Genomic DNA, 144,179 nt, shown 5'->3' on the forward strand with positions numbered 1-144,179 from the left:
GACAAGTGGCGGCAGTCCCAAGTGTGAGCTTGGGGTTCTACCCTTTGTGGCGCTTTCACCACAAGCTGCTTATGTTGTTGTTATTGTTGAAGTTGAAGGGCAATCGCTTCTCGGCCTTTTGGCTAAGATCAAGTGAAGTTGAAGGGCAGCTCTCACAGAAAGGTTCTAGGAAATAACCCTTCAAACAGTGCTTTCCCATGCATTCTCTTCTGAATGCTTGCTCTGTCTGGAAGGGGCACATATTTCCCAGCCACTCACCCAGGCTCACTTTCCATCTCCCTAGCATTTCTCAAGAGCCTCGGCTTAAGTATTAGTGAGTAACAAACATTTACTCCTTAGAAAACCAAATGGAAATCGGGCAGTAGGCAGTGGATCTCTGTAAGGCCCAGTCAATGCTGTTCACGTCGGAGAAAGATGTGCAGCTGCAGCTCAGGTCCATGGGGCGAGAGCTCCGAGCCCACACCTGGAGGATTCCATGACATTGGTGACTCGACGGTGACTTTGAGAGGTGCCCTACTTCCTCAGCAAGAGTCTTGACCAGCTGGTGCAAAACACAAATAAATCAAGCTGCTTCATTATTTTTACATGCCACGAACCTGTAATCCACCCTTTAGACTCGGTGACTCAGGACACTTGTTCCAAGATAAAGTATAAAATATAAATATTGAATCTTGTTTTAAACACAGTACTATTTCTCTTTCGATATCCATCACCTCCACCTTGAGGCCATCTACTAGTCCTCCATGGCCATAGTTCACCACCATACGGGGATGCTCAATTTCATTTGCATTTCAAACAAAAACAGAATATTTTTAGTATAAGTCTACTCTAAGCAATATTTGTCCATATTTACCTGAAATTAAAACTGAACTGGGCATCCTGCATTTTTATTTGCTCAATCTGGCAGCCCTGCTCCTCTCTACCACTTACTCTGCTTGGCTTTGGAAAATAAAAAAGATGGGCACTCCCACCCCCTCCAATTAAAGCTTAGGATCATGTAGTCTATCTCCACAGAAGAGTTATCTGCAACGAAAGCTTTGAGTATTTGTTTTTGTCAGTCTGTTTGAAGTGATTGCCCAGTGAATATTCTCTCCAAATTCCAAGGGACGGAGTAAGGGAAGAAAAATATGTGGAGCTGTTTACACTCCACAGTTAACTAACTCAGAGCAAGGACCCCATTTCTCTCTCAAATTGCTATGAAAATTTACCCAGTCTCAACACATCAGAGGTGAAACAGACTGTTAAATACCAACAGCCACATACTGAGATTGCAAATGGCTGCTTATCATTCCTTGTTCATAGAACTATATCTTATATTGTCAATTTGATAAAAGGCTTCAGCTTCAAAATAAGATTCGTGTCCAAGGGGCTTTCATTTTCCCTTTGATAAACAGGCATAATTCACTTTTCTTTAATGTTATTCCAAAGAGTGCTGTGTTACAATGGGGTTTTTGTCATGCCCCCAAAACATTTTTGAAACCATTCTTATCTTTCCAGGCTCTTGCTAACAGCCACCATGATATTCTCTTGGGTATAACTGTGCCCACTCTTCCACAGGCTCAAGAAACAAGTTTATAGCCTTTGAAAGTTGCATCTCCTGGGTGGGAGGGAGAAAAGGTAGCATATAAATTATTTTCCATTAAAGGCTTTATCAAATGACTGAGACACAACATAGTAGGCAACCAGTTCCAGATTCATTTTCAATCAATATTTTGTGAGCACCCGCTAGGTACCGGGTGGCTCACAGACCAGTGGTTCTTAACCTTGACTGCGTACTAGAATCACATAGGGAGCTTCTTAAAAGTACTGCTCTCTGGGGTCCACCTTCAGATTCAGGCTCAACTGGTTTGGGGAGGGGGCTGAGCATGAGTGTCTTTAAAAGCTCCCCAATGGTTATAAGCTGGAGGCAGCAGTGAAGAGCACTGATAGGTACAATTTCGTTTATTCTCCCCGGAAATGTGACAAGGCAGCGGGAGGATGGTATATAACTCATGAGGACCCCTGCTCAGTGTAAAGCAGCCTCCATGACCTCCTTCTCAAGGTGAGGCCTACTTCATGCTCAATTTCATACCCTGACAACTCAAGATACCACAGGGCTGCTGGGATGTCTTTCTTTTTAAATTGAGTCCTTTAAAAAGAGTATAAATGCTCAGAGCATCTCAGAAAATGAAATTCTACATATCAAAAATGATAGATGTATTCAACTTATATTATCAAGTATTTCATGTACCCCAAAGTGAAGGAACAGTATAATAAACCCCCATAGCCCATCACTCAACTTCAACAATTATATGCATTTTCCAAGCCCTGTTTCTTCTCTATCCTCCTGGGGTTTGGTTTTGTTTTACTAGATAATTTTCTAGCAATCCCCGGTCATCCTATTATTCATACTCCAGCATGTATCTCTAGTACCTGGGGACCTCTTTTTATTGTGTAAGATAAAAATAACAGATAATCTACTATTTTAACCTTTTCTAAGTGTGTAGTTCAGTGGTATTAAGTACTTTCATATTGTTGTGTGACCATCATCATCATTGGCCTCTAGTTCTTTTTTATCTTTCCAAATGGAAATTCTGTCCTCATTAAATAATAACCCCTCAGTTCCCTCCTCCCAGCCCAGGCAACCACCATCCTCCTTTCTGTCTCTGTGGATTTGACTGCTCTAAGTACGTTGTATATGTGGGATCCTACAGTTCTTGTTTTTGTGTGCTCCCTTAATTCATTAGCATCTCTTCTCCCACACTGGCTTCCTTTTCATCCATGTTGTGGCATGAAATACTTGAAGATGTTTTTCTATAAAATCCAATGGCATTTTATTGATAACATGGGATATTAATATGTTTCCTTTAATATGACAGTATCTCCTCATCTAAAACTTTGCACTAGTTTTGTTAAAGAAGCAGGTCATTGTCCTGTAGTATTGCCCACATTAGATCTGGCTGGTTGCATTCTAGCTCCCTGGGAAGCTTTCCACAGGCTCCTCCATCCCACTATTTCCTGAAAGCTGGTGCGTAGATCTAGAGGCTGAGCCGGACCATTATCCAATTTTCTGGCAAGACGACTTTATGGGGAGTGTGACATAGATCACATTGTGCCATTCAGGAAGCCAATCCTGTCTGATTATCCTGATGTTGAGATTGCTCGGGTGATGTCACCCTGTCCTTCCATCCAACTTCTGCATAATGAAATTTCAACATTGAAAAAAGGCACTCTGAGTGTGTGACCCCCTGCCCAGCTCCTCTCATCTGTTCAAAGGAAGAAACAGGACCAAAGAGGTTTAATGGTTTGTTCAACATCAATTGTTTGTCAATCAATATTTATAAGCTTCCACTCTTCCTGGCACAGAGCAGGGGGCTGATAAGTACTTGTTAAAAAAAAAAAAAGGAAGGAAGGATGGAAGGGAGAAAGGAAGGATGGAAGGGAGGAAGGAAGGAAGGAAGGAAGGAAGGAAGGAAGGAAGGAAGGAAGGAAGGAAGGAAGGAAGGAAGGAAGAAGTTGGGGAGCACTTTTTCCAAATATATGTTTCTCCATCTTCTTTACATGCATACATCTTCATACAGTTTAGTGTCAGAAAAACTATGGTTCGGTTCCTAGGTCTGTTTTTAATGAGCTGTATAACCATGGGGACAGTTTTAGGTTCCCTCTTTGTGTTGTCAGTTTCCTCATTGGGTACAACAAATCCCCACACTATACTTTCAGGATTAAATAAGTTGATTCATACATCAAGTACACTTTCTATGGGCAAATTCCCTTCACTCCTTTTTTCATAAGCACTTTACTTATTCTCAAGTTTCGTCATGGCAGCCATGGCCTCTGGTTTGAACAGATTTGTTCAGGTTGGAGTAGGCACTTCTATTGAGTGGAATAGCTGTCTGGGGCAAGGTTCACAGACAGCAGGTGAAGAACCCCTGATGTACGTCTAACTGCTTCAATACTCAGTGGGTGACTCTGACTCTAAATGGTCAATGTATGTATGTTTGTTTTCTGTTCTATTTTTGGATATTTTATAAACACATCAATGTCAAAGAGCAACATCAGAATTCAGCTTTCACATTGGACTTTGTCACTACCCAAGGTCCCTTGGCCAATGTGAGCTCTGGCCATGACTAATTGTGGCAAAGCTGCAAAGAGGAGCGACACTCATGTCCTGTTAGAGGAAGTATAAATTGAGGACACCTTTTGGAAGACAATTTGACAGTCCATATTAAAAACCCCAAAATGTATACAATTTGTACTCTAGAAATTCACCACTAAGACTATCTTGTGAGAAAGAAATTCATTATATGTTTGTTTATAAAGACTTGAGAGGGAAAACCCTTGTGTATCCAACATGAGAGACTTGATTAAATCAAATATGGTTACCCACAAAATGGAATACAATTGACAATGAAATACAATATCTCATGATGAAATTAGAAAGTGTAATCTATTGTTAAGTGAAAAAAGCTGGTTATAAAATAACACAGTACAATGTTTTATATATATATATATATATATATATATATATATATATATATATATATATATATATCTTACCAAAGATGCCAGGATACATGTAAAAAATTGCCTTGACCGCTAGCCGGTTTTGCTCAGTGGATAGAGCCTTCAGATCAAAGGGTCCCAGGTTCAATTCTGGTCAAGGGATTGTACTTGGTTGCAGGCTCCTCCCCAGACCAGGCCCTGGTAAGGGCTCATGCAGGAGGCAACCAATCAGTGTGTTTCTCTCACATCCATATTTCTCTCTGTCTTTCCCTCTTTCTAAAAATCAATGGAAAAATATCCTTGAGTGAGGATTTTAAAAAAAAATTGCCTTGATCAGCTGCATTCTGCTCAGTCAATGAAACAATAAAATATCAGGGCAGGAAGGAATCTCAGAAATAGTTTCTTTTACCCCTCCCTTTCCTAGAGGAGGCATCTGAACTCAGAGGAGCCTAGTGACTTGTCTTAGACAGCAGAGCTAGTCATGTCCTTATATATGGCACTGTATAGCAAGTACATTGGGGTTCACAAGATGACTGGGGAAAGATTATCACAGATTAGGAGGGCCCTTCACAAAACTGTCCATTTGGAACAAGGTGTGGTTTACTAAACAGTACTGAGACAAGACAGAAGCTGTGTTTGCCAGCATTCCTCTCGAGGAGAGCACAGTGTTTGTTCCCAGGAATGTTGTGATAAGCTTACTTACACTAGAAACCAAGGCCACTGGGCCATGAAAGGGCTGATTCCCAGGCTTCAGGAAGGGGCACATAACTCCTCTGCTCAAGAGCAGATAATTGTATCTATTCCTAAAAAACTGAGGGATGGAGAAAGAGGAAAGACGTGAGAAATGTCCATCATATGTTGGTGAGTACATCATTTTTTGGGTAGGACCATGAAATAACTGTTTTCTGTATCTAAGTTGGGGCAACCAATAGTCTGATTTGTCCCAACTCATCCTAGTTTGTCTGATTCTTTCCCAGTGTTAGCAGTGACAGTCCCATGTCCCATGAACCCCTCAGCCCTAGGCAAACCAGGGCATTTGATCACTTCAGGGCAACATGTGCAGATATGGGAGGTAGAGACTTCATCTGAAATGAGTTACAAAATAGTTTTTTTTTTAATCCAAGAGACTGTCAAATTTTTCAAAACATTCTCAAGTTTTGCAACAGATTAAATGAGCAAAATTATAAAGAAACATCTCTTCATTCAAATAATCCATAATTTTTCAAAAGCCAATTCCTAAACCATAACCGTATTTTAAAATATTTATGAATGTGAGAACCTTAATTAGAAAGTTTCTTTTTTTGTCATTCTTATGCCTGAAGACCAGGGATTACATACCTGCCCTGACAATTGTGCAACTCACCAGACTTCTGTGATATATGTAGAAATCACATTTCCTATAAATAAAACCCAACTTCCATATGTAAAGTGGAAATATAATTGTTGTACTGCTTCAAAGTACTGGGATTTAAATCAGCTCATGTGTATAATGATGACTTAAAAATTATTAGTTCTCTTGCTTTGACTGGTTAAATCTGCTATTTGCATTTCTATTTCATTTTAGGTTCCGTGCAAATATGCTAATATTCAAGGCAGAAGAAAGGTGACTATAAAAATTCCACAATCACAGTGCTGGGTCAGAAGATACTCCCTAGTCCATAGAAGCTGCCATATTTTCCTCTCCTAGGATTTTTCACTTTTTCTTTCCTGGTCTTTCTCATTCTCTGCTGCTCAGAATGAAGATTTTGGTTGCCACTATCTGTGGCCCTCCTGCTTCAGAAAAGAGCCTGTGCTTGGGAGGAAGAGTAAGGCCAGGTGGGAATAAATGTGCCTTCCTCCTGTGCTTTCATCAGAGCTCCTCAGGGTTTGGCACAGTTCTTCTTCTTCTTTGTTTTAAATATATTTTATTGATTGTTTACAGAGAGGAAGGGAGATGGATAGAGAGTTAGAAACATAGATGAAAGAGAAACATTGATCAGCTGCCTCCTGTACACCTCTTACTGGGGATGTGCCCAAAACCAAGGTACATGCCCTTGACTGGAATCGAACCTGAGACCTTTCAGTCCATAGGCTGACACTCTATCCCAGGGGTGGGCAAACTTTTTGACTCGAGGGCCACAATGGGTTCTTAAACTGGACTGGAGGGCCAGAACAAAAGCATGGATGGAGTGTTTGTGTGAACTAATATAAATTCAAAGTAAACATCATTACATAAAAGGGTACGGTCTTTTTTTTTTAGTTTTATTCATTTCAAATGGTCTGGATCCGGCCCGCGGGCCGTAGTTTGCCTGCGGCTGCTCTATCCATTGAGCCAAACCAGTTAGGGCTGTCACAGTTCTTCTAACAGCCTTTTTCATGGTACCTTCATGGCCACAATGGTAAGATGGAGTAAGAGGGAGGTGATGGAAAGTTAAGAGTCGAACAGTAATACCATCCACTGAACTTCTAAATAGAAGTTAGGAGGACCTAAACATGCATTAGTATCATCAAGGACATTTGTTTAAAAATAAACAAAAAGAAAAACAGAGATGCCTGGGGATAGATTACAGACTTCCTCAATCTGTAGGTCAGATATGATCTGAATGTTTGTGTCCCCTCCAAAATTCACACATTGAAATCCTAACCCATCAGGTGCTGGGATAAGGAAGAGGGGCCTTTTGGAGGTGATTTCGTCATAAGGGAGGCACCTCATTAATGGGATTAGTGCCCTTATAAAAGATGCCCCTGTTTGAGCCCTTCCTCCTTCAGCCATGTGAGTATGGAATGAAAAGGTTGCAACCTGGAAGAGGTTCTTCACCCAACTGTGTTGGTACCCTGATCTTGCACTTCTAACTTCCAGAACAATGAGCAATAAATTTCTGTTGCTTATAAGATACCCAATTTGTGGCATTTTGTTATAGCAGCCCAAACAGACAAAGTTAACATTTATATTTTTAGCAAACACCTGTATATTTAATTACTTACTCAGATAATTCCAATATATAGCCAAGGTCAAGAACCTTTAATATAGCATATGGTTGGTGCAGTGAATCTGAGACTGGGTGGGTCTGAGGCAGCCTGGCATGCAATCTGCACTTTGAGAAAGGCTCTTATCCACTGAAGCTGGGTCAGAAATGGTGATGCAGCTTTTGCTTAGTTATTTGGGAATGCTCATACTTGGAATCCAGCCACAATGCTGTGAGGAACCCAAGCTCCTGTGTGGAAAGATCCATGTGGAAGTTGCCAGCCATGTATGTGAGCCCTCTTGGAAGTAGATCTTCTAACCTCAAATTAGCCACTTCAGGCGACCCTAGGTAGAGCAAATATGAGCTGTCCCTGCTGAACCTTACCCAAACTAGAGGCCCGGTGCACAGATTTGTGCACCAGTGGGTTCTCTCGGTCTGGCCTGCAGGGATCAGGCCGAAACCAGCTCTCCTACATCCCCTGAGGGGTCCTGGATTTCAAGAGGGCAGTTCTCAGGTGACACACCCTGAAATCAGGCTCCCTCCTCTCTGGTTCCTGGTGCATCTCCCAAGAACTGCCACTGGCAAGTGACCAAAGCTCGGCAGCTCCTGCATTGAGCTTCTGCCCTCAGGTGGTCAGTGTGTGTCATAGCTACTGGCCAGTTAGCCTATCACTTAGGCTTTTATATATATATACTAGAGGCCTGGTGCACAAAAATTTGTGTACTCGGGGGGTGGGGGAATCCCTCAGCCAGGCCTGTGCCCTCTCGCGGTCTAGGAGCCCTTGGGGGATGTCCACTTGTCAGTGGGGAGCAGGCCTAAGCTTCAGTAGGACATCCTTAGCACTGCTGAGGAGGTGGGAGAGGCTCCCACCACCACCGCTGTCCTGGCAGCCATCAGCCTGGCTTGTGGCTGAGCAGAGCTCCCCCTGTGGGAGCACACTGACCACTAGGGGGAAGCTCCTACATTGAGCATCTGCCCCCTGGTGGTCAGTGTATGTCATAGTGACCAGTCATTCCCAATCGTTCTGCTGTTAGGGTCAGTTTGCATATTACCCTTTTATTATATAGGATAGAGGCCTGGTGCATGGGTGGGGGCCGGCTGGTTTGCCCTGAAGGGTGTCCTGGATCAGGGTGGGGGTCCCGCTGGGGTGCCTGGCCAGCCTGGGTGAGGGGCTGATGGGTGTTTGCAGCTGGTCACACCCCCTTCAGGGTGGGGGTTCCCCTGGGGTGCCTGGCCAGCCTGGGTGAGGAGCTGATGGCTGTTTGCAGGCTGGTCATACCCCTTTCAGGGTGGGGGTCCCCACTGGGGTGCCTGGCCAGCCTGGGTGAGGGGCTGATGGCTGTTTGCAGGTTGGTCAAGCCCCCCCACAGTGGGAACCTTCACCCCATGGAGGTTTGGCCAGCTTGGGTGAAGGGCTGATGGCTGTTTTCAGGCTGGCCACACCCCCTTTAGGGTTGGGGGTCCCCACTGGGGTGCCTGGCCAGTCTGGGTGAGGGGCTGAGGGCTGTTTTCAGGTTGGCCAAGCCCCCCCAGAGACAAAAGCTCCCAGCCTCTCCTTTTTTTCTTTTCTTTTTATTCTGGGATTTATTTACCTTCTATAATTGAAATTTTGTAGCCTTGAGAGGAGCTCAAAGCCAGCCAGGGCAGGCAGTAGGGAAGCTTGGCTTCCTCCATCATTGGGGCAACCAAGCCTCCTGCTTGCTCCAGCTCAGTGGCTGCCGGTCGACATCTTGGTTGGGTTAATTTGCATATAGTTGCTCTGATTGGCTGGTGGGCATGGCTTAAGGCATAGCAGAGGTATGGTCAATTTGCATGTTTGTCTTTTATTAGTGTAGATCAGGGTGGGCAAACTTTTTGACTTGAGGGCCACAATGGGTTCTTAAACTGGACCGGAGGGCCGGAACAAAAGCATGGATGGAGTGTTTGTGTGAACTAATATAAATTCAAAGTAAACATCATTACATAAAAGGGTACGGTCTTTTTTTGTTGTTTGTTTTATTCATTTCAAACGGGCCGGATGTGGCCCGCGGGCCATAGTTTGCCCACGGCTGGTGTAGATGATTGTTGTTTTCAAGTTTGGGGGTGTTTTGTCATATAGCAATAGATAACTGGAACACTTAGCAAATGTGATGCTCACATTTGAACACAGGCCTTCAATCTCCAGGGTCTATATATGGAGTTGCTAAAGAATGCTGCACTGCCCAGATTCCCTTAGGGACTGGAAGGCATATTCATTCAAATGCTGAAAATGTTGCCCACCAACAGCTCTAAGCTCTCAGGCCTCTACAGCAATTGCCTGTGGCTGAAAAGAACCACTTTGCCCAAGGTCATGACTCCCTTCAGGGCACCCTGCATCCAATGTCTGGTTGATGCAAGGATATAAAAGCTCAGCCTCCTTACCTCAACTTGGGCCAACTCTGAAGAGCTATCCCAGCTTCAGAACTCTCTATAGGGTCAGCTAAGGTCTTGTTGCTACTATACCAACTTCTCTTTTTTTCCAATCCATTCTTTCACTTCCTCCACAGGTGCTGATGCTGAGAGACCATCCCCAAAGCCTCCTACATGGAAATCTCCATTTCAGAATTATTTGTTGGGGAGAACCCAACCTGTAATACTCCAACTACAATAAGAATAAAATGAGATGCCTACAGAGGTGGTAAGCGAGAGGCATGCAAGCAGAGGCACTTGGTGTGAAAAGGATAGATGGAAGTTGATCTGTGTAAACAACTTCTATTGAATGCCTACTGCATGGGTTATAAAGGTAAGAGACTGTCTTTACCTAGGAAAGTTTACCATCTAATAAAGGATATAGGCAAGGAAACATGAAATTTCAATCAATGTAACAAGTACTACAATAGAGTGGGATTCTAACAGGGCCATGGGAACCCACAGAACCAGAAAAGGTATCCCTGAGCTTGGAAATATTGGAGAACATGGGCAGCACATAGGGATTCACAGGCATGGCTCAAAAAAACAAAGAATGAGAAATGATAAGTGATGTAGCTAGAAAAGTTGGCATGGGCTGGACCATGAAAGGCTTTGAGTACTCTGATTAGTGAATGTATTTTACTTTATAGGAAAATATGGTTCCACTGAAGGAGTTCAGACTATCAGAGTTATACCCACATTTTGGAAAGATCACTATGGCCACACTTTGGAAGATGATTTTAAAAGTGACAAGACTGGAGAGAGGGAGGCCCTTTAGGGTTTGCTGTTGCAATGATCCCAATGAAAATTTATGATCTATCATTATTATTATTATTATTATTATTATTATTATTATTATTCAATGGTGCCAATTAAGAGAACTGGGAGTTCTGTACCTTCCCCTTCCCTCCAACTCCCTGCCAAAGACTGAACCATCTAATCTGGGTAGTCTATGCTAAATGTGGCTGCCTGTGCTGATAAAATTGAGCAATTAGCTGATTAAGCCTCTCCATGGAGAGGCTGAGAAAGCAGAAGGAACAGCAGTAGTTTACCAGTTTCATAAGGACAAATGAGTTCCTCTCTCCCCCAGCACTATAGAAAAAGCACCAGTTCCTCAAAATGAAGACCTATGTTCATTAGACAGTTCTGTGACACACCACTGCCCAGCCAAATGTTGAGACATTCCGGCACCCCTGGGGAGTGCAACCCTGCTCCTGAGAGTGTCTTGACCACTGGAGGGACTTTCCTCAAGAAAGAGAACATTTCTGTTGGTAATGTTGTATCAAGAGCATTTAGCCCAACTGCTTCCAGAGCTTACTCACTGTTTGTGTTTGTCTTAAAAACATTCATCAGCTACCATTTCTCTGGTCCCGGGAAAGTAGGGACCTGTGAAAAATGCAACAGGGAATGAAGCCTGGAGGAGGTCACTTTCATGATTGGTTTGGAATGGAATAATCTCAAATTAGCACATCTAAGAGCTCCAGAGGATGGCTGGAATCATTTGAGATTATATCCCCTTGGGATTAGAAGGTGGGAATGGAGGTAGGGGAAGGAATTTCTGTTTTGTTTTATTAACTACAATTTACACACACACACACACACACACACACACACACACACAATTACTCACTTAAAATAGGTTTTACATAAATGTATTTTAAAATTAGGCAGTACAACTGATTGCAGCAATGAATTGTTTCCTCTTCACCTTGTCTGCCTTTTCTCCCATTCTCAATTTCCTTTTTCCAGATAGAGAGAGAGAGAGAGAGAGAGAGAGAGAGAGAGAGAGAGAAGCAAACTATTCAAAGCTTTATGTGTCTTGCTTTTTTAAACAATAATATATGTTGGACCTCTTTCTGTATCAGTGCAAATAGAATCTTATTTATTTAGAAGCCACATAGGATTTTGATATATGATTGTGCCATAATTTATTTAACAAGCATCCTACTGATAGATATTGAGATTGTGTCCAAAATGTTGCTACTATAAATAATTCTGCATGAATATCCTTGTGTGTATATGTGTGTTTGTACAAATATGTGCATTTATCAAGTGTGTAAATTTGTACAAGCGCAATTTCTACACAGAAGATATATACATTAAAAAATTTGAAAGATACTAACAAATAGGCCCTGGATCTTTGCTCTTGATGCCCCACCATATCCCTTCCTCAGTCATTCATGGCTTCCTAGGGCAAGCACCCAGCCCTCTTCATCTGAGGGATTTCCCTGGCTCTAAGAGCGTGCTTTGTTCACTCACAGGGTAGGCAGGAAATGGTGGGGAGTGAACACATTGAGTGCAGTCCTCAGTCAATGACAAATAGTTGATTTTAAAATGCCCTATTTTCTTCATCTTTCAGCAGGGGACAACTCTGACCAACCACAGTGCAATTCCACATCAATGGAATTGAGTCTCAGCTGTCCCCAGTGGCAACCATCTCATTAATGTACCCTTTTATGGGCTTCCTTCCCTTACTTCCCTCACTTCCACATCCCTTACCAATGCCCCTGGGATTACTTCCCAAATGAACTAGTTGCCCTCAAATCTTTGTCTCGGGGTTGACTTATGAGGAAGCTCAATTAAAAGGTACTCTCCATCACAGTTGTAATTTTTTGCTCTTCCATCAGCAGTGTCTGTTTCCCATCCCAAACTCATGGTCAATTTTATTGTCTATTTATTCATTTACTCATTTGTTCATTCATTCAGTAGATACTTGTTGAGAATTTTCTCTGTGTCAGACTACTTGCTGGCCCCTGGATACAATACTGATCACTGGAGATCAGACAAACTAGCTCCATTACCTGCAATCCTCCTCCTTTAAGCACTTCTAAAAAAAGCTAAGTCCAATATTATTCCACAGTTGGAACAAAGCAGTGAAAATGCATAACCTTGACTAAAGCAACACATGGGTGGGAGATTACAGTAATCTAACTAATTGGTAGCAACTAGACTGGTTATCAAATCCTTCCCAGATTTGCTAAGGGATGGGGTTGGAGAGATCAGAGATATCAGACCTTTGAAGTAGGTCAGGGGGACCCAGGATAGCAGATATTCTTCAGAGATTTGACATGTTGATCTAGACTAAGGTCTGGTTCAGGACAAAAAGAACCTACTCAGTAATATTGTCATAAGACTACAAATGGTCTACTTTCATGATTTATGGACATGTTTTTTGTTTTTCAGACTGCCTGTTTTCATAGTAAAGAGCTTTATTCCCGGAGCACTAATTAATGGAGGTATTATTGTTTTTAAAAGAACAAGAAGGAAATTCACTCCTATCCTGGATAAATTCCACAGTCTGCCTTCTCTGTTCCTCAACCAGGACTGCCAAGCTCTGCTGGGAAGAAGTCCCTCCATTCTATAATCACGAACTCCAACCACAGCTGGGCTCTTGATGTTTTGTATAAAACTTGCAATCGTCATGGTCAACTTTCTCCCATTCTTCTCAGCAGCTTTTTCAAACGTTCTTCTTTCTCTTTAAATGCCTTGTTCTTTTACTTTTTCCCTTGCTCTGAGCACATGAGCATCTTTAAACATACCCAAATCTCTCCTATCTTTAAATAAAAAAGCTTTCCCTGTCATTCTCTATAGCTGGCTCCCTCATTTATTTCTTTTGATAATTTAGCTCCTTGATAGAATCATCTATTTGCACTGCCTCCACTTCTTCTCCCAATCATTCCTAGTTCTCTGCATATTCTTCTACTCACCACAACACAAATACTGTTTCCCTTTCCCACATTTTCAAATAAAAAAAAAACCAGCACATTTTAAAATCTCACTGTATTCAAAATCTCTATAGCAGTTATTCTCAGACGTGGTCCCTAAATCAGCAAGAGAAAGAAAGAAAAAAAGAAAGAAAGAAAAAGAAAGAAAGAAAGAAAGAAAGAAAGAAAGAAAGAAAGAAAGAAAGAAAGAAAGAAAGAAAGCCTGGACAGTGTGGCTCAGTGGTTGAGCATCAACCCATGAAACAGGAGGTCATGGTTGATTCCTAGTCAGGACACAAGCTTGGGTTTCAGGTTTGATCTTCAGTATGGGATGTGTAGGAAGCAGCCAATCAATGATTCCCTCTCATCACTGATGTTTCCACCTCTCTCCCTCTCCCTTCCTCTCTGAAATCAATACAAATGTATTGAAAGGAATGAAGAGAGGGAGGGAGGAAGGGAGGGAGGGAGGGAGGGAGGGAGGGAGGGAGGGAGGGAGGGAGGGAGGGATATGGAAAGAAAGGAAGAAAAAAACATCACCGGGGATCCTGTGAGAGACTCAAATTCATGGGCCCCACATGCCTTTTTACTGAATTAGAAACTCTGGGATGGGGCCCAGCAATCTGTTTCAGCAAGCCCTCTAGGTCACTCTGATGACACTCTGAGTTTGAGTTCAATACTCCTAACCTCTCCTCTTCCTCTTTGAAATTCTTTGTATGTTTTCTGTGAACTAGATATTGCTGGTTCTTCTTTTACATTTTAAGCTGTTTGGTTATGTGTTGTTGTTGTTGTTGTTGTTGTTGTTGTTGTGTGTGTGTGTGTGTGTGTTTTCAGTTTTCTTCTTTCATTCAGCCCTAAATATGGTTATTCCTGGTGCTCTATTTTCACATTATCTCTTCCATGTGATGTCATCTATTCAAAACACTTCAGTTACAATCTGTATTAGTCACAATTCTTGCTTAAAAATGGTAGAAAATGCAATTCAACTTAAGCAACAATGAGCAAAGTTAAACAAAAGATGGAATTTATTGGCTCATGTAACATGTTTGTCTTGATCCAGGATCTTAAATAATGACATCAGGATTTGACCGCATTCTCTTTCTCTCTCAGTTCAGTTTCCATCTGAATTGATTTATTTCTAGTCTAGACTCCCCTTTGTGGCCCCTTGAAGTTGCAAAAGAATGTGCTCATAGTTCCAGGGCCATGTTGGTTTATGTGCCTATCCTAAAGCAATCATCGATGACTTTCTCAAGCCTGAGCACATCACCATCCTGGAGGTAGGAATGAGGTCAACCTTAACCGAACTGACACTCATTGATTTAACATACATTGAGCACCTACTATGTGCTAAGCACTGTTCTTCATTCTGCGAATGCAACAGTGAACAACAAAGTCAAAGTCTTTAGGCTCATGAAGCTTATAATCAGATAGGAATAAGCATAGGAAGATAAAGGGATGAAGAGTGATGGGACTGCTGAGGGGGAATAAGAGTAACTTCCCAGAAAATACCAAGATATTATTAACAGAAGGATTAATGAATTCTAGGTGGGTAAATACAATAGATATAATTCCCAAGTCTACATCCTTAACAATTATATCCAATTGCCTATTCACCCTGTCACTTAATAGAGAAATTGAAATGTCCCAAATTGAAATTTTCAATTTGCGTATTCCTTACTTTTCACTATTTACTCAATTTTCTTTGAATTGATTTTTTCTTTTAAATAATTTTTTGAATTAATAGATATATCTTCTCTCCATCCCCTCATATTGGACATAACAAATAACAAGGGGTAGTAGAATGGAAACCATGAAAATAGAAATGGAGCAGAGTTACAAAGACTATTTTTGAGAAGTCTGAAGTAGAAAGGTATTGAAGGATGGTTAGGGTGAAAAGAAAGGACCTTCCTAAGAACTCCCCTCCAAATCTTCCAATGAAATACTCTAGATAATATCTCAAATTTAGAATGATTTCATTTGTCCATTGTCTCTAGCTTCTACCTGATGGTCCATGATATGAGCAAAGCTGATTATCCAATTGTCCACGCCTGACTTCACTCACCAAATCATGCCAATTCTGCCTCTAAAATGTTTCTGGAGAGTATTCTCTGACTTAAATTCCTGTGACCACTTCTCTAGTCCATGGCCCATCATGTCTTTTCTGAATCTCTCATCTGAATCCTACCCAATCTTCTTGCTTGTCATCTTGTTTCCTCTCTCAATTTTCTACATATTATTTCTGGAAAGGTCTTGGATTTCCAGGCAGTGTTGAAAGTTAACTTGATGTTTGTGGTAAAAAATCTAGTGTGAGGCTATCAACATGATTACCTGTTTTCTTCAGTCACACTCAGCTGTTCAGATGCAGGCATGGAGATGATAGAGATTCAGAGTTGGAGTTTTTCCTGACAAGTATGATGGGAGAAGGGATGGATACGTTATACATACACAAGGGGATGTATTAAAGTGAAGGGTCATTGAATCTATGTTGGGTAAAAAAGAAAGAAAGAGCACAAGGAGATATGGTAGAAAAATATTGTAGAATCAAAGGACTAGAGATCCCAATAGGGACAAAAAATGGTTAGAGGAAGAGTACAAAAAGAAATGAGCTGGACAGAGAGAAGATGGTATGCAGGGCATGGGATAACTGAAGTAAAGATTTTGGAGGTAGTTTCTGCTCTTTATCCCACTTATATAACATATTCTGAAATCAGTGAAAAATGAGTTGAATTTGATTTATAGCAGAAGCACACTTCAGTGTTGGCATTTTTATGTGATAGGATTTGGTGACCTAAGTAAGGATTAAAAGGCACAGATGCCCAAACAGGGCTTTAAACCCTAGACCCTCAGATTAAAAGTCTGATAGTCTACCAACCAAGCTAACTACGCTGGATATAATTTATCTAACAATGTCTAGAATGTAAGTATGGGAGGTGGTATCTGAGGTAGAGTGGAGGAACAGATAATTGAATACTGGGAGTTCATAATACAGGTCATTAGATGGACTGTCTTTATCAATGCTGAAGTCCTCAAGACTGGTGACAAGAACAATAGTGGAAATTAAGGCAAGATCCAAATAACAAATCAACAAAAGAAGGGGAATGACCTGGAAGACAATGGGTAACAGCAAGAAAGTGAGAGAGATAGTAGCATATTCTGATAGCTTGCAGTCTAAAGGAGATGGAAGTGGAGTAGCTTAGGAAAAAAAATAGCAAAGATCAGAAAGTAATCTTAAGCAATAAGGAGAACACCATCATCTCTAGACCCTGTTGTAAGTGAAATATAAGAAGAAAACGATCCCAATGGAAGGCTGGGGGAAATCACTGTCCTTGAGGAGCAGATGGATTTCAGCTAGAGCAAAAAGGTGAAACAAAAATGAAAAAGTAGAGGATTTTTCTGAAGACATGCCCTGATTTCCAGAGAGCCCATTAGAAGAATGTGGTAGAAGGACTATAGATTAAGTCAGATTAAGGGATACACAGCAGTGTAGAATCCCATGATGAGATGTGGTCTATAATGTAAAGAGGGATCAAAAGCATGATGGGGTTAGTCCATGTGGTCTTTTAGCAGAAAGTTAGTAACCAGCTCTGACTGTAGCCTCCTTTCTCAGATGAAGTAGTTTTCAGTGATGGGGTGGAAAGTGTGGAAAGCAATATGGTCTTGCTAAAAAGCATAAGCTCTGTTAGCCTTATATGGAACTCCAAAGGAATTCTAATTAAGCTCTGGATAAACAGTAATCTTTCTAGGGATTGTTTGGATTTTTAAAGGAGGCTGTTTCCCTTAAGTAGTTGGAGAAAAGAGATTCTGAGCCTCTGCTTCTTGCTTTCTCTGACCCACTTTCCTGCTCCCCACTTCACCTCAACTAATTGTCTAGAGAGCTAATGTGGAGGAACAAAGATTGCAGTTGCAACTTTCCCTCATCAAATCATCAAAATCAGGTAAATACTAATATTTGATGTCTTTCTAAATTACAGCTAGTAAGTATGGAAGGAAGATCAATGTGATTATTTATGATTTGAATAAAATTTCAGAATCTGAAATTTTGGGGGGTAGTTATTTTTTTTAGATTTGGTGCCCACCGTAGAATAATAACAGGGATGGTAAACTTTACTGTAAGTGATACTTTCTAAGGGCTCTGCAGTCATTCATGTTAGCTGGCTTATTTCTTAAGGCTTAGATAAATTTGGGAATACCCAGGTCAGTTTGAAACAGGTCACCTTGACCTTGACGCAGTTTTCCAACCAAAGAGAGGACATCAGAAAACTCTGTATGCTGATAACACAAAGTAGTTTTCAAATTGAAGAACTTTATAGGTTAGTGATTTATACTAAATATATACAAACATCTTTATACTAATAACATCTGCTCTATTAGCACCTTTTGTGTGCTCAATCTGTGATGTAGGTATTGATATCCCAATTTTATAAGTAAGTAGTTTCCCAGAGTATGAATAATTTGTCCAAGGTCATTCAAGCAGTCCGTGATATTGCTGGGATTTAAATCTTAGTCTGTCTCAATTTGGGATTGTAGCTAAGAAAGTTCAGAAAGAATGAATAACTTGCCTGAGGCCATAAAAGTATTCAGAGATACTTCTGGGATTTAAACCCAGGTCTTGCCTCAATTTCTGCAGCTCTTATTTTGGGAGACAGTTATTTACTCTTTCCAACATGACGCTTCTATTCCCCTACCTGGACGTTCTTTAAGCTTGGCACGCCCACCCCAAAATCTGTTTCTAAACTTCCCTTTTTTTAAAAAAAAGTCTCTCTTTTCAAAGGCACACAAATCTAGAAGAAATGTTTTCCCAATGCAGGTACCCACCAATGTGTTCAAGCATCCTATTTATCATTTTTCTCTTATACAAGATATCACATTTGTGAACATATGTAAAAAATGCATTTCTTCCTTCTTTTCTCTTGCCCAGTTGGGATCATTGTACCTCATCCCTCATCAGTTCTTCCTTTCTCCATTTCAATGAAGTATCAAATGGGATGGCTTCTAAGGTTCCTTCTGCTCTGAAAATTCTGTGCTTCTACCAATGCTGTCTTTCTGATTCTTGTCTTGAAACATGGTATATCAAACACTGGTAGCAGTTACATGTTTTTGTTGCCCCTCCATGCTTACCCTCAGAAAAACTATACATAGCAACTCTTTTAAATGTTGGGTTTGCATTTCTGTAGTTTCTTCTATGATGTCAAGTTATAAAGTTTGATCATGAAGAGAGAAGATGGTCATGGTTTTCTGTATTTGCCATCCCGGATTCCAAGTACTCAGTGGTAAGATGAATAGATGACATTGATTGGCTTCTGAAGATAGGTATGTATTTATCAAGTTGTTCATGTTCTTCATCTAGACGTCTACAGATTGACTGTTTTAGAAACCGTCTTGGCAATTTACCAGTTGAGCTTTGTCTACTTCACTTGCTGATTTACCATGATTTTTCTCAAATCAGTATCTATATATCTAACATAATTTTGGTATGGTTCTATGTGATAGATTAAATTATTCCTTGCCAATAGACCAAAATTATTATAGTTATAATTCAACTACATAAGTAGCAGTACCTTATTTGCCAATGATTTGTGTCCCAAAGAGTCTACTCCAAGAAATCAGAGTTGCACAAAGAAATTGAGACCTGGGGATATTAACACACTTGCTAGACTATTGGCTATGAAGTCACACTACAGTACACCAGTCCTTACTTTTATCCCGCCCCCCTTTTTTAATTTTTAAGAGGTCCTTTTTTCCCCCTGTTGGAATCAGACATTTAGAAATCTTTAGCAGTGATTTCCCCTGCTCCCCATAAAAACATTTTTAAAAATTAAAACAAAATAATGCTTATAACAAAAAGAAGAAGTGAGGTAGCAGCTCCATGGTGAAGTAGAATGAAGATGGAAGGAGGGCCAGCTTACTCATGTGCTAATGAGACTGATGCAGGAGAAAGAGATAACTGAGAATACAAGAGAAAGGAAAAGAATTTCTGGAGCGAGATCCTTGAAAAGGCAAGGGGGGATGCAATTGGCCTCAACTAGATTGATCTCAACTAGGAGCATGGACCTAGTAGGAAAGAAAAACATATATGTGGTGACAAAAACATAGTAGGAAGGTGAGTGCTGTAGGAGGAGCTTGCAGAGAGTCTCTTATGGCTGCTACTCTCTTTGATGAAATAGGAAGTAAGGTCTTCAACTAAGAATGGAGATGGTGGTGTAGATGGTAGAAAACTTGAGAGAGAAGAGAAAATATGAAACAACCATCTATGAGAAAAGGCTAACGAATAGACAAGGGAAATGAAGTATGATTGCCAGGCAAGGTCAAGGGCCCATTCTTCCCTCTCTGGCCACCACAGCAATAAACATATAACAATAATCAATTTAGAAACTGATCATGTGCTCAATTTTGTACTTGATAGTTATAGCTTCTCTCTATTTTTGTGTGTTTACTGTCTCTTAAACAAGATAGCAAGCTCCTGAAGGTCGAAAATCATGTATTGTATTTCTTTGTGTCCCTACAGTGCCTACCAAAGGAACTGGGAAGACAGCAGAGTTTCATGAATACTCGCTACATTCAATTAGAACCATGATTCTCTAGAATCAGAAACTGACCTGGTATGGCAGAGCTCACAAGCTTGACACAGAAAGAGGATGTGGGTCAGGGTGGTTGATTTAGAGCTTCCTGGACATTTTAGCTTGAAGATTTTGGCTTGGGAGTCATGGTTAGAAGGGAACAAACTAAGATACAAATATCTATACTTGAGAGCTGTCTGTTCTGTGCAGACTTTAGACTATAGAGGTCACTTTAGAAGACTTAGTTGTGCTCTTTATAATGTCTCCAGGCAGGCGTGATGAAACCTTATCTGGCCCATGGCAAGTAGAGTAAAATTTTTATCTATAGCATTTAGATGAGTTAACTGGGATTTATTCTTAATCCATTTGCTTGCTCATTTTTCAAGAACATTTGGATATTTGTTTCCTACCTCTATGTTTTCAATTTATAGAAACTTCAATTTCAAATGAGAACATTTGATTCAGCTTTTAGTACTAAGCTTCTTTTGCCAGCTAAGAGGTTGGAGGCAACTTGAGATTTTAGTGTTTTATTATTGTTTCTTTAAACCATGATGACTATAACAGGTCATTTTTACAAGTTCAATTTTTTAAGAGCTACTTCTAGATTCTTATATTTCTAATCTTATTTCAACTTTAAAGTATCTACCATCCTTCAAGTCTAGCCTATTCTCTACCTACATTAAACTTTTTTTTTTAATTTGGGTCCATGTTATTTAGTTAAAGTCCATAGTTGGTGTCCATAGCACATTTTCCCTTTGTGTTTCTAGGCCTCTTTTCAAAGTGGGTCAGTGCCACAATCAAGTCATCCCAATGCTGGGTATAAGAATACACGTAGAAAAATATAGGTTGTATTTCCAGTTCTTAGCATGTTGTCTATGACTATTAGCATGTTCAATGACTATTTTATGGATTAAGTAATCAATAAATAAATGAATATATGTCTACATATGCACATAAGTGTGTGCACATAAGGGGAGAAGGCACGAACAAGGCAATAGGAGAGATCACAAGGAAAAGTCATCTCTTCTAGCTGGTGCATTGAGAGGGGCTCAGAAGAGATGCCAGGAGGTTTGAGGAATTGGTAAATGTGCTGAAATTTTCTGCCAAAAGTGCTGGGATTGAGGTGGTGAAGATACATTAGCAGAAGCTAAAGGTATAAACAGGGCAAAGCATGTCTAGAGGATAGTCGGTAGTCCAATTTGAACAGAAAGGCAGATGAATTTATGTAAGATGAGGTACATTTCTTTGCAAAGATCAGTTCAGGCTGAATTGTAAAAGGCTTAGGATTGATTGATTCCATAATAACATCAACAAAGTTGGTGTGATTCGATACAGTACCCTCCAGGATAAAGAACATTGTGAAGCAGTTATCTACAGTCTAAATGTCTAAGTACTTTTAAAAAGTCTAATACCTTCCAGTGAGAAGACTCATTAGAGGTTGCTTTGAACTAAGTCCTTTTGGAGGATATTTTAAAATGTAAGCAACGCACAAGTAAAAGCATCTTTTTCTGATTGTGGAGAACATTGAACCATCTGATTTTCCAAAGGTCAGTTACTCAGTGATACAGTTAATCTGATCTACATCTGCATTTACTTTTCATGCCCATAGACCTTTCCAGTGAAGACTCAGTTTGACAGTAGAAATGAGGCTGAACTGGGAGAGACCTCAGTTCAAGGTCCTAAAGGATTGCCTTTGCTTGCTCTTTCTTTCCTTTTGCTCTTTCTTTCTTCCCCATGTGTGTTTTTTTTTTTTACATTGTTTTGTTTTGCACACATACACTTACTTCATTGGAAATATGGGATTTAGCATTATAATTCCAAACATATCAGATTTCCAGTGTGTCTGTCTCAAGGACTAAAATCAGACTTCCTGGGCAAGGAGAAAGCCTCCCCACTGCTCCCAGCATGTGATTGGGACATAATGAACATCTGGAATGTATACTCGGCTTCTTTACATGGTGACTGATAGACCCAATCCCATTGCATTCTTCCAAGACTATAAAAACGTGTTAACACGGTTACATCACACATTTTAGCTGGTTTGCATAAGGCATGATTTTGCCACATGATATTTATTTAAGAAAGTAAATAACAGTCCCATTCAAAGTGATGCTGTACCTCAGGGCACCCATGTCAGTCCAGCCCTGGCATTTCCTGCCCGTTTTCTGGACTTACCCTAATTGCTTGACACTGAACTGTGTAAACTTATTTTCCAGGCAGCATAGTTCAATCCTTCCAAGAGAAGAATGTTTTCTCTAGTTTGGGATGACCCCAGCTTCATTGTGGGTGGTTGCGCTGCCCCAGTGGATGAGATACACCTTCCAGTCATGTGTTTCAGAAGTGGCTTTCCAATCACAAAGGATATTCCTCTTGCGTAGAATCAGACAGCCCCAAGTTTGGTGTACTTGGGACATGGTTGCCACTGAAATTTTTCAATGAGCTCAGTGAAAATCCTGTGGAACTGTTTTATTTATAAACTGCAGAAATGCAAATTTATCCCCACCAGTGCTAAATGCTAACAATTGCTACTGCCTGGTTATTCCTGACTACACATAGCATCTGTTCTTGGTTCCTCTCTCCCACTGAAAAGATCTCATTCCCCAGGAGCTTTGGGTTTTATCTTTTGTCTGTTTCATGTTTGGGTCCGAAGAATTGGTTGGGTTTGGATCACAAGAGTCCTTTGCCCCACTGAGGCCGTCCACAGAGGCAACACATGGCAAATTGTCTGTGGTTTGATGACACTTGCTTTATCTGCAAAAGCCACAAAAATGAGTGGGTTGGAAAAGTCCAGATGTTGGAAGGCATGACCTAGATAGCCTCCTGGGAAAAACAGATGCCCTCACTCAGCAGCCCCAGCCTCTCTCCAAACTTTGCAAATGCTACAATTGCCTCTGGAAGTCTCTTGCTTTCCAAAGCGATGGAGTCAGTTTAACAACCTTGGCACCTGGCAGAGCCACTAGCCAGTCCAGGATGTGGGATTGCTACCTTGATGGGAACCCAACTGGGAAGGAGCCTGCCAGTTGGATTGGCAGTGCTCTAGCCCCAGCAAGATCCAAATCTTAAGTCACCATTTTCCTTGGGAAGAATCAGGGATGTAAAGCCAGAGAGCAGTTGATTAAAGGGAATGAGTCCAGCTAGTATTCTTTAGCCAGGGAAAGAAAGGGGGGTAAAAAAGAACACAAAGACTAACTTGGAACAAAAGCCAGAATACTAGCCACTGAGCCCATAATCTGGTCAAACCGTCCTACCTTGAATTTTAGAAAGTTCAGCAAGCCTTTAGGAACTGTCACACTAATCCATCATAAGCCATTTGGAAATGGCCAGAGAAGAAAAGCAATAGCTTTCTGAGAAGCCATAAGTATCCTGTTGACAGGGATTTCCTGTTATCCATCTCACAACAACTTATAGATGCTTTATTAACCTTAGGACGTATAGATGCCAGAGATTGAGTTTGCCCCAGCCTCTAGGACTCCAAGAAGTAGAGCATAAATTGTCATTAAGTGGGACATGTTTAGGCCCTTATGTCTCATCAGAACAAAATTTGTTCGAATCAGAGTGGGATTCTATAGATCGATGTTTGGCAGTGTACCTTGCTCTACTTCAGAGACCCACATCTAAACGTCCAGGAAGACTACACCCCAGGGAACCTTACCTCTGATCTTACTGTAACTAGATGAGTCCAAGTGGCTTCCTGTTTGAGGCAGGCTTTGCCTGAGCTTCTGGCTGGGACTCTTGTACCTCCAGCTTCTGGAGAGTAATTGTCTATTGCTACAGCTTTGGTGGTTTGTTTTGTTTTATTAGAGGCAACCTAGTACAGTGAAAAATCTGGAGGCACTTGTTTTCTTCTCTATGTATTCTGAGAGTATCTCGAGCTGGAAGTGGTAGGGATGAGGACCAGGAAGCATAATCTTTCACTGCTAGTTTCCCCTAAGATGCTCCAACATGGCTATAACCAGACTATATCCTAAGAGTTCATCTCTGAACTTTTCAGACAGCCTATTTTGGAAATGACTATTACAATTATTCTAAACTCATATTTAGAATTAATTACTCCTTGATTGAGCACCAATTAAAGTACAGCATCATACTGTGCAGCAGGGGGGTGGGTGGCAGCTTACACCACAAAATAATGAAAGAGAGCATCCATCTACTAAAAATGTGTAAATCTTGTAGTGTTGTGTATCAAGACCAACCTGAATTTAAATCCTGGCTCTGTCATTTACTACCTGTGGAACATTAGACAAATCATTTAACTTTTTTTAGCTCAATTTTCTCTTCATTCAAATGGCAGTAAATACATATCTATATAATCTCACTAATATGTGAAATCAACAATTAAGTTAAATTCAAGTGAATTAAATGCTCCAATCAAGAGATATATAGTGACTGACCCTTACATATGCTGTCTACAAGAGGCTCATTTCAGGTCAAAAGAAACATACAGTCTGAAATTAAAGGGGTGTAAAAAGATATTTCATGACCAAAACAAAAAGCTGGGATAGCAATACTTATAGGAGACCAAATAGAGGTTTTGTTGTTTTTTTTTAAAGTCTATAACAAAAAACAAGGAAGGATGCAGTAACTCCACTTCTTGGATTTATCCAAAAAACCCCAAACACTAAATAGAAAAGATATATACATCCATATGTTTATTGCAGCATTACTTACAATAGCCAAGATATGGAAGCAACCTAAATATCCATCAACAGATGAATGAATAAAGAAGTGGTGCATACAATAGAATATGATTCTGCCATAAAAAAAAAATCTTGCCAACCACAACAATATGGATGGACCTGGAGGGTATTGTGCTAAGTGAAATAAGTCAGACAGAGAAAGACAAATGATTTTATTTATATGTGGAATCTAAAAAAAAAAACAAAATAAACAAGCAGAACAGAAACAGATTCATACATACAGAGAATATTTTGATGGTTGCCAGAGGGGACAGTGGGTGCGGGCTGAGTGAAAAAGGTAAAGGGATTAAGAAGTACAAATGGTAGTTACAGAACAGTCATGGGGATGTAAATTACAAAATAGGGGATAAAAAAAAAATTTTCTCTTCATTCATTTTGCAAATATTTTTGAGAATCTGGTATATTCTAAGAACTGAATGGGGCATTTTGAAATGAAAGTGGAAGAAGAATATTTCATTGAGGCAGGTGAGAATTAAGCAAGATAATGAAAATAATATGAAATAAAAGATTAAATATAATTGATACTCAACAATGCTGTTGGTTATTATCATTATTAATTAACAACTATTAATTGAAAACCTATTAGAAATGAAGCACTATGCTGGGACTAAGGAAATACTGAACAATAACAAGTTGTGAAGAAGCCAGGATGATCATCAGAAAGAGAGGAGGCCTCTGAGGAAGGGGATGTTTTGAATGGCAAGAGAAACTAAGCACAGATGTTTATGTGTATGATTGTGTGCATGTGTTTGAGTCATATGAGTGTAAGTGTGTGTGTGTTATGCACACTTATTCCCCTTGGTGGTAGGAAAATATAAAACACTTGATTTTCTTGTCATCAATGAGCAGCATCTTGTAAATTATTAATGGTATAATCAAGGCAAGTGTCCTGTGACTTTTTTTTTTTGGCAAAGATTAGAGAATAGTAAGTTCAAGAGCCAAAAGCTTAAGAAAAACATATGGAAGGAAAAATTTGGAAATGTACCCTATTAACTTGAGTTTTCTTTTCTGTAACTGGGTAAAAACTATTATTATTGTTTTACAGTTTTAGTGGGGGAAGACCACTGGTGTGATGGTTAATTATATGTGTCAACCTGGTCAGGCCATACTACCCAGATATTTGATCAAACATTCTAGATGTTTCTGTGAGAGTATTTTTGAGAGAAAAAATTAACATTTAAGTCAGTAGACCTTGAGTAAAGCAGATTCCTCTCCATAAAATGGATGGGCTTCATCCAATCAGTTGAAGGCTTTAATAGAAAAAGACTGGCCTCCCCAGAAGAAGAGGAAGTTTTGTCAGCAGATGATTGTTGGACTCAAATTGTAACTTTTCCCTGAGTCTTCAGCCTGCCCTTCAGATTTTGAACTTGCCAAGTCTCCTTAATCACATAAGTCAATTCCTTAAAATAAATGGATAAATGATAGATCCAATAGATAGATAATAGATGATGATAGATAAATAGACAGACATACAGATAGATGATAGATAGAGTATTGACCCAGTTGGTTCTGTTTCTCTGGAGAACCCTGGCTAATCCAACTGGGTTTAAATACTTGTTTTGAGCCTTGAAAGAAGCTGAGGCCTTCACCCGGGTGTGAAAAGGAGCGAAGTGTGTTGTAGGCCCATCTGAATGCCTGCAGAGTATGCATGGCACACCTTCAGTCCATGCTCGAGGGTCTGTGCGGGGTGGAGGATGAGGTACGGTCTCCATGGGTGTATGCTTATCAGATGGATCATTAACGAGGGCTTCCCTAGATTCTGTATCTTCTCTTCAACTGATTACTCAAACTTCTGTTTATGCAGGGAACCCTACCAAGAAATCCCAACAGCTACTTTTAAGTAAAGAATTGAAGCTGCCTGGCCAGCATGGCTCAGTGGTTGAGTGTTGACCTATGAATTGGGAGGTCACAGTTCGATTCCCAGTCAGCGCACATGCCTGGGTTGTGGGCTGGATCTCCAGTGTGGGACATGCAGGAGACAGCTGATCAATGATTCTCTTTCATCATTGAAGTTTCTATCTCTCTCACTCTCCCTTTCTCTCTGAAATCAATAAAAATAAAAGCATCATCCAGATGTTCAGCTTGATTGAAGCTGACAGTAGGTAAATCCAGTACTTGCTGTTTACCCATTAAAAAAGAAAAGAATTGAAGTTCGAGTTTCTGTGCCCCACTTTCAAAGAGCACAGGGAAAGCTCCTTAAGTGACCCGCATGAAGAGTAAAGTGTCTAATGAACCAGGTTTTCTAGGAAGTTCAGAGTTCACCAGAAACGAGAGCTTTTTGCCTCAACCCTCACAGTGGAAAAATCCTTATCAAGAGTTATCACTTTTTCCCATTAAAACCTACTTACCAAGGCATAAAGACTATAATTAAATCTTTCAAAAATGGAACCTCTGGCAAGAGAACTGGGTGATCAATCTACACCACAGTTCTTCTTACCCAGGACTGCTCAGATTGACCTAGGTTATAATGTGACTGAGTCTCTTGTTGCGTATTTACCTTGAGGCACTATGCCATTCCCAGAGTTAATCGCAGATTTAGTTACATACGAAGCTTTGTATACAGGGAATCATGAGGGAGTTAAGACTGGCTTCCAGCCTTGCAGCTATGTAAACTCTACTGATGAGAAGAGGAGGATAAAGGGCTTCCACAGTGCAGGGGTCTGAGAGCGTGAATACAACCTCAGCTCCCAGATCACCCCAACACTGAGCACCTTCTTATTCCTAAATAACTTTGTCCATGCTGTTCCCTCTGCCTGGAATAGCCTTTACTATTCTTGTCTATCTTGGAAGTAAGCTGATAGACTTAACTCAAATGTTTTTCACTCTACCAAGCCTTTTTCAACATCTCCCAACTCTGAAAGGTTGGTATGAAAAATGTGTGAGCCTACAGGGTCTCTGAATTATCAAGAAATACAATTAATTTGTTTATGTGGTGGCATTTTTTTATGTCCAGGGTCTTTGTTCCCTGATTTCTCACTGTGGTATTTTGTCCCCTAATGCATGACATGTTATGCTGCAGTAATCCCAAACACCAGACATTCAAACACCAATTGGTCACATTTCATTGTAACTGTCTGCCACTTGTAATATTATTTACTTTAAAGTATTTTTCTTAAATTTTTAAGAATTGGATACATATATTTTCAAAACTTTTAAGTGTCTATTTCCTTTCCCCCCCCCCGCCCTTGACAAAAAAGGAGACATATGTAATACTCTTTGTAATACTTTAAGCAATAAAAAAAATAAAAAATAAAAATAAATAAAGTGTCTATTTCAAAACAGCATCACTTGCCCTAAGTAAAATGTATTCTTAAAACAAAAAACAGTACTGTTAAATTCTGCATAAAACTACTGCCTGTTAAGCCTTTGGGCTTAAGGTGTCTTTGTTTGTTTGGTTGGCTAATTGGTTTGCCGTTGTTCAAAAAGGAAGATAAGCAAGTGTTAGGCACGGAACCTAGGCTACTACCAAACTGAGAATTTATTCTTGGTAAATTCAGGATAGAGAGATCATTAAAAATGGAACCACTTCCACACATATGTGGTTCTTAGATGGCGTGTCTTTGACTATTAAAATTTTAGCGCACATGTTGAATACTGATGTGGTAGAACATGCTGAACAGACAGGGAGACTGGATTTAGGATCCATCCGTGAGCACCTACATTTGTTTCATTTTAAATAAGTCCCTTTTCTGTCTACCCTTGCTGCCCACTCCCTCACTTTTCTTATTTTTCTTTGTTCCTTTTTAGGAATTGGTCGTTTCACGCTCAGAGAGTTTCTTCTTTATGTTAAACACTAGGGGCCCGGTGCACAAAATTCGTGCACTGGGTGTGTGTGTGGGGGGGGAGTGTCCCTCAGCCCAGCCTGCCCCCTCTCACATATTGGGAGCCCTCAGGCATTGACCCCCATCACCCTCCAATCGCAGGATCGGCCCCTTGCCCAGGCCTGACGCCTCTGACAGAGGTGTCAGGCCTGAGCAGGGGACCCTCATTTCCCCCCATCACTGGTTCTGCCCCCAGCCCAGGCATGATGCCTCTGGTCCAGGCATCAGGCCTGGGCAGGGGACCCCCAAACCCCTCCAATTGCTGGCTCTGCCCCTTGCCCAGGCCTGATGCCTCTGCCAGAGGCGTAGACCCCCATCACCCTCCGATCGCCTGATCGGCCCCTTGCCCAGGCCAGACGCCTCCGCCAGAGGTGTCAGGCTTGGACAGGGGACCCCCAACTCCCCCCGATCACTGGCTCTGACCCCTGCCCAGGCCTGAGGCCTCTGGCCCAGGAATCATGCCTGGTCAGGGGACCCCCATCTCCCTCTGATCGCTTGCTCCACCCCACGCCCAAGCCTGATGCCTCTGACCCAGGCTTCAGGCCTGGGCAAGGGGACCGTCATATCCCCCCAATCCCCGGCTCCGCCCCCCGCCCAGGCCTGATGCCTCGACCAGAGGAGTTGACCCTCATCACCCTCCAATCACCAATCACCGGATCGGCCCCTTGACCAGGCCTGAGGCCTCCGGCAGAGGTGTCAGGCCTGGGCAGGAGACCCCCAGCTCCCTGCGGTTGCAGGCTCCGCCCCTGCCCAGGCCTAACGCCTCTGGCCTAGGCGTCCGGCCCGGGCAGCGGGGACCCGCAGCTGCAGCAGCCCCGCGATCATGGGCTTCGCTTTAGGCCCAGGCAAGGGACCCCTAGCTCCTGGGACTGCCAGCTTCGACCGTGCCCAGCTCCCATAGCTGGCTCCACCCCTACTTCCTGCTATCACTGGCCAGGGCGGCAAAGGCACCTGATTCTCCAATCATGGCCGGGGGGCAGGGCAAAGGCAGCCCCAGGGCTGCCTTTGCCCTGCCCCCCAGCTCTTAGCTCCCTCCTGGGTTTCCAATCACTGTCAGTGGCAGGGGGCTTCTTCCTGCTTTCCCTTCACCTCCCTGCATTGTGCCTACATATGCAAATTAACCGCCATCTTGTTGGCAGTTAACTGCCAATCTTAGTTGGCAGTTAATTTGCATATAGCCCTGATTAGCCAATGAAAAGGGTATCGTCGTACGCCAATTACCATTTTTCTCTTTTATTATATAGGACTTTACCTTTATCATCATCAATTTTCCAGACTCTTGTTCAATCAACACAGTATTTTGAGCCCATACCAGGAGTTAAACGTGGGGAATCCTGCTGTGAAGAATACATCTGTGTCCTCACGAAGTTGATGATCTTTCTTTCTCCCCTTAGCACTTTTCCCCCCTTTAAAACATAGATTATTTTATTTTAAAAGGATTCATAAAACTGAAGATCAGTGCAATTTAAAATATATTTTAATCCAGAGCTTTTCAAAACGCCCACTCTCTCCAAAAGGCCATATCAATGGTTAAGATTACGGTGGCAATTTCCCCTCAGCCCACTAGAGGGCGTACACATTTTTTTTTTTTTTTTTAAATTCCAAAAGAAAACGCTTGGTGGGTACAGCCCTTAAAGTTCGGAGGTGATGTGTCCTTTCCTCATTTTCTATTCAACTTGGGACAATTGTGGTGAATCCTCTGATTCTCTCACTCCACCAAGCCATCCTCGCCCCATGCAGTGACTCCTTGTCTGCCTTTACGAAGAATTCTTTTGCTGCCCCCAAACCACAGCAGTTTTGCTTCTGACTGCTTTCAGCATTTGCCCTTTTGACATTTTAGAAGAAATAAGATCCAAGTTTGATGTTGAAAAGAACACACTGATTTCTTTAGTGAGAGGAATTCTTCTCCCTGTTACGGTTTTCCCTAGCTGTGGGGATAATGCTCCTTTAAGGGTTTAAAGCAACTCCTTTGAGCTACGTAAGATCTTTCTGAGCAATAACAGAGCCCCTTCTGAGCAGATCTTTGGAGCTGACATTAGCCTCCTTGTTCGGCAGCATGTTGTATTTTTGAGATCCGGCCTTTTCCTCTGAGTTTTACATTCTGAATTGACAAGCTCTTGATCTCAAACTTTGGAGAATACACTCCCAGACCAACCCTCCCCACAAACCATGATCCAGGACACATGTCCAATAGTTTCCCCAAGTTCTTTGCCTGGTGGGTGGCCCTAGAACCTTAGACCTCACCCTTTATTTGGTTCCAAAGTCCTCCTACCTCCAAATATCCATTCTGAGCTTTTCTTGGGAGTCAGCAAAAACATTAATAAAATAAATTGTAAATATGCCCTATTGCACATGGATATGAAATTACCTTTTGGATCAGCTCCTCTGCAGTTGGCATGGGGAAGGCTGGCAACATGGCTTGAGCCGTAAGAGTGGGGACTGGGCCTTGCTCACCCCTTTTCTGTGACTCTCACTCAGCCTGTGCTTTAAGGAGATGAACAACTTTATATTTTTAAAGGAAGGCATCAGAAATCTTCTGAGGCAGCAGCTTATTGCAAATATGCTACTCAAGAAGTAGGCTTTAGGGTAGAGCATGTATACCCACTAGGCATTATACACCCAAAAGGTGAAACTGTGAATCGGAATTTTCAGGAGTATATGTTCTCATGATGAGCACATTTGTGCAGTTAGCTATTTTGTTGGCACACAATTCCCATAGCTGCCAGGTTGTCCCAGGCAGGAGACTACACAGTCCTTCAGTCATTTTAGAATGAGCCCATATGTTCTCTCCAGTAAGACTCCATGGCCTGAACTTGTCCTGGAGATTAGATTTACTACCACCTCAGACTCTCTAGTAACAGGTGCATTCATTTGCTCAGTCCTTAAAAAGTAATCATGTGGCATATTTATTGCCCTTTCATTTTCATGTTGACTCTGGAATTAGCAGAGAATATGGCCATTTCTCTAGGAAATTACTGCCCTGTTCTTTGGTTGGCTCATCCTACCCAGACATATAGACCATTCCCCACATTGAAATATGCAATAATCACTTCAGGAAATTGCTTTCCCTATTGGAAACTGGGAGCTCACATTGGAGTGTTTCCACAGCACAGCTGATGATAATTACGACTCACTGAAATTTCAGTTTTCTTTGCGACACAAAAACTGGGACATAAATTAAAACTCAATTATCCTTTAAGGGTAATTGGGGTTATGAAACCAAGACACTGTGAGTCAGTATGTCGATATCACAGGAGCGCAGAGTCTGATGGAATAGTATGTGTCCTGTCTCCTGAAGCAGCCTTTCACAGGCCATGGTTGCCCAGGGCACACCAGAGGGTATACCAGACCGGGTTCCAGCTTTGGAAAGATGCAGTGAGCCCCTAGGACATCCTGGGACAATTAAAATATGCTAAAGGTGCAATGGGAAAGTCCTGGCCTTCACCTGGTGATGGAGCAAGGCGCTCAGAGACAAGACTCCAGCCAGTACCTGACACTGTGCAGGTGGAATGACAGTTCTTTCTACCTGGAAGATAGATGCAGTTCTTTGGTTATACGATTTCATCATCAGAGTCTATGAGAGGAGGACAGACTTCGTTTTTCCCAAAGGGGGTGATCTCAAAAGCTGAAGAAAAAAAGAGACTTTAGGTACACCAAGTCATAAATTAAATGCATGAAGAGGATATCATTAAAGGAAGCCTTGAATTTTTCTTAAAGTACAAGAATTGCCCACACACCTGGCCATCTCTTGATGATACTTATTTTTATTCTCTTCAGGTCAAATAGTATCCACTAAAACATCCCAACCTTGTACCCAAAGCCTCTCATGATCCATCCTTCTCCCCATTCTAGATTTTCAACCGGGTTTCACTTCCCTGTCTTTCCGAGAATCTGTTCCTCCCCCACCATGTGCACTGTTCATATTTTTAAAAGAGGAGATACCCACCACATGACAGTGACGATTTCCTCTTTGTCTCTGCCACTCAGCTGAGAGCCCTATGGTGCCATGACCATGGTGCATGTAGTTGGGCACATAGTAGGCACTCACTATATGAGGTTGACTTTGTGCACCATTCAGACGGCATTAAATTCTAATAATTTCTAAATTTTCTTCCTGGAAGGTGAACCTTGCTGCAAATTTTTAACTACACAGAAGAATGATCAAACTGAACCCCCTTCTGAAACCAGCCAGGTTTGCCGTTGAGGGCACTGACGCCTGCAATCAACTTTCTATCCACAGGACAACATAAAGTTCCAGACCACGGCTTCCAGCAGACCTCTGTTTTCAGTAGACGCATCAGTATCATCGTGGTCCTTGACAGTCATGAGAGGGGAATGCAGGGTCCAGGTTATTCCCACCGTCCCTGGGCAGCCATGCCTGCTAGACATGCAGGGAAACTGGTATGTCTTATCTGGACTTTCGCAACCTTGTTTCATAATCCACTTTCTTATCTATAACCTCACAAAACCAAAGAGAAATCGGTACAAAGTATATTGACGAGCAATCAGAACTTGATTCTCAGTGGCAAAGGCAAGGGTTCATTATAAATAGCAAAACAGCTGGCTTGGGCCATGTTGCCAGCCACTCATCCAGTGGAGGGATTTGAATGACATCATAACCCTTGAGAGGGCATTGCTAGCCAGCTGGTGTTATTTAGAACACACAAACACTGGAGAAAGAAAACACACACACACACACCGAGAGAGAGAAAGAGAGAGAGAGAGAGAGAGAGAGAGAGAGAGAGAGAGAGAGAGAGAGAGAGAGAGAGTTTCAAGTTATGCAGAAAAATATGAACAATGGGAAAATAGCTTGTCCTTTCCCCTGGTGGTGGTCGGGGGGGGGGGGGGGCGGGGGGTGATAGGCAGCCTAGTAGAAGAAGGGAAAAAAAAGATTTTATTTTTTCAGTTGGCTTTACAGCTCAGCAAAGTCTTTGCCCTGTCGCAGGCAAAAAGCATGAACCGGTGTCTTCCTAAAGGGAGCCAATTGTGACGCTGCCTGCCCCTTTTCTAGGTTCTGGGAAATGAGATCATTTTTCTGGCTTGGCAAGTAGGACAAGGGGTCACCCCAGTGCTGTCTTCCAACCGAGTTTACCTTAGTCATTTCAGGGTTAAAATCGCAGGTTTGCTTGGGGTGTCTTTGCTTCACTCTTTTATTTTGCGTTTGCTAGGATGTAAAATTGCTTGCCCACCCGCCACATACCCTCCTTTAGTACTGATAAGGTGTATTAACAGATGTGCGTCTTCATGCCCAGGAGAAAGTTAATCAGAGAACAGATCCTCTTCTCCTATAGTAGCATCAATATTTTTAATATCTGCTCACCCTGTCACTAACACACCTTCTTTTAAGAGGAAAAAAAATGCTTCTGTGCTCTAGTTTTAAAATGCAAAGGTATGATGTTATTTGTCACCATGCCCAAAAAAGTCCTTACTCGATAACTTTGCCAGAAGAGGGAGAGAGAGAGAAGGCAAATGTTCTCCCAGCTGTTTCCTGTCTACAGTGTCTGTGTTTTGTAGATAAATGTGAGGATTTTCTCTAAATCCCTCTTCTGTTTGCTAAACCTCACTGTCACTGCTAAATTCAGAGCAGATAGAGCCTGCGCAATGGAATAAAGTCCTCAAAATTGAAATGTGACATTGCTCTCAACATCTCCCATCTCTCTGGATTTCTTCTTGCCTCATTATTCCTGCTAACCAATTCATTTCCAGACTTTGCACTTCACAAGCAATGGGAAAAGTCAGCGGTCTTCCAACCCAATTATTTAAGTGCTGCTTTTGTGATTCCTTGAAGGTAAATATTTCTTACTCTTTGAAATCATGGGGGGGATTTGCTTTTATTTGTGTACTGCTTGCTTCTTCCTAGAAATGTTATTCACTTTAGAATTTTCATTGTTTCGGAACTGGGAGTTATTTATAAATTGCTGAATGTGCAATTCTGTGGGATTTGAAAAGATAGCTCCGGGAGATAGATGCCTTTACACGGAGATATGTATGAGTAGAAACGATTGCAAGGTACTTATGCTAAATCCTCCACTTCGCCGGGGTTCCGTGGTGTCTTTAGAGAAGAGTCCTTTAAATCCTGTCTATGGTTAAGGGCTATCGAGAGTGGATATGAACTTGGGAATTTTTTTTTTTGCAGGTGCAGATGTTTAATTTAAGAAATTGTTCTTACGTATATATGAGTGTGTGTGTGTGTGTGTGTGTGTGTGTGTGTGTGTGTGTGTGTGTGTAACTTGTCAGGATTTTTATTATAAGGCATGCCACATACAGAGAATTACATTTTAGATGATATTAAATCTTTTAAATATGATCTTTGAAACTAAGGTCCCGGAACTCTCTGCACTTCTGCCCAGAAAGTCCAAGTTAGAGAGGAGTTTAATTTGCTCTTGAAAAAGAACTTGACAACTCTTGCTGAACTTGCATATTCATATAATTTACATAAATGCATACTGTATATGGGAAGCAGAAACTTTCTACTAACTGTCCATGTTTTCTGGTTTAAAGAGGACTTTCTCGGGCAAAGTTTGGGCTTGGGGGGTTGTGTTATAAAACTCTGACTTTACACTCGGTGCTGCAAAGTCTCTTTAGGTCAATTTGGGTGCCACCGTCCGTGCCGCGACTTCTCGTTTCCAATCACTGGCCCCAGTTCAAATTTCCATTCTCAGCAAAATTATATCCTTCAAGGCATGTGTTTTTCCAATTTGCAAGCACTTTTAAGCTGCTGTCACTGGTTCCCGATGAAATTGCCTGAGGTCTCAATTCATAAAATGTCCCTGCTCCTGGGTACAGCATTCATTTGCTGCTTTCAAATACTCCACTGCCGGGACTTTTCTGAGTAAGTGGCTTAGGAGTTAAGGATCCATCCTTGTCCGGGCACCTGATTCTGCTGCCCTTGAGATGCCAAGATACAGGCTGGCTACTTTGCTTTTAAAAGAAATCAAGTCAACATACATATATGCTATGTGGTCTGACAGGTGGGGGCTTTGTCTCCCTACAAGAGGCTGTTGAGTGTTATGTCTGCCTTAATTACAAGTTTGGAAAACTGTCTCCAAATGAACTTTCCATGCTGTGTATGCTGAACTTTTCAAAAGCAGAGCTAGCAATAAGTTGTTCCTTTTTCCTGAATTTGGGGCAGGAAGTGGTTTGAGGGAGGTGAGTGGTCTTTCAGATGTCATTCAGGGAGTAAAGATGTCCTGTCTGGAGGCAGAACTCACAAGGTGATGGATTGTACTCTGAATCTCAAGACATTTTCCAAGTGTTTGAGTCAGAGGGGAGATGGTAAGGGAGAGGGCTGGAGCCTGGGTCACTGTCTGGGGTACAATGGAAATTGGTATCTTGATTGAAGGGAAAAGATTGACTCAAATCCAAGCTGTATAATTTGTTCATTGTTTGAATGGACAAAAGGCAGTTTACCCAGACTCATAGCATACCTGCTTGGGTGTCCAAATGTAACTAGATGCTTTCACAAACCCCACCCACAAAGCAGCACATGTTTTTAAGTCCCCAGTTTTCTATTCACATCAGCCTCATAATACTCAACCTGACCTGCTGTAAAAGATCTGGAACAAACAAAAATGGTTACACCTACAGTGAGTATTTTCTTATGACTATTGCCCTCAAATTCTGCTAGGCATTTTCATTGTAGCCCAGACATCTGGAATCAATTGATATTCCATTGATTTAAGATAAAAAGAAAAGTCTTTTAAATTTTGGATTTGTGGGGGATTTTTGAGAAAGAGTGTTCTGATATTTTTTTCTTCCTCTTTTTTCTCTTCTCTTTCTGGTTCTTCCTTTCTTTCTATCATATTTTTCCTTTCTCTTCATTTCTTTTGTATTTGGCAAAACAAAAGGCCAAGGGAATGATGAACATATGGGGCCACTTGTTTCAACCTTTTAACTCCTAAACAAGTTCATTATTGTTTTCTGTTTGGGGGCACATAATGTGATAAATTCTTTGGTTCTTCGTGGGTGTACTGAACTGTTTTTATGAACTAAAGGAACATGCATTAAAGGTTCTATCTTGTCCTAGAACTGTAAGTGCTGACATTTATCTGACAATATAATTAAGCAAAAGAGAAAAAGCTGTAAAAAAAATCTTAAATTCTTAAATGCTAGAGATTTATATGTATTGCTGGGCTTAAATGTGTTATACCAGAAATAACTATTTAAAATATAGTTTTGACATCTACTGATGTTATCAGTTCACTAAGGCTGTAAGCTGAGTACCTTTTTCCCTGAATTACATGACAACTGAAGAACTCAAAGGCATCTATAATTGCAAGTGCTTGGCTTTGAGCATTACTGTGGAGAAATAAGGTTGATAGCATAAGGATACATCCTAGAACTGACCCATTGCCAGAGTGTGGGTATATTCTGTAAGATCAATTACAAGTAGCTTTTTTGAAAGGGCAATGAAGTGCAGTTGAATTGGTTTTGTTGAGGTTTCCACTGGAAATATTGAAGGGGAAAAGCCCCACTAATTATTTTATAACTAAGGAAAATGAGGATTGGTTGATGATTTGTTTCTAGCAGTCTCAGTGGTTTGGGCTTCATGTGTGTGGAGGGTTTCCATAAGACTCCAGTAGAGTCCTATTGAGAAAATGGAAGAAATGTTCAATTGTGCTTTTACCTCCTCTTCTATTTTATGCCCATTACTTATGATGATTTGCAAATAGAAGGTGTTTTTTGTAGTCAACTGTTTAACAAGAGTCCAAGGTTCTCCCCACCCCCAATTTCTGAGCTGAAGGTCTGGCTACCAACATGGAAATCTTCATTAAAAGGATGGGGCACACTTTGCCACTGATGTGGAAGCATTGAATGGAGAGTGCATGGAGAGCAAGGAGCATGGCACAAAATCAATGACTTGAGTCTGTTGCTCCAAAAGTGATAGGGTTGAATGGACCTGCCACTACTAGGAGGTTCCAAAGAGGCTCTTTTTATCCTAATAGCTTCCAGTCTAACTCCATGACCTTTAATAGGGTCTTTCACTTAACCTATTCTGATGACTCTTCCAATGCTGTTGAAAGTAGATGCATCTAAGAACGGGGAAGCTGCTCGCTTTGGGAGCCTTCCTGGAAGAAACCACAGCTCTGTGCCACAAGTAGTAATATGGAAACACTTAATGATCACCTTAGCCTTGTTTCTTCTGCTGAGAGTGAGGATGGAGCTGTGAGCCACAGGAATTCTGCCTCTGGCAGGGCTGCCACTTGGCTGTCTGTCACTGCGAAGTGAAGCCAACCAGGGGTCCCTCAGTATATTTAGCTATAAAATTTATCCAGTGTCATGTAAGTCCCTCCAAGAGGTGAAGTCAGAATTCCTGGGACTTAAAAAAAAAAAAGCTTTTGTAGGTTTTGAGCTTGGTGCCCTGTTCATGGAAAGCATTCTCTACACATTCTCTACACGTGTTGATGTGATATTGAGCTTGACACAAAGGGCTTTAGAATGCAGAAAGAGTAGGGTCTACTTAGCAAGAGCCAATTTCATTCCTAAATCCTCACATTTTTTCTTGTTTCTGTTTTTTATATTCCCACTTGTGGTTGTGTTAACTTCTGTAGGTAAGATATCCCCCAGGTAAGAAATCTCTCTCTCTCTCTCTCTCTCTCTCTCTCTCTCTCTCTCTCTCTCTCTCAATCTTAAGTGAAAAAAAGAAAAACTCTATAATGATATATAGTATTTTTATAAGCCACAGTAAGTTCTTTTTAATCAGTAGCTAGGGAAGGATGTTCTGGTTAATTTAATACTCTCGTCAATAATGAATGCATATGCTATCTGTGGATGGCCTGTCTTTAGAGAATGTAAATTAATAAAACATATTTGGAACCAAATCTGGACTGAGCACATTTAACTTTTGATAATTCAAAAGGTTTAGGAACCCATAAAGAAGGGGTCCTTGGAAGACTTTGCCAAGGTTTCCTAGTAGCAAGGGGATTACACACAGGTCATTTGGTGTCCAGATGTGCTCAGCTCAGGCCACCCTGCAGTCTCTCGTGCACGCTGTTGCCCTTCTGTGCAGGGTGGTTCTGATTCATGACAGTGATGGAATGTGTGTGTGTGTGGGGGGGGGTCAGTTCACCCTTGTCCCACCCCCAATCCTCTTGCAAGGACCCAGGAGGAAACATGACCCTCCTTCTGTTTCCTCGGCAGGTAAAGGTGCACATCATGTCGTCCTCCCATCTCTTCTACCTGGCCCTGTGCTTGCTCACCTTCACCAGCTCCGTCACAGCTGGACCGGAGACACTCTGCGGGGCTGAGCTGGTGGACGCTCTTCAGTTCGTGTGTGGAGACAGGGGCTTTTATTTCAGTAAGTAGCCCTCCCTCTCACAGCTCTGTGGATTTACAACCACAGAGAGTGTGAGAAGAACTGAATGACTGCCCGTGGCAGGCAGCCACCCTCAGCCTGCGATTCCTCACCTTAAAGTAAGCCTAGTGTTTCAGTGGGGCTGTGGCAGGTTTTGTAGATTTCAAATGGCATTTTCCTCCTTAGCAGTTTGTCTTTTAACTATTTCCTGATGGGCACTCAGGCCACTATTATGCTTTTCCCTCACCATTCCCATTCCCTTCAGTGAAGGGAGGGGACAGAATGGCCCTCGGGGATTGAGGTTTTTGTTCTCTAAACCTTTGTGTGCACATATAAGCATATGGAAACATGTAGACCTGTTTGAAGTGCCAAGTAATTTGGAGTAAAATAATAAGGTGGACTTGGAAAAAAATTAAGAGGGCACATCCCATGTCTCCATGCTACCTGAAATCTCCAGGAACAGACAGAAGTTGAACTTCCCTGAAAGGCATGTTTGCAAATACACAGGCTCTTTTAAATGCAAACAGAAATGCTAGGTTCACTTGCCCTCTACACAAATTGACCTTGAGTTTTTGTTTATTGCCTTCCTTTGGCACAGCCTTTTTCTGCGGCTCTCCAGTGATATCACCATCTGGAAAGGGGTTTCTTACAAGTGTGGGGTTACTTATTCCACACGGAGGTCTCAGGTGATTAAAAAGTCGACAGTCAATGAAAAGTAGACGGCCAAGTCAACGCTTGCAAATAATAAGCACAAACAAAAGTCAGTGCTGCCTGAGGGAACTCATCACTTAAAGAATCTATGCCAGAAGCTTGTACATTACAGTACAGTGAAACCTAATGCCAGATGTTCATTCTGTATAATTTTTTTTTTTTTTGGAATTTTGGAGAGTTCCAGAAAACTGACGCTCAGGTCCTCGGTGAGCATGAATCATTCTTAGAGCTTCATATCGCTCAAGTGTAGACAGCTTTCCTCAGTCACCCACTAAGTTTTGAATAGCTCCCGGATTGACTCACACATTTCAAGTCTTTCTCATCTTCTTCCCAGGGAGGGTGGTGGGTGTGGGGAAGGGGCGTAGGAGGGGCGCTGGGACAGGGGTCCATACATAGGTTTCTAGGGTGGATGGGTGGAGGGATGGGATGGAAGAGGCTGAAAGGAGGACTGATGATCTGTACACATTGTGGATTTGGCAACAAATAGAATTTAAACAACTAGTGACAGAGAATGAGATGTGCTTTCTACTATTTGAATGGGCAAAATCCCACTCTGTTTCCAGCCAATACTTTAATTGAGCTAATTCATCTATTTCTCTGGCAATAACATGATTCTGTCCAGCTCTTGGTTGCAGTGCAGATGAATGAGTTCACCAGGTGGGTTCTTATCAAGCAGCAGACTTGTTTTACAAAAGGCAAATGTGTCGCATCAACTTCCCTCAGCAAAGGGTTGTCATTAATCTTTACAGTGCTGCTACTGGTCCACATTAAAAATGAATAAGTAGCCCTCACTTATTATGAAAGAGGATTTCTCTTGCCTTGATAATCCATTCGTGTAGTTTCCTTTGATCCAGTTCACCAGGTGATTACCAAGCCCACAAGTGTTTTCTGTTATGTGCCAGGTTGAAGTGTCCTGTTCAACGTGATATGCTCCAGGATTTCCATGCACAGTGCATGGAAACTGGATCCTCCAATGACGATGATGGTAAAATGAGAATGGAAAGAATGATTTCATCCCAAGTAACCCCATGGTACATATATATGTTCACACTGACACTTACGAGTATTGGACAACTATGATGGAAACCAACTTCAAGGCACTGAAAGGATTCTTTTATTATTACTACAATAATCCAATTTAAGCAAATGCTTTGAAATTGAAAAGGGCACATTAATCTATGGCAACTCTTGATGTTTAGAGTATGACTTTGAAAAGGAAGGTGTTTTATAAATTGTGTATTATTATCGTCAGCGTTGTCATTGAGAGTCTATGTTTCATAAGTTCCATTTTATACAATTCTGTGGCTTATGTAAATCTTTCCCCTGATGTCGACCCTCATGCACAAAAGTGTTCTTATTAACTTTCTACTCAACTGGATAATCCTGTTTGCCCAAGAGAAGTTAGCTTATTTAAATCCTTTAACTCAAAACATTGATGGAACATCTGCTCTGTGTAAGACCCTATACCAGTCATCAATGAGACCTAGAAACAAATGAGAGAGATTGACTTTGCCTTCAAAGAATTCACAGTCTAGTCACTAGTTGGGAGGTTAAAAATGCACATAAGTATTATCAAGTGTCATAAGAGAAAAATAACTGTGGGAGATTAGATTAGAATCATTTATACTTTTCCTGAATATGTTGTCCCATTTTTGAAATCACCTAACCAGGATTTACCCTCTTAATGGGCTCCTTGTTGTGAAATACTATATTTATTTACCATTAAATCCCAGTACCTCACTCAATGCCTGGCTACTATAGTAGTGGCTCATATTTGTTGAACTGACAGGATTGAATTGAGTTGAATTGAATCCAGTTGAATAAAATGGAATTACTTGTTTGAGATCTTAGTCTTCAACACCATCAAGAATTAGGTTTATCAAGTACTTTGGACAATTCTCACCTCATATTTATGCAGCTATTTGAAAAAACTGTTACTTTTTAAAAAAATGAATACAATATATACTAACAAACTTATGGCTGCATTCTAGTTATCCCCCAAGCTACAATGATAGTCTATTTTGTGTCTGAGCCGATTATTCTTACAGGCATTAACTGTTGTCAACAAATTTTATTTAGTTTCTTGTTTGTCCCCTGTGTGTGGAGAAGTCAGCTCTAAGCATTTACAGTCTTTGAAATCTTATTAGAACAAAGCAGTCTTTTCCACCTCCATCCCCTGTAAATTGACTCTTACTATTTTTTACCCCTATTTTCAAAGTTTTACTGTGGCTGCACCTTATACCTTAAGCTGCTCGATGACCCATTTTGAAAGTATAATTTTTTTTTTTTAGTAGTGAAAGGAAGTTTTTTTATCTTAGTGTGAAATTCAAACATCTGAAAGAAAACTGCCTCCATATCTATCTTTTTTGTTGGGCCAGAATGTTTAACAAGGAAAGATTTTTTTTTAACCTTATTAGAAACACAACTGAATAAAATTTTCTGTTATGCTAATTTTGTATAGATTTGACCCAGTGTTGTGAATGAGCTCATATTTCTCTACAAGCCCCAGTCCCACTAGAGCACTGTGGAAAACAACTATCTAGATTATCTTTTTTGTAAGCATCTTCCCAGCTAAATGAAACACTTCCTCTATAATTAATGCAGCTTCCCCAGACATTTTCTGAAATGAAAGTTCCAATGAAGAGCTAATTACTGATTCTTCCCTATGCATCAGAGTAAGAGAGCGTATCAGCCAGTCTTGTGTGCTCATAGTCCTATGAGAAAAATGGTGGCTTAATAGAGGTGGCACACTGAAAAACAGCTTGCTGTTATCTTACCAGATTGATGGAGCTTTCACAGAGGGTGGTTTGTTATAACCTTATTTTGTGTGGAACTGCAAGAGGAAACGAGCTCCCAGTGAAATAGGAAACATTAAGTTTACTATAGACATAATTTTTGAGAGCCATTAACCACTTTAACATGTTCTTCAAGGGCTTGTGGAATTTCTCTCCTTGGAGAGAATTCAAAAATATTGATGGACAACCAACCATCTTGGATGGTTTCAATTAACAGCAGCTAAAAGAAAGTGAGTTTCTGGGGCCCTTTTTAGTTTTAGTAGTCTATAAACAATCCCTTAAATAAATTGTATATGCTTTACCTCGGCAGTCTGGAAAAAAAACAGAGAAGTAAATCAATTAGAAAAGAAAGTTGGTTACCCTTTCAGATCTTCCAGATTTATAGCTTTTATAAAACGTACTTCCAATGCATAGTTATTAAGAACAGATCTGAATAAACAAATGGCATTCTTTGTGTGTTAAAACATACTGCTTATATAGAGTTCACGTGAAACTTTGCCATGAATTTCATTGTTATTGATTGAAACAACCTTCCTCCATCTAGGTTATTATGATTAACTCAAGTTTCTTTCATTTGAAATATTGTGCTCAGAAAACTGCTCCCAGACCTGTCACTCATTAGTTGTAAGATTTTGGCAAACACTTAAACTTCTTGGGTTGAAATGTCCTTGTCTATAAAACAAGGAGATTTTGTTAAAGTAAATGACCTCTTCCAACTTTAACAGACTCATAGTCTAGGTTGTAATTAACAAAGATTTGGCACTACTCAAGAAAGGTGGGCCTTGGGTTTAAGTAGTGACCAAAGAATCTTTCATTTCCTTTATCTTCTTTAGATTCTGTCTGTACCCTCAGAGAAGATTACGCCCACTTAAAGAAAAAAGAACCACATGCTTTTTGTTGTTGTTGTTTAAGTTGGTTTTCAACCCCTCAGAGAATATACACAGCTCATCTAGTCAAAGGAGCACATGCTTCATGAAAGGAAGTAGATTGTCATTTTCCTTTGCTCGGAAAGACCAACAGAGTCTGTCTCATCTACATTTTTCTCACTCTCTTGGACATGATGGGGACAAGTGAGGTCAGATTTTAGCTGTCCTTGATTGAATTAGAAGGAGAAAATAAGAATCTGTAGCCTTCTAAACCTTGACCAAAAGTTTTCCCCCAGCCTATTGATGCTGCCTTCCAAGTAAAGCAGAGATGGTACAATTTGGGTCATTCAAAGATATAGTCACCCAATTTACTTAGCATTGCTTGAGTAGGGCTGGATTTATGCTGCGCCTTGGCATTTTTTGGCTTGGTACCTCGCAGGCCACCAGCCATGCATTTGTATGACAACTGGTCAAAGTTAGTCCAGTCATTGACTATAAAAAACTCTTCTCTTTGAAACTGATTGGCATATGTAGGGTTTGATCTTAATGCCCTGACCTCATCATTAGTGCCACTAAGCGAATAAGCCATAGATATTCTTAAGAAAAACAATGTTTTTTATATTGACCCTAAGTAGTTGCTACTACTCTTTAAATATGTCTAGTGACATATTTAAGGACCAAGGAACCACTATGAAAGTGATGGTTTCTATGCAAAATTAGAAAATAATTTCCATTTTTATGACATGTCAATGCTCTCAAGACCATCTCATCCCTGATGGAAAATTATAAGAAGCAAAAGAGTGAAGGGTCCAACACCAAGAATATGGTCTCTATTGCCAAGAATCCAGGGTTTGAATACCACCTCTGTAGCTTACTTGGGGATGACCCTGAACAAATTACTTAACCTCTTTGTTCCTCAACTTCCTCATCTGTAACATGGGACCTGCTTCATGGAACTGATGTAAGGGTTTAAAAAGTTAATACATTAGAACATATTAACTTAGAATTTTTCTTGGCTCATGGTAAGCACCATACACATGATACTTATTTGTTCTGTTCTGGGATTAGTTGCAGAGTCTGTTGCAAAGGTTGAGGTATCTGAACAGCCAATTTGTTATGCACTCATTTTCTCTCCTTAGGCGCAGCTTATATAACCTGTTAATAGCAGAAACAGTTATATAGTAGGGTCACTAACAAGGAAAAATGTCTTAGGCTTGACTAGTATAGTTACTTTTTCAAAATTCAGTAGTATCAGCTCTCTCAATTTATCTATACCTCAGTCTTGGAAGGCAAGCATTGTTGCTTCCTTGGACAAATGTGAAATGCGAGACACTGAGATTTTGTCATTTACCTCACTGGATGGATCCAGAACCAAAGCTAAGGTCTCTTGTCTCCAAAAAGCATGTTCATCTGGCCATTCATAATGTATAGAGGCCCAAAGTGTGGGAGCAAAGGGAGACGCTTCCAAAATCCCAGTCCTCTTTTGAGAAATGAGGAACAAGAACCCCTGGGTGACTGGTTGACTTTGAACACTTCTTTGAAAGGAGGCATGAGGAAGATATCCATGTAATTTCACCTTCTAGAAAATGTTAGGAAATAACATAATTTCCTCAAGGTGCACAAGAAAAGTCTTCTTTGACGAAAGGCTGCTCCTGTTCAAGAGCCTTCCCAGACTGGATTATTGGACTCCACTCAGACTGAACACTATAGTTCACCTATCGGTACCAGATTATGCAATATGACCTGGGGGAGTCCCTCCTCAGGCCAACTTCAAGTCTTCCTCTTCCTCTGCCAGCAAACCTCAACATTTCATTTTTTGCAATTATTAGTTCTTTTGGTTTTTCTCAAATACCTACTGGAGAAGAGCTAATTATTTGGACCAAGGACCTTTTTCAGGGTGCCATGAGAGAGGGGGTAAGGGAGAGGTGGTCACAAGGCATTATCATCTTGATAGTGTTCCAGGCAGAAAGAGACTTCCCCAACTTAACCATGAAATGAGTAGTGGGAGCTGAAAAGTTGGATACCTGTGCAGGTATCACGCAACCAGTTGTTTGGGGACCATGGATATTGGAATGTCTTGTATCTTCAGTGGCTGGTAGGTTAGACATTTTGGATCCAAAAGAGAGTGTGGGTGTTCTTTGAATTCTCTGGGTCCTTGTAGACCTTGTCCAGACATCATGCACCATGCCAGCATTCCTTGAGGCCTCGGTGAAGAGCCCATCTCATCCCTCTAGCAGACTTCTTTCTGATTTCACAGCCCATACAAAGAATCAGAGACACTAAAAACAGGCACAAGATCTCCCAAGGAGATTTCTCATTGTTCTCAACAACAATGGACTACAAAGCCTTTGTTCTTTTTTGCAGCCAGGCATCTTTAACAACCAGGGTGGCAAAAAAATAGGTTTGCACTGAGCTGCTGCCCTGGCAAAGTTCCATCCTACACCTCTGGGTGAGACACCAGCAGGCTCTGACATCATAAAGCATTACTTTTGGTTGCCTGGAAAGTTCAAATCCTCAGGCCTTATTAGCTGTTAGATGAAGGCGATGACAACCCAGCATTTTGTTTGTCTTTATCTATATGCGAGATCATGTTTAAAACATAGCAAAGAGCTGTTATTTGACATGCAATTCCTTAACTGCAGTAAGCTGTAGGCCTATTTAATGCATTGTTTAGTCTCACATTGGCTAAAGCTACTTAAAGAAGCACTTGGCAAACTCTGGCTTTTCATTCTTGGCATAGCTGCCCCTCTTACTTTTTCACTGAACCCTGAATACCGAGAAAAACCCTTCACTTACTTTGCATCTGGCATATTGCTTTATGTAATTGGCCAGAACTTTTGCACATGGCCCTCTGCATTTGTCCTAGGGTAATTGATGGCTTTGCAATATTTGATCAGCAGCCGCATGGACACGAAGAGAAATTGTGCAACCAGAGGAAACCACACAGTCTTTTAAATTAAAACATTTTACATTAAACATTCAGCCATTCTGCAGGGATAAGAGTTTATATGCCCCCCAAAAAGTGCATGGTGAAGACCCTGGAAGACACCCAAGAACCTGATCATTGATTAAGTATCCATTTCTGTACTATCTCCCTCATAAAACTACCTCATTGTTCAAAGGAAATAACCTGGAAAACTGCTACAAGCCCTTGAAAAATAATCTAGTCAAACACCAAGAATGAAGCACAGAGAGAATTGACAGATCCAAGGTCGCACTGCTAACTAGTGGCAGAGGCAGAAGGAGATATTGTCAGTTCTGTTTTCTGATTCCAATGCAGTGTTCTGCCTTTAGTAGCAATGAAGCCTGCCTATGTCAAAGTCACCTGATATGGTAAAATGATCAGGAGGGGCCTCCAATCAAGCTCATCCAAATGAATGTAGGTTTTGGTGGCTCTCTCAATCCAATAAACTCACCTGAGATGTCAGTTAATACTTTTGTTCTGTGCTGTAGAAATTCGTACAAACTGAAGTGACTCCCTACCTGTTACCTATACTGTGCTCAAAGCCCTCAGATGTGCTTCAGGCCTTCCAAGTCCACTTCAGGTCATAACTTGGAGTGTTATTATATCTTATACTACTCTGACTCTGGTCACTCTCTCCAATGTCAACTTGGGTAAAACTGCTTTGGAATGACTTAGCAAAGCTGTGCTCCCGGAAAATCTGAAACAATCTGACCAGTTGTTGGATCAGCTTTTTTTTTTTCTGGAGATTTCTCCGACAGCCCCAAGCCAAAAAAAAATTTACACCTGATTTTTTTTTTTTTTCGCAGTCTTCCAAGCAAATACTCTTTGAATCTCTTCAGACTTCCTTCTTTCTTCTGTGGTCTTTATGAGGCAGTATTGAGGCTGTCGGAGGGGTCTTTTGAAACTTTGCAAATGTGTTAGTCACAGAGTCCGATCTGTGAGTATTGCTGGGGAGATGGTACCACCTCTGTGCCATTTACCCTGATGAAATGGGTCTTTCATCAGAGGGAAGTGATTAAGAAAGTCTGCCCTGAGCCAATCCACACGCAGCCAATTCCTGATTATCTTTGAAACTGGGGAAAGGAGCACAGAGAGTTAGAACTCTCGATTTAAAAGATTTGGGGACACTACCGATTTCAGCCCCCTCGCTTCTCCTTCCTCCCTATCCCCAGCCTCAGCCTCTTTGTGAGACCAAATAGCAGGCTTTTAAATCCTACTTCGTTTTCCAACTCCCCCACTTGCCTCTCCCAGCACTGCCATTAGCAACACAGTTTCTCAATCTCAATACTATTGACATTTGAAGGCAGATCATTTCTGTTGGGGGAGGGAGGTTGTCCTGTGCTTTTTGGAAATTTAGCACCATACTTGGCTTCTACCCTCTAGATGCCAGTAGTCCCCTCCTCCCAGTCGAGACAATAAAAAAAAAGCCTTCAGACATTGCCACATGTCTCTGGGTTTGGAGGGAGGGAAAATCACCCCTCACTGAGAACTACTGGACTAGAGAAGTCTCTGGAAGAGAAGTGACTAAGGATATGGAAAGCCATGAGTGAAACAAGCAACAGAAATGAATGATCCATCACTGGTTCATCAGGAGTTTGTGGGCACTGCCCAGAGTAAGCAATGAGAAGAGTGATTGTAGTTTTGAAAGCTTTTCTCTGAAAAAATAAAAATCTCTTCCTATAGGCTAAATAAAAGGTGTTTACAGGCCTTCCCTTTCGCCTGATGGCCATGAAACTCATTTATGTTGGTAACAGGAGTAAAGGGAGACAGAAATGGTACAGAGCAGAGCTGTGTGCTTAGAACTTTGCAACCATCTGGAACAAATTAAAGAGAAGCTGGTTATCTTTGTGACCTCAGCATTTGTGGCCATTCTCTTCTTGGTCATATAATAAATCAACTCTCAATTCCTCACAAGTGAAGAAGCCTGGTTGAGAGACAGCGGCCACTATTTTTCTCCTTCGTTCTTGTGTTTTTCCTATCTCAGTATCGCCACAGTAGTTTTATTGCCCATAAGCAGTCCCACCAGAAAGCAGAAAGAGAAGATCAAAGTATTAACTTGGAAATCATAAGTTCTATGTTTGGGCCTCACCCAGCTTCCCTACTTAACAGCTTTATGACCTTGGGACAGTCACTTAATATCCTTGGACCTTATATTCCTCATTACTAAAATGGGTGTAAAAACATTGCACCTCGGGCTGAACTATAGAAGAGCTTTGGAAACTGAAAGGGCCATCCATATGTGTCACTATTGATGGACTGAATCAAATAGTTTGCCCTGTCCCTCTAATCACTGTCCATAAATTAATTTGGTGGTTTGGCTTCAACCATTAATGACATTGACCCATTAGCTCAATGGTTCTGCAATAATTGCAATCTAGAAAAGTTAATTTGGCAGTGTATCTTCTCAACTTGATTAATGAAAAAGAAAAGCATGTTGGTATTCTCCTATTCATGTATCTGTTTGCATTTAGATGACCCAAGCATTAATTAGTGTATCTTCAGAATGCTTACTCAGTATTACTGCTTATGTCCTCATTGGAAGGAGAAAAAGAGATGGGGCCTATCACTTTACCACACTGAGTGAACTTGCTTAAAAAGTTTGTCTCCGTGAGGTGGTTAGGTAGTCACTAAAGCATCATACACATAGGCAAAAGACTTCTATTCTCCCAAGTAAGCTCTTGGTGATTTCTGCTTAACCTCAAAAAGCAGTGTTCAGCAGAAGAAATGTACTCACTAATCAGAAAAGTATCTTTGCACTCTCAGGCTGCCCATCTCAACTGCTTCCTTATCACAGCCTGACTTAGGGGAATTGAATTTTTTTGTTTAAGCGTGGTTTTGATGAAATCAATATTGTGAGTTTTATCAGCATGTGGATCAATGACTATTTGACTCTATCCCTGAGGCTTCACATCTAATGGTTCCCAGAGACACAACATCTGGCACAGCTAAGACACTTCTGAACCACACAATCAAATACCAGTTACTGCTGGTGGGAATTTTCATCCTTTCTATTTTGAGCTCTTTCATAAAAAGAAAGTAAATTTTAAAAATTGTTTCTGACCTCCCTAGCATCCAGTGGTGGGCACTAAAATTCCTTGACTTGATGTTGGAAAAGTTATTCCAAAAGCTGTTTTCATCTACCAGTCTCCAGAATATACCCCATGACTTTCCATTTGCTACTGCCACCACTGTGGATCTGAGACTGAAGGTATAGATTTTAGGTCTATTTTATTTGAGTGTCAGCTCTTGAAACCCATTCATGGTTGCCCCAGTGAAACTTCTAGATCAACAATAAGCTAATTCTAGTCAACAGGGAGTTTTTAAGGGCTACCATAGGAGGCCTCACAAATGGGTTCCACCAATGAAAATTGGTTATGAAAACAGAACCTCCACTCAATTCCTTTATCTTATTTCATCTGAGGCAGTCATACTAAAAGAAATAGGGGTAGTCAAGGGAAGGTACTCAACAAATGGTACTACATCCCTGGCAAATAAGCCCAAGGCTCGTATAACAGATAGAGCACCAGCCCTCAGAGAACACTATGAGAATTGCTCTATCTGCCAAAGCATAATTGAATTAGAGAGCTAGAAAGAACAATATAGAGCAATCTAGTCCAGTGCTCTCACTTCCCAGATGAAGAAAGCAACGTCCAGAAAAAACATGATGTGCATGAGGTCACAAAGCATGCTGCTGGAAAAGCCAGGGCCACAATTCAGTCACCTCATTCTCAGTGGGACTGAATGCACAGTGGGACACTTTAAACTTAACCTTGAAACTCACATGAAGGTAGTACTAGCAACCACAGTCCATAAACACAGAGTGAACTGCTATATCACAGTCTCTGGTGTAATCCATCAGGGTAGTCTTTGAAAGCTCAAGCTCTTAACCATTCCTAAAAGCCTTTTTTCCAATTTCTACCAATTGAATAACATCATCAAGTCCAAATCTGATCAACCTGACTATAGGACTATGGATTTTCATAGACCTTAGTAGTTTGATGGATTGGAAGGTTTAAAAAAAGTAATGAGCTAATTATTTTTAGAGGTAATTTTAATTTGAAGTAATGTTAGCTGGTTGACATGTTTATGCATTTTGTATTGTGTGTTAAGTCAAATGCTGCACAAAACAAAAGAAACTGTTGATGCATTATTTCTGTCTCCACATATTCCTGACTTGCTAGTCTTCCATTAAGGTCTTCCATGAAGAAGCTTAAATTTTCCTACATATTTTGAGTTTTATGTTTCTTTCCATTAAAGTTTCCAGCAGTTCATAGACATATTTAGTTTGGCAGAAGGTAGTGGTGACTCATAGAAAGAAGAAATTTGAAAGCAAAGCTACTGAAAATGGATCTAATTTCTTTTTTGGGTAATTTGGGAGCAAGAGATTGATAATTTGTCTAATTTTTGCTGATTTCATCAGCTACCATACTGCCAAATATTTGTTCCATATGGATGCTTTGTTATTCCTGAAACATATAACACATTTCAGCTGCAACTATATATAATATGGTCAAAGGGTAAGACTAGTATTGGCTCATTTTCTCATTGTTTTTGGCTGGACACCCTCAATCAATGCATATTGAGTAAAAATAGAGGATCATATTGAAACCATTTTCAGCATGTTCCTTCCTATGGATCCAATTCTTTCATGGTGAGTTTGTAAAGCACAGCAAATGTCCCCCGTTATAGGGATGGTTATGTCTTTGGCATAGTCTTGTCTGCTAGCTAATTGCATTAATATTATAACTCCATTCTCAGTTTGATGTAGTGATGTTTTTGGCTCTCCATAGATATTTGAGGAGCCCGGGTCTAGAGAATCACAGGAAACAACAGATACCTGTTGATTGGTGACTACACCCATTAAGAGAGAGAACACAAAATAGTCAGGGTTGAACTTTCACTGAAGATTTGGAAAATGTTGTTGGGGCCAAACGTGCTTGTGGTCGTTCACAGTATACATGCTGACTCAACTGCATCAAGTCCCAATTCTCTCAAGTTGGTGGAGCCTGTCCTCAGAAGAAATATAGAATTGCTCCAAGGATAACCCCATGGCCTGACCTTCTGTGAACCTAAAATTGGAACTCCTAATTGCTGTGGCTGCAATTTCCAAACCCATCACTGGGGCCAGAAACTGTGATCCAGTCTTAAGATCTTGCCAGTTTCTTTTTCAATCATTACTTTTTTTATTTTTTAAGAATAGCCAAGCAAGAGTCCTTAAAATTATTTTTCTAATTGTACCAAGTGGACAAATGTGTGTTTTATTCATGTCAAATTGTTTCCCTTGTCATGCTCAGCCAGGTTCTAATATTATTTCTTATGACTCTGAGTTGGTTAGTTTCATTAGGGTTGCTATTGGGATTTAAAATAAATGGTTTTAAGCTAAGCGAAGGAGGTTTCTGTCACCTATTGGAAGGTGAAGGTTAAATTTGAAACTGTTTTTCAAAGAGACAGCTGACTCCCTAGGTGACAGCTTGCACTAGACCTGCTCTGGAACTCAGCACACTCCCCAGCCTGAGCCTGTTAATGAAGGTCAAGTTACCTAAAGGACATGGCTTCAGAAAGACATTCTCCCACAGCAGGACAGGTACGAGGAACAGAGGTCCAGTTGTAATTTCTATTCCTTGAATGACATTTTTAAAAAGTGGGGAGGAGGACTTTGAACTTGGGAATTAAGGAATCCTGAGTTTGCTCAGTGCTTTACCACTAAATAAACTTAATAAATTTGGTGATTGGTCCCATAGGTCTCAAAACCTGTGTCCACTGGAAAAATTATATTAAGGTAAAGTAAGACATTCCACTGGTTTTTATAATTTTTCAGGGGGAAAGTAATGTATCACAGGTATAGTTTTTACTTTTTTCCACATATGTTTTCTTAAACTTAAGTACATGCCACTTCTTGATGGTATTCAACTCTAGGATAAGGTGATATTGGACTTAGCTTGCAATTGTATATTTAATTTATTTGAATTTAATCCACAGCATTTTAATACAACAATATCCCTGACTCCTTAGCACTCTACCCATTGAAAGAATGTTGACAAGATAAGACCTTTTTAAGAACTAATGTTTACTGTTGTTGCATAGAAATCTCTAAAATCCTTTAAGAAATACAACTGGATATGTAGCTTATTGTATGTTTCTTTATTAGCATTATTTCATTACCTTTGCTCAGTGCTTTAGTACCATGTATAGAAGTAAAATTATAGCACTAACCAATTTAATTATAGCATCACTGGCTGGGTATCTGCTCTGTGCTAAGCAATGCAAGGGAGGATGAAGCCACGTCTTCACAGAGGTTTCATGATAGCATGTGGGGACCCATTAAACATAAATCATACAGCCCCAAGCTTGGGTCAGACAGGAATACTTCTCCCCTATGATGTTCGAGTCCATGCCATTCACTGAGTACCTCCAGTGAAAAGAATAAATAAAGCATAACCCTATCCTCTTGGAGTTAATACTCCAGAGCACATGTCACAAAATGAGGGCAGGCCCTACTCCCAACACACCTGAATCTAGCCTACAAACATGTTTTGTTTGGTCCACTCCATATATTTTTTAATTTTGGGAATTATAAAAAATCAAGAGATTTTAAATAAAAACAATATTAACAGCTTCTCTTTAAAAATTGGGTGACCTAGCATTGCTGGCCAGAATTCCTGAGTGGCAGGATAGGTGCTCCTCAATCTCACCACAGTGCCTTCTGGGTTTGCTTTATTCATCTATATACCCATCAGGTCTAAGCATAGATTAACTCATGCTACCCCTGCCCCAGATATGCGTGATCTCGCTGGATATTAACCATACACCTTTCTCTTTTATTCAGTTCAACCCTCATGTATTGCTTTTGCATATCATGCAGGCAGTAGACTAGCCACTACTGTTTCATATGAACAAGACACAAAACTTATCTTTAAGGAATTTCATAGTTCTCCTCAAACATAACAAGTGTACAGCTCAGATAGAATTTCAAAGACAATCAAGTCCTCACAGGGAGCGAAGAACCCAACTCTGGAAAACCAAATATTCAATAATTTAGAGATGATCCAACAGTTTATTTCTTCAAGAGCAAGTGGAGTTTTTGGCCAATGACCTTGTAAAGCAGGAAAGGTCAGGTTCTCAGCCAATGCAATTGAACAAGTTACACAATCACTCGGGGTGGTTAAGACACTAGAGACCATCAGACCCCACTTTTCAAACACAGCAAGTTGTAGCACTGTAGTTTGTCTTGCACCAAGATACAGAACAGCTGTAACAAGTTCACTAGAAGATTACACGTGTCCTTTCCATTCCCATCATTATTAGGTCTTCCTCATTACTCACTAAAACTATTTTGCAACAGCCTCCTCAATGATTGCTCTGTGTCCAATGCTGCTTGACACCGGCCATCCCTCCCAAGAGATTAATCTTTCTAAAGCACAGTTCTAATCACTTTATCCCTTTTCTAAACAATTTCCAGTGGCTATCCACAGCTAAGTAAATTGAATCCAAACACCCAAATTTGATGTTAAGGCATTTTATATAAGTCCTCTATCTAACTTTACAATTGTATTTCTTCATGTTTCCCTTCAGCAAAATTCACCAACTGGCAGTCTGTAAGTTGTATCCAATCTTCAGAAGTATTTTGTTTGGCAAATATAGTGTTTTTCTAAAACTTTGAATTACCTACCAATAATTACTAAAGTATTCTCCCCTCTAGATTGACACATGCTTTCTGCTTTACTGAAATCTCCACCACTCTCTATTAACTTACTCTGGCCCACTTGACTCCTTTATATGATTTGCTTGGTTCTGATAGGCATTTGAGTTTACAAATGCCCCTTACATATTCCAAAAGCCAGCCTAGATGACTTACTACTACATGTTTTATTTTCCTGAACTTTCCTTCTGTACTTCTTTCAAATGTCACCTTCTCTGTAAAATCTCCTACTAGGTGTCAACTTTCTTTCCTCTGAGTAGCAATTTCACAACATTTATCACCTATTCTATATTGATTTTTTGTGAGTGTTCATTCTCTATATCATCTGGTTGACTCTAAGCTCCTTGAAGATGAGGACTGCTTTATTCATCTCTGTACTATCCCACAAATTCCCCGTACACAGTACGGTCAGTGTGTACATGGAATTAATTGTTATCCATTTTTCTCAGGCTGTCCAGGCCTAGATTAGTTCTGTGTATCCACAAGAAGGCAAGAACTCATTTGAAATGCAGACATGGCTGAGACAGAAGGCCCCCGTGGACTTTTAGGCATTTCAAGTAGGGAGTGAGAAATGCCCTTTCTCAAGGAAACTACTGAGGGAATTTAGGTAAACAGAACATGATCCTTTTTCTTGGAAGCTGGCTGTGATCTTCCGATTAATTTACTATTGCATGTCTCACAAGGAACATCGGCAAACCCTTCCATAAATCAACAAGTGTCAGAATAACAGGAGTCAGTTCATTCCTGGGGGCCCTGCTGAAATAGTGAGCTGAACCAGGTGGAGCTCCAGTGCCCTGGAAAGAGTGAAACAAAAAGAGCTCTGCACACTGCTTTCAAAAGTGTCCATTTCTAAAGGTACCAAATGCTCAGAAAAGAGTTCTCCCTCCTGTGTGCCCTGGCAGAGGCACTGCCAACAACTTACAAGGCTATTGAGTTAAAATTCAGTGGTTCCAGAATTGGATGCAACTAAATGGATTTGGATAAAAACGACCAGTTGTTAAATATGGGCTAAAATGAATAAAGACACTCTTCTAAAATGTAATTAAATTTGGGAGCATTTTATAGACTACTGTGTATCCAGGATATGAAGTGAGGAGACCTGAAACCCCCAAGGAGACTTGGCTTTTTGGGTTATAACCTGGGTGCCTCTGAGCAATTTTCTTGCTTGTAAAATGGGTACAATCAGCCCTGCCCTGCACCCTTCATAGGTGTTAGCTATTCTATTCCCTTGGGGTTTCCTGGTTGGAAGGGCCTTAAACAGAACCTGCCAGGGAAGGTCTTAGAGATAAAAAGGATCCCATTGAGTATGAGGTGAGATAATCCCTATGGAGTCATCACCAAATTCTCAGGGAATCAAGATCAGCTACAGGTTTCTAGCGATAACTTGAGGTTGTTCGAATTGAAGGGCACTAGGGCAGGGTACATTCTGAAGTTGCAAGTAGGTTAGCCAAGGTGGTATTCATGCATCTTCCTGCAGATTCCTAGTAGGACTGCGATTCCTTTTGCGGTCAGGTATGTTTCCTGTGAAAGCAAAATTAGGAGTCGCTGTACATTGGGCAGTGCTTCCCTAGTCAACCATCCTCAAGGAGGGATAAGAGGTTAATTCAATACATCTCTCGGGCAACAGAAATGATCAAGGCTGTCCCTGAAATACAGTTGCTTCAAAAAGTAGGCATTTGTTTCAGGGAAAATCTCCCACAGAGAAACATGGAACACCAAAGAGAACTAAAAATAGGACTATCATTTATGTCAATTATAAATAGATTTGTTCCCTCTTGATTAGATTAATGCTAGCTGAAAGTCTGTAGTTGAACAGAAATGAGAGAAAAACTCCTGACAAAATATTATTACGTGTTAACAGTTAGAATTGACACCTTTTCCTCCCTGAGGTGTTTTCTCTGATTTTCCCTAAATGAAGACATTTGAGTTTAGAATTCAGTTTTTAGTCTTTGACGTACATTTGTTCATATTTCATCAGTTCCTCAGGATTGCTCCTTACCTTCTTCTTTTTTTAAAAAAAAATATTTTTTTATTGATTTCAGAAAGGAAGGGAGAGACAGAGAGAGATAGAAACATCAATGATGAGAGAGAATCATTGATTGGCTGCTCCCTGCATGCCACCTACTAGGGATCAAGCCCACAACCCAGGCATGTGCCCTTGACCGGAATCAAACCAGGACCCTTCAGTCCACAGGCGGATGCTCTATCCACTGAGCCAAAGCAGCCAGGGCTACTCCTTACTTTCTAGAGTAGAAAATACACACACACCTTTCTTTATATGGAAAAATTGACTGTCAGTGTTAAGAATTCAAAAGGGGCAAAACTTTCTCATCAGGTGCTCCCAAGATGGTCACCATAAGCTATTACAAAAGCCCTTTTCTATATTTTAAATTAAACTTATCAGGGTGACACTAGTTAGTAAAAATATATTGATTTCAAGTACAATTCTATGCTATATCGTTTGTATATTGCATTGTGAGCCCACCACGCAGTCAAATCTTCTGTCTCCATATATTTGAGTCCCTTTACCCTTTACTACCCGCACTCCCCCTTCCCTCTGGTAACCATCATAATGTTGTCTATATCTTTGAGTTTTTGTTAGTTTGTTTTTCTTGTTTGTTCATTTGCTACTTTCCACATTATATCCCACATATGAGCAAAATCATACAGTTCTTAATTTTTTCTCTCTGACTTACTTCACTTAGCATAATATTCTCAAGATCCATCCATGTTGTTGCAAATGGCAGTATTTCACCTTTCCTTATGGCTGAGTAGTATTCCATTGTATGTATCTACCTTCTTTATCCAATCATCTAGTGAAGGACACTTTGGTTGTTTCCATGTATTTAAAAAAAAAAGGGGGGGGAAGATATCAAGGTAAAAATAAAGTTCTTTTCATGAAGAAGATTTTTTACCAAATTACCATGTACTTGTGGATCCTTAGCAAACAGCTATTAGCAGTGAGAATAATGATGGACAGGAAAGATTATGTAGAGGAAGGGCCACATCCCAGAACTGTTGCTACTGAGCACATGTCAGATATGCAGCCATTTTCCTTTCATTCTGGAGGGAACATTACCTCGAGGGATCCCAGTTCTTCAGGTCTGATAAGCCAAATCCTCGTCCTTGTGTGCATGACTCAACTCTCCCCAGGGCCAAGGAGAGAAATGTCAGCTCCCCATTCAAGCTGTCTAGGTCTATGCTGGGAGGAGGATTTAGGGATGAAGCAGCAGGGTGCTCCCATCCTTTATGATGGAATGCACTGGAATGTATTTCTCCCACCTGTGGGAATTAGAGACAAAAAATCTTACCAGAGTCTCCCTACCTTGCCTCATGGATGCTCTTGATTTCAGGCACCCCTGACTCAGCGTTAAGAAAGAGTCTGGGGAAGGAGTGATTGGAAAGAAGGGACAGATACAATAAGCAGGAGCCTACTGGGAAATTATTCCCCCATGTTAAATGCCTTATTTTGGTCTCACTATGGGCTATTTAAAAGGAGCTTAGCTTGCCCTTGCAGGTGTAGCTCAGTGGTAGAGCATCGGCCCACAGATGGAAGGATTGAGGGTTCGATTTCCAGTCAAGGGCACGTACCTGGGTTGCAGGTTCATTCCTGGCCCCTGCTCTGGGCATGTGTGGGAGGCGGACAGTTGATGTGTCTCTCTCACAATGATATTTTTCTCTCTCTATCTCTCTCGTTCTCTCTCTCTCCCCCTTCCTCCCTTTCTTCTACTCTCTAAAAATCAATGGCAAGAATGTCCTTGAGTGAGGATTAACAGCAACAAAAAAAGTTTAAAATGAGCTTATCTGTCAACTGGAAATTCACTGCCTGACCCAAAATTCGGGGAAATTTCTGGAAAAATATCAAATTAATCAGGGATTTGGAAAGCCTAGGTCCCAACACATAAAGAAATATATTGAACCGTTTTAAAGATATAAAATTCTTAGAACTGTTGGACAGGTTTCTGTGCATGACCTCTCTCTTCCAAATGGCATTGCTCAACATCCAGCTCCCATCCGGAGGCTGACCTCATGGTGTTGTGCAACTCACAGCCATCAAATGTCACTTTGCCACAGCACTGGCTGTGCATTTGACTACCAAGAAGCTGGGCAGCTTTAGGTTTTGAGTCAGAAGTTCTGAGCAGGATCATCCCAGTGAAACCTGAGCCCTTAGTACTTCTAAAAAAGTCAAGATACATTTGAATCTTGCAAATCGAGAATGACAGAGCCAGTATCTCCTCCTTTAATTAAAACTCAGGAATGGCACGGTGGGTCCTCCCTTCCTTTCCTGCCCTTCCCCCATGCCCCCAGCTCAGATTCTCCAGGCTTGCGAGCTGAGTGGGAAAGAAGTCTGTTTAGTCCCAAACTTTTCTGCCAAGTACTGCATCAATGGTGGACCCTGACACAGTGAGATGTGGAAACATGAGCCTGAGATCCCCAATTTGTTCCCAGACTGATAGGTAAACACAGACTAGGAAAGGCTTCTTCCCACTCATCCTCCAGTTCCCAATCAAATATTTGAGGTTCTAGCCAACAGCCCAACTCTACATCCAATGTTGGCTACTGACTCGATTGACCCCTTGGTGGGAAATCTTCCATCCACATTGGATCACTCCTCTGGCTCAATCTATAAAACGATTTTCAAAACAGCCTGTCCCAGAATATTCTTGGAACCTTCATGAAGAGGTCTGAGTCCTGGCATCTCACAAAGATGGCAATGGCCATTAGATCTGGTTAAGTAAAACACTAGCACACACAGTCAGCCAGCTTTATCTTGCTCCTTCTGTGTTGCTGTCATATTTCAGTGAAATCTAGAAATAACAGAAGGATGACTCTTCTCTGTCCCCCTCCCTCCCCCCACCCGGGTGCATGTACTCCCCTCCAGAGAGAAGGAAGGGAAACTGTGACATTCCTCAGTCCTCATGAATCACCCCAGAGGTTGGTAGTAGACTTGGTTAATGGCAAGGTTCAGAAAGGCAGCTTCCAAAAATTTGCCATGATGCCTATTAAGTGTAATAAGGTTATTCACATTTGTTGGGAAGTCATCTGGTGTTTAAGGTAAGCTTTGAGTAGATAGGATTTTGATAGATGGAGAGATTTTGGGTGGCGAAAAAAATGGAAAAGCACATGGGCAGCAGAGAATAGGATACGTGGACATGTGCATGAGCCAGCCGGCCAGGTGTTTGGGTGCAATGCTAGTGACAGTAGTACCAGATAAACCCAGAGACAGAGGTTAGAACAACGTTTGCATTAAAGTATAATAATAGCAGGCACTTTCTGAGCTCTTATTACAGGCATGGCATGTATTAACTCTTAATCCTCATGACAAACCTTTAAAATGGGTGCAACCATTATCCTCACTTTACAAGTGAAGCCACACAGAAGCACATAATATGCATAAAGGCACATAGCTTCTAAGTGATACACTCCAGGGTTTTAACTCAAGCTGCTGAGTCCAGTGCCCATCGTCCCTGACCACCTATTCAACACACTGCCCATAGCAAGCCTTTATTTTGCCATCCCCTCTTCTCTAGCTGTGGAAATACTGGGTAATATCTAAGACCAAGTTTATATATTCCTTCTTTAGTGAGATTTCATCCATCTCCATCAGTAAGAATTTACCTTTCCCTAATAGAGACTTTTCTTTATTTGTACCTATAGCAGTGTTTCCAATCTTGTATTAGACTTAAGTATGTGCTCATTTGCAAACTTCTTCCGTCCATAATGGGCATCACATTCCCTTTTACATCCTCAGATATTGGAACTGTACTTTACATGTAGTAAGTGTTCAATTAGCATTGCCTCAATTGTACTGAATAACAGAATCCACTGGTTGAAGCCTGAGGAAATGTCCCCTAAACCCACCACACCCCTTTAAGACCCTCTTTCCTAAATTAAAACAAAAAACCCTAAGAAATCTTGAGCCCCACAGGGAATTCTCCCACTCTCTAAAACCTGCAACCCATAAAAAAGTTTATAAAAGCCCAGTGTAGATAATCCCAGGCCACAGACCAAGAACATCATTTCAGGTTTAGCCCTGCTTGCCTGCAAAAGAATGCTAATGGTAACAGTGCTTCTAAAGGCAAAGACATAGCCACACAGGGGTGAAGTACAGCACCAGGCACAGTGGGGTTCCAGGGCTTCTAAAAAGGCTTCCTTTATTCGGATAAAGTTCTCAGCTTCTCAACCCTCAAATGCCACCTTCCTGAGGGAGACACAGAAACACCCAATTTAATTAAAGCCTTTCCCTTTCACATTGAAGTCACAAGTTTTCACAGGGTGCAACGTGTTGCTAACCCAGCAGTTTCCAGACTAGGCTGCTCAGCGAGGCAGGTGCTGTTCTCTCTTTAGGGCCCATGTCCTCAAGTTGCTTTGCTGTTTAAATATCTCTTAGAAAATCTCTAAGAAAGATATGCTTTTAGAAAATCTGCTCTGGTGGATTCCAGCCCAAGCTCTCTCTGTTTTACCCCACTCCTTTTGGCCTGGAAGATTCTTTTGTCCCATAGGTGAGGTTAGCCAGTAGGAAGAGAATGCCTTGTCTTTTTTTTTTTAAAGTATACTTTTAATGTTTGACATTACTTATCTCCAAGCTCAGAAAGTCAATAACAACAATAAGCACAGGACTATACCTTGCAGAAGGATGTCAAATACTTGTAATATCTGAAGTGGCCTATAATTATCTAATCAGCAAGACCAGTAATTAGATGGATTGACCATTATAGAACCACAAAGTTGAGTTCTAAAATGTGATGAGTGAATGCACAGCTATTTACTGAGCATTTATTACATGACAGGCTCTGTACCTTGTGCTGGCAATATTGAGTTGAACCAAACTGACAGGGCTCCTGCCTGAGGTGCTTAGATTCAGCCAGAAAGGTACAGATGGCTAAGAGAGAACAAGGAATGGTAAGATCTCATGCTCTGGGATCATCTGGGAGAACTAAACAATACATCCCTCAAGCTTTCTTTCCTTCCCAACTACTGGTATATCTTTCTCTTCTATCTCCCATCTTCTTACATCTTCTTCTTATTTTCCTCTATAGCATGCATTGTTGCACACCACTGATATAGCCGCTGGTTTTAGATTCTTTGTGGCAAGGAAGCCTCACTGTTAGGTTCATTTGGGGCTCTTGGTCTTTGCTCTTCTATCACAATCAACCAAGGGAGGCAACTTAAATTGTGTGACACGTTGGTTTCCATCTGAAGTCAGACTTATTGTACCTCTCTGTTTTCCTATACATATTGAGACTTCCCAGGTACATTGGAGTCTCTTGTCCTGGGTAAGGCCCACAATTCCTGAGGTGTTAAGGAAAGGAAACCATTCAATATCCATTGGCCTATATCTTGATTCCTTGATCTCAAGGTGATGGCTTCCTGAAAATGTATTACCCACTCTGTGTAAAAAAACAAAACAGAGAATGGTAGAACACAATAGATAGTTCTCAAATTACTTGTTCCATACATTCTCAAGTGTTCTTTGGAACAGAGAGCAATTGTTCTCTAATCCTTGAAGATGAAGACCATAAGGAAATCACAGATATTTATACAACTCCATCAATTAACTCAATTTCTATCAAGGAGTCAATTGGTATACCTAAAAGAGTTCTGGAAATGTACAAGTTACATTAGGTATGGGAACAGAACTATTGATCTAGTTCCAGAGACAGTGACTCAGTTGATATGACATTAGAATGTATATTTTGACATTTGCCAAAATCCTTTTCCTTGCTCTCTTCTGAAACTATCAGACTAACCTTCTATGAGAAGATATCTGCAGCCTCTTTCAAGGATGAACTTCTGTGATTCTCTACTCTTATATCCCAAATCCTGCAAATAACAGTTTAGGAGAAATGACCCAAGACCCTTCTTCTGAAAATCTACCCAAGGAAACTACTAGATTCTTATTGGAATTGGAAAGAATTAATCAAAGCTATATGCATAGATAGAAGAATAGAATACTGACAAACAGCATGTAGAGCTTGAAAAAAAAAACCAAAATAAAAAATAGCAGAAAACTTGTTTAAGTACACCAAATGAGTTTGAAAGGGGAAAAAAGCAACTGTATCCTTTATCTACATTTGCCAACATAGAGTAATAACCATAATCTCCAAATTAGATGGTGCATAGCCTTGGCCTCCAAACCTGGGGTGAAAGAAATTGAGAAATCCAGAAAAGCAGTATTTTATCAGGTCTAATTTAGTCCTAGAGCTATCAGGAGTCCATTTGCCTCCAAGTGGAGCATTGCCTGGTGGCTGTGTTTCCATTCGTGGCAGAAAACTGCTAGGACCATCAGAGCAGGAGAGAGTTCACAAAGAAAGTCAGAAAGCAGTGCCAAAAGGCAAATACAGTTCCTGTCACAGCCAAAATAGTTCACTTAGCTCTTTGTGTTACTCCCTTATTCTTTGTAATGGAGCAATTTCTATGCAAGTTGTGTAAAAATAAGATTTTTAGCTTTGAGCAGAAAATGAGTGAACTGGGCAAGAAAAGCATAAAATTTAGTAAGAAAAAGAAAGAGTGATAAAGGAACAATATAAAAGCCCTGGAAAAGAGTGCTTCTCCTTTAAAGAATCTACTATGTAAAAATCCACACCTGAAAGTCAGATCTACCCTGGATGGATTTGCTCAGTTCAGAAAAGTCCATCATTTTACTAAAATCCTTTAAGTATTCATCAGGGGACTTCACATTCGACATGGTTGAGCACTTCCTTTTGGAGACTCTCTTTGTCTCGTCTTCATGGTAGAGATGAAAAGGAGAATCCATGAGGTAGGAGGACATTGGAGGTCTCTGTGCCTACTCATGTTTGTGCTTCATTTCTGCCAAGTGGTTATAATATGACAAGATTTAGGAAGTCCAGAGGGCAAGAGTTTCTGTCAAGAATAAAGGTAGAAGTACTATGGAATTATAGAGTTGGAAAAGACCTTCAAACTCACAAAATCTCTCTACTGAGAAGTAATGCCTAATCAAAGGCCTATGCTAAAATCCCCCCAGTGGTAGAACAACTCTACTGCCTCCCCTGTCCTGCAAACAGAAAACCATAGCAATGGTGTTGGAGCAATCCATGAAATGGTCACCTCGCTCATGAGTGGAGAAAGCCCCTCAGTGACTCAGCAGGGTTCCTTCTCTGAACCTTCACTGTAGCTTGTACCTGCTAAGACACTTAAACTCATTCTGCTTTGTATGATGGTTATTCATAGGTTATCTCACACCCCTGCTGAGTGATAAACCCCTTGAAAGCTGGGGCTTTGCTTATCCAGCAATTTTAACATCCTCCACAACACTTAGGATAGTGCCTTAAATAGGTCAGGTAACCAATAGTGTGTTTGTTTTGCTTTTTAAAATATCTTGTTTTTAAATTTATTTTCATTTAATTCTGCAGGAAGAATCGAATAAAAATGACTTTGTCATCATAGATTTAAGTGTCCTTAGATTTAATCCGTAGAAAGTATGCCTGACAATAGTAGATAGTCAGTAAGATTGTTGAGTGAATTTATGAGTGAATACATCAGTGAATGGCTGGTCAGAGAGGGTCATCCCTTTTTCCCCTATAAAGCTGAGGCAGTGTTGAGAGAATTTTGTATTCATATGACCCTAACTCTCCTGTTTCAGTCTAGTACTGCTGATTCAAAGGTATCATCATCACCATTAATTCAATACTGATGTAACCTGAACTTTTGCTCTGTGTAATCACAGATCTGGGTGAATTTCCTAGAAAAGAATAGCCCAAGAACTGAACTGTTAAGTAGACAAAATAGAAATTGGGCCTCTTCCATATTGTTAAGAGCAAGGATGGCCTTAACTCTGCTCTGCCCCTTCCATTTTGGCCCCTATGCCCTGTAGCAGCACCTACAGAGACCAGACACAGAATTACAGACACCTCAAACTTGCCTATTTTGTGCCTCCTCCTACCCCATTCATTCACCTTGGGTGATCTGTCTGTCAACTTCCTTCCTAGTAGCTCTGTATAAATATATCTTAACCCAATGGAATAAAACTGTAATGGGGACATTTGAGGTACTAGTAGCCAGCCAGTAATGTTCAATTAACTTTGTTCATTCAGTAAGTGGTTATAATTAAGATATTTTGCAAGTAACAGAGTTCCAGGATTATTTTGGCTTAACCAATATGGAAGTTTATTTATTTCATGTAGAAGTCTCAAGATACATAGTTTAGGGTGGCTGAACTATCTGGTGAACAGAAACTCTGTCCCACAAAATCCTCAGGGATCCTCAGGGTTCCTTCTAGCTTTCTACTTTACTATCCTAACATCATGGCCATCATCTATATGGCCCAAGATAGCTGGTGGAGCATCTTAGCACGAACATTATAGCCAGAAGGAATATTGAAAACAAGCAAAGAATGCATGACAATTGTATTTTAGGGAAGAATTCCAGAAGTTATCATATGGCACCTTCATTTATATTCTATTAGCTAGAATTTGAGTAAATGGCCACATGTAGCTACAAGGGATGCTAGGAAATAAAGTCAACTGAAAATTAGTGTTTCCATTATTATGGAAAGAGAAAGAATGGATTCGGGGCAATGAGTAGGAATCCCTGCCAGAAGGACCATGCCAGAACTCTTTAAGTCATTTTACCTAGGACCTCACCTATGCACTGCAAAATCAAAGGTTGATATAGTGTAAGTCAGATCCTGATGCCAATCCTAGCAGCATCACTTGATGAGATGCATGATCCCTAAACTATTTCCCATGCTATTAAAATCTGGAATAAAACCTCCCCCTTAAGTTCCTGGAAGATGATGTGAGATGACCAGTAATGCTTAGCATAGTGCTTGGTGCATGGATGTCCAGACAACATTTATTGTTATTATTATCATTCTGCCTGCATAGAAGCCTGGCTCTGCTCCAGGCTTTAGACAAACTTGGGCATAAAAACATGAACAATGCTCCTGGTGACTGTGTTTCTTGAGCAATTTTATACCCTGTCCATTAGCCAGATGTGTTAGCATAATGAGTAGCTGCTCAAGAGAATGGCTTTATCCTTAGTTGCCCTTTCCTTTCTGTCTTTTTTGGATGGTGTTGAACAAGACAAAAGCAATTAATAAACTTCTCATCACTGTAAGAAATGACAAATAATATCAGCAAAGCTCAAAGAAGAACCTAAAACAATGGAGGGGGGGCATAGTGGGCTTTTTAGAATGCAAGTAGCATTCATTTTCACGTCGTTGTTTATCAGGCCAAGCATACTAATATGGAAAGTCACTCTGGAAAAGGGTAAAGAAAAATATACCTCTTTAGTATTGTCTGTTATGTCATAACAGTAAATAAGTTAAGAGATGTCCTGGGCTTTATTTTTTATTGTCTCATACTAAATTTCTCTGAGAAGATGCTCTAAGATACACTAAATTCAGTCCATTGGTTTTTGTCTAGGCAGTAATTTTCTTCTCAAATTGAGAAGCACTGAAGTAGAATGACTTAGTGCTTGGACACAGTTGAGTTTGAAACTTGGCTTGGCCACTTAATAGGTGGGTGATCCTGAGAGAAATTAATAAACTTTTATAAGACTTAGTATTTTCAAATTTAAGATTGGAATAATAATGATACCCATCTCATTAGGATTGTTGTAAGAATTGAATGAGATAGTGTATGTATAAACCAAATGTCCCCAGGTTTTCCAATCTCCTTGCGTCACATAAAATGGCTTTTGAACCCTTTTAATATTCCTTGGGAAGACCATGCCTTTCCCCAAAGCTCTGAAAATCTGGAGCACCACATTTCTCCCAGTCCGTTCACTCCACAATTTGCTTGCCAACTATTTCCCACTCTTGGTTTATTATTCTTAATCCATAAACCTGACATCCTCTATCACCTGTTCCCCTCCCTCTAGCCACTCTAAAAGATGAATCAAGGCTAGGAGGCAGGAGAGTCATGAGTACCTGGGATTTTGCAGGAGCAGTAGGAGACGGGAGAAGTCTTAAAGGGACTGAGCATCATCCAGTTACATCACAAATGATCGGCACAAGAACTCATGCCTTTAGCTCAGCAACTGAGTTTCTAGTCATCATTTTTGTAGCCAAAATTTTGAATCACAGAATCATAACATATTGCAGTCGGAATAAGCCTTAAATAATGTTCTTGGTTCAAAAGGCTCACTTAGATGTGGGGAAATTGACCTGCTCAAAAGTATGGGTGACCCAACCTTGCTCACTCAGATTGAATAATGCTGCCAGGTATCCCGTAACCTATTAATAGAATTTTTATTCTTCTTTGCTCATTTTTTCACCTGCTGTTCAGCTAATGAAGATATGTCTTTAGATATTCTACCTGCATTAAAAATGTTTCTTCCAACTGAAGTACAAACATGGGTAGTGAGGACATAGTGTAAAAGGCCTGAATTTCAGTCCTAGGTGGAAAGAACTGGCTGCATGACCTGGAAAGACTCGTTCAATCCTTCAAGATCTCAGGTTCCTCATTTAACAGCAGGGGGATTGGTCTGAATGACCTCTGAAGTGCCTCATAGCTCAGATGTTCCTTGCTTCTTGGCGGTGTCAATGTTCTCCAACTGGATCCACATCTTCTAATCCCACACAAGACGGAGAGGAGACCATCCCAGTATTTGGAGAAGCCCATCAGGACAAGAGTTGGCCTCTCTCTGTGGGGGCTGGAGAAAGGAAGCAGCTGAAGCAACACTATCCATTTCCTTCCCATTCAGAAGAGAACAATCCAGCTCCTCCCAGGGGACGCCATCAGGATTTTGACAGTATGGGGTCTGTCTTATGATGGGAATGGAGGATTATTGTAGAATGGGGGTGCTTAGCAGCCGTGAATCTGAACACAGAATCAAAGATGGAAGGAAAGCCAAGAGGCCCATAGGTCCAGTCCCCTGCCTCTAACTAAGCCTTCCAAGGCAGATGGTTGTCATCCTACATTTAAAAATCTCCAGGGCAGCTTCCCACCATGCCCTGGGGTCTGCACATTTCCCCCTAATAATCAAGGAATTCTTCCTGATGTTTTAGTGGAAACACATTCAAAGTAGCAGGAGTCTGTTTGCCCTTGTCGAGACCTGGAGATAAGGTGGAATACTCTGTAATAATGGCCCTGCTTATACCTGGCAGTGGTGATTAAGTCACCTCCTAGCCTTTTCTTGTGAGGGATAAATCTTAATTTTCCATCCAGTTAGTCTTTTTTTTTTTTTACTCCTATATGGATCCTTTCCAGCTTCCCAAATGAGTCTTAAAATAGGAGGGTGAAATCTGAGTTCCCACTCTAATTAAAACCTCAGTGATGCCAAGACTTGTGGAAGGATTACTCTAGGCTTTCATTTCATAATTCCCAACATTCACCTGCCTCATGTTACAATTTTGTTGTAGTACTTTCTTGCTCACTCAGGGCCCACAGCTATTTAGCTATAGTGCTTCTCTCTGTCAGTTGGAGCTCATTTTTGTCCATTTTAAACATCCTCCTCTTTTTAATGAACTCCCCATATCTAAATTGTACAAGGTCATTTTAAATTCTAATCCTACCTCCTAATGTTTGAAGATCTTTTTCTGCATTAGTGCAATCTGAAAAACATTCTAGTCTGTTATTTCAGTTATTGAGGAGGAAACCTCAACGTATATCAGTCCTAGAAGGGCCTGAATATCATTCATTTCTTCCAAGACCCAAAGCACAGTTGGAACATGAAAAGCAATGCAAACCCCCGTCTCCATTCATTTATTCAACAAACATCTTTTCCAGCACAAATGATATAGACACTGGGGCTATGAACAAATCAGTTTCTCTACCCATTCAGTGTAATGTGCACACTATGTATGCAAAATGTCTTCAGTAAGCACTTCCTCTCTGCAAAGCTGTGGTGGGTGTTGGATTTAGAGCAGTGAGGAGGACATCCTTTCATGGATCTCACATTCCAAAAGTGGTGGAGGAGGAGAGAGACAAAGTACAAGTCAACCAATAAATAAACACTATAAATAAACAATGTCAAATCCTGATACATGTTTTAAAGAAATAATGGAATGATAGACCTCAGGGTGGTGGAGGAGAAGCAGGAGACAGGAGAGACCTCTCCAAAGAGGGGGCTCTAAAGACCTTACAGCTTAGCAGGCAGAATTCTGTTTTTCTGAACCAATCCCTTTTAGCAAACCAACTTTCCTCTTGTCTCTCCTCTCAGACTTAACTTTTGCTGCGATGCTAATGGCTGATAATGTGCTGCTTCTTAAATTATTTACATTTCTGAAGGACTCCATCAATTCTTTAATCAAAAGATGTGATAAACAAGAGGAATTTCAGGAATACAGTTCCTTTATTTCCCCAGAAAGTTAACAGACATTCCTGGAAAACAGGGATCCAAGGCCATTAATTGGGGAGAGTGGACTCACTGGCATCAAATAGATTTCTTCACTTAAATAGGCTGGTGAACTTTAAGACTTGCCAGCATGATAAGGTTTGCAGCTGATTCCTAAGCTTTTCGGATGGAACCTCTTAAAGAACATGCTTGATGAATGCCCGGCTGCAGAGATACCTTGGGTGCTTTGAAGTCTTGATGTTGGACTTGGCATTTGGAATATGATTCTAATCACAGCAGCCAGTGTGCAGGCCAGCCTGGGTGCTTCTGAAAGGGACAGACTAGCTTCTCTTGGAATCTTGACCTGTATTTCACTAGTTTCCTCAAATCATGGACCCTTTTGAGAATCTTTTATTCTTTTCAATTAAATTTATTGGGGTGACAGTGGTTAGTAAGATGACATAGGTTTCACATATACAATTAATTTTATAAGTCATCTGTATATTGCATTGTATGCCCAGCACCCAAAGTCAAATCTTCTGTCACCATATATTTAACCCCCCTTTACCCTTTACTACCCCCCTAAATCCATTCCCTCTGGTAAGCATCATACCGTTGTCTGTGTCTATGAGTTTTTGTTTACTTGTTTGTCTTATTTGTTCACTTGTTTCTTTCAGTTTTATATCCCACGGATCAGTGAAATCATATGGGTCTTTTTTATTGAATCTATTGGAGTGACATTGATTAATATAATTATACAGGTTAACTTTTTCTGACTCATTTTGTTTAGCATGATGTTATCAAGATCCATCCATGTTGTCAGAAATGGCAGTATTTCCTCTTGAGAATCTTTTGAGTGTCCAAATTTCCTCTTTCCAGGAAAATCCACAAACATCTATAACTGCAGATGGTGCAGAAAGTTCACGGGCCTCCTAACCAAACTCATCCATGGACTGGAGGGTTCCTAAGGACCTGCTGGTGCTAAAGTCTAAGAAGTTTCTGCAATCAGATCATGTTAACCTCTTGGTCCACATTTCTTATTAGCCTATGGGTATCTTGGGACCAGACGAAGTGTTCTACCTCCCCCCAAGCTTCCCGGAGCCTTGGTAGAGTGCCCAGTACACAAGAGGGGCCGATAAGTGTCCCTGTGCCTGTTGCCACCTTGTGGTGATTGCTGCCTGAGAAATAGCCAGGGAGGGTGGGGAGACCCTTCAACACAGAAGTACACGCCAACACTGGGGATGCCCACTTGGCTTCCCAATTAGAAAATGAGGTCGTTGTCCCTCTGCTCTTTTCCAGAAATAGGTCTGTGAAGAAGGCGTGTGCTGAAATGACCTAGCAAAGCAACTGGAAGGAAGTGACTAGAAAGGGAATCATTAAAAACCCAACTCCTTCTTTCAAGGGAAATGGAAACAGGGACCTAGAGGAAAGTTATAACTGCCAAGCCAGCAGTGGCCCTGCTTCCCTCCCCTTGCTCCCAATATGGATTTCCTGCCTGCGGGGCACCATTTGATTTCAAGCCATGGGAGCCTCACACAGTCTCAGGAGAAAGGCTCAGAAAAGAAACAGCAGCCTTTGCCCTCTTCCTGCCACTCCTGTATGGAAGCAGTTGGCTTCATTAACTCTGCTTCCTCCGCAGCATTGATTCTGCCACATGCTGGAGAAATTTTGGTGATTGTGTGTAGCCTCGGTGACAAATTATGTTTTTTTTTCTTTTTGCAAAATTGAATGTCCTTGGTTTATGTAACCACCTCGGTTCTATAGGCAATCGTCAGTGCTGTATTTCCCTTCCGTCTCCTTTGCCATGAGTTTTGAATGATTCGTGAAAGGATGTTTTGATAATGTGTTCCTGAGGGTGTGCCAAAAACCCACTCCACCTGTTCCACTCCACCTGGGAGGTTACATAAAAGGTGAAAGCAAGAAAAGGTAGATTTGGGTTCTCAAAAAGTCTGTCTTCTGAACTAAGTTTGACAATTGTGTAGACTGGCTCAAATACCCACCTGACAATTTTGAAAGCCTAAAAATAAAGTGAACCTGGTACTTAGTAAAGGCAGCTTTCAATACCATAGGACATCCCTGTGTTCCTAGCTCTGCATTTGGCCAGAGAATTTGCTAAAGCTTTGACTCCCTTTCCCTGTGACCTAGCTTGTTGTCTTCAGGTGCTAGCTGGCAATCAGGATGACACAGACTCGTGCCAATAAAAAATGCAGGAAAGGGAAAAAGGTCAACATGTGTTTTTCATTTCAGTTTAGTTTCTTTGGAGGGTTCTGACTTTTATGTTCCTTCTTGCAGTAAAACTGATTCTGCTACTAGACGAACATATGGATACCTTTATCAGGCAATTATCAAAGGAGATAGGTAGCCTTTCTGGAGATTTTTTTTAAGTTTGTAAGAGGTCTTTCCCAGGACTGCAGTCCTCATTGGCCTGTTCCTCCTCCCTAGTACTCTGCTACTTAATCATACATTTTACACACATGTTGGAAGTCCACATCCCAGAGGCAACGGGGTCAACTGGGAACTTGTGAAAATGCAGATTCTCAGGCACCGCTCACACCATTGATACAGATACTCCGAGGTGGGGCCCAGTGATGATGTTTTAACCAGCCCTGTAGAGGGTGCTGGGGCAGGCTCATGAGAAGCACTAGCTACTTCAAGAGCCCCCAAAGATCAATGAATCTGAAATTCATCCTTTCTTGGGGGTTAGGAGGCAAGTACGTGGGCAGAGAACTTTTACCATTTGGAATCAAAGGAACCTCTAGATTTGTAGGTCACTTAAACTCTGTTCTCCCATCTATAAAATGGGAATAAATCCATCTACCTCCTAAATGGGTTGTTGAAATGACTGAAGGGCAGAATATATATGAAAGTAACTTGTGAACTGCCGGGCACTCTCTGAAGTTAGTTCTGGGGAGGTGGGGGAGAAGCGCTTTGTTCCTCATCTGTATTCTGAACCCTGAGTTCAGGCGCACAATGGCTATTCACTCACTCTTTGCTGAGTAACTATAACTAATATTTGGTAAGTGTTTACTCATGCATTCATCACAAGTGTTCTGTGAGGTGGGTTTGCATTCCCCTTTTCAGATGAGAACTCTTAGGTTAAGTAACTTACCCACAGCCACATAATTAGAAATGGTGGAGCCAGCATCTAACCTCAGGCAAATGCTCCAGAGCCTGCGCTCTAACCACTGCATCACACAGCCTGATGATTAACTATTAAGGGTCTGAGTGCTTGCTCTGTGACCCTAGTGGTTCTCAGCTCTTACGTGCCTTAACACAGCACAACCTGGTAGGTATATGATAGTATCATCATCCCCGTTTAATGAGAAAGGAAACAGACACAGAGACTGGCTGATGTTGGTGTTTTTCTTTCCACTGTAAACATTTCTTTACATTGTGTCTCTCTGTGTACTGTTTGTGTTCTTGACTTTTCAATCCACTAACCAGTGAGCATTTATGAAGTGCCTGCTAAGTGGCCAGTGCTGTGCTTCTAGACACAGAAATATGAGACACAGTTTCTACCCCGAAGATGCTTCAGATCAAATTGAGGAATTGTGCCAGTCATCATGAAACAGGAAATAAAAGCTAATAGATAGTTTAGAGCCAGTTTATGATGCACAAAGAAATCATTTTACACCTCCAGAGAAGTGAGTGGGGATGAGGTCCTCAGACAAGAATTCCCACAGGGACCTAAAGGCAACTTCTCTTGATAAACTCAGACTTAATTGCTCTGGGCAGTTGTCATTGACTTCAGCAACCCTGCACTATGGTTTCCTTTACGGTTATCACAGACATCAGGGTATAAAGGGGACAATGACGTGTTATCTCAATTTTGTCTGTTTTGTTCATTTCAGATCCTCAGTATTAAGAGCAGTTTCTAGAACATAGTAGGTGCTCAATAAACAGTGGGGATCGCATGACTTCTCAGCAGGAGAGAAATATGGCTGAAGGAGGACAGATGTAGTGGGGCCAATTTTGAGTTGGGTGAGGGGGCAGATTGTCAGAGTATTACTTTTTGAAAGAAGGTTGAGACACAGCAAATTGGGCAGAAGCCTGGTGATCCAGAGAGGGTTCAGTAGGTGCATAGATGCAGAGTGATTGATATTTTAATAGATTACCCACTCCCTACATGGGGTGTGGTGCTGTCTTGGCTCCTTGGGCTCCCCCTCGTCCCATTCTAGAGAAGAAAACCCACAAGTACTTGGTGATTTTGAAATTTGGGAATCAGGGTCTCTTGTCATCAATTTCATTTCCCTTGGTTTTTCTTCTACTTGGCAAACCTTTGGATGCCAAGCCCAAGTTCTGGTTACACCCATGTTTCTTTCAGAGGAAACTGCACTAGTAATTGAAAACAGAGGTTGGTTCTTTTATTCTCATTCATGGGATGCAGGTGAGATTCCTGTTTGTGTTCCACCTTGGCTGTCTCTTTTCTAGTCCTGGAGGAAAATCTGGATATAATTCTCGGCTTCGGGCCTTTGGTCTTCCCTTCTGGTCCTTCTGCAAAACTGTGAGCTTTCATCAAAAATATTAAATGTATTTACCTTCAGGAAAAAAAAAATAGGATTGTCTGGTAATATCCTTTGACTCAGTAACTCTACTCCTGGGATTTAATTCTTACAAATGATCTCAAAGAGGCAGAAAGTTATGTACACAGAGACAATGCCATGTCAGTTAAAATCCTGATAAAACTGGACATAGCCTAAATTTCTAATAATGGGAAGTGGTTAAAGAAATAAATGATGGCAGACCTACTCAATAAAATATTCTGTAGCTTTAAAATTGTAATTATGAAGATTATGTAGCAATATGAAAAATGCTTGCAATATACTGTCAAGTGAAAGAAACAATACTACACTAAATTTAGGCTAGGACTATAGCTATGTCAAAATGTGTGCATCTGGATGAGAACAAAATAATTAGAAAAATGAAGATAATCTGATTTGTTGGGATGCCAAGATTATGGGTCAAGTGTCTACATTTCAATTTCTGATAAAGTTTTTATAACTTAGTGCAATTCAAGAAGATCAGAAACAAGCTGTTCTGGCTGCATGATGGAGCCACTTGTCCCTGCTGAAACTGCAAAGAGTCACAGTGTACTGGGTGAAAAGTGAGCATCTAATACCCAGCTTTGCCCTCAATGGCAGGATTACCCAGACTTCTCTCTCTGGCAAAAAGCCATGCATGACATTCTTTCTGGCACTTTCTGGAGCATTTAGAAGAAAACTCTTGTCTGCTGCACATGCTCAAACCTTGGGCTTTGTGGGCTGACTCAGATGACCTCACTCTTATCTTCAGGGATGTTAGCATTATGTGCCTCTGAGAATCCCAGTAACAGTGTCAACTTCAGACTTTTCCTTACCTTGGAAGTTCCCCACTTTCAAGATGTCCCCAACTTAAGATGAACTGGCTCTGCAACTTACTAGATATATGGTTTGGGTTAAGTTATTAACCTTGCTAAACCTCAGTTTCCTCATATGTAAGATGACTATAATAATAATGCCTACTCCATGTAGTTGCTGTAGGATGGAAAGGAGATGAGATATGGAAAGTAATATTTGCTATAATAGCTTAATAGAAAGTACTCAACAAAGGGAAGCTATTGGTAGTGTATTATTGCAAGGCCCCCTGTTGATCTAAATGTCAAATAAATAAGTTTAAATATAAAATGAACAGAAGAATGAAATGTCCCATTTCAATCTCAAAAGAAACTTGTGTTTAATGGAAAAGTTTCCAATCTCATTTTGATTATATCTTTGGGTCTTTCTGACACTCTCTGGAGCACCTAGGATAAAACTCTGTCTTATAGTTTTATAGTTTCTTCTCTCTCATTAGCTCATCAGTATCCTCTAGATTTGTGTCTTCTCAAGTGTTCTTACTGCAAGGAGTGTCACCCTACTAAGTTAAAGTCCTGTTAGGGAGCTTAATTATGCTCAAACCAGGTAGCACAGTCTGTATAGAAACTCTGACATTTGAAGAAATACAAAATTTCAGATAGAAGGCTAGGAGAAAGAGACATTCTTGGCGAGGCCACAGATAACCAACCCAGACAGGGGGGAGAAGGCTGGGAAGGCAAAAGCCACAGACAAGGACAAGAGGAGAATTTTTGGCTGAAAGGAGAGTATTGAGACATCAACAGCCTGAAAAGATAAGTTCAGGGTGATTTATGGCCTGTTGAGTACCAGGAAAAAAAAAAAGATGTGGCAAAAGAAGGCACAGATGTTCTGAAAAAATTTGAGGAATTTATGATAGTTCATAGTCTGACTATAGGAAATGTCTGCCGAGGGCAGATATCAGGGGATGGTGGGAGTACTGGTTGGATGAGAAGATACTAGGAGGCTAAGACTTCACAAGTGACCTTTACCAAAGTCTCATCTTGAACCAGAAGCAAAGGAAGAAGAAGAAGAAGAGGACTAGAAATTGCTTAAAAATAAAAAAAAAACTCAATAAGTTAGCAAATCTTAGAAGTAGATTTAAATGTTTCTAAGCCAATGGTCCCCTTTTTCTAATTATTCTTTCCTTTACAAGTCATTGCCCATTATTCCAATGCACAGTTCAGGAATGAGGATGTGTGTAGCTCTCTCTACACTCTCTTATCATAAGCTACTATACAGTCAAAATCTTCACTTCTCTCTGCCCATCCCTATTATATGGGAGCTGCTACCAGACCTTGACCAGTCATTTTTTTCTCATCAACTTAACGGTTTATATATGTAGTTTTTATACAAATTTGCATCTAATTGACATCGTGGTAATTATGGAGACCATACCCATCTGGAGGCCCATGGATTTGAGATTCTCCTTTCTCACAGGTGTGAGAGGCTTAGACTGGGGTTACAAGGAAGCGGGCACAGAAGGTCCTCAACTTACTATGGCTCAACTTAATTATTTCTCAAATTTACGATGGTAAATTATACTTTGAATTATGAATTTTGGTCTTTTCCTGGGTTAGTGATATGCAGTAAGATTCTCTCTCATGATGCTGGACAGCAGGGCCAGCCACAGCTCTTAGCTAGCCACATGACTACAAAGGTAGACAATTGATACTCTTCAGTGTCGTATTAAATGCACTTTCGACTTAAGATATTTTCAACTTATGAGGGACTTATAGAAACGTAACCCCATCATAAGTCAAGGAGCATCTTTACTTACTGGGAATCTGAGAAGAGAGGTGGCTGCCCTGATAAAAGACTGTCCATTAGAAGAGAGCACTTCGCCCCTGAACTTGGGCCTTCACTTCCAGCTGGTTAGGACAGAGCTAATTATGCCTAAATATTAGCATAAGCAGTCCCTCCATACAGACTTCCCAACACAGATCTGAGCCAAAGAGAACAGACAGGAGGCAAGTATTAAGGGAAATAAGATGTCCCACAAGTAATATTTCTGGCCCAAAGGATCCTCTCAGCTCTATGACACATTAGGCCTTACATTGCTTGTTCCTAATGAAGTTAACTCATTCTGAAACCATGCAGAGGTTTTGTGATAAATTGAAAATGACTGCTGGGGCAACTGTCCCCAGTTCTCAGAAAGGAAATTCACAGAAGTGAGTGATTGGCTAGAAGGCCAAGTGACCATTGCCTCAGAGTGGGGCTCCAGAGCAATGTGGTCATTCACAGCGTGATTGAATAGTAAGAAAAAAAAATAGTTTGATTTTTTCAGCCAATATCACAAACTAAAAATATTTTTCTTTGTTAAATTTAGTAAAATAAATAAGAGAATCAGAGAATTTTATTGATTGATAAGAATATTTGCTGAAAAGCGCTTAGTGAGGTTTGGAGATGTAAGCACTATATTGGTCCCAGATGAAGTAGAGAACAGGATTTAGCTTGGAGACAAGCTCCAACTGAACCAAAAACCTCTCTTTCTTCTTATTCATAATCACCTCTTTAGTTCAGAAAAATAATAGTTTTGGGGTGGAGTGCAGGAGGGTAGCTAAAAGCTAACAGGCTCCGTGATTGCCAGGTTACTAAGAAGCCTCTTAAACAGACTTTGAGTTTCCTCTCATGTCCAAAGCACTTAAAGTCTCTTGGTCATGTTTGAGCAATAAAATATTAAGGAAAAAGTTATATCCTGAAATAATATAGTCTCTTTCTAAATAAACCATTCAGCCTTAGTCTGCATACTTGCTTGATATTTTGATGAATAATACTAAAACTTGCTTGAGAACTCCTTGTACAGATTTTAAAAGTTTGATAACCTTACCATTAGTTTATTTTATAAAAAATGGGGGGGTTAGCATTTGAAAAGCCATCTTTATAAGGGTCATCTTCTAATTTTGTCCTCTGGGCAGGAGTTGGGTACCGATGGCAGAGATGATGACCTGCCTGGAAGCCCATTCACTTCATTGGAGATGAGATAACATGTAGTCATAGCTGGACTTTTCAAGGGAAAATATCCATCTGTCCCCCTGGAAGGAACTGAATGCCGTACAGAAGATTCATATACCATTGACAGGCACCAAGGAAAGCAGTGAAATAAAATGTTGGCCTCACTGAGCACTAGGAAGTTCAACATTCTGGTCAACAATATTAATGCCCCTCCTAGAGCTTGTCACTTACTCATCTTTGAAGGTGCAGCTTTGGGAAGTGTGATGGTCAAAGGCCAGATCCAGGGATTTCCAGAAAGAGTCTTCTCACACTCATTCTCGTTTCCAAACACCCATGCAAGTGAGGGCCAACGCTTTTCCTTATTCCTCAAAGCCTTTAGGACCCTGATTTTCAAAATATAGTTTGATTCTTTCTACTGTTTTAAGAGCTTCCGCCAATGAATTTCATCCTTCTTATCCTCCTCCTAATTGCACGTGTATCCTGTCTTGAGCAGGTTTGTGTAATCCCCATAGATGGTCTTATCCCTTCCCCTTACTCCAGCTCACCTCCCATATTGGACATTTTCCCCCCACCAAATTCAAATTTGATCCTAGATTTCTTCAAATTCAGCCCATGAATCTTGTTTTTATCTAAAATTAAAGCCAACAAAGAGGAAACTCCTGGTTCTCTCATGGAACCTCTGTTCTCTATGTATCACCCTCATTTTAGGGAGAAACACTGAGATATCGTATATACCTTATTGATTAAAAAGTGGGTAGCATAGCCCAGCTGGTGTTGCTCAGTGGTTGAGCACCAACCCATGAACCAAGAGGTCCCAGGTTCAATTCTTGGTTAGGGCACATGCCCAGGTTTCGGGCTCAAACCCTGGTGGAGGGCATGTAGGAGGCAGCCAATTGACATGTCTCTCTCATCGATGTTTCTATCTCTCTATCCCTCTCACTTCCTCTCTCTCTAAAATCAATAAAATATATATACTGTATATATATATATATATATATATATATATATATATATATATATATATATTAAAAGTGGGTAGCATAACCATCTAGATAATACTTGGAGTCGGATTGTTGGAAGAAGTGCTTGATCTTATTATCTAGTTCTAGTACTTTGGTTGTCTATGTGAGAAGACTGCATCTCAGAGAGTTTGGATGACTTGTGAGTTCACATGAAGGATCTGGGGCGAGAATCCATTGTTGCTATCAATATACCATACTGCCTTCTTTTCATTCTCTCTCTGCATATTGCTCTGTGCTTGGTGCTCTAGAAATACTCCGCATGCCAACACACTGGCATAAAAGGGACATCACACACAACCCAGTTGGCACTGAAGTGCACCGCATGCAGTTATTTATATCATGCAATGCCTTACCCACCCTCTCTTCCCTCCCTCTGCCTTCTCTCAAAGTGTCGCTGACTCGGGCTGTTCTGCTCTGCAGTAGTGCCAAGGACTGTTTCTGCCACTGTGCAAGCTGCCTTCCGACAGCTTACTCCACCGCCCTCCGACACAGACCCGGATGCCTCTCCTTAGGGGCCTCCACCTCATGTATCTCTCCCTTCAGACACACCAGATTTCCCTGGCAGATGTTACCCTGTAACCTGCCATCCTGACCGTGTCACACCCACCCCTGGGAAAATCTCCACATGCACCCTAAGCAAAACACAAAGGCCAGAGTGAGGAGACTGACAGGGAACAGGGCCCCAGAGAACACAGGGCAGGTGCCAAGTTGCAAAGAAAAGAGAAATGATAGACTTTAGAGTGAAACTAAAAATAAATAGAATGTGGTTTAATACCCCTTTGGCTGATTCATCTTTCTGTGGTATCAGAAAGAGGGGTGTTCCCCTCTATTCATGAGGGCCTTCTGTTTTGCCTACAAGGCATCTCTTCCCACATCTGAAAGAGTAAACTAACAATAACAGTGTAAGTAGAGCAGATAATGCTGGTGGCTTGGCTACAATGTCCAGGTTGGAGCCAGACTCATCTTACAATTTCCGTCACAGTCTGAAGGAAAAAAAAAATGAGATAACCAAGGTCCACGTATGTGATTCCTCAACATCCTTTCTTATTATTCCTCGTATGATCTGTTTTCAACCCATTCTGGCATGGGTCCAAGATGGAGTAGTGATTACGAAGGCCTGGTGACATTGGATACTTGGGAGCTGCTTATCCCCAAAGCATGGTTGGCAGGAGACAGAACCTTAGTTCTTAGTCATTCCAGGGAGGAAACTAAACTCTAATTCCTAGGCTACCATGAGCTGCCTAGTCACCCAAGAGTTTATCTGTGAATAAAAAGAATGGTCAATGGCCACCAATAGCAGGTGACTGGAAGATACAGATGAAGGAAAGAAAAGAAAGAGGTGTGGCATGAAATGGAGAGAGGGAAGAGAAAGACATAAGGTGGTTGAAAGTGATTGGGAAATCCCTCTGACCATGTATTTTGTTCATCCCATGGGTCATAGCATTTTTTAAATAAACAAATGGATGCTAATCCTGGAAACTCAATTATTTTGGACAGTGGATTATTTGGAAGAAATAAAAGGTAACAATAGGTCAAGAGAAGCCCATGCAACTTTGCTTTGTTTGCCTTGATTGGAGGATCCATTCCAATAAAGTGTCTATTTCAGATTAATCTATTCAGGGCAGCCTATAGGGGGTGGGCAAAACTTTTCCAGTTGTGAGTACATGAAACACAGAGATCATTCATTCTTGCATTATTAATTATTGATTATTCTATTATTTATTTGTATTACAACTGCAAACCCACTTTTTCCCACCCCTATAAATAACATAAAGCTTGGATATCCTTTCAAAAGAAGTTATTCATTCATTTTCATGGAGAACAGAACTCCTCTACCTAGAAAGGCCATCTTTTTCAACCAAATTTTGGAAAGGGTGCATTTTTTGGAGAAAGAGAGAAAGAGGATACCTGCCCAGATAGCTGTATTAGCCAACTCAACTCCGTAATAATAATAATAGCTACATTTATTTAGAGTTACTATATACCAGGCATTGTGAAAAATAATTCACACACATTCTCATATAATCTTCACAGTAGTTCTGGGAGTTACTCTTATTATGTCTATTTTACATAAAAGGACCTGTGTCTTAGAAGATTTGGTGCCTTGTCCAAGGTGAACAGTGAACATGTGGCAGAATCCAAGTCTGTCTGACTCCCAAACCTGTGCTTTTAGTCACTCCACATATTGCCTCCTGCACTGGTATGACATATGTCACAGGGAGGTCATACTCAAATCTTATAATATGTTCTAAATAATTGAAAACATATAACCAGAAAGTGGTAGCTATCTTATAGACCAGACCCAATTGAAACAATTCGAACATAACAATGATCTCTTGACACTTGATTATCTTTTACCTTAGATGTTGATCAACCAAACTATTCCCTTAGGAAAATATTTCTGCCCAGCAAAGTATTTCTCTTGCCAAAGTGTAATTTTTTTTATTGGCTATGTCTACCTCCTCTAAGCCCTGGAAACAGACCTAAGCTAGTAAATTGTGCTGTCCTGGCAAGACAATCATCCCCCAGGGCTTTATATCAGGCTAAAGTAATATATAATGTTGCTTCCCACTCTGTCGGCCCATTTCTCCAAAGAGTCCTAAAACAGTTATGTTTCTCCTCTGAATCTCCAGTTCTATTGTTCCTAGGCCTTGTGCTGAAGCACCTGGCCTTGGAGACCGAGGCAGACTGAATAGCACTATTTTCACACCTGCCCTTGGAGTTGAAGCTTCCAAAAGAAAGGAGGATTTGAAGACAGGTGCAATGTCCTGGAGCTCTGCTTCATTCCTTTTAGACCCAAAGATATACAAACATTGATTGATTGGGCAACAGGAAGACTTTGGTCTTTTGGGTTATGAGGATTTAGTAGCTGCGAAACAGCTGCTGGGGGTGGTGGCAGATTGAACAGGGTCGTGATTCCTAGAAAAGATGTCCTTGTCCAATTGAGAAGTAGTGGGACCAGCAAACACTGGCAATTAAAAATTAACAAGGGCCAAAGTGAAATCGATGCCTACATTTGATAGGTTTTCGAGAAAAGCTTATGACATGCAGTTCATAGAAGAGAGAACATTTTCTGTGCTCACTTTTACAGATGCCAAAGGTCAGTCTTACTTGGAAAAATCTTTCTGCAGAAAAGCAGAAATATACAGAGTTCTCTAGCACCTTATAAGGCAGGCATTAAACATATATTTTAGAAAAACTTCTCCAAAAACAATTTTGATTTCACAGTGTTTGGCAACAGCTCCAATACTAATGGTAAGTCACTTGATTCCTGATATATGTTTGAATATGTGTGTATACATACCCGTGTTAATCTAAGTGCATAATGATGCTGCTAGTTATAGTAGCAAAAGCTTCTTTTCTTATCCTTACTAAGCACATGTTTTAACTCAAGTGTGATTTCCATAAAATTTTTAAAAGGTAATGTATTGAATTATCAAAGGGCTTTAAGTAAAATGTAAATCCTACTTATTCAGAAAATAATAACCATTGAAGGTAGTATTACATTTTGGATCTGGATAATAGTCATATCACAATTTTCTTTCTATTAGGAATTCATGAAAGGAGTCCTGTTTTCCATAGAAAGCCACAAAATGTGTAAGAAATATTGAGAAGTGAGTCTTATTTTACCAGAAATGAAAATAGCAGTTGAAATGCTAAGATGGAGACAATTTTAAAATTACTCACATTTTACCCAACTTTCCTACTACTATCCCATGCAAAATTATGTCTACTGAGCACATTTTTATTAGATAAGGTAGTCCATGGAGCAATGCTGAGCTAAGAAACTAACAATACACAGTTATTCCAAGTTATCATCATGTCTGGAAGTTATGGATAAATAGTTGGTGCAGGACACCTAACTTTCTGCCTTCTAAAGATTTTAACAGTAATATTTGGTCATGTAATCAAGACTTCGTTAATCAAAGTTAAATGCAAATTAGTTTTTTATAAAAATCCCATTGTGTTTTCTGTAAGAAACATAACTGTGAATTTTCTAGAAATAGCCCTTGAAATCCAACCTGAATTATCTTACTTCTTTTTTCCTGCTTTCAAAATATGATCAAATTTAGAAACTCCTTTTGTTAGCAATTTCTAGAGAATAGTTTTATTCCTCAGAACCCAAAGATTAAGTACATGTCTTCAGAACTGCATATTTCCCTATTTGGAAAATGTTTCCATTTCCATTATTTAAGTACTGATTCTTCAATTAGTGGCAAAATTAAAATAATTGAAGCGTTCTCAATAAACAAGTGGGGAAGTTTCCAACTGCCTTCCCAGAAACCTGGAAGAAATGCAACCACATGTAGAACCAGTAGAGGTAGCACCATTTTTACCAGTGATTAATGACTAGAGCTCTCTGCTCAAGAAGTGATGACCCCTGGGAACTCTCAGCATTACACCTTCTCTTTCAGGGATGGAGGGAAGTGAGGAGCTTGCAACCCAGACAAAATGTGAGACTCAGCTAATTGGTGTGGTTTTGATGATGCCACAATTCTGCCCAAAATCCTTGTAACTAGCAAGTTTGCCCTGTAGATTATTGAATTACTCCACTGATCATGCATTATTTAAAGGGAAATGCTATTATTATAGAAGCCATCTGTTTAACCATTGGAATTCTGTCTGTTGGCCAACTTTCAAGATACAGTAGTGCACTGTGACTACACACGCAATAAGACAAGTCAAGGCCTACATTAAATGGCCAACTTTTATAAATGCCTGTTCACTCTAATGACCAAGTGAGTGTAGAGATACTTCATGATGCCAGTAGGACAGAACTCTGAGACTGTACCTAGCTGCAAAAGGAACTATCCCAGTCACCTGTCTTTTGTTTTAGCATCAATTGCAGGAGTGGGGAACCTTTTTTTCTGCCAAGGGCAGAAATATATGATGATATTTATAACATCATATGCAGGCCTTACAAAGTTATCAACTTAAAAATGAGCCTACTATATTTGGTCAAACATTAAATTTACTCACCCCTAATGCCATGGCAGGGCTACACCAAATGATTTTGAGGGCCTCATATGGCCCCCAGGCTAGACCTTCCCCACCCTTGAAGTAAAGAAAAATGTTTTGAGCATCTTGGGGAAGCTCAAATGATGAATAGAAAATAAATTTTCATCTTCTGAGTTAGAAAGTATTCTAACCTCTTTCCTGAAGACAACATAAATGGCTTCCAAACATATTGAACATTTGGCCCGGATGGGTTTTCTTCTGCATTTCTTTACTTGTTACAGATTCTTTGGAATAGAAAGAACCATATCACCATGTACTGTGTTCAAAACAGGAATATTATCCTTGCATCTCTCACAGGTGTTCATACCACCTTTACTTGACTACTTCCAACAATGGGAAATTCATTACTTTTAAAAGAAGTTTGTCCCATTTTTAAAACTTTTGAGCCCAAATTGTTAGAAAAATTTTCTCTTATAGTAAGCCAATATTTGTTTCCCGTTCACCTACCAAGGTCTGATTCCACCCACGGGAGCAGAATTGCATAGTGCCTAATGGGAAGTTTTTAAAGGAAAGAATATAACAATTCACTCTATCACATTTAAAAATTAGTCACAATGACCAGAGCTGCAATTTAGAGGTCATTAAAAATCCCTTTTTTTTTCCAAACTTGATACTGGAGCAAATTATGTTCCTGCCTTTCTAGTAAACTACACTGTATTTTCTAGTGTTAGCCCATAGCAATAAGTATCTTTATTTTGCTTCTGGAAAAAGAAGTAACGTGAGGCATTTGAAGATAAAGGGCAAAACTTGGACCCTCAACTGTGGCCTCTCAGTTGGCACGAAATTATTTTTATTAAATATCTTGATATAGAACCAGAAACCAAGCCTATAGGACACTTCAAAGGACTAATTAAACTTTAAAAGGCAATAGATAACTACTGTTATATTCATATATCGCCCAATGAAGTACAATCAGTCCATTGTAGACACTATGAATAGACAAAGAAAAACATCTTTCTAGGATTGTGGTAGGATAACTGATAGCTGCATTTATAGCCAAATCCAAGTCTTTATACCACTATTTCAACATTTTTAAAAATATGGACATAAGGTACTTTCTTTACAAAACATTTTTTAAAGAGTCCTAAATTTCTCTTTCCCTAAATTCTTGATCTGTGGACTAAAAGAGCACAGCTATTTTATAGTCTGAGTCTTCTACACCAGCTGATCTTCCATGGCAAGTGGAAACCCTGCTGAGGCACCAGTGGGGGCCAGCTGCCTGGTTCCCCCAAACCCCTCAATCACAAGGAGCCCATAGGGTTTGCCTCCAGCTAAAGCAGCAAATCCACCCAGAGAGACCACAAACTGAACCCTCACTGAGCTACTACCCTCTGCTGCCCTAAGAATGGTAATACACCTGCCTTCTGTGAAGAAGCATGAATGGGCTCCTGTGCTAAACACCAGAAAAACAATTTGTGTTCTCAGAGGATGCCGCCAACAGTTGGCCCTTTGGGCCACAAGGCTGCCAGACTAAGCTGGTGGTGGGCTATTACCCTGGGAGTTCCAAATATACATTGTGGATTTTGACTTTCAAAACTCCATCCTAAAGAGCAGTGTCATTATTATGCAAATGCAGACTTTTTAAATGTAAAATATCGTGCTGTCTCCTGTGTCAGGAGTTAAGATCGAATATATGTCAGACTGATTAATTGGATTCTTCTAGATCAATGGTTTACACATTTTCCACCATGAAATCTGAATGTCAGTGGAGAAAACCAGCCCTCCTTTCCCCCTCCTCCTCCTACTTCCCAAGGGAGTTAAGGGACAGGAGAGAAAGCTGAGACAGGGTCCCCCTGCCCTTGCCTGAATCAGGGCACTTTTACTTCTGTCTGTTTTATATATTGGTATATAAGCAAGATTCGTTTTAACAAGAGTTCTGCTATGACAAAAAGCTTACAAAGGATCCAGGTACATTTTAAGGTCCATGTAAGCTTGTTTTGCCCTTTCTTTTCATTCTAGAGCCAGGAAAAGTGTATTCAAATCAAAACAAAATGAAACCAGACTAAAACCTACTTGCCAAGTAAAGAGGTCTAATTGATTTGCAAATATCAAGAGAAATTTGACTCATCGTGTTCCCTATGGGCAATCCAGGTCACAGGAAAGGTGGACGTTTAGTTCATTCTGTCTCGGTCTAATAGTTGTTCTATAAGAAGACAGAATTGATTGTTCTGGTCTCTCTGGGGTGATAGGAGAGAGAGCCCTATCACATCGGTATTGTCATCAGTTCCAAGTTCCAAGGTTTCTGGATGCAGTCAACAGTAACACTGCTTCTTCACAAACCATGTAAGTTCCTGGGAAGGGGTGCTCAGAGAAAGCAACCCAATATTTATTTAGGACCTACTATGTGTCTAGTGATACTCTAAGTACTTTCCATATATTATCTCATGTAATCCTCAAACAACCCTCACAAGAAAGATATCATTAATCCCACTTTACAAATGAGTAAACTGAGGCTCAGGAAGCTTCAATGACTTGTCCAGAGTTGTGCAACAGGTCTTCCAGGCTCTGTGAGGCGCTTGGGCTTGGCAGAGAGAAGATCTGGGTTAAACTCTTGGTTCTACCATTTACTGCAGAATGACCTATAGCAAGTCCTTCCCAACCCCGAGTTTCAGCCTCCATACCAGGAAAGTAGGAGTCTTTCCTAGATTTAAAATCTCACTGATGTTCATACAGTGGAAGCAACTAAGCAAAAGAGCAAATATTTGAGCCATCCTGCATATAAAAACGATGCAAATTTTCTAAAAAGGTAAAGGAAACTGAATGCATGGTCCTCTTTTATTAATATCCCTAGCAGCCTCTCAAACCAATTTATAAAGAAAGGGTAGGATTGGGCCATACCGTTTTTTGGCTGAAGGCTGCTGAGAACATCAGGAGAACTAACACAAAGTATGTTGTGAATGAGTGTAAACGAGTGTGATACAGGTTCCTGGAGACGTACTAGAATCCAGAAGGATCTATAGGAACAGGAATTGTTGGAGAAGCTTCAAAGAGAGGTTCACATACACATGTGTGGGATGACTAGGCATGGGGAGAGGAGAGTCTTCAGAGTCTAGGTGGAACCATGAATTTGGAATATTCCACTCTAAAGCCAGGCCACTCTGCATTTCATTTGTACAGACAAGCCCACAGGGTATGGCTCCAACAGTCGGAGGGCAATTCAGACAGGCATTGTGGACGAGTGCTGCTTCCGAAGCTGTGATCTGAGGAGACTGGAGATGTACTGCGCCCCACTCAAGCCTGCCAAGTCAGCCCGCTCCGTCCGTGCCCAGCGCCACACTGACGTCCCCAAGGCTCAGAAGGTAAGCCAGCTGGAGTGGGACCCCGCCATCCTCAAGAGATCTGTGTCTTATATGTGTGGGTGGACCAAACAGTAATTTAGTCCCCATAGTCTCCTGTCTTACAGGTCAAAATAGCTCCATTCTCACCCTAGATGTCCATCCCTTTGGTCACTCCACATTGCAAATTCTCTTTTGCACTGCTCTGAACAATCAGATAACCAGCAGGTGGTGAAGAATGGTAATAGCTACCTCATCAGGTCGCTCTGAGAATTAACTTACTGCACATACAGTGCTTTCCATGTGTCTGCACAACACAGCTGTTGGGCAAGTGTTAACATCTGTCATAATTGTAATTAAGAACAAAACCTGGAAACTTTCAGGTCCTGGTATTCTGCAAAGGTGTAAAAAAACACAACTCTAAAATGGGAACTATTTGAAATTCACATCCAATGGCAAACATAGTTAAAGAAAAACATTAAAAATAGAAATTTCTGTTTGGCTCAAAGAATACCTAGAAATTTCTAATGGCCAAAATTTGCAGGTGTCTTTTTTAAAAGCTAGATTTTAAACAAACCTTAGAGGTACTATCTCTGCCATCAAGAGCATGTAAATCATCTGATGCATGTTTGTCACCTGATAAACTTTTGTTGAATGAATGAATGAGTGAATGAGTAAACAAGTGAATATAAGTGATTAACATTTTAGTCATGAGGTAGAAAGAATGAGAACTAAAGAGAAGGTGAAGTATGAAGAAGGAAGAGAGGAAGGTTGAGTAAGGAAAGTGTTTCCGTGGGGATTCTGTTGACAAAAGGAAAAATCAAACAAAACAAAAAAATACCACCTGTGGTTTTAATCTTTGGAGCCAAGACTAGCATAGTGCAGAATGCCCAAGATGAGAAATCAAGATGTTTACAATGACACCTTTGCCGCTTCCTGGTCGTAAACTGCAGCCGAGACTGGAGGAGGACCATGAGGGTTGAGCAAAGATGTGACTCCAGGGAGATACCTTGAGGGGTAGAAAGAGACGGGGCACAACCTGGTGTCCAGAGAACACAGCAGCCAATGGTCAGGGAGCAAGCACCACAGAAGTTACTTTTAGGTGAATGAGACTGGAAAGTTGTGCTGGGGATGGTGAAAGCAGGTTAATTCTCGTTCTTCCCAGGTGACCCAGTGCCTCTCAATTTCTAGTTGGTTAGAGGGTGGGGGTCCAAGATGAGCCCCAAAGTTCTGGAATGTTGGGTCTGGTGACTGAGGTGTACACACCTGTCCAACACCAGTGCTGTCTCCCGCATCCCATGGAGCCCAGGCATTCTGGGCTAACTCTAAGGCTGTCTTCCGGGACACCAAGGGGACCACCTGTTCTCAATGCCATTATTTTTGTGATGTTTACAGTATCAGCCCCCAACTACCAACAAGAAAAAGAAGTCTCAGAGGAGAAGGAAAGGTGGGCCAAAGAAACACCCAGGAGGGAAACAGAAGGAGGGGACGGAAGCAAGTCAGCAGATGAAAGGAAAGAAGAAAGAGCAGAGGAGGGAGACTGGAGCTAGAAACTGAACACAGAAGCAAAAAGGAAAATGGAGGAGAAGAGCAGAGAGGGGCAAAGACGATGAGAGAGAAGCAGACAGCGATACAGAAAAGTGGGCAATGCTAGAGGAAATGAAGAACAGTAGCCTAGTGGAGCTAGCTAATACCCGTGATGGAAGGATTGAAGGAGTCTGTTATAGAATGTGGCTATTAAACATGGAGAAAATGGAAATGAAGCACGTAATCCCCAAGAAAGCCCAAAGAAAGGCAGTGGCAAGAATTAAAAAAGAACAAATATTATAAAAGAGTCAAATTTCCTGCTCCCAAAAAACAATTAAATAAAAAAATTAAGATTACAAAAATCAAGGCTTTTGTATGCATTTAAAAATTTCGTGTGAATCTATAATAGAAGAATTACTCATGTCAATATATGTGCAGAGTTAAATATTAGCCCCAAATTCTCCACAAGACTGAATTGTGTCATAGAAATTCCCAGATTTCCTTTCCTGCAGTGAACTTGGAGGCTGCATGTCTTGGTTTGGGCCACAGGGCATCCAGTATTTGCCTAAAGGCCTGTGAGGCCTGTGAGGTAACCTATGAGAGAAGGTCATTGAACCTTTTATTTTTTCCACTTTGGAATCAGACATAAAAGATGTATTAGTTTGCTAGGGGTGCCATAACAAATACCACAGACTAGGTAGCTTAAACAGCAGAAAGTTATTTTCATATACTTCTGGAGCCTGGAAGTCTAAGATCAAGATGTTGGCTGGGTTGGTTCCCTTTGAGAAATATTAGAGAAGAATCTGTTCCAGGCCTTTCTCCATGGCTTGTAATTGCCCTTCTTCTCCCTGTGTCTTCACATCATCTTCCTTCTATGCATATCTTTGTGCCCAAATTTATCCCTCTTATAGAACAGTGGTCATATTGGAATAGGACCCACTATAATGACCTCATTTTAATTTAATTACCTGTATGTTGACTCCCCATCTCCAAATACAGTCATATTTTGAGGTACTGGAGGTTGGGATTTCAACATGTAAATTCTGGGGTAAGTAACACAATCCAGCCCATAACAGGAGACTTCTGATATATGACTACTGTCTTCTGATTCCTAGAATACTCTCTGTTGCTGTTTCTCTCTTACTTTCTCTCCCAAACACACACATAGACTCCTAGATTTTTAGATCTGAAATCTTGGGCATTTCAGGTCCATGGAAATTCTAGGACCATAGTATGAGCTGTAAAAGGCCTCAGAAATCATTTGGTTCAATCACTTCATTTTAAAGATAAGAATACTGAGATCCAGAAATGGGTAAAGATGTGCTTGGGTTCTAAGATGCCCTCCTTCTGGCCAGCAGAGAATAGCACATAATCAATATGGACTAATAAGAATTCCAAAAGAAAAAGATGGGGTAGAAGTGGCCCCATGAAGTCTCCTACTAATTTAATATATTCCCACCAGAAGGAATGGAGTAAATGAGAGCAGGGTTGATGGATTTCCCTGAGGGAAAAGAAAAGCTCTATAGAATCACAGAATGTAGGTCTTAGAGATCTTCTCCTCCACCTTCCTAGCTTTAAACAGTAGGGTTAGGGTCTTCACAGATAATAAAGCAAAAAGTCTCAAGATCATCCAAATTGTTGATTATAAGAGTTGAGAGAGATAAGTGTACAGCCAAGCAAATGATGACCCTTGGGAAAAGAAGATGACTAAACCAAGAACCAAGAAGCAAAGCATTTCATCAAGTAGCCTACTTTGATGATGTCATGGTATAAAGAAACCTCCTTTCTGCCTGGTCCTTCCATGCCTTCTACTTCAGGGCCATTCTTCCTTCATGGTTCACTGAAAATCCAGCCTATATAATATATGAATATGCCCAAGGCTCAATCTAGGAGAAAACGGTCCAATCAGAAGCATAGCAAAGCCACAGATGGAAGCCAAGCCACTGCTGTGGTGGTTGCAAAGTGGATCCTGGGTTATTAGATCGATGAAAGCCAGCTAGTACCTGAAACCCATATGGCCAGCCACCTTATCCAGGAGATGCTGAGTACTCTTGCTAAGACATCATGCTCTAGGACCAGCCTCAGACACAGGCCTACTGTGACTACCATCTGAGAGTAGCCAGCAAACACAGATGGCTCTTCAAGGGACCACAGTTGAGCAGAAGAATTAACAGTTAATGTCCTATGAAAAGGTTCCTTAAAGAATTGTCTGTTCCTTCTTTCATTGATGAGTGAATAAATGTCAACTATAAATCAAGACTTTGGATAAAGTATAAGTACACCCAATGATGAACTTCATCCAAAAAGAAGACAAGGACATCAAAAGAAAAAAAAAAGCAATAGAACTTTCTAGCTAAAGAATGTTTAAATCCTAGATTGTGGATTAAAACCCACTTCTTTTTGTAATGGGTTTTTATCAACTCTAAAGCAATTATCTTGAATGGCTAGATGTGACTTCAGAATAATATGAACTAAGTAAATAGGAAGAATCTACTATTGTCTTTCCATCTCCCCCTTTCTGGAATCAATGCTAAGCACCTAGCGATACATGGTATATAATGTTGGGTAAATAGATGGATGGATGGATGAATGAATGATGGGTGGATTGGATGGATGGATGGATGAACAGAAAAATGGGTGTTCTAGGTAGATGAATAGAGGTAGAAAGGCAGCTATAAAAATACATAGCACTGCTGAGATGACAGGCTTCCTCTCATTCTTGCACAGGGGGTGAGGCAAGTTCAGAGTAAAGAAAGAACAAAGGAGTTGTGCTTACATAAGTGTTGCAGGTTTACAATTTCCTTCTCTAGCCTCAACTGAAATCATTCAAGGCCCTATTGCCAAAAGTACAATTGCCAAAGGTGGCATCTGCCACCTTTAAAATCAAATGTACTTTATAGCAAATGTTATGTAACTATTAGTCCCCTCAATACTTTCCTGAAGTAGGCAGAGTAGTAGCCATCATTTAAAATTCTACTATTTCAACTGCTTCTCTTAGGGAAAATTGATGATTATGTGTAAAACGTATGGGGTATGTACAGATTCAGGATCCTAAAATAAAATTGCTGAAAAAAATTTTTTATTGAGCACCTACAATGTGCAAACCTCTGTACTAGGCATGAAGGAGAATTATAAAGATTGTAGAAGCAGTAAAACATAGTGGGTTAAGAGTAGAGAATGTGGAATCAGACTGCCTAACTTCAAATGCTGATTAGCTTACTAGTGGTATGACCTTGGGCAAATGATGTAACTTATTTGTGCTTCAGTTTCCTTATCTGTCAGTCGGAATCTATTTGATTGAATTTATCTAGTTGAATTTATCTAATTGAATCTACAGTTGTGAGGATTTGAGAGTGTGTGTGTGTGTGTGTGTGTGTGTGTGTGTGTGTGTGTGTGTACAAATATATATGATAGTGAACAAGTTGGTGCCTGGTACGTAGTAAGCACTATTAAAGTTTTTGTTAATATTATTTTACTTCATTCTAAAAAATAGGGCCATCTGAAAAAGAAATAGATCTCCTCAAGTGGAAGTAGGTCTCATATTCCCCAGACTTCAAGCTTAAGCTGCCAACACTCTTCAGTGACATGGTAGTTGGTTTCAAGCACATGGTGGGAAAAGAGAACTGAGTGACCTAAGACCCCTTCCAACCAAAGAACCCAGTTCTACAAATAATTACAACTTAAAAAGAATCCCGGCCATCCCATGTGAGAATCGCTTAACTTTTATTTTTAGGTCATAGAATGAACTTTCAGAAAACCACCATTTTTCTCAACCAGTTAAAATCAAATGCAATATGTGTTTTCATTTCATGGTGACTGAGGAAAATTTAATTGTAGCATGAACTCCAACTCTTACTAGTTTTAAGTCAAATTGCCAAAATAAATAGAAATGTGGGATATTTTCGGGCTCACACCGCTTCCGGGACATTTCAGTTTCTAGGGTTGCCGATTCAGTGCCTTTCACAAGTATTTGATCTTCTCTCAAACATCTCTTGAAAACAAACAAAACCTCATACAGCTTCTAAAGTGAGTGCTGTTAGGATGTAAGGGTGGAGAGGGGGGCAGAGAAATGAGCTCCGGAGAGCCTTTCCCCTTCTCTCCCCCAATCTCCTGACCACCTCCCTCCCACCAACCAACAGGAAACAGTGTTTTCCTAAGTAATACATTTTTCAGTTTCTCAGGTTCATTAGCATACATGAGATAGATGAGATTTATTCTCTTTACTTGTCTATAAGAAGGGAATAGGACTTTTTGCAATATTTAATAGATAATAGGGAGCTGACTTCCTTTTTAATTTTCATTGAATTTAGTGGGGTGACATTGGTTAATAAGATTATATGGGTTTCAGGGGTACAATTCTATAATACATCATCTGTATGTTGTGTTGTGTGTTCACCACCCAAGTCAATTTTCTTCCATCACCATTTATTTCTCCTTTACCCTCTTCTACCTCCCTTATCCCCCTTTCCCTCCGGTAATCGCCATGCTGTTGTCTGTGTCTATGGGAGTTGACTTCTAATCTAAGGGCAAAGTTAATAGTCTGAAGTTCAAGTGGAAGGCTTTGGTGGAAATTGTTTTTAGATGAAGCAGGATGTTCTTTATGAAGTTTTGAATATTCACTACAGAATTCCTCAGCTTGTATGCTCACCAGCTACTGATTCCTTTGAAAATCAGTGACAATATTTATTGACCTGTAAAATCAGAAATACACATGGATTGTTCATACGCCAGATTGTTCTTGCACCATTTTCTGTCTTGGAAAAGCACTGGCTGGCAGCAGGTGTGTTTACTTTTCTATGCTGAAGGCTCCCATCAACCTCAAACAGATGCAAATCACTTCCACTTGTCAGAGTGCTATTTTGTTCATCCTCAGAGTTCAGGGGAGCCTTCCAAACTTCCAAAATTTCTCTCAATTCAGTGAGGAGGGAAATTTAGAACACACTATTCTTTCTGTGTTCTTGTTTTTTTTCTTGAATTTTTGGGGGTGATATTGGTTAATAAAATTACATAGGTTTCAGGTGTTCAAGTCTATAATACATCATCTGTATATCGCATTGTATGTTCACCACCCCAAGTCAAATCTCTCTCCATTACTATTACTATTTATCCCTTCTATCCCCTATTCTACCTCCTCCAACTCCCTTTGCCCCCGGGTAATGACCATGTTGTTGTCTGTGTCTATGAGTTTCATTTGTTTTGGGCTTAATCTCTTCACCTTTTCCACCCAGCTCCACAACTGCCCTCCCTTCTGACAGCTGTCAGTCTGTAAACACAGTTATGAATGTGCTGCCCAGATTTGTCACACACACACCCAGCATGAGTGGAAGAGGGCAACACCCTTTCCTGCTAATCCTGTGAGCTCATTGTTATTGCATTGAAATGACAGCAAAGGTAACCAACTCAGGGCTTCCCCTCTCTCCAACACGTTGTCATAGAAGTTGCTGTATACGCTAATTTAAATATTCTAGTATAAGTTGTACGTCAGATAAAATAATGGCATTTTGGAGGCTTATTAGAAAAAAGTAATCAAATTCAGTTTTTAGGTAAAAATGTGCTGAATCTTTAGCACATATCAGTGAAGTTGTTAGATTGTGGTGTTTCTCTTTTTAAAATAACACAACATTTGAACCTTTCAGCAATTCCAAAGTCAACTCCCTCTGAGAAAGATAGTATGCTTCAACTTTTTTTAAAAATTTAAAAATGTAACACAAACACAAACAGCTAACTAAACAAGCTTCCCATAAAAATCAACAGTCTAGCAGCCTGGACCCCAAAGTATTTTACAACATCCTTCAAGACTATTAAAGGCAACAGAAATACCTCTTGCCAGTGAGGGAAAATGCCCCTTGACATTTCTTTTCATTTTTTCCAGGCTTTTAAACCATTTTGTTAGTTATTTCTTACATCATAGGCAGGCATATTTGAAATAGAGTTAGCCAGTATCCTTTGAAGAGTAAGAAAGTGGCTAGGTTGGGGTATTGTGGAATAATTATGGGACAAATATGAGTTCCCTAAATCCTGAAGATTCGCAGGGATGTACCAGTTCCTAGAAAAAAATAGCTACGCACCTGATATCCCAGCACTCAAGGGGTTGATAGATAACCAGTAGGTAGCTACTCTTTCTCCAGCCAGAGAAAGGGCAGCACCCTAGCAAGGGATGTACTTTTTTTAAAATATATTTTATTGATTTTTTTACAGAGAAGAAGGGAGAGGGATAGAGAGTTAGAAACATCGATGAGAGAGAAACATCGATCAGCTGCTTTCTGCACACTCCCTACTGGTATGTGCCCGCAACCAAGGTACATGCCCTTGACCAGAATCAAACCTGGGACCCTTGAGTCTGCAGGCTGATGCTCTATCCACTGAGCCAAACAGATTAGGGCGCAAGGGATGTACTTTAACAACAGAAACTACCAAAAAAGAGAAAAAATAAGGCAATATCCATAACAATAGCTGGTATTTATTAGGCATATGCCCTGTGCTAAGGGCTATAGCAAACCACCTTATTTAAGTTTCACCATTAAGCCTGTAGAGTAAATTCTATAATTATCCCCATTGTACAGATTAGAAAACTTGGGCTGAGTAAGAAAACAGTGATTGTCAATCAATGGTCACACAACTCCTATGTGGGACCTGTGATCCAAGCCACGTGTGTAAGCCTATGTCCTCTAAGAAAAAAGAGATGAGACTGGGTTAAATGAGCAAGGGTGTTATTGGGGGAAATGTTTGTGTGAAAGGACATAGGAGAGAATCGGGGAAACCTAAGCAAGCCATCAGAAGAAGGTAATGCAAGTCTGATCCCAAGTGAAGGAGAGAGAGGGAGTAGGTTAGGTGGAAGCATCCAAATGGCTGTACAGTCTAAGGAAAATCCTTGAGCCAAAGCTGGCCAATAAAGGAATGGACCCGCCTTGATATAGCTACCACATTCAGTCATGAGGGTTGGGGAAGGGACCTGCCCTGGGGGCCAATCCACTATGACTGGAGGAGAGGATCATATTAGAAAAAAATGGCCATTGCCACCATAACCACATAGGAGATGTGATGCAGTGGTTTCCAGGAAAAAAACAAGAGGCTGGGCTGACCAACATTGCATCCAGTCTTCATACTTCTCACTTTTTGTTAAAGAGGCGGCCACTCCATCAGGAACCAGAATCTCTCAAAATGTGCACCTTGACCTCTGGTTGTAAAAGTCACATTCCCAAGTGCTAAGTAAGTCACATGACACTCATTTTGCTTGGCTCCCAGAGAGGAAAGGCTGACCTAACTCTCCTGAATTTGAACTTGTGATTCCCCGTAGTAAAGAGATACCAGACTTGATCTTGAGACATCTAACTTGTCCTCCACAATTTCACGTGTCTCCAGGTCAAGCCAGCAAACTAGCTCAAGCCCATCCTTCTTAACAAGTGAAGAGCTGAGGTCTGGCTCACCTTTTCAATCATCCACTCCTCATTTTGTTATTGTTGTTATTGTTTTTCCTATTTTTTTCCCTTCTTAGAAGAAGGTCAATGCTGAGTTAGGACCTTATAATAAATATATAACAGACAAATATTCCATGCTGGACAGAATTTTCCCAGCACTCTTGCAGGGTGTGAGGCTTTTCTTAGACTTTACGTCACACAATGCTCAATTTGTTTGGAAAGGGTAGAGGTGGAAACATAGTCTATTGAAAATATCACTGCTTCCTTCCTGAAATTTAAAAGAGCCTATTAATTATCCTTCATTTTGATTCTCTCTCTCAGGCAAAAGTCTCATAAAGATAGGCAGGGAGAAAAGAAGGGTTTATAATGCCCATGGGGTTAGCTTTTGCTCACAGAATACTGTGCTACTATTCTCTATCAATAACCACACAAATGGGGTTCAGCTCACACTTGTAGTTGGAAGGACACTCATCCCCTAAACCAGCATCTACACCATCTGAGATCCTGGGTAGCTCATGACTTGATCAAAGACAGTTATCTGAAAGAGAGTTGGGCTTTGAGGCACCAGATACTGTTTGACCTCTGGGGGAGGCAGTATGGCAGAGCAGCTAACTGGTGAGCTCCAGAATCAGAAGGAACTGGTACAAATTCCAGCAACAGGCACATCTTCGCTGCAAGAAATCGCTTTTAGTAGAAGCTTTGTATTCCTTAAAGGTAAAATGGGCAAGACACTAGTACCCACTTCCAAAAGAACTAGCAGAAATAAATAAGAAAACGTATTCAATTAACATATGTAATACAGTGTCTAGAATGTTATATGGGTTCAAGTGATAAAATTGTTATTCTTTTTTAAAAGAATAAACTGTTTTATTATTAGTCCTGTGTCTATCCGTTTGTTCCTATGTAACCTCAAATTCTATATGAGACTGTTGTAAATGAAATCATCTCAGGAGGTATTGTGAGATTATTGTATAAACTGTAAAGTGTCTGCAAATGTTAAACAAGATCATTATTATTGCCATTGTTACTAGCTCTCAGTGACCCTCTTACTCAAAAGGTTTATGCATAGCTTTCCTTTGAAGTGCTAGGAGCTAGGATTGGAGCAGAGAGATAATGGGAGAATGTGAATGAGCCCTTCAAAGCATTTTCCAGCTTCATAAATATCTGTGTATGGTCCACAAAGTGTAATAATGTATATCGCAAATTAAGCCCTTTCCCAATGAGCAGGTCAACCTTTTCCTGAGAGAAATAAATTTCCTCAACCAACCCTTGTGAGCTAGAGAACCAAAAATTTTTTTTGAAAAATAAGCTTACCTTCCCTAGTGTCAATAGGAAACAGTATTTACTTACTACTGTTTTCCTTTCAAAAATCTGTCTAGTTGCATACTAGAAACAGTTTCGGCTGGTTTGTTTGTCTTGGACAAGCTGTTGAAGTGAAAAGTTTTTGCTTGGCTAAATGTGGGACAGTTTCATAACCCTTCAAGAAGTGCACTGAAGGTGGGTGCCAGTTCTGAAGGCTGCCTCAGACAGGCCTCCACTTGCTGCCCATTGTCAAGGGTGGCCAGCGGAATTAAATTAGGAAAATGAACAAAGCAACAGATGCAACTGAGACCAAGTCCCTGAGTGCTTTTGTTTTGTCCCTGTCATTGTCTACAACGAAGAAGTCCCATGGGAGAGCCTGGGAAGAGAGCCAAATGCAAACCAGACGGCATCCCAGCTGGTTTTGAATGGCCTCCATCGAACATGTGTGTGCATGGGAACCATGCTCCTTGGAGCAGGGTAGGCTTCTCTCAAGTGAGTTTCTGCCTATGGCTTTGCTGTGATGCTGATGCAGACCCAGAAGAAACAGGAAGGATCCCTCTGTATGGACTTTACACCTCAGCTTTGAGACAAAAGGAAAAGAATTTCCCTGTGGGGAAAAGGACAACATCTATGTGGTTGGCCCATCTAACCTCAGTTTCTTTTGCTCCCATGAATTTGTGACACATAGAAGATACCTGAATTTCTCCTTCTGCAAACCTGGGATTTAATTTGGCTCAAGAGGAAGATTAAAGATTAATCATCGCATGTGGCTTTCTTTTAATTTCTTATTATTTCACTCTTGAGTATTCTCCTAGTTTGGGTGTTTCTCACAGTCTTAAAATATTTTTGTCTAAGTTGGTAGAAAAAAAAGGTAAAACTCAAATTAGCATATTTTTAGACCTGTCAGTTAATTTGTTCAGTAGTTTGATAGAGAGGTAGTATTCTTAATAATAGTTATTTGGAGTTTAGAAAGCCACATAGCTGATCAGCTGAGAACTGAACAAAAATGCAATGAGGAGTTTAGGATGACAGTGATCCTATACTGTGGCCCCATATGTCTTTCTGCCATTTTTCTGAAGAACTCCTTTAAGAAGGCAAAAATGAGATGTACAAATATTTTAAGACAGAAATACAAATTTACTGGTAGTTCAACAGTAGATGCTTTTATTCAGCAAGAAATCAAGTGGATTGGATAAAAGGTCAATGATATTTGGGAGAAAAGTGCCAGGATTTTAAACAGATGGCATTTCACACTGCCCTATGCAAATGCCCAATTTTATTCCACAAGCTTTTTTTTTCCAGTGGCCCCTGAGCTAGATAATTTAACAAACATTTTTTATACAATGATGCCATCCTCCTTCTATTCAGTCCCTACGGGATATTGACCATCAACTTACAAAGTGCTAACTGGCTTTTATGAAAGAGTTGGTGCTAACTCCAATGTTAGGTAGAGCTGAAAAGCATGTGAAAGAACAATTACTAAATCCCTATGGGCCTTAGCTCAGTGATTGGTAGTTGATTCTGCTCCAGCGTCTCATCCTCTCCAGGTAGCAGGTCTGGGTGAACACATATGTCCCTTACAGTGATCTCTAAGCTCCTAACAATGATTGGGTGAGCAGTCACTACCTTGGCCAGAAGGAAGAATTTGGAGATTCCAGCCACTATGGAAAGAACTCTTGTTTTTGGTCCTGATGGAAACATGTTCTAAAAAAATTTTTATAAAAAAGGCCTCTGTAGATCTTTAAACCCTATTCTATGCTAATAATTATCCATTATATTCTCCTATAAGGGTTTCCTGGTTAGAGATAAAACCAAGAGAAGAAGCATCTTATGTTTATGCATGCAAAGGCCACTTCCTCCTAGATTTCATTTCACATCTTATTTGTCTAAGTAAACTTTGCTAATTAAATATATCCAAGGATAAAATAATAACTATAGGAAAAGTATAAAAACCTGATTCTTCACATTATCAGAGAGTCCATTATACTCATTCATTCATTTAATTCATCCTTCAGTTATGTAGTGAGCACCTGCAAAATCCTGGGTACTGCTCTAAACATGGGCCTGTAATAGTGAACAGACAAGTCCCTGTTATCATAAGGCTTCTGCTCTAAGCAAAATTTGCAGGAAAGCATTGCTTATTGATGAGTAAATGGTAGCACCAAAGTCAGGAACCCTGGAATTTTAGTCTAGGAATGGCTACATCCTAGTAAAGATGAAATAATGATAATAAGAGTAAGATAAAATAATAATAATACTTAATAGTGCTTGCCATGCGCCAGACCTATTATAAGTGCTTTTATGTACTAATTATTTAATCCTTAACCCTACAAGGTAAAAACTATTGTTATCCCAGTTTATGGATGAAATTGAGATGCAAGAAATTTTCACTTGAAGAAGCTCACAGGGCTAGAAAATGGAAGAGCTAGGATTTGAGCCAAGCTCAGTATCTCTGTGATTTTACAGAGTCTAAAACAATTACAAATTTCCTCACTCTTCTAATTCTAAATATCTCTTTCTTCAAAGAGAAAGAATGAAAAAGAAATACCTTTTCACAAAAATCAAAACAGAACTAAAATGCAATAAAACAATAAAAATAACAAAAGATGCTACAGGCCAGGAGACTGAACTTTTCAGGATCTCCTTTCAATCAATGAATGAATGTGTGATAGCAGCAGATGAATAGAAACACAGTTTTGTGTGGTTATAAAGCAATCTGTGATCCCCATGCCAAAAGGGGCACATAGCAGTAGCTTGAATGAGGTTTAGCTACACTAAAAAATTAAAGCCTATTTACTTAAATACGTCTTTCTTAGAACAATCTGGCCCAAGCTCTCTCTTAGAATGACTGGTGAGTCTTAAGCTAAACAAGGTTGAGACCCAGCATTAGAAGTAGATGGGTAGGATCTATAAAACATCACCAAGTTAATGTCGCTTTTTCCTCCCTTGCTTTTAGGAAGTTCATTTGAAGAACGCAAGTAGAGGGAATGCGGGAAATAAGAGCTACCGAATGTAGGAAGACCTTCCTGGGGAGTGAAGAATGACATCCCATCGGCAGGATCCTTTGCTCTGCATGAATTACCAGTTAAACACCAGAATACCCACCAAAACATAAGTTTGATAACATTTCAAAAGATGGGCATTCCCCCCAATGAAATACACAAGTAAACATTTAAAACATTGTCTTTAGGAGTGATTGTTAAAAGCTTTGCACCTTTCAAAAAAGGTCCTGGAGTTGGTAGATTGCTGTTGATCCTTTATTACTAATGTTCTATAGAGAAAAAAAATATATGTATGTATGTATGTATCTTCTATCTATATATATATATCTTAGTCCTTGCCTCTCAAGAGCCACAAATGCATGGGTGTTGTCTAGATCCAGTTGCACTAAATTTGTCTCTGAATCTTGGCTGCTGGAGCCATTCATTCAGCAGTCTTGTCTAAGTGGTTTATTAATTTTTTTTATTTGCACTTCTTTCTATGCAACACAGGCTGTTTGTTTTACAGTGTCTGATTACCTTGTTTGTCTATCGCTGCCCACCCTCCTTCATCCCCGTTATATTTGCCCAAATTTGGCCTCCTCCATAGCAGCAGCAAGCAGTCAAGTAGCACACCAATAATTAACCCACCAGATTCTATCTGTGGCACTGGTACAAAATATAAATCGGATGCATTTGCTGTAGACACAAAGCTTTATTTTTCCACATCTTGCTAAAAAGAAAATGCAAATAGTTGCAACTTTGAGGCCAAACGTTCTTAGGTGTATGTGTTAAGTCTAGAAAGTCTCAAACTCTCAACAGTTCCTTCAAATGATGAGTTAGTGTGCGACCTAATTAGTAACTTCTCTTTGATTTTTTTCCATATAGAGCACTATGTAAATTTCACATATCAACATTACAGGATATATCAAACAGTATGTAAAACTCTCTTTTTTTAGTACAATGGTGCTATTTTTGTAGTTTGTGAAAGAGTCTGGCCTAAATGGTAAAAGGTGAAAGCAAAACAAAAAAATAAAGGATGCCTGGAGCCAAAGACACAGAGGGGAAGGGTCCTAAAACTCCAGTACCCCTGATTACGCCTTCCAAGAGAAATTGAAGACACAAAGTCCACCGATGCAAATTTGTTTGTCAAGTCCTGAGAGGAGTGGAAAAAGCAGAAGGTTAGGAATTTAATAGTCCTGGTTTCTTCTCACTGATGAAACAAACATCTGCCGACTCGGCCACGGACTCACCACTTTGTGACCTTGGGCAAGTCACTTCACCTCTGTGTGCCTCAGTTTCCTCATCTGCAAAATGGGGCAATATGCCATCTACCTACCTCACAGGGGTGGTATGAGGATTAAAAAGATAAAGCTCCAGATTATTATCCTAAATTGCTATGAGGGTGGAAGGTCAGAGCCCTTGAGTCACTGGGATGCAAGGAATTCTATAAACAGCTCATTCAGAGCATAGTGAGAAAACTGATTAGCCAAATGCTCCTGACATGCCAATTTTTGTCAATGAAGCTATCTAAGTATCCAACTAGCTAGTTGTTAAAAGTTAGCAATCAGATTGATCTCTTTTAAAACACTTTTCAAAATAAGTTAGAAACATTTGATTAACAACTTGATTTTAAATTCTGCATCTGGGTTCATAAATACAAAGTGAAAAGAGGGGAAATAAAAAGAAAATAAAGAGAAAAACAAAAAGATTTCTACCAGCAAAGGGGTGATTACTCAATTTGTTAGCACTCACTGATTTCTAGGCAATTTCTAGAAATCCAGTAATACTTCTTTTAATATTATGATACTCCATTCATTTTGAACAACAGCTATTCCATCTTTAGACAACCTACAAAAGATGGCCCAAGATTTCAACTATTGAAATAATATCTTATAAAAAGTCACAGTTACTTTCTTTAATCAATTTTGCTCTTATCCTTGGCTATATATATTATTTTGTTGTTGCTACTGTTAAAATACCCTTGACTAGAGTTTCTAGTTTATAGGCCAAAATTTTCTTCAGAGCTAGAAGTTTTCCCTCATGTCTTCTTAGAAGAATGGTCCCTATGAATGTGTCTTATCCATTCAGCTAAAAATTGGTATGAAGAAAATCCAAAGTTGAGGGCAGCCCCATGGTTGAGGGCAGGCCTAAAAAATGTTTCTGGTCTCCATAACAAAAGTTTCTTATTAGAACAATGAATCATCCACCATTCGCATCTTTTCTCGGCTTTAGAACTTTTTGGTGAGAAGCAACCAGGTTTATTATTTCATACACATTGTACCCTTCTTATTCTTGGAAAGTATATATGGAAAACAAACATTACATGTTTAGTTTTCATCCCACTGGTACACCTCAAGATTCGGAGGCCAGAAATAAAACAATTAAATTAAATTAAATTGAAAAAGACTTCCTGGATCTCAGAATGTATGCAAAAAGAAGGCCTATTTACTGGATTCCCTGGCTCAGCCAACAAGTATTTTAACCCTCAGTGTGCAGTGTTATTGGAGTTGAGCATCTCTGGTGTACTGAGTGGTGTTCTAACCACTATGGACAGATGTGAAAGGAACTACAAGTCATTTTTGTCCTTCATTTGTTTCCACACATATGGGTTCTGCGGAGTGAGATGCTCTATTCCTCTTCCCAAGATGGCACTTCTAATTTTATTTCTTGTTCCTAGAATGCACCTTTTAAAATCACTGACTCCCTGAGACATTTTACATGTATTCTTCTGCCGACCTAGCTGGATAGGGTAATTCTAAGAGTGTCTATGACTTACTTGATTGACTTAGCAATTCTATTCACAGCCCAGATGCCACAATGAGGAAAGCTTAAATAGACAAAAAGACATAATCTTTCTTAACTTTTTCCAACACATGTCCTCTCCAACTACATCATAAATCAACGAATTAAAAAGTAACTAATTATTATACTAACCCAGTATCTTATTTGCAAATGAATTAAAACTAGAAGACAATTTGATGTAAACTGCAGAAGTCCCTTGGTCCCCATACACTCCAGCACAATGTCCCAGGATTGACAGAGAGGGAGCACCTAACATTTCACAACTCAAAACTTCATAAGCTTTGCTTTAAATTTTAAAATGAGGAAATTTCAGGATGTTTATGAAAGAGCTGTACATACTGGTAGGAATTAGCTTTCAATGTATAGGCTTATTTCTGATTTAAATGACAATACAGAATACCTAAGTCAAATTCCTACTCCAGTTTCCCCACATAGTATAATAGCACTATTTGAACATTTTAAGATGAGGAGGCTCCCCTGAAAATGCTAATGAATCTTTCCATCAGAATCCACTCTTCTAGACCTAAAAAAAAAACCTCTCCCAATCTCTCTCTCTCTCTCTCTCTCTCTCTCTCTCTCTCTCTCTCTCTCTCTCTCCCCAGAGAGTCCAATGGAATACTTAAAAAATAATAATAATAACTTCCTGGAAAAAGAAGAAAAAAGCCTGGCCACCTTAAGAATCCTTCCCCTCCTGGGAATGTCAATGTTTGTGTAGATGGAACCATCTCATGCACTGTGGCTCCAGGGTTTCCGTTACTACTTCATGCACTAGAGGGATTAAATTGGAGGATGTAGCACAATTTTGCTTTCCCATTTACTGTTTGGCCAACTATGCCAACGTGGTGCTATTGTTTCTTTAAGAAAGTACTTGACTTTAAAAAAGGAAAAAAAAAGAAAAAAGAAAGCATGGACATATTTTTTTTTAAGTGTAAAAACGATAATTCTATAGCTAGGTGGCTTCATAAAAAAGCACTAGGTCTAGTCACCACCACCTTTCAAGTTCTTATCGCTCACAAGTAGCAGGCTGTTCACCAAATTGTGAGTGTGGTGGTGTGGGGCAGAAGATGGAAAATTTTTAGAAGCACAAGGCTCCACTCTTTTGTTGGCTCTCAGCAGAATTAGCACTATGTTACCCAATCTGAACACCTGGATCAAGAGCATGGAATATAAATGGGGCAAAAAAATACTTTATAGGAAAATGGCAGAACTAAAAGGATGGTTAAGTTACTTATTGATTTTTTTTTTTTTTGGTGTGTGCTCTCTGCTCTAAAACAGATATTCAGCAAGTAGAGAAAAATACGGAGAGAAAAAATGCATAAATTCACCTTCTGAAAATAGCATCTGCCCCATTTCCCTTGAGTAAATTTTTAGCATTGGCTGGCTTATAGAAAATATGCTCCCTTCATCTAAACATCTCAGAGAGCAATAGCTCCCATGAAAAGCAATCACTAATCTCACTGGGAAGTGTTGGAAAGTATTTCTTTATGAGCTGGGGGTTATCTATTGATAAGGAAAGAGAAGAATTTAGGAGAAATCATTGAAAGAAATGGCTAACAATCTGTGAAGACTTTTTTTTAACTTTATATAGTCTTTATGAATATCTTAATGTTCAAAAATGACTTGGTTCTTTCTTCTTCTTTTATATTGGAATAGGGGTGATAAGTTAAACCCAAATAGACTTTAAAACTATAGGCTAGATAGAATGTACGTTTGACTTGTCAAAACTCTAACCTAAAATGTTTTTGCTATTTTTAACCTTAAAAGATTGTACTAATATTCGAGACAGATCCTGTTAGTGCTCTTCTTTGGATAGAGCATTCCCACTCAAATCACCTGGGCTTTCCCAGCAATGTTTTCAAAAGATAAATCTGACTTATGCATCATTGTGGCATCTTTGATTTTAAAATTTGAATTTTTTCAAATAGAAGAATTGTGATTCTTTATGCCCCTCTCCTGCAATGATCAGAAAGTCCAGAAACTGAGGAGGCAAAAACAAGAAGAAAATTTTGTTGGTTCTTTGTTGTTGGTTTGTTTGTTTTCAATGCTAGTGTTTAATCCTATAATACATATTTGCTTATCAATATTTTAATATTCTAAAAGACTTTCCTGTTAGGTATTAGAAACTGATGCATAGATATCTTTTTTTGTATGATTTCTATTTTTTTTTTTTAAAAAAAAAAAAGGAGATGAGAAGACTGTCTGAAGCTTTGAGTGCGTATGGTACAAGATAAAGATATCAATTTAAATAACTAAGTCCTATCTGGAACAATATTTTGCTTTAGGAAACCTCTTCCTAGATAAAGGCCCAGGGAATTTTTGAAACTGTCTTTATTCCTCCCAGTCCTTATTCATTTAGTATCTGTCTCAAAAATATAGAGAGGGCCTAGAATTAAAGGGACCTCTTTAAAAACGTAAGTTTTACATCTTGCCTCTTAATTTCTGATTATACCTTGACCTTCAACATGGTCCCTCTTTTTCCCCGTTCTTCAGCTATCATTGATAAGGTCTTTTGAGGGGGAGAAAAAAAGAACATTTCTTTAATTTAAAAAACGAAAACACAAAAGCCCAAATACCACTGCCCAGTTGAAATATGAGTTAACATGGAGGACACAGAGTTCCTCCTACTTAACCCACAGAATCACCTTCAAAATGATCTTTCAAAAAGATCCTTAGAATCTGCCCTCTTTTTTAATTGCCCAGGCCAACAGTACCTGAAAAATAAATATCACTCATTTTCTTTTGCCCGAAATACACTGATGTAAAAGTAGGAAAACTGAAAACAGAACTCCAAAATCCCTTCCAAGCCTCCCACTAGCCCTACTCACTCACCCTCACTCACTGATGGCCAAGCCACTTCCACTAATTCCTTAATCTGAGTTCTTTTGGATATTTATCTTGTACCTGCTGCTATACACACTGCAGGAGGGACTCTGAAACCTCAAGCATCTCCTCACATCTCTTATCTGTGTCTGTGTATCATTAACATGTCTATTCAAAACTTTCAACAACTTTCAAACATCATGCAGCTCAGATTCAGTTTACATAAGGGCCCCAAATACCATGTCGGATCTCTTTTTCCTAAGAGGGTTAATAAACTCTGAGAAATGGGATTACATCATGTGTTTTGCTTCATATGTTTTTATTACACTTACAGGCCAAGTGTGATAAATAATCTTACAGACACTGAATTAATTTTTCTGGCTACTCTGAAAGCAGAAAATGGGGTTCAATGACTTGGTCATTCATTACATCTGTCTTTGTGCACAAGCATATTTTTTATTAAGTGAACTCTGATTGTATTTGAAATTATTATTCATTTATGGCAGAGGAATATCAATCCTAATGACTTCTAAAAATGTAACTAACTGAATCATTATCTTACATTTACTGTTTAATAAGCATATTTTGAAAATGTATGGCTAGAGCGTCATAATAAAGTGATATATCTTTCTTTAGTAATCACATTAAAATTGATTCTGTTTGATTAATTTGTTCTTTTTGGACAATGTTGGTGTAACGTGTCATTCCTGAAGAATCCTATTGTTATCTAGCATTTTAACAATACCTATTGTTAAAATACCAATTAATACATTCTTGTTCAATTTGTTTTCACACATTACAGGCAGATTTATAGCCAATTGCACCTTTGAGTGATAAGCTGTTTTTGAACATGACATCATTAAGATAAGTAAGCATTTCTGCTCAATAACAATGCATCTACCTGGGTTTTCAATCTTACCCTGCCCATCCGTCACCCTGTTCACATTGCAACGTCAGTCACAGTCCCTCACGCTGTGTGTATGACATCCAATGGTAAACCAACCTCAGATACCGCAGTGAGAAAGGATATGTCTTGGGCCATCATACAGCCCAGAATAAACCATTTCCACAGAAAGCTATAAGCTAATCATAAAGAATCTTGCCAAAAGCTCTGACAACTACCCACCCATGGTTTTCTTGACAGCTTATCAAAGGCAGTGTGGTCTCAAGGGATGTGGCTGAATCAGGGCTCCCAGAGACAAAACTGTGGGTTCACGGAGTGAGGTTCATGACACCCACATTCCTACATCCCTGCCCTTCAATAAGGCCTCAGGCATTCCACTCCAGGGTTCCCAATGGGTACAGTGCTAGTTCTAAATAGCATTTTGGAAAGGTTCGGGGACATTTGGGGTTGTCACTCACAGGGATGAGGAGGGCACTCTTGGGATTCTAGACATTTCATGTAGATGACAAACCTACTTATAATCACCTAAGCCTAAAATATATTTCCAATTTATTTATTAACTCAAAGTATTTTTGCATGATTTTAATGTAAGCTGGATCTTCCGGAAACGGAATGCCCATGTTAAATCAAAGGAAGGGTGGTGCTTTATTTCATTTGGAACTTTACCAAGTGCTGTCCACTGTCTTAGAAAAAACATCATGGATGCCACTCTCCACCTGTGTCGGTCTTCTGGCAGCTGGCACAGCCAGGATTTGCCACATCGGTGGAAACATCTGGCCACTTCATTTCACTCTCAAATACAGTTATGCCTGAGCATATCTGTCTTGTAATGCATGTTACTTTATTATAAATAGTTTTTTATTTAGTTCTCCCTGATATTACAACACGGGCATCATTTTGATTTTCGTTAGAATTATATAGGTCAATATTACCTATGAATTTCACTTTGGGACATTAAAAGGTATATCGTAAAATAATTGTTATAAAAAAAGAGGGCTTTGGGTCTGATAGGCCTGAACCACTGGGCTACACATACACACCAACTATGATCCTCTCTGGGTCATAATGGCAGGCAGATGGCAGAGCTTTTGCCCTCTCTACACTTATCTGAAAGTGTAAAGTTGAGCTAAAAGCTGGTGTTTTTCTCACCTTGTTTATGAATAGAGAATAAACCTCTGTGGGATCCAATAAAGGATAATGGTTATGGTGAATACAACATCTGGTTTCTAAATGTTCTTTCCTTCACCCTGTGATGGGACGAGAGGATTTTTGAAAAGAATAAAGCAATCCCTAAAAACAAAAACAGATGTAAATTGGCTTGGAGACAATTGCAGCAGTACATTAGCAGTAAAATTTGACCTTGGATTTCAAGGGAGGTAGGAAATGGGGCCTGGAAGGGAGGTTTCTCTTTTGAATGGTTCCTACCAGGAAAGCAGGAGATGGAGTAACTGTCCTATACTTTCCTAAAGCTACTTGATTTCTTCAACTCAGAGGCTCCTGCTTAGCCTCCAACCTCCTCCAGACGGAACAGTGGGGTGAATCTCTCTCCAAATGGAAAGGGGGCGCGGAGGGAGACGGTCACAGTCTCTCTTCATGGCGACATCTCTATATGAGCGCTCTGTCTGACTCCAACATTTCACCTCGCAAACATGGAGCTCCCCTTCCCAACCCCAAATCTCTCAAACATGAGAGAGGGAGAGAGAAAGTGATAGTTCCTCAGAGAAGGGAGACAACAGTGACGGGATTGATACCCAAGATGGTGGTGTCCCCTTATTTGGCCCAGAGCTTCTAATTCAGCCACCCTCATAGAACCTAAGTACCCAAAGATAGAGTTACCCAAAGACCAAATTTCCCTCCGTATTTCTTCTGACTCTCTGCTTTAAAAGTCATTTGGAGCCCTGGCCAATGTTGCTTCGTAATTAGAGTATAACCCCGTGCTCTAAAGGGTCTTCCGGTTCTAGGCCGGTCAAGGGCACATACCTGGGTTGCAGGTTCCCCACCCTGTTGGGGCACGTGTGGGAGGTAAGCAATTAATGTGGGTCTCTCACATTGATGTTGCTCTCTCCTTTCTCCCCCCACCTCTTCCTTCCACTCTCTCTAAAATCAATGGGGAAAAAATATCCTCTACTGAGAATTAACAAAAATAAATAAATAAATATCATTTGGAAATGGAAATATTCCCATCCCACCACACAGCCTAATAAATTCTCTTAGACTGTTAATATTGAAAAGTCTCTTTTGGTATCTAGACCCCACTGCCATAGTAAAAGACACAGTGAGATAATTTCATCCATATTTATGCTAGAATGTACCAGTTGTTTATCTATTTGCTCTCTTATCTATTTCCAAACATTTCCCTCATTGTTCTGTTTTATAAAGGACTCATTGCTCTGTTTCATAAAGGACTACATTATGCAGGCCCTAAGTTCTCTACCTCCTGGGTAGGTGTGGCTAATAGGAGGCACTAATGAAGACGAGGGCAGGTGGAAGGAAGAAGCTAGGGTATTTCCACCCTCTTCTCTCTCTGCCCCAAGCAGCATCTTTGGCAATAACTGCAATTCCTCCGTCCATGATCCCTGCCCCCACCCCCATCAGCATCCTGTCCCCCCTTCCATCCAGAAGGTTTTTCTCAGAGCACCACCTCCTCTCTGCGTCTGTCTATGTCCTAGGGATTGTAGTGACTTCCCCGTGTTGTTCATCGCTGGGTTGGCTCCCCTCTCTTGTCTACTCATCCCTGCCATCACCTGTATTAAATACCCTGTTTAAAATACCTACAATGATCTCTGCTCCCTGCCTGAACCCTAACTAATAGCCACAGGAATGACATAATGGTAAGTAGCATGAGTACTAGAGTCAAGTGGATGTGGCTCTGACACTTCCGGCTGGGTGCTCTGAACAAATCAATCAACCTCCATGAGGCTCCCCTTTTGTAAAATGGTACTAATAACATCATCCACCTCATATTGGTATTTGAAGGCTAAACATTATCATGCAATAGTTCCTAAATTCTACATTTCTCAAAATAGTGAAATTTCCAAAAAATAAAAAGTAGAAATTGCAAGAAATTGGCATGAGGTGGCAAAATCTTTATTTGGTTAAAGTGGAGATGTTTTTAAAAAAACAGTCATCACCATTATGTCATTGCAAGGGAATTCATTTAATAACATGGCTGTATCTCAGAATAAAAGGCAGTTTCTTAAATGTAATAAGTTAACTTTCTGAAAATTGATCACATTGGCCGAATCGATTCTTTTCACCTTTTTAGTTTCTCTATGACTAGCTGAAAATCCAGTCCACTCCAGTCTGCTCATCAGATATTATTCAATGTGATTCCTGACACTTGTACGATTATTTATTAACACTACTTCCATGGTTACTATTAGGAAAATGAGCATTAACTAAGGATCTAAATACGCCACCATAGCATCTCTTCCCCTGGCTTTGTCATACCCTGATCTATATACACTCTGATTCACGGCCTCCACTTTTCTAACACTGACCAAGAGACCACCTTTTCCCCTAACTTGACCCCGATTTAGCAAAAGCAAGTAGAAAGTACTGTTTGAACCTAAAAATCCTTGCACCACAAAGGCAAATGTAAAATTTCAAATTTTTACTGTGTCACTATGATCCTTTTTCCTCCCCCTCCCACTCCAGCCCAGTCCAGCAGGCAGAGCTACAAATTTTCTATATAATAATTTTTAACTACATATATGATAGTTTCAGGCTGTATCCCCTATAATACCAAAATAATTACTCTTGTCAATATAACCAATTTGAGGAAACAATGCAAATAAGTCACTTGTTTGTCATTATGCACAACCTAAACCACCAATATTTTTCAACCAGTTTTACTGAATTTATCAGCATATAAGTTTAGTTATTCTGCCTTTTACTTTTAGTCATATTTGTTCCACACCATATTCTTCCCAGTCATCACCATTATGTTTAACAAGCTACTAAATAATATTTTATGGTCTTCAACTGCCGGGAGCCGGTCAATCCTTGCTGTTTCAAGGGACCTGGCATATATGGCATACGGTTCTTAATATGTTTGCTCACCTTCTTGGCGCTGTGTTTTAACCAAGGTCACCTCTCCGAGAAAGGTTGAATCCCCAGGTAGGGATTTTCCCCTGAAGTTAGGGAGGGAATAAAACCTCTTAACTAAGTGCCAGGCGGGTAATTAATCATTTTAACTACGAACAATCATGCTTAAGCTACATAATCTTTACTCCCTGGAATGGAGATAAGAAACGCCCTAACCTTTGGAATAGAGATTGATAGGATTGGAATCAACTGGTATAAATACAGATGCAACAAGACAGCGAGACACAGAACTTCAGAGACAGAACTTATAAGACAGAACTAAGAAGAGAGAACCTACAGACAGAACCTACACAGAACCTACAGACAGAAGAACTTCGCTGGAGAGAACATGGCAAAAGATCCTGGACTGAACCTGACTACAGAAATTGGCAAGAGAACCTGACTAGAACCTGGTGACTGAACCTGGCTGGAGAACCTGGACAGAACCTGGCTGGAGAACCTAGCAAGAGAACATGGACACAGAACCTCTCGGGAGATCCTAACCAGAACTTGGCTTCCTTCTTCGCCGACTCCGTCCGCACCTTTGGGGAACCCCTGGACCTGCTGGGGTTGGACCCCAGCATTCAACCTTTAAATTTTCCATAATGTCAAATAGTAGAAATATCCCTGATGTGGCAAGTACCAAGTTCCTGGAAAAAAGTAAACCTATTTTATTTTTTTCTAAAATATATTTTTATTGATTTCAGAGAGGAGCACAGAGAAAGAGAGAAACATCAATGATGAGAAAGAATCATTGATTGGCGAGCCCGCAATCCAGGCATGTTCCCTGACCAGGAATCAAACCGTAACCTCCTGGTTCATACGTCAATGTTCAACCACTGAGCCAGACCAGCTAGGCTGAACCTATTTTCAAATCTTTCTTGAGCTGATTTATTTTGAATCTTTCTATATGTATATAACATTCTTCCAAATCCTCTTTGGGGTCCCACCTGCAGGACCAGGGTGTATAGTCAACTGGAGAAGCAATTTGAAAAGTTCTAAGATTGGTTTTTGAAAATACAGTATTCCCAGATACAAGACTTCAGATGCTATCCCAGAAAATGCTGCTAACTTTGTACTTGTGTGGAAGATGGCCTCTAAGGGTTTGGCCATGGGCTGTTTTATGGACACTGTTATTCTTTTAAACACAACACAGTCTACTCTGTATCCTTGTATAACCATTTTGCAAGAATTCTGAGTCTAGACTTATATTTCCCAATAAAGTATGCCTCAAATTACAGCAGCCTGATAAGGAAAATATATCAGCAAAAGGCTTGCTGCGAGAGTCTTTTGGGCACATTCATGCTCTCCAAAGTTTATTTGTACAATATTAGTAAGTCAATTCTCAAAGTCAAATTGATACTACTCCAACACTTACCAGCAGACAGTTGCATTGAGAACTACACACTCCTGGGTCACCATATTCCTTTTCACCTGAAAAGCAAATGAATGTAGGAAAACAGATAGTGAGTGGCCAGGCACATGATGGTTCCATTTGCATTTGGTCAGGATACTATCTCTGAAAATGTGACCTCTGCCCTATGAGCTGTGAGAGGAAGGTAGACAGAGCTCCTTGAAGAAGCAACCCAGACAAACACTTCTTCCAATAGTTCTAATGGATTGCACACAGCTACTCACACTTTTTCACCAGACCCCCTTGGGACCAACCCAACATTGTTTATAGACAAGCAGACAAGATTAAGGGTGAAGTCTGTGAACCACAGAACACAAGTTTCTTCTCCATGAAACTAACTCACCCTTCTGGGGATCAAACCCATGACCTTGGGTTCGTTAGCACTCAACTCCAAACATGCCTCAAACAAATACAGGTTTGAAACCAGAAGAGCTTCAAACCACACATAAGAATGTAATCAATAGAACCACAGGGAAACACAAAAAGTAAACACTTTTTATATAGACTGAAAGAACAGAATATTTGGAAAGAGCCTACATTCTCTGAATCCCTTAGTCATCTTAAGGCTTACTGGAAATTTCCACTTGGATATCTTCTACGACTTTGACCCATTTTCCTCTCTCAGCCCCTACCCCTGAAAGGAATTTACCATTTGAACTTTCAGTCTATGGCACCATCACTCATCAACTAAGTTCAGAACTTTGGAGTTGTCCTTAGCAAAACATTTGGCCACCCAGTGCATATTTATTTCAAAACAAAGTCCTTTGAGGCCTCTATTCAAACATCTTTCATATCTCTCTTCCTGCCTACCCCCCAAGTATCGCTATAGTTCAAACCTCATCACCTTCTGGGGAATTGCATGAATGACTTCCCAGCTTTCCCCTCTCCACTCCATTCTGTATACCCTTCTTAAAATTCTGCTTAGCAAACCTTCTCAGAAACTGCAGTGGCTACTCAGTGGCTATTGTTCTAATCTGACATCTTACATTTTTCCAATATCTATTACAACTAAACTATTCATGTGCATTTCTACCTTTGCATAGCCCCTTCTTTTCAAATATCCAAAGGCTAGCCACCATTTAAGACATAACCCAAATAGAAATCTCTTTCAAGGGTACTTCAAACACTATGGGTCTTTCTCTCTTTTTAACTCCTGGATCCCACATTAGCAACACCTTTCATTAGGAATTTAATTCTCTACTAGTCTGTCATTAGTTAATGTTTCATCTATGCAGCCCTTGCCTATCAATCATATTATAAATTCTCTGAAAGGAGGGATTTGGCTTTTACCCCACAGGAATTTATTCAGACCTAATGTGTGAGAAATACTATGCTGGGAATACAGTAAAAAAACAAAACAGACTTACATTATAGTATGAAGAAAACAGACAATAAACAAATAGATGAACAAGGTGCTTGCAAGTAGTAGAGAAAACAGGAGGGCCATGTAAGAAAGCATGAATTAAATCACTACTATTCATTCACCTATTTTCTGGGTCCAGGCAATCTAATGGAGAACTCACACGTGTGCAAAATGAATTATTACTCTGATCTGTCTTGGGTTCCCTTCTTCTCTAGCATTGTCTCTCTTACAAATTTCATCCTATCATCCAGTTGCTTCTTCCATGCAGATGATGCCAGACTGATATCTCTCTTCTGAAATTTAGTGATTATAATCCACCACCTGCCAATCACTTCCACCTAGAATTACACTGTCCAATACAGCAGCCAATGGACACTCTAAATATGGCTGTTCCAAATTTGGTTGTGCTGTAGGTGAAAAATACATACTAGCTTTCAAAGGCTTAGCAGGAAAGGAAACATAACATAATTAATACATGTTGAATTAATAATATTTTGGCATTAAGTAAAATATAGTAAAATTAATTTCACAATTTACAATAGCTAGGATTTGGAAACAGCCTAAATGTCCATCAGCACATGAGTGGATTAAAAAACTGTGGTACATCTACACTATGGAATACTATGCTGCTGTAAAAAAGAAATAATTCCTACCATTTCCAACAGCATGGATGGACCTGGAGAGCATTAGGCTAAGCAAAATAAACTAATCAGAGAAAGATATTTATCATGTGATCTCACTCATTTGTGGAATATAATGAACAACATAAACTGATGAACAAAAATAGATCCAGAGATAGAGACGCATCAAACAGACTGTCAAACTTCAGTGCAAAGGCAGGGGTGGGGGGGGGGGGATAGGAGACCAACCAAAGGACTTGTATGCATGCATATAAGCATAACCAATAGACACAGACACTAGGGGAGTGAGGGCATGTGCTGTAGGATGGGAGTGGGCAGGGGGGGTCAATGGGCGGGGGGGAGAGGAGACATATGTAATATTATATGTAATACTTTAAACAATCAAAAAAGAAATCAAAGCCATAAAGAATAATGGGTGAAGTAAATGTGCTATGACTGATGTTAGTATCTGCTGATTTTCTATTAAATTTGGCTTTGAGCTTCCTGATTGAGTAAAAAAGTCAAGGCAAAAAAAAAAAATTTTATCTGCTTCTTTTTACTTTATTGAATACTAGAGGCCCGGTGCACAAAAATTTGTGCACTCGGGGTTGGGAGAGGAGGTCCCTCAGCCTGGCCTGTGCCCTCTCACAGTCTGGGACCCATCAGGAGATAATGACCTGCTGGCTTAGCCCCGCTCCCGGGTGGCAGAGGGCAGGCCCAATCCCTAGGTGCAGCCCCTGGTCGGGCTCAGAGCAGGGCCAATTGGGGAGTTGGGGCACCGCCCCCTGTTATGCACAGAGCAGGAGGATTGGGAGGTTGCAATGCCACCCTCAGTCACGCTCAGGGTAGGGCTGATTGGGGGGTTGGGGCACCGCCCCCTTTCACACTCAAGGCAGGGTCCATAGGGAGGTTGCAGCGCCACTCCTGTCATGCACAGAGCAGGGCCCATCAGGGGGGTTGGGGCTCTTGTACCCTGTCACACACAGAGCAGGGCCGATCAGAGGGTTGGGGCTCCGCACCCTGTCACACTGATCCCGGTGCTGGGAGGCCTCGCTGCTCTGCTGATCCCAGGGCCAGGACGCCTCTCGGCTCCCCTGATCCCTGGCCTGGAGGCCTCTCGGCTGCTGATAACCTGGCTGGGAGGCCTCTCGGCTCTGCTGATCATGGGTCCGGGAAGCCTCTCGGCTCCGCTGATCACCGGGGCCGGAGGCCTCTCGCCTCCGCTGATCACCGGGGCTGGGAGGCCTCTCGGCTCCGCTGATCACTGGGGCTGGGAGGCCTCTCGGCTCCAATCGCGGGGCCTCCGACTCCTCTGATCGCGGGCCTGGAGCGGGCCGGGAGGCCTCTTGGCTGATCACCGGGCCGGGAGGCCTCTGGACTCCGCTGATCACTGGGGCTGGGAGGCCTCTCGACTCTGCTGATCACCGGGGCTGGGAGGCCTCTCGGCTCCGCTGATCACCTGGACTCCGCTGATCACCGGGGCCGGGAGGCCTCTCGCCTCCGCTGATCACTGGGGCTGGGAGGCCTCTCGGCTCCGATCGCGGGGCCTCCGACTCCTCTGATAGCGGGCCGGGAGGCCTCTTGGCTCCGCTGATCGCGGGGCCTCCGACTCCGCTGATCACGGGCCTGGAGCGGGCCGGGAGGCCTCTTGGCTGATCACCGGGCCGGGAGGCCTCTGGACTCCGCTGATCACCGGGGCTGGGAGGCCTCTCGGCTCCGCTGATCACTGGGGCTGGGAGGCCTCTCGGCTCCGCTGATCACCGGGGCTGGGAGGCCTCTCAGCTACGCTGATCACCTCGGCTGGGAGGCCTCTCGGCTCTGCTGATCACCAGGGCTGGGAGGCCTCTTGGCTCCGCTGATCGCAGGGCCTCGGACTCCGCTGATCACCAGGGCTGGGAGGCCTCTTGGCTCCGCTGATCACGGGGCCTCCAACTCCGCTGATCGCGGGGCCAGGAGCGGGCCGGGGGCCTCTCGGCTGATCACCGGGGCCGGGAGGCCTCTGGACTCCGCTGATCACCGGGGCTGGGAGGCCTCTCGACTCTGCTGATCACCGGGGCTGGGAGGCCTCTTGGCTCCGCTGATGGCGGGGCCTCCGACTCCGCTGATCGCGGGGCCAGGAGCGGGCCAGGGGCCTCTCGGCTGATCACCGGGGCTGGGAGGCCTCTCGGATCAGCTGATCACTGGGGCCGGGAGGCCTCTCGGATCCACTGATCGTGGGGCCTCCGACTCGCTGATCGCGGGGCCGGGAGGCCTCTCGGATCCACTGATCGTGGGGCCTCCGACTCGCTGATCGCGGGGCCGGGAGGCCTCTCGGCTTGGATGATAACCGGGGCTGGGGGGCCTCTAGGCTCTGCTGATCGCGGGGCTGGGCCGACTCTCGCCTCCCTGATTGCGGGGCTGGGCCGACTCTGGCCTCCGCTGATCTCGGGGCCGGGAGGCCTCTCGACTCTGCTGATCCCAGGCCCTGAGGCCTCTCTGCCCTGCTGCTTCAGGGCTGTTTGGCTTGCTCTGCTTGGAGCCTGAGTATGCAAATTAACCGCCATCTTTTAGCTTCTATAATTGAAACATTGTATCTTTTGGAGTTGTTGCTTCAGGAGCTCAGAGCCCCGCAGCTGCGGGGATCCTTGACTGTCTCCATCGCTGGGGCAACCAAGCCTCCTATTCTCAGCTGCCTGGCTGCCAGCCGCCATCTTGGCTGACAGTTAATTTGCATATCTCACTGATTAGCCAATGAAAAAGGTATCGGTCGTACGCCAATTACCATGTTTCTCTTTTATTAGTATAGGATGACTACTAGAAAAAATTTAATGACACATAGCTAACATTGTAGCTGTCATATTTCTATTGAACAGTGCTGACCTAGAAGATTCATCAGCCATTCGATAGATACCAAGCACTTACTGTACACCTGGTGTGACCCTACTTGATGCCTAACTTGTAGTATTGCCAGTATTTCAACATGGTGAATTTAAACTGTGTCCTAGCCTCTTTCCAAGGCTACTCAACATTTTGGCTTTGCTACATCTGTCTTCTCTATTCCAGCCTTCCAGAATTGGAAAGTCAGATATCTTTATATTTTCTCACAGTTCATTTTTTGCCAAGTGTTGTGCAGTTTCCTCTGTAGGTTCATATCTATTTCCTTCCCTTTATTCTCACATCACTGTTCTTGATATCTCTCAAAGGACAGTTTAGTACAGCGGTCGCCAACCTTTCGGACCTCAGGGATCACCGGTGGCAACCTGTGTCCCCATTCCAGTCTAACCTATGTGCTGCTGCTATATCAGTCTTCCTAACCATTACACTGATACCAGAATCAAAGAATGGTATGATCAAAGGGACACTAGGAATCCTTACAAAATAATGAATAGATAAGATCTGTTAAAGGAGCACTGCCTTTTGCCACAGACCTCATATGCATAATCTATGTGTATAAAAGCCTAAGTGACCAAATGACTGAACGACCAGTTGCTATGACATGCACTGACCACTAAGGGGCAGACGCTAAATGCAGTAGCTGCCTCCTGGTGGTCAGTGCGCTCCCACAGCAGGAGTGCTGCTCAGCTGACCTACAGGCGCCAGACTCAGAGCTCATGGCTGGTTGCCGCAGCCAGGACACCGCAGCAGAGTGGCAGTGAGCCTACAGAGTGGTGGTGGTGGCAGGCACAGCAGGGCCTGGATGAGCAGGAGTGGCAGATGGTGTTGGACTGCCGGTTTCCAACCGATCCCTGCAGACTACGCCGAGGGACCCCACTGGTGCACAAATCCGTGTACCAGGCCTCTAGTCACATATAATCATCCCAACAACTTTATGAGGGAGATAGTATTACACCCATTTTTCAGATGGGGATACCAAGGTCTAGGGAGACTAACATGCCCCAAGGCACAACTCTAGTGGTGAGCCCAGGTCTATCTGACCTCTGAGGCCTGGCTTTTAATTTTTATGCTACATTATCAATGTAAATGGGGAAAGTCTGCTCCTCAAAACTTGCCATTCTCTTTAAATCAGTAAATGTTACCACTATTCACTCAATGGCTCATGTAAAACACCTGAGTACTTGATGTCTCCCTTCTGTCACACTCCAAATTAAATTAATCAGTAAACCCCATGAATTCTCTATTACAAATTGTATCCCAAGTCCAACTTCCCACTATCTTCAGACATATATCCGCATCATAAGTTCACTTGAAATTCTGATTTGGTCCCTTACTACTGTAGTGGATTGAATTGTGCCTGCTCCTCAAAGAGAAAGTTCAATTCCTAACCCCCCACAATTCCAATGACAATGACCAAATTTGGAAATGGTCATCGCAGATGTGATGAGTTAAGGACCCATAGTGAAATCATCCTGAATCTAGGGTGGGCCCTATATCCAACGAGTGGTATCTTTATAGGAGAAAAGGGAGGGAGATTTGGACGCAGAAACACAGACACAAATGAGAGCAAGCCACATGCAGACAGATGGAGGCAGGGATTAAAGATACGCTGCCACAAACCAAAGAACTCCAAGAGCCACCGGAGGGAGCGTGCCCTGTCAACAACTTGACTTTGGACTTCTGGCCTCCAGTACTGAGAGTGGATGAAACTTCTGTTGTTTTAAGCCACTTAATTTGTAGTAATTTGCTATGGCATCCCTAATCCATTAACAAACTGCCCTTTCCTCCTTCATAGCCTATTCTTAACATAGCAACCAGTTGTCCATTCAACTGAAAATCAGATCAAGGCACTCCCTACTCACAATCCTCCCTCTCCAATATCTCATCACACTTGGAATAATATTCAAAGCCCTGCCCACGGTCTTCCAGGCAGGATGTGAACTTGTTCGGGCTGCTCTCAGATCTTCTCCTCTTAAGTCCACTCACTCTGCTCCAGCCCCTCTGGCCTTTTCTGTTTCTCAAAGGCAAACATATACTCCTACCTCATAACCACTGCACTTCCTGTTTTCTGTCTGGAAGGCTCTTCCCCCAGTTATTCCCATGGATTTTCCTCAATTCATACAGGTTTCTTCTGAGAAGGAAGATAGGCCATCCCTGGCCACCCTAAAAATCCTTAAATAGCCTACTTTTACCCTGCCCCATAGCACTTGTTGCTGTGCTCATGGATTGGTTTGTCAGTTGACCTCACAGACATCCCCAGCACCTACAACAGACTCTAATACATAATAGGCCCTCAATAAAGACTCACAGAATGCATGAAAAATGAATTGAGTCAGGGCCTGAGAAAACTTTGATAGGATTGTGTGATGGGCCAAGGATTATACGTCAGGGTAATAAAAATATAAACAATAGTAGCAGCAAACATTTCTTGAGGGATTTCCGTGTGCCAGGCATTGCATGAAGAGCTTTACATATTTTATCTCAATTAATCCTCAAAATGACTCTATTAGGTATCAAAACAATATAACTGCGGCTACTTTAAAACAGGGTCAGAGCTGCCATCCCTAAGACACTGCATTACAAATCTTATGCCTCAACCCTTTGGAATGTTAAAGCAGGGCAAAATAACCTTTGGACTGGGCCTAAAGCAACACTCTGTGCCAAAGAACTGTTTGCAAGGGGAACAAGAAAGCAGATATTATGACTACCCGACTGATGACTACCAGACTAATGACTACCAGACTGAAAGTTTAAAACATTGTTTAGAATTAGTGTCAATGTTAGCTATATGCACTATAGAAATGTCTTTCTTCTAATGATGTTATTGCTCCCCTACTCTTTCTCATAAATACCCCATGCCTTTGGCTTCTAATTGGAACACTATTTGGGTTTCTGCCTGAATCAGTGCTTCCAGAATAGCTATTCTTTTTATCTCAAATAAATACTTTTGTCTCTCACTTTGTCCTTTTATTTTTAGATTAACATAGGCACTCATGATTATCTATTGAGCAAACAGTTTAGAAATATTAAGTAGCTTTAATATACATAATAGAGAAAAGTTTGTAGAATCCTATATAATAAAGAGGGAATATGATAATTGACCATCACTCCACCACAAATATGGCAGCGCTCATGGGGGAAGGGGGGTTCGTAACACAAGATGGCAGCACCCACAGCAGAGGCCGAGTTCCCATAACAAGCCTTAATGAGCAATCAGCAGAGACCTGAGGCTGTGCACCTCCCTGCCCCCATGGGGCTTGACAGGGTACCTCAGGCTGCACCCTCTCACCCAGCAGGGCTTGATGGGGGACCTCAGGCCATGCCCCCCGCCTGGCGGGGCTTGATAGGGGACCTCAAGGTGCGCCCCCCCACCCAGAGGGGCTTGACGGGGGATCTCAGGCTATGCCCCCCACCCGGCGGGGCCTGACAGGGGATCTCAGGTCAAGTACCCCACCTGGTGAGGCTTGATGGGGGACCTGAGGCTGTGACCACCTCCCGGCACCGGCTGGGGGACCTGATGCTGTGCCCCCTGCCTGGTGGGGCTTGACAGGGTACCTCAGGTCATTGCCCCCGCCCTGGCACCAGGGGATCTGAAGCGATGCCCCCTGCCCAGCAGGGATTGACAGGGGATCTTACGTGTGTCCCCCACCTTGGTGCTGGGTCAGGGGATCTCAAGCTGCTCCCCCCACCCTGGCACCAGGCCAAGGGACCTGAGGCCATGCCCCCCGCCCAGCGGGACTTTACAGGGGACCTCAAGGTGTGCCCCCCCCCCCCCGCCCCAGTGCCGAGCTGGGGGACCTCAGGCTGATCCCGTTGCCCTGGGCCAGGGGACTTCAGGCCACGCCCCCCTGCTCGGCAGGGCTTGACAGGGGATATAAGGCTGTGCCCTCCTCCTGGTGGGGCCTGATGGGGAATCTGAGGCTGCACCCCCCACCCGGCAGAGCTTGACAGGGAATTTCAAGGCGTGGACCCCACCCGGTGGGGCTTGATGAGGGATCTCAGGTCACATCCCCCACCCAGCAGGGCTTGACAGGGGACCTCAAGGAGCACCACCCGCCCCAGCCCTGGCTAGGGGACCTCAGGCTGCGCCCTCAGCCCCAGCACCAAGCCAGGGGACCTGAGGCTGCACCCCCGCCCAGTAGGGCTTGACAAGGGTGGGACCAGCTGGGTCTGGATCTAGCCCAGTGCAGGGGGGCCGGCTGGGTCTGAGTCTCACGTGATTTTGAGGTGCACGTGGGTGGGCGGGGACTTGACTCTGGGTCCTGTGGTGTGCCCCAGACTCTGACAGGAGGAAGATTTTCATATACATTTTACTAATTTTCTTTCATCTCTGACACTTCTATTATAGAGAAAGGGCAAATAGCAATATTAAAATATTTCCTCTAATTAATCCCCTTTTAATGTGCACAAATTTTGTGTACTGGGCCACTAGTCTATACATAATTCTTATAAACCAATATAAAAATACAAATAACCCAGTAGAAACATAGGCAAAGATATAAACAGAGAACTTGTGAAAATGAACAAGCAAAATGACTGATAGTCATATGCAAAATGTACTCACTCTCATTTATAATCAGAAAATAATAAAAATTAAGCCACAATGAACATCCATTGGAGGTTGAATATATATACATGAGGGACCCAGTGCATGAAATTCGTGCATGGGGGAGGGGAATCCCTCAGCCCAGCCTGCACCCTCTCCAAGAAGGGACCCCTCAGGGGATGTCTGACTACTGGTGGGTTTGGGCAGTCGGACATACATCTCGCAATCCAGGACTGAGGCTCCTAACTGCTCACCTGCCTGCCTGCCTGATCACCCCTAACCACTCTGCCTGCCTGCCTGATCTCCCCTAACTGCCTCTGCCTGCCTGATCACCCATAACTGCCCTCCCTTGCTGGCCTGGTCACCCCCAACTGCCCTCTCCTGCCAGCCTGGTTGCCCCTAATTGCTCTCCCCTGCCGGCCTGATCACCCCTAACCGCCTCTGCCTGGCCCCTGCCACCATGGCTTTGTCTGGAAGGACATCCAGATGGATGTCTGGAAGACGTCTGGTCTAATTAGCATATTACCCATTTATTAGTATAGATATATACATACATATACATATATGGTGATGCCAGTATTACCATTTGTCTCTGTGGCTCTAGGTTGAATGTATTAAAGAGAAAGATCAAGGTCTTTGTTAAATACAACATTAAGTTTTACTTTCTTTCAACCTTCAACAAACTCCTTATAGTCCATCAAAATTGTATATTCCATCTGGCATTTATTTTTATTTTTTTGAGATCAAAGAATTATTTGGGGAATATTGTTTGGTGTTGCTTCATTAAAACTGTTCTGGAAGCTTCCCTATTACTTAAATGAGTAGCATTCTCATTTTGTGAACTGAGAAATAATACATATGTATAAAAGGCTTCTCTTTGACTCTTCTCTCTCCTTCACTCCTGTAGCCATATGTAAGGTGTATTTTGGTCTTTCCAGAGATTGGAAAGAAGCATGCCCATGTCCCCACCTATCAGAGAAACAAATCTGAAGAAGTGAAATAGAACTTCCATTTCTGAACCAATAAATTATCCTCAGAGACAACTGCTTGAGTCTAAAGTACAAATGGCCGTTTGTGTGTAATAAGAATAGATGTTTGTAGAATTGATAAATGCATATTATGCTAAGTGAAATAAGCCAGTCAATGAAGGAAAAATACACATGATCTCACTCATTCATGGATAATAGAGACCATTATAAACTTTTGAACAATAATAGATACAGAGGCAGAGCTGCCTCAAACAGATTGTCAAACTGCAGCGGGAAGGCCGGGGAGGGTGGGGGTGCAGGAGGTAGGGGGGTAAGAGATCAACCAAAGGACTTGTATGCATGCATATAAGCATAACCAATGGTCATAAGACACCGGGGGATAGGGGAGGCCAGGGGACTGTCTAGGGCGGGGGGGGAAAAAATGGACACATATGTAATACCCTTTGTAATACTTTAAGCAATAAAAAAAAAAAAAGATAAATGCATAGATGACAGTTGAGCCCAAGAAGGGGTGAGGAGATGCTGCAATAGGTAGTAGTCTATGAGACTGGACAAGAACTTCGTACCTCCTGGGGCAAAGAGCTGCCAGGGAGAAGAAACACCCCAAGCCAAGGAAAAGTTGTAGAAGAGGGAAACTTAAAGAATATGGAAGCTTGGAAGGAGCCACATATGAAATAAAATGTCATTTACTCTTTCCTGATCACAACTCACTTTAATGAGGGAATTTGGCAGGGAAGGACCCCTGGTTGGAAGAAAGATATTCTCTCAACCAAAGAAGCCAGAGGAGATTACGCAGCCGAATAAACTGTGCCGGCCTTCCCTAATTTACCAGCTGTTTCCTTTCTGCTGAGTGGAAATAGAGAAATTAAACCTTCTAAACTCAATATGAAAATAATCCCTTCAGACTCTAGAGAGCATGATCAGGTTCTTACAAGAGAAGCTATTCAGTGGTGACTGAGGAAGGCATCTCCAGAATACAAATTTGAGGGCCCAGACATGGGATGCTCATCAGCCGTTCTAATGGCATTCGCAGGGCTATTTTTATGCTTAATCAAATGAGTCTCAGACAGCTTTTGAATATGGAAAGGGTGATATGCAAATGTTTGTGCCAATTTCTGGTTATGCACTTTGCTTAAAAATTGACTTGGACTAGCTGAAAGTTTGGCCAAAGGGTTTTCTTGGTGAGAACACAGTAAAATATGTGGGTGCCTTATCCAAGCCAAGCAGGGGAAGGTGTCACTTCACTTTGCCTCTGGGGTTGTAAAAGGTCAGCTAGGTGACAAAGTGACAAATTCTCATTACACGATTTAACAAGATTTTATAGATTACGTGTTGAAGTAGGCAATTTCCATTACCATTTCCTGGATGGGGAACACATTGAAATCTTCTATGAAAAGGATAATAAATGGCCCAAAACATAAAAACTGAAGCATGTTCCCTTCATTTGCAAGTGCTTTATAAATACAAAAGTGTAATCAACATAATTTATAACTAAGAGGGACACAAGAAAGCATCTAACTTGAAATGCTGGTTTCACAAGTGAGGAGAAGCTGTCAGACTTAGTTCATAATTAGACACCTAAGGTTTGACTGGATCTATGATATACCAGTGCTAACTTAATACTGCTGAGAACCCTGCTTAGGTTTTTCCATATGTGTGTGGAAATAAGACCAGGGCACCCCAAATTACATCCCAGGAATGGATATTTCTCTCAAAGTCCTTGGATTTGTATGTTCTCCAAAATATTCTGGTTTCTAGGAAATACCTAGTGGAATAAAGCAAAAAGGGGAAGGGAGACCCCAGATAAAACCTTACTAAAACTACTAATTCGTCTGAAGAGAAAAAAATCATTTTTTCCTTGGCTAAAGTAATTTGGTTTGGCTTTCCACATGACCCAAATTCACCAGATAATTACCAGTTCTCTGTTTCTCTTCGTGCCGTTTTTGGTCTGGCCTTTGAATCCTGAGTATACCCACAGTCCAAGGGATTAACTGAAAATTTCCCCTGACATTATTAAAGCCATATACCATGAATTTCATGGCCTGCTTGTTGCAGGACTCCGCATTGCCAGGACAAGAGATTGCCCGGGGCCACCACACCAGATAAAGGAGTTAATAGAAGGGACTAGCTGGGGTTACAAACTGAATGAAGGCAGAGATTTATCTGTCTTATATGTCATTTTGTCCCCAGCACCTTGCACAGTGCCTGGCAGGCATATAGAAGGGGCTCAATAAATACTAGTATTCCTTCAAAGCATATACAAATGAATGAATAGAAAATCAAATTACGCCAGAAAGTTGAGGTAGTAAAAATTTTACTTCTCTCTTAGTTGTTTTAAAAAAAAATGAAAAAAACAACTGGCCCCAACCGGTTTGGCTCAGTGGATGATAGAGCATCAGCCTGCGGACTCAAAGGTCCCAGGTTCGATTCCGGTCAAGGGCATGTACCTTGGTTGCGGGCACATCCCCAGTGGGGAGTGTGCAGGAGGCAGCTGATCGATGTTTCTCTCTCATCGATGTTTCTAACTCTCTATCCCTCCTTCTCTGTAAAACTCCCTTCCTCTCTGTAAAAAAATCAATAAAATATATTTTAAAAAAATAACCTGTCAGAAGGGAAGGCTGGGGAGGACAGGTGGGTGGGAAGAGACCAACAAAAGAACTTATATGCATAACCCATGGACACAGACAATAGGGCGGTGAAGGCCTTGGGTGGGGGGTGGGGACGGGCTAGAAGAGGTCAATGGGGGATAAACGGGGACATACGTAATAATTTCAACATTAGTTTGAAAAATAAAAATTAATAAAAATAAACCATAGTACAATCTACAAAAAAAACCAAAAAACCTATCAATTTGTCAACTCGGTAACACACACACATATACACACACACTTCTGCCATGGTATGTCTGAAGATGGACAGTAAGAACAATTATAACAATTGTTGAATTCCACTATGTAATAGGCATTGTTCTAAGTCCTTCATGCATATTAATTCATTTAGTTACTGCAAACCTATGTGGTAGATACTGTGACTGTGCCACCTGGCAGACATGAAAGCAAGAGTTTCATAAACGTCCCCCAAGTTTCCCAGCTAATAAGGGGAGAGAAGCAGGATATAAGACAGTCAGCCTGGCTCCAGAGACCACATGCTCAATCACCATGCTCTATTAACTCCTAAAATTAAAATTAAACCAAGTAATGAAGACAGCTGTTGCACAAGCAGTAAGAATGCTAGGGGCTTTCTTTCCACGTCTCCATTCACCTTCTGGGGACTGTGTCTGTGTTTCATGGCATTAATTAGTGTCCCTGGTTATTAAAGAAGTGAAATATCAACATAAATAGCTCATATGGAACTTAGCAAAATCTTGGGACATTGCCGGTATCCCTCCTGGACAGAATCCATGGGTGACATGTAGGCAGCTGCTTACAGAAGGTCCTCAATGGAAAAGGCTGAGAGAAACAGCTAACACAGCCCTCTCATACATGGCAATGCATAGTGTTCAGGGCATAATGTCCCTCTGTGCTCACTAGCCCCCTCCATGGGTCTCCTCAGGTTTGTCCTGCTCATCCCAACCCTCAGCCCACCACTCATCTCCCTCTTGTAATCAGGTGACTCCACCTGTGAGCCCATGAAGGGGGCACTGTAATCTGGTTCTTCCCCTATTCTCTTTGTCACCTAATTTTATGTCATTGATTCTACAGCCAGCTTTTAAAGATTCTTCCTCCCTTAGATTCTCAAGGGCTCTTTCCTCTCACACCAAAACCTGGCTGTTACAAACCAGAAGCTTCACATTCGAATCCATGCTTCTGTGGTGGGCTGCAAGAACCTATGCCATTAGTTTCTGGCCTTTTGCTTTCTGTTCTAATACTCCTCACACTCCTCAAAGCAATACAAATGCCTCTGGCCGAACAGGGAAGCAATGCTGGAACATAAAGAGAAAGTAGATTTAAGAAATGAAAACCAAAACCCTCCTTTCATGTCAGTCAACTACAGGCTGCTCAGTTTAAGAAATCACTGAAGTTTAATAATTCGCTTCATTGAAGTGTTTTTGTTCCATTTTGTTTTATTTTGTTTTGCCTTCTCTATATACATTCAGAAGCAGTTTGTGGACATAGTCCCCTTTGCTCTAGAGTGGAAAGAGCTGTGGGCCTTAGATTTTGTCCTAAGTCTGCCATTAACCAGTTAACCGCCACGCGTCCAAAACGGAAACCATCCCCACACACCACGATAATTTGAATTTAAGTGCATCTACAAATACTTATGGTGTACAAAGGGTTAACTTACTGAAAAGCTTGGGCAGGCTACTCTACCCTGCCCTGGGTGATGTGTCCCAGTTGCACAATGTATGGAACAATCATTTTGGCCACTGTTCATGAGGCAGTGACTGGGGGCCAGGCCTCTCCGGGAAGGTCTGCATGCATTGCCTCTCTTGACTTCCCAAGAACCAAGAGCAAGGTAAGTACTTTTATCTACACTTTACAGATAAGGCAGCTGAGGCTTATCGTCCAGGGACAGATGATAAATCCAGGATTCAAATCCAGGTTTTCTGGACTCTGAAAACCTTTGCCACTCTACAACTATAGAATGTAGATTAGGGGTGTGTGTGTGTGTGTGTGTGTGTGTGTGTGTGTGTGTGTGTCTGAAACACATCAATGCACAATCCTGGAAAAGGAATATTCAATAGTCAGTCACCCTAGTAAATGAACAGAGCCATAGGGACATCCTTGCCCAAGAAGACACGAGAAGCAAATGTGAGGGAAAAGGACATTCCCTTTGGTTGACCTATCTGGGTTGATTACGTCGTTGGGATGATTTCTCACTCTGCAAAGGCTAGACTAGAATTGCAACATCTTTAAAAAGGGTGCGGAAGAGACCACAAGCATTCTGGCAAAACTCTGGTTAGGAGTGGCCTCTCCTGCTGACTTATTTCTGCTGAAATGATAAGGATCCCAGGCAGGCTCTCCGGGCAGGAAACTCCAGGGCCTTGGGAGGGAGCGTCATTGGGAAATGAACAATGAACCATATGCAGACTCCTGCATCCCTGACACAGCAAAACACACTCTTCGCTCGGGATGACAAAATTGTTTTCCCACTGTGCGCATGGGAGAGAGATGACGCATTCTGTGACAGTAACTGTGAACAGGTGGGGGAAAAACAAGGGTCACTTCCAATAGGTCTGTTAAAACTTTCCCCTTTCAAAGTCTGAGGAAATAGAAATGTGGCTGCCCAAGTGAAAATGTATCTGTTGCTATGCGTTCAGTGTACACCTTGCATATCCTCTCAGAAGTCTCAATGAAAATCGCAGCTGTGATTTGCAAATTGGATTCAGACATTCACCCACAGCCATGGCAAAGGAACAGAGGAATGTAACCTTGTGGGTTGTTACACCTGCAATTGGGATGAATGGTGGTTGATGTCAGATGCACTCATATTGTATCTGAAATAATAATAACACCTTTCGCTTGCAGAGAGTTATACAGTTTAGGAAATCCTTTTATTTGGTGCCGTTCACACATTTGCTAAAATTAAATATGGTGCCTCCCTCACAAAAATAATACAAACGATACTTATTTAAAAGTCAGCTTCGGCAACATGTAGATGTCTAAATGTTTCTGAGCATCTAAATATATTTGTTACACAGTCATAGCACCCAAGATTTCCCATTCGATAATTTTTCCCCATCAGAACAACAGTAACACACACACACACACACACACACACACACACACACACACACACACGCACGCAGCATATTTCCTGTTTTTAGTTGGATTGTCTAACATTTGTTCACTTATTGATTTATAGGAGTCCCTTGTACATTCTTGATATGAGTTCTTTGTCAGGTATATGATTGTGACTATCTTCCATTTGCTTAGTGAGCCTGTGATTCATATACTATTTGCCAAACTTTGGAATTAGACAGATTGCTAGTGATTCTCTTGCCCAGCCTTTTCATTCATAAATGAGGAAAATAGGCCAGGTAACTAAGGACCACATAGTTACTTAGTGGTAAAATTAATATTAGAACCCAAGTCTTCTGACTTTCTCTCCTGGACTGTAGCTAATATTCTCTACTGGTGAATTTTTAACTTGTGGCAGTCACACAATATAATATGGTCATACCATTCATAGATAGCAATTAAAAATAAAAACAACCTACTGACCTATGAAACAACATAAATAAAGCTCAGACATAATGTTGAGTGAAAAAATCAGACATAATAGAATATATACTGTGTTATTCCATTCACACAAAGTTCAAAACTAGGCAAAACCAGCCTATGGTGATGGAAAGTAGACCTCTATTCCTTGGGGGAGGGTAGTGGCTAGAAGAGGACATGAGGGAGCTCTCTCCGTATCTTGGAAGATGGTTGCATGGATGGAGACTATGTAAAGATTTATCAAGCTGTACATCTAAGATTTGTGCATTTTACTGTATGTAAGTTATAGATATATCAGTAGAAACCAAAGAAGAAAACCAAAGCAAAGACTTAACTATTTCTCATTAACTGGACAGATATTGAGCAAAAGAGAATAACACTGGCCTTCAAATGATTTTTAATCTGAATTATTCTTTTTGGCTGACTTTTACTATTACACAAACCACAAAGTTGCCAAGTCTCTACTTCTTTGAATAATCTGGCTCTGCCTTGAACAAGCTGTGGGTTGGGCTAATTGACCTTCAAAGACACATTTGGGTCCCAATTTATGAGATTTTTGAAAAAGCGATGCCAAAATATATATAATCTCTGAGTGGGAAGGGACACCAGAAGTGGTCTGGTTCTCATCTGTTATTTTGTAGGAGGAAAGAGTGAACTTGGAGAATGGAAATGACTTCTCCAAGGCTGTCTCAGTAGTAATTGAGTGCAGCTCTGTAGACTTCATCTCAACTCAGTTCAACAAATGACCCTTGAGTGCCTGCTGTGTGCCAGGCACTGAGTCAGAAACTAGGTTGGGTCCCCAGGTTGCATAAAAACACAGCAAAGGCACCATTTTGTTGCTTTTTGATGGAGCAATGAGCTCATTTCCTACATCCTAGTGTGAGAGCACCAGAAGACAAAGCCAGAAGACTTAGAAAGGAAGCAAGACAAAGGCCAAAGTACCAAAGTAATACAGCCACATTATGTCCTTTCCTGCACTCAACCACTGAATCATCAATGTCTCTCCTTGTCCCAGGGGAGTGGTTCTGGGACTCTAGATCATGATAATGGCAAGCCATAATTCTAGAATCTACTACATGAAAATTCTGATCACATGGCCTAAAATTATGTGAACCTGAAATTCCCTATTTATGAAGTTCTACTTCCTTTCTGGTGAAACTTGTATTTCTAAGCAAAGTACTTTTCTTCTCCAGTAGATTTAGCAAACATGAGGAACTAATTAATGTAGCCTTCTTACAAAGTGGTTGTAGGAATGAAGCATGATGGATGTAAAATTTACCATGCAAAGCATGAAAAAAAATTCAATACAGTGGCAACAGCATAGACGCAGGCTCAGAGAGAAAGTGAGAAGACATGGGTCTGTCCTAATTCTACTACTGACAAGGTGTGATTTTCTCCTTTCTGGGCAGTCACTTCTCTCTGAATCTCTATTTCTTCACTTACAAAATGGTTGGACCAAAGAATTGCCCGCACCTTTCTCAGCTCTAAGATTAAACAAAGGCTGTGACTCAGGGTCATCAAATAACTTGAGTCTGGTGGGCTTTGCTGGTTGTTCCTGGAAACACTATGGATGGTAAGGATGCAGGTTGTTAAAGAAGAGGAGAAAGAATGCAGAAGATAGAAGAGGTAAAGAGGAGAAAAATCTAGAAGAGGGAGAGACTTCAGAGAGGTCTGCATGACCAGCTGCTAGACAGGGCCTACAGGTGGCTCCTGCACTGGACTTCCGACTTCCTTTCCTTTCGTTCTGTGCCCATAAAATATCTGATTCTATCTTGATCAAATTAACCCACAATGGTCCCAGGATCTGGGGTGGTGACCAGTTGTTTTCCTGTACTTTCACCCTCACTTTCTACCTTCCCCTCTTCTATGCTATCTTGGTACATCCCAAAAGTTCTCCTCTGTGCTCCAAAGGCATTGTAACCTACACAACACATTTCCTTCTATTCATGAATCTCAGGGACTTGGTTGAAGTTTATATCTCTAACCTCTGGGCTTAATAGAGACTCTGTAAATGTGTAACCCACCCCCTCCTCACCACCACCACCGATCTCCCTGCAGTCTTGCTTCCTTGAAACTTGGCATGGCTCAGAATTCACCTGGGGTAGATGGGGATTTTTCAACAGAGGGAACAGGATAGGTGCCCAATGAATCTCTAAGAATGTAACAGGAATACTCAGTGCCCAGTTACCAGGAAGAACAGTTATCCCAAGGGCATAGCTGAGCCACTTTATGCAGATAAGCTTCCAGGGAGCATCACTTCCCCAACACAAAGAGTGTACAGACCACATGGGGTCTTGTTTCCTAACCACCATCTATTGAGACCTAAATAGAAATGGTTGCACCATTTCTTAGGAGCCACCTCCCCATTTTGTCTCCATCACCTATAAAATCAAAACCAAACTCCCCAACTTGGCATGGAAAATCTTTCATAAACTTCCTACAACTCCATCATAATTTGTAGTGGTTCTCCATGTGCCTGTTTTACCCTATTGAATTGGATGCTATAGTTCTGCGATTCTCAAGTTGGTTCTCCACATTAGAGCCACCAGGGGAGCTTTAAAAATCCTGATGCTGAGGTCATACCCCAGACTCATTAAATGAGAATCCCTGAAGGGCAGACGGAGGCATCAATATTTTGAAAATCCCCACTGGTGCTCCAAGGTAGGGAACCACTGTGTTTTTTGTTTTGTTTTGTTTGTAATATATTTTATTGATTTTTTTTTTTTTTTACAGAGAGGAAGGGAGAGGGATAGAGAGTTAGAAACATCGATGAGAGAGAAACATCGATCAGCTGCCTCCTGCACACTCCCTACTGGGGATGTGCCCACAATCAAGGTACATGCCCTTGACCAGAATCGAACCTGGGACCCTTCAGTCTGCAGGCCGACGCTCTATCCACTGAGCCAAAACAGTTAGGGCAAGAACCACTGTTTTAACTGGTTTAAAAATCATCTAGGGGACTTGTTAAGAATAAAAAGTGCTGAGACCCCAACCCTGAGATTCTAAATCAATAATTGTGAGTGGGGACTTGGAAATGTGCATATTTAGTGGGGGCTCCCTGAGAAGTTATGGTGAAGATGTCCTGAGGACACTTGAAAAAACATTGCTCTTGGTCCACCAGGGTACTCAGTCCAAGTTGCCTGAGCACAGCGAGCACTCTCGCTCTCCTTGGCTTTGATTCGGCTTAGCTCTCTGCCTGGAATGCCCTCCCCCAACCTCTGAGAGAACTTTCGGTCACCTTCCAAATGTAAACTCTTCTCTGTGACTTTTCCTGACCTTCCCAGCAGGAATTAATCACTCTCCCGTCTGATTTTCCATAGCACTTTGTACATGCTTCTGCTAAAGCATTCATCACACCATATTATGGCTGTTTCTTTAAGTGTCTGTCACACCCTTTAAACTATGAGTATTTTCCTATTTTCATCTTGCCAGCACCTAGCACAGTGCCTGGGACATAACTCAAGTCAGTAAATGTTTATTGAATTAAATGAAGTTGTTTGTGGAGTTGGTCATCATATTCGATATCCATCTATCCCTGTGTGGAAAGACTACAGACGCTGGGATAGGGCACAGGAAAGATCCTCATGCCAGAAGGAGGGTTGGCCTTACAGCGGCAGGATGGGAGAACTGCCAGACTCAGCACCAGGGCTAGGGCACGACTCCTCCAACTCAGAGGGCATGCAAAACAGATTTGTTTCCTAACACCAGCAGGGAAAGTACATAGGATAGTAATTAAAAGTTAGGAGTAGATATTTAATTATGAGAATAACTGAAGCACTAATTATTTAAATTAAAATAACACAACTCTGGAGCCAAAGACCTACATAAAAATCTCCATGAGACACACTGAAATCTGAAAGTTTAACAAGAGCCAGAAGTGATCCTTATGATCAGTGAGGTTTATGAAACCCCTGGCTAAGCAACTTCAGGAAATGCTGAGAATGGGGAGAGAGAGTTTTTAATGCAAAGGAAAGCCACCATCCCCAGGCATTTAATGTCTTTATCTGGTGGCACTAAGTTCCTAACTGATGGGGAGTGGGGAAAATGTAGTTCGGGGAACAGGGGCCAAGGGTCATCCCTGAGTCACAGGAGGCCAGGTCTGACTCTCGGAGAACCTTAATAGTGAGCTGCACCAGCTGAGAAGCAGTTCTTGCTATCGGTCCTACCTCCATGAAGCCCAGAGCTCAGTAAGGCTATGTCCAAGGTGAGCAAGATTGTGGAGAGAGGAACCAGAGATTGAGAAAGGCTGTGGAAATGAACCAGGCACTGACAGAGTGGGTGGAAAAATAAATCAGAATGCAAGCAAAGGTCAGCCCTGTCTCTCCAAAACTAAAACAATGCCATGTTGTGATTCAGGTCATGTTTCAAACTCTGAGAAAGGAGGGGAGCGTGGGGGTGTGAGTACCAGAGTTAGCCAAACTGCAGTTTCAGGGCACAGTCTTTCAGACTGCCCTCACTTCTAACAGTAACTTCTAACAGCAAGTTTGGGAGATTCCTCAAACCACTATAGGTCTGATCATTCACTAGAAAGATTCAGAGAACTCATTGAACGCTAGTAAATACATGGTCATGATTTGTTACAGCAAGAGATTAGAACCAACAAAAGGAAAATCCCCATAGGACAGAGTTTAGGAGGGTTCTCCATGCAAAGCTTCTGTTGTCCTGGGGCACATCAGTCTCCCAGCATCAACGTGTGACAATATGAACAGAGTACTGCCAACTTGGGAAACTCGGCTTCGGCATTCAGAGTTTTTGCTGGGGCTTCATTATGTAGGTACGATTGATTGTTAAACGCAATGAGTGTATCCCACTCATTGTTTCTCACCAAGAAACTTACATTTTAGGGCATTCAGAGGTCAAGATCATATTGATCTCTTAACTACTGCAGTCCCTTCTGGTGAATATTTAAATGGAACTCATATTGAGGACCCATTTTGAGAGCTCATCAGGTTATAGTATTCCTGGGTACACCTAAATGTGTGGTTTTGTGGATCAGAAAAATGCTTTGCATGGTTCTAGTTTCTATATCTATTATTTAGTTATAAATAATACTTAATTCTGATACTTAGTTGAATTAGAAACACTTTTTTGATGATTTACCAAAAATATCACATTGAGTAGCTCAAAAAAATCTCTAGGAAAGTGAGCGACCCAGGCTTAGTTGCTACACATTCAGGGTTCATGTTCAAAATCATGCTGCTGAACCTGGTTGGTGGAAACAACACTGCCAGCACCTCTAGCACTAGATGACCACACCCCACCTCTGGACATCGCCGGCAGCCCTGCTGCCATTGCTGTCCTGGAATTCAGATGTCGCTGCTGACCACTTGAATGGATCTGTGTTGTGTGGTCCTTGATGCTCTGCATCCCTAGCTCGTTTTTCTGTGTTTATTTGTTTTATTTAAAGGCTGGTCTCCAACAGCAAAGTTTAAAAGAATAACAGAGTTTAGAATAAGCAAAAGAGAAGGGAAAAAATGGATGCTTAAACTAAGAGCAGTTTTTCAACTCCCCCCCGCAAAAAATTAGTTTAACCAGTGAGTGGGAAGGAAAAGGACAATCTCAGGAAGCTTGATAATGTTTATAGAAAGTAGATCACTAAGAAATGGCAAGTACCTTTTCTCTCTTTGGGTCTAAAGCCCAAAAAGTAAGTAAAACTTGGGTTATGTTCTGGGAAATGTAAGAACTAGCTGAAGGAACCATTGCTTAGTTTCCCAGTGTCAGAACTAGTAGACAACAAACCTTGCACGAGGGATTTAGGTCCAACATGAAGGTAAAATAGCACTGACTGAGGGGGCTGTAGCAGTGAGAGTCTAGTCAGCAAAAACAAGACACCACTTGACGCATTTCCAACAGAAACAATTTAATATAAAGAATTGCTTACACAGGTGATGAAAGAGCTAAATAAAAAGCTAAATAAAGGATGGTGAGGCAACTCAGGTAGTAGCAGGAGCAGAAAGCTACCACCAGTTCTAGAGCTGAAGGGACATAGGGAGGATACGGTGCGACCAGAGCCAGAAATGGAAACTATTGGGTGAGAGATCTAAGGCAGAGACTAAAACTGGGAATACAGGATAGGACTGACCCCCAGGAGCTGAAATTGCATAAATAGGCAAACAAACAAAAGCAGCCAGTACTAGAAGCCTCATTTGAAGCAAAAAGGGAGGAGAAATACTCTGCTTCATCCTGCCCTCTAGTCTTCTACCAGCACATTCCATTGGCCAAACCTATTTGACAAGGGAATCTGGGAAATGTAGTTCTCTGCAACACAAATGGCATGAGCTCTTCAAGGAGTCCACCAGTAGGTAAGGTAGCCAACACAATGCAAACTGCTGAGCTCAGCCCTCTGAATCAGAGCAGCTTTCAGCATCCATACTGCAGGCGGGGGGAGGTCATGGCCAGGCTGGAGATACTCAGTCTCTCTCAGGCCTAAAGACTTGAAAGATGATTCACCATTACAGTCACATGTGTGTGATGCCTAGTGATTATTTATAATTTGTGATTAAAACAATAATGCAATTTTGATGCAACTCTGAGGTGACCACATTGAGTTCTGAGATGATGTGGTTGAGCATCAGGGAAGCACCTAAATGTGTTTCCTGTCAGGATTTGTAGGCCCCTAAGAAGCCACACTTAGTAAATGCCTCTATTTGATATCATCTCTAGTCTTTGCTGAGACGTATTTTTTTCTTTAAGATAACTCTGTAAAATATAATTCACATAAAACATATGTATATGGTGCCCATTTTCATCAATTCTCAGACCCGGTCCTCTGTTGGATTTATGAAGGGTTAGTGCCTTAAATCTTTAGGCAGCCACAGTTGCAAGAAGAGGTCTACAGCTAGGAATAAAAGCAGCAGTGAGCAGTTTCTTGGTCATGCCTGTTTGCCTAGCTAAGGGAAAGCCTGTCTCTTTGGAGCAGTCTCTGAGATACTCACGCAAAAGTGGCTTGCTTATGTCTGGAGTAAGATCCCCCAAGATTATTGAGGCAAAGAATACATATGTACTAGATACCTGGAATTCTGAGAAAAGACGGGAAACATTTCTTAGAAGACTTCTATTTGCCAGATCCAGCATTGACACTTTTCAAATATACCATATCATCAGTTCATATAACTCCCCTATTCTATAGTGGGGGCACTCCATTTTATTAACGAGGGGACTGAAGTTCAGATAAGTAAGGTATTTTCCTAAGGACATATAACTAATGAGTGGAGAACCAATGTTTGGGATAATATCACTCAAGGCCATCATGCCAGAAAACATTTGAGAATCCCCTCTGAAGGAAAGAGGCAAGTCAAGAGATTCTTGGGGTCTGGTTACCTAAACTGAGGGAATTCAAGTTCCTTAAAATCTAATCAGATCTGATTCAATTGGGATTTATGAAGATTCCAAAGGGAAAAAAATATATGGGAATTTATGACACTGAATTGACAGAGGATTCTGGAGCCTTGTCTAGCAGTGGCTTTTGTCCAAACTCTATTACTACTTTGGATTTTCAGTGTAAATGAGTAGTAATGAGTAGATAAGACCGGGACTATGTTAAGGAAACGTCCCCAAGAGATTATGGAGGAGTTTGATGGTGTTTTAAGATCTTTAAGGGACACTGAAGTGTGGCGAGGAGAAAAAATGTGCTGTTAGATACATATGGACCAAAACATTTCATATTCATGTATTTACCAGAGTATTTCTGATTGCTATGCACACTTGCTAGTGTTCTCTAGGAAAGAATGTCTTGTCTCCTGAAAAAAAGTTGTCATCATTGGCTAAAAATGTTTTGTTAAAATATAAAAGTGCAGTCTCAAGCATTTTATTGATGTGGTTGGGATCAAAAACTATAGCTTTGAAATGCAGATGTAGACTGTGAAGCTGTGAACAGGATTGTGCAAGGGAAATAGTTTTGTCCAGGCTGGTGGGAAAGGCCAGGACCTGTATCAGATGGGAGCAGGTAGCCTAAACAGTAGAAACGTTACAGCGAATTACACAACACCATCACTGGAATGCCACCTAGCTCCTGCCAATCAGAATTCCCTATTACTCACCTGACTGAGGTTTGGGGGAAAGAAAAGAGGAACTGCCCCATCTGCACTTGCTTTCCAGGGTATTTTTTCTGCCCCTTCTCTCCACCCCCACTTACATGTGACTCAGTGTCTGGATCCTCTCCCTCACACAGTATCCGTTGGGCACCAGCTCTGGACAAGACCCTTTACCATCTGTGAGGGAATTTCCATCTCAGCTCCTAGAGTTGAAGTCGAATGCCATACTGCTGGTAAGCTCAGCTCAAGTTCAATGCTCCCCACTCTGCCCATTCGTTTATTTGATAAAAGACTGCTTTTAAACTGAGATAAGTCATTCCCGGATGGCCTGACACTGTAGGCCCCATTATTAGTAAACTGGCCTTCCTGCCAGGCCTTCCTAGCTGTTTGCTGGCTCAGGGAACTTGGGTTCTCTCTCCTTTTAGACAGTTTGTCTCATTTCTACCTTCCAGAGTCAAGGTAAGCTATTGTCAATGAGAAGGGTTAGAGCAGGCATAAAGAGAGGAGGGAAGGAGGTACAGACCTCGCCCTTTGGGTCCCCAGAGAAGGCAGGTTCTTTCCTGTTATCTATCTTCTCCCTCCAGCCCATCACCTAGATCCTTTACAGCAGCGGTTCTCAACCTGTGGGTCGTGACCCCTTTGGGCGTCGAACGACCCTTTCACAAGGGTCGCCTAAGATCATCGGAAAACACATATATAATTTCATATTGTTTTTGTGATTAATCACTATGTTTTTATTATGTTCAATTTGTAACAATGAAATTGGGGGTCACCACAACATGAGGAACTGTATTAAACGGCCGTGGCATTAGGAAGGTTGAGAACCACGGCTTTAGAGGATGTCCTTTTTTGCCGACTGAACTAACCAAATCAGGATTCTCTGGCTTTTATCCTGAGGGCTTTGTCTGCAACCCGCCCTTTTTCAGTATCCTCTCTGAGCTTGTCCCTCTTCCTGCCTCCGTTTTTCTACCGTCCACCACCTGCAGGTTCACTTTTCCTGCCCTCTATTCTTTCCAGCTCCCTGATCTCCCCGGGTATTGTCCCAGGAACTCAACCACCCTCCCCTTTCATCATCAACCCTGGTGTCACCTGCTCACATCTGACACAGGTCCTAGACTTTTCCACAAGCCTGGAGAACACCATTTTCCTTGTACAATCCTGTTCACAGCTTCACAATCCATATCTACATTTCAAACAATAGTCATTGATGTTGAGCATCTTATCATGTACTTATTGGCTACTCACATATTTTTGTGTGTGACATATATATCATATCATTTTCCTATTTTATTCACTTACTACATATCACCACAAATTTGTCCAATTAAACAAATAAAGTACATTTATTGTCTCCGTTAAAGAAAAACAAAAAACAATAGCCATTGATCCTGACCACATCAATAAAATGCTTAAGACTGCACTTTTGTATTTTAACAACATTTTTAGCCAAAGATGGTAACTTTCAGGAGACAAGGCATTCTTTCCTAGAGAGAACACTGGCAAGTATGCACAATGAATCAGAAATGCTCTTGCAAGTATGTGCATATGAAATATTTTGGTCCACATGCATCTAATAACAAATTTTTCTCCTCTCCACACTCTAATGTCCCTAGAAGATCTGAAAACAATGACCATCAATCTCCTCCATAATCTCTTGGGGAAATTTCTTATTTACCATATACACGGGCAAATCTATTAAAAGGAACATTTATGTAGTCCAGTGACAAAAGCCAAAAAAGAAAAATGTATTTCAGAGTAAGAAAGAAGCAAGCAATGACAAAGTAAAATAGAATTCTAGAACAACCTCAAGGAATGATCGAGTAGGACAAGCAGGAGAACGTTGAGGCAGAATAAATTGATTTTTTTGTGGATGGATTTCTTGCTAAGCCAGAGACACGCTGGTAGTATCAGTTTCCACATGCACCACACAACTCAAACCACAATTAAAGCTTCCCTGAGGGAAGTTAAGGACTAGAAAGCAAGATATTTTATGGACACGTAGAGTTTTAGTGCTAGAAAGGACATTAAAGATCAGTTATCCAGACAATTAAACTATAAAACGATAGGCTCCATAAAGTCAGTCTCCAGTGGAACTGGGTAATAGAATGATAGCTAGCATTTATTGTTTAATTACTGCTGTGGAAAGAACACAACATGAGATGTACCCTCTTAACAAATGTTTGAGTGCAACACATATTCTTGTTGACTAGGTACAGATTTCTAATGCTTACCATCTTGCTTGACCGAAATGTTCTGGCTGTTGATCATTAATTTCCCTCTGCCTCCCCTACCCCACCCAAGACCTTATACATGATATCCTCCATGCTAAGTAGTTTGTATACATTATATTACCACACAATAGCCCTGTGAGGTAAGTGCGAATATCATTTTCGAAATTGAAGCTCAGATTAATCAACTCATTCAAGTCTTTAGAGATAGAAAGCAGGAGGGCTGGTCCTTGAACAGAAGTTTCCTGACTGCACAGACCTCTTAACCTCCATGCTATCATCACAAGGCTCTTGTCAACACAAATTTCTGGGTAAACCATTCAGATGATGAAAGAGATACATTTAGGAAGGACTTTGGGGGTTTTTAATTTCTGGATGGATGGTGCCTACATTGGTTAGAATAATCGAGGTTGTGCCACAGTCACATGCAATCCCCAAATCTTAATGTCTTATCACAACAAACGTTTATTTCTCACTTGTGTGATATTGGGTCAATAGTGAGTTAGGCTTCACATCATCCTCAGTCAAGACCAGGCTGGCAGAGCCTTCCACTCTGGGATGTTACTGAACACTATGGCTGGGAGGTGGGAAGAAGGTGACTGGGTCACTGACCTTAAGAGCTTCTACCTGAAGGTGATACTCATCAATTCTGCTCATATTTCATTGGCCAGAGCAAGTTACATGGCCACACCTAATTTCAAGAATATGGACTTAACTATGAGGATTGAAGGCTAATAGGTGACCTGGCATGAAAGCCTTGCCAAAAGGGGAAGCTTGGAAAGACGGCTAGATAGTCCCAATGACTATACACAATACAACCACATGAAATCTATACCCCAACTAACAAACAGAAAACTTGAGACTTTATGACCTGAGATAATACTTCCAGAAATTTCTAGCATATTGCCTGGCACACAGTAAGCACTCAATAATTGTTAGCTTCCTGAAACATATCAGACTCCAATTAATCTTTCTTCAAGAGACATCTTTCTCAATATCTACCAAAGACTGTTGAAGGCTAGCAACACTTCTGGCTCTCATGCTGATTACCAGGCACACGGCATACTGAGAGGTTAAAAGACAAACATGAATAACCTGGAGTGATGGTGTCCCAAAGCTCTTGCCCAGGGAGAAAATGTTGAAGAAGAGTCAGTTCTCTGAACCACAGTTATTTCCTCATGACCTAAACCTCTCGGGCCATAGCGCTTTCTAATGAACCATAAGAGTTCTCAAGCATTTCTGACATGGTCTGATCGATCGTCATCACCACCCTCTTTGACCTGCAATTCCACCTCAGTTCAGAATACTGGAGGGAAAGGCAGGTGGAGGACAACAGAAGCATTGTTGTTTTCTTGTGGGGGAAAGAAAACACACAGAAAGAACAAAATTACAATTGGCACAATGGAATTTTCCTGTTAATTGCTGGAAAGATAGTTATGGTGTCCAGAGGCAAAATTTAAAAAAACAACAACAACAAATCCACATGAAAGTGATCCATGCTTATCAGAATTGTAGATCTTAAGGGAAACCCATGATATGAGAGCTATTCTCTTTGAGAATTTAGAAAACAAACAAGGGCAATGCCAACTGCATAACGCTGCGCATCCCTTTTCTGATTAAAGCCGGGATCAAAGGAATTCCAATCTACTAGGGAAAAATAAATGAATGGATTTTTTTTTCTACTGGTCTCATCCATGATACAGACACTTGGATGATGGAAGCTCTCCCCTACTTTACTCTACTTAACCCTAGATTCGTATTCCTCCAACTGAAACCTTGCTTCTTCGTTTTGCAATATGAAGAAGTGCTTGCTGGGGGAGCTTTGTAGACGGATACCCTTGAATACACTTCCTGATGAAGTGGGAGATGTGCCAGCTGCCACTACAGATGCAGAAAGAACTGGGAACAAGCGAAGCTGATTGTAATAATATGTTGCACGAGGCTGAAGGAGCTATGGTGGTGGACAGCCCTAGTTCATGGGTAGGCACCTTCCAGCTAAACAGAGGCCATGGCAAAATTTGGCCCATTGCTCTAGCAAAATGATGATTGTTTGCTAATATGTTGGATGGAAAGGGAGGGCTGCAGAATATCTGTTATAAAAGAAAAAGAAATAGTAACATCAGTAGGAAATTGAATGTTGCTTGTTCCTAGGGATTATGATTGGCAATGTAAGTAAATTGTATAGGCTATGATTTCAGTGACACAGAGAAGGCTCTCAGCGAAGAAATGTATAATTTTACTACTTGTGAATGCTTTCATCTCTGTCATTACAGATGCATTCCTTTTATCTAAGTCTAGTTTTTAGAATAAAAATTCAGGCCGTAGTGAATCAGCATCAAATCATTTACACCGTTCTATGAATTAATGTATTAGCATCCTAACCCAGAGAGCTGTCAACACCTCTTAGTAGCAAAATGGGGCAAAAGAAAAATAACAGAGTGTTCCATGCCTGAGGGGGATTTTATAACACACAGAGACAGATTAGTCTAAACTTAAAAATCAGAGGTTGAGAGTTAGGTTTCTGAAATTATGATAGGGAGAAGAAAACAGATGGGGATGGCAAAAGTAAAGTTAAATGTTATTCATTAATTTGAATGTTTTTGTTTGTTTCAATAAATTAATGAATTGAACCACTTGTGAAAATGATGTTTTGGAAAGCTAAGATACACTAAACTTTTAGACCAAAGATGAAATACTGAAAACTAGCATTGTCTTATTATTTTTATTGCTTTTACTGCCTAGAAAACCACCTGTAACATGGAAGATCATTTTATTTGTCACAAACAAATAAATGAATGAATGAATAAAACTAAAGCTTAAAATCCAAGTAAACAGCATTTTCTTCAAAGTTATCACGTGGGAGATTGTGTTCTTATTCCAGTCATCTCCTTATTGCTTAAAATATATTCAGACACTGTTCTGAGAATGGCCAAAGCAAGGGACAAAGTCACTTTTAACTCATCCATAGTGTCAAGTTATCTCCCTCTGGTGAAGTACTTGGTTCTTTTTATTTCTCTTCTTTTCTTTCTTTTTCTTTTTTGTTGTTTTTTGTTTGTTTGCTACAGGTTCAATAACAGATGAATTTTCAAGCCAGTTCTAGTTTATAATACAAAATGAGATGTAATTTTATTAAAAAGTTAGGCTGACTTCCTTGTGTGGCACAGAAAATCTAAATAAAAGAGAATCCCAGCCTTGTTGGTGTAGCTCAGTGGTTGAGCATCAACCAATGAACCAGGAGGTCACAGTTTGTTTCTACATCAGAGCACATGTCCAGGTTGCGAGCTCAATCCCGTGAGAAGTGTGCAGGAGGCAGCCCATCAATGATTCTCTCTCAGCACTGGTGTTTCTATTTCTCTCTCCCTCTCTGAAATCAATAAAAATACACTTTAAAAAATTTAAAATAGAGTCCCAGTCAGTTCAAGAAGTTCTAAACAAGGGCAGCTTTGTCGGGCCCATTGGCTAGCCCTCTCAAGTGGCTCCTTTAAAAGATAAGACTTATTTGAATATGTAAATTTTGATCTGTTTGCTATTAAACAAACAAATGAACAAAAAATTGTATGAAAGTCACACTCTCCATTACCTTCTATTATTCATTACTCTGGCCAGTTCTAAGAAGGTGCAGAAAGTGACCAATGCTGGCACCAATTGGCTGTCCTTCTTTGCTCTCTCTCCTTTTTAAGTGTGGAGCCTGTTGGAAAAGAAGCCTTACATGAATTCAAAGCCTTGTCTTATCAAATCCCCATAATTATCTTAACTATGCGGCATAATCTGTGCGCAGCCAGTGATTAAGCTGTGCCACAATTAAAACGATATCGTGGAACTAATTACAAAGAGCTAGACAGACTGTGCTATCTCTCTGCTTGGTGTCTGAACGCTACACAGAAGAATGTAATTCCGCTCTGCAGACACCCTTAACGTCTTCCAACGTATTTTTATATCCCTGGCTGTCTGAGGGGTGAGTCAGGTCAGGGAAGGACGGGTGATGACAAAGAGTGGGGAAGAATCCTGAATATAGTTCGGGCTTTTAGAAAAGCCTTTCATCATGAGAGGGGAAAATAATTAAAACTGATTCTCAGGAAAATATTTTTCCTCTTTATAAAAACTGTCTAATCAGAAAGCCAGATAGTTTGGCTGGACTACAGGCGCTATCTAGAAGACAGAGAGACCTGGCTGATATTTCCCCTATTTAGACCAAAGCTACAATTATTTTCCTAGTCAGAGCAGATGAGGGAAAGAAGAAGAATCCAAGGGCTAATGTTAAAGTCATCATTTCACATGCTTATTCACGCAAGGCCAATGGCATGAGTAAAATACTTTACATGGATGTATCTGTTTGTGAACAATAGATTTCTGTGTTGTTTTCATTGATATTATCTTTATTTCCAACTAATGTTTGGAGAGGAAGCCCATAAGTATGTGGGCTAAATGGCAAAACAAAGATATCTGACTTACGAAAATTTGCCCCGGGTCACTAAAAAATGGCTACAAAAGATTTTGCACTGAATTTTTTTACCCCAATCCAAGGCTACCCTGAGAAAACTGTACCACTGGAATCAGGATGATGGGAGAATAAGCCTTGGTAGAAGGTAAGTGTCAGGGCTTGTTTGCCTTAGGTTAGCGGTTCTGGACCAGTAGCAGCTGCATTGCTTGGGAACTTGCTAGAAATGCAAATTCTGGAATCCTAACCCGAACCTACTGATCACTCTGGAGGTGGGGCCCAGCAATCTGTGTTCTCATAGGGCCTCCTGGTGATTCTGATGCTTGCGCAAGCTTGAGAGCCACTGCCTTCTCCTTGTTGCTGGTGTTGAATTCTATTTTCCCAGCGTTATTGAGATATGATTGACATAGAACATTGTGTACGTTGAAGGTGTGCAGCATAATCATTCTCCATCACTTTTGCTAGAGAATTACAGGATATAAACATGCCATTCCCTCCATTCCACCAGGCTTCCATTCCTCCTCTAACCCTAACCTTTCCATATGCTAGACCTGTGACCAGCAATACAAATAAACTGCCAGCTAAGCTCCCCTGTACACCTGAGAAGAGGAGTGTGGGCAGACCCACCTACAAAACCAAATTAGAGAAGGAGAGCGAGGATTTTATGCCTCTTTTCTGGGTAGAGCTATGCTATTAGGAAAAATTAATAATTTAAGATAACATTATACATCGGATCCGAGAACTAAGGAGCGATAGATTGTAAATGCTTTGATTTCTTCAGTGCCTGGCACTAATGTACTGGCTGTATTGGCAATCTATACATATTTGTTCAAATGAATGAAGTAATATTTTTTTAACAGGCTTCAGTTGTAGTACCTATGGGAGGCAGTCATCTTAAGTTCTGTTTTCTCCCCCCTGTCCTCCAGGGCACTGTCTCATCTAGCCACGTATATCATCCTGAAAATAGGGAGAAATGGCCTTTTACCAGGATCCCTGAATTAAAAGTCAGACGTTATTGGAAAGCATGAATGTCACTCATTCAGACTTCTGTTCATTCAATAAATGTTAACAGCGCATCTGTCACGTGGCAGGCCCTGGGCTAGAAACTAGACAAGCACACTCCCATCTGATATCCTCCTATACTTGGGAGCACACAGTTAAGATGAAGGCAACACCTGTGAATACTTAAGCACAAAAGTGCTTAAGTTGCTATGCTAGTTGCTATGATGGAAGTGAGCACAGGATATGATATGAGACAAAAGGGTCCAATTCTACTGCTCAGAGTGTGGCAAGGTGTCTGGAAGCCTGTGCCTGTATATACTTCTAAGCCAACAACTCAAATGTGGGGATTAAAATCTTGTTCTGTGATCTGAGAGTGGTAATGACCAGTATTTGTCAGTTTAGAATTGGCCAGGGACATAAGCATTTGAAAAAAAAAATAATAAAACCTTCCCTTGAGTCATCTGAGTGTTCCCACTATAAACTACTTTTGCTGGGCTGGGCACCAAATCCGTATGTCTGTCCATTTGTGCCTCCTTGACAACTGAAGTCAAGGCTTAACGCTTGGCAAAAATCATTTGAGCAGCATGCCACCCACTCCCCTCTCTGCTGCCACAGTGATTTTAACGTTGTGCAGATCTACCCTAAGCAACTAGGGGCTATAACTAGGGTAACTGATTTCCTTAAAAAGCAAAGGGAATGTAGTCACCAAAAGAGTTTCTAGGAGCATATGCCTGGAATTTGGGATTTTTGATTTGTGTTTCTACAAACCCTGGGCAAGCTGCCCTACTAAAATTATCATTAGGTTGAATTTATGACCCAGTAATGATACATTT

At 41.1% G+C, this 144,179-nt stretch overlaps 1 protein-coding gene across 6 annotated transcripts; it reads left to right on the plus strand.

Moving 5' to 3' along the window:
- Positions 1-34,075: 34,075 nt before the first annotated feature.
- Positions 34,076-105,338, plus strand: IGF1 (insulin like growth factor 1). 6 transcript variants are annotated; one of them, XM_059681824.1, is made up of 5 exons: positions 34,079-34,418; positions 38,771-38,927; positions 85,681-85,862; positions 87,234-87,285; positions 99,042-105,338. In XM_059681824.1, the coding sequence occupies exons 1-5, from the start codon at positions 34,356-34,358 to the stop codon at positions 99,065-99,067; spliced, it is 480 nt and encodes a 159-aa protein (XP_059537807.1). In that variant the 5' UTR covers positions 34,079-34,355; the 3' UTR covers positions 99,068-105,338. The 6 variants fall into 6 exon arrangements, with proteins under 6 accessions (XP_059537805.1, XP_059537807.1, XP_059537808.1 ...); XM_059681827.1 differs by lacking the exon at positions 34,079-34,418 and adding an exon at positions 35,335-35,462; XM_059681822.1 differs by lacking the exon at positions 99,042-105,338 and having other exon boundaries at positions 34,076-34,418; positions 87,234-93,932.
- The last annotated feature ends 38,841 nt before the right edge of the window (positions 105,339-144,179 follow it).

This window comes from Myotis daubentonii, chromosome 2, assembly GCF_963259705.1.
Source record: "Myotis daubentonii chromosome 2, mMyoDau2.1, whole genome shotgun sequence".
Lineage (NCBI taxonomy): Eukaryota > Metazoa > Chordata > Mammalia > Chiroptera > Vespertilionidae > Myotis > Myotis daubentonii.

Excerpts from the sequence above, each read along its gene's own strand:
- IGF1 (XM_059681822.1), top strand. The coding sequence starts at position 34,356 with ATGGGAAAAGTCAGCGGTCTTCCAACCCAATTATTTAAGTGCTGCTTT. Across the intron at positions 38,928-85,680 it reads AGACAGGGGCTTTTATTTCA|ACAAGCCCACAGGGTATGGC; the intron begins GTAAGTAGCCCT and ends TCATTTGTACAG. Across the intron at positions 85,863-87,233 it reads ACGTCCCCAAGGCTCAGAAG|TATCAGCCCCCAACTACCAA; the intron begins GTAAGCCAGCTG and ends TGATGTTTACAG.